General features: G+C 39.9%; 1 pseudogene; it reads left to right on the forward strand.

The window, feature by feature from the left end:
• Positions 1-8974: 8974 nt before the first annotated feature.
• LOC122639137 lies at positions 8975-101731 on the forward strand (annotated as a pseudogene).
• The last annotated feature ends 13703 nt before the right edge of the window (positions 101732-115434 follow it).

Raw genomic sequence — 115434 nt, forward strand, 5'->3', positions numbered from 1 at the left:
TTTCCTAGAATAAATGGTAGGGATTAGCAATCAAGAAAGATTAGGGGAGGATTGGTGGAGTTTGTTTATTTCCTAGAATAAATGGTGGGATTGATTGAGCATGGTCTCTTTCCCCATCTAGCTTCTACCATATTTAAGTTGTAATCTTGGCCATAGGATCTTAGGGGAACCAAGATTGGGTGAAGGGTTTTTCTTTTAAAAGGGCAAGTCATTGTTGTAATTCTGAGATTTTTAGAAATGAAAGAATGTTTGAGTCATGGACTCCATTAACGCAATCTTGAAGAATTGCCTTGAAGAATTGCAACCTGTTTTGGTTTTCAGTAGCCTAAAAGAGCAACTGAGCCCAAGTACCCCTGCTTCGTTTTTAATTCTCCTTGAAGAGTGAATTAATTCGAGCCCTCTCGATCTGTTTCGCTTCCCGTGCTACATTATCTGGGTGCATTTGCGGGTAAAAGAGTAATTGAACAAACATTGAATAAGATAGTACCTAATGGTTCACAAGTGGCTGAGTATTTATTCCATAAGGGCTTATTCGATCCAATCGTACCACGTAATCTTTTAAAAGGCGTTCTGAGTGAGTTATTTCAGCTCCACGGTTTCTTTCCCTTGAGTCAAACTTCAATCAATCAAGTAGAGCATTAAGTTCAGTTATTTTTTGTGGCGAACAATTTTTTAGTTTATCCGAATCATAAAATCATAAGAAGAATAGGACTTTCTTTGGTGACAAAAAATCTAATTGTAGGAATAAGTTTCTGATAATTCCTTTTTCTTACAAATCCATTTTTTTTTTACCTATATTCATGATTAGTTATCGGGAACCTTCTATCAACAGGATAAAAGAGTGAATCTTTCCTTACACCAAATTAGAAAAATAAAAGAATTTCACGCTCCCTTCTTATGTATTTCTTACGTATATTTATACAATACAAAGATAGTAATACAAAAATAGAAAAGCGAAACAGATCGAGAGGGCTCGAATTAATTCACTCTTGAAGGAGAATTAAAAACGAAGCAGGGGTGCTTGGGCTCAGTTGCTCTTCTAGGCTACTAAAAACCAAAACAGGTTGCAATTCTTCAAGGCAATTCTTCAAGATTGCGTTAATGGAGTCCATGACTCAAACATTCTTTCATTTCTAAAAATCTCAGAATTACAACAATGACTTGCCCTTTTAAAAGAAAAACCCTTCACCCAATCTTGGTTCCCCTAAGATCCTATGGCCAAGATTACAACTTAAATATGGTAGAAGCTAGATGGGGAAAGAGACCATGCTCAATCAATCCCACCATTTATTCTAGGAAATAAACAAACTCCACCAATCCTCCCCTAATCTTTCTTGATTGCTAATCCCCACCATTTATTCTAGGAAATAAACAAACTCCACCACTCCTCCCCTAATCTCTCTTGATTGCTAATCATCCTCTAATCCCTCCCTAACTCTCTCTTTATTTTAAATAGTTACTTGAAATAGGAGGAGGCTGATTAGGAGGAAATAATTGGGAATCCAGGGCTGCATCACCTACAATGGCTTCAATCATAATTGTGTCGTCATGCGACTAACTCACTCCTTCCGTGTTATCATCAGAGAAAGAGATCGCAGGAGTTGTCTTGGCCTACTTATCCTTCGCTTCTGGTATGCCAAAGAACCTGGCATGGGCCGTTGCCTTTCTTCCTGATTCTTGATTGGGGCCCCCGAAAATTGTCAAAATGGCGGTTCTCACCGCTTGGTTGTTGTCAGGGTTCGCTCGGCGTTCTTCTTGTTGCCGCCTTTCGTCATTCTTGGCCGACAAATGTTCTTCTCACCGAGTGTCTTCCCTTCGGCGTTGATTCCCGTCTCTGTGTCTAGGGCGCTCTTCTCTTCGGTCTGCTCCTCGTTGTCCCTTTACGAAGCAGCACAGGTGACCATCTTTGATTAGGTCCTCTATCTCTCTTTTCAGCTGGCAGCAATCCTCTGTGTCATGCCCAGTATCCTTGTGGTACTTGCATTATTTCTTCTGGTTCTTGTCCTCGAGTTTAGAAAACTTTGGCCTCGGCCAACGGATAAGGCCCTAATCATGTATTTGCATCAGGATGCTTGTTCTTGAGGTATTCAAGGGGTGTAATATGGGCTTGGATCTCTTTCTTGTCGTCACTCGATCTTATGCTTCTTGTCCTTGTCTTTTTTATGGTCTTTGTCATTGGACGATCTTTTCTTGTCATGTACCTTTGGTTTAGCAGCTTTCCTAGCCTTCAGGACATCCCTCATATTGGGAAATTGGTTGCAGCGGTCCAACAAATCCTCCATATTGTTGGGGGGTCCAATTCCATGGACTTAACCAATTCATCGTCTGTGATGCCGCCGTACAAGGCATTGAATGCCATGGCATCGTCCAAATCCTTAATGTCGAGGGATTCTTGCTTGAATAAGTGAGAAAATCATGGATTGACTCATCGCTTCTCTACTTCACTTCTAGCAGATTAACAGTCAATTTCTTCTGCTTAATGCTACTCTAAAAATGAGTAACAAATGCTTCGCACAGTTCCATAAAACTGTTGATCAATGCAGGCTTCAGGCTTGAGAACCAAGCGGTGGTTGCTCCCATGAGGGAACTTGGGAATGCTCGGCAAGTGACCTCCTCTAAACCGTTGTACAGGTCATCACTGCATTGACGTAATTGATGTGGTCGTGTGGGTCTGTCTTCCCATTGTATCTCTCAAAGCTTGGGTGCTTGAACGTCGTGGGGAGGTCAGCGTTCATGATGGCTGCTAAAAATGGGTTACCGAGTAGCATAGCATACGTCATGGGGAGGTCAGCGTTCTTTTCAAGGTCATTGTTCGCCACACGACCTATCTCTTGTGGTTTGGGTAATCGTCGAACTCGATCCCCAACCTGTTCATGGGGGCCCCTAACCAGTGGATCGTCTAACCCGATCCCCTTTCGGTCTTGGAGGTAGCCCGTCCTCTGCGAATCGTCTAACCCGATTCATACCTTTTGCCTGATCACTCGCTCGACAAAGGTCCTGCTATGATGGTGTTGCACTTCGCATCAAACGGTGAGAATGACTGCCCATGGGTGAGATCCTGCTGTGCTAATTTGTATGTTGGGTCCTTTTACCCCTAGAGGGGACTCTAGTTGACCCGTGATTGTCGTGCGATCTCCCTCGCACCCTTGCAGGAAAATCCCTCGTCCTAGGCACCTGGTCTATCATCGACTCGTGGCGTTGAGGATGAGACGACCCCGCTCAGCTTTCTACCCTTCCATCAATTGGTGTAGGTGGAGGAGGTGGTATCACCTACTGGTCCTGAACTGGCACCAGGGCTGTTTGTTGCTACGCGTGCACTGACTGTGGAATTGGCGCGGCAGTCAGTTGCTACTGTGGTGAGAGTGCGACAATTGTCATCTAGTTGTCTGATGAACCCTCTAACCAGTTTGTTCGTCTACAGCATCTGAAGCTGCAACTCTCGTATTTGGGAGTTAGTAGCCGGTGCAGTAGGGTTAAGAGATTGTGGCAGAGGTGGTGGTGGCGGTATCTACTCTATAGGCGGTCCGTCTTCAGTACAAGGGTTAGGGACTATTGTTGTTGTATGGTTGACCTCTGGCACATGTTGACTCCATCCTTTTGTCGAGTCTTACCGACTAGGGTGTCCACCAGTGGACTTGCCACCACGGTGGAGTGATCGATCCTCCCCTCTGCGTCCTTGTTCTTCCCCTCTACGCGAGGTTTTTGGAGGGGGAGAATTCCTTCGCGCATTGTTGGTACGTGGTGCGATTTGATCCTGCCACTGGTAGAGATTTCAAGTGGGTTTGGAAACTGAAGAATCGTTCCCACAAACGACGTCAAACTATTACATCAAGAAACTGTTAAGATGGTCCTCCTATAAAAGATACCTGCACAGGAAAGTAGAGTAGGCACCAGAGATCGAGCCGGTTTGCTCCAGGGGGGGACTCTCTGATGCCTAAGTCAGATCTCTCTTAGCAACAGTTAAAATAATAGTAATTGTGATGTCTTTGTTAGGCTTATACCTATGTTTATATAGTGTTCATGGTAAGTAGAGACGGTAATAAAGAGTCTCAATCTATGAATCTTCTATTCAGGGTAGGAGAATTAAACGTAGACCCCTTTTAGGAAAGCGATCCCTGATTTGTAGGAGCCGTGGGCGTTACTCTTTTAGTTCCCTTGTGGAAGTGAACTACTGCCAATTATAGAATGGATTGATCCGCGTACCCCTTCGTGGTGGACTGCACTGTTTTGTAGATGGACTCCTCATTGGAACTGGTATGGGTGTGACCCGATGGACCTTTAATCACTATAAGTTGCAGCGATCCGATGACATGGCGTAACGCCATTGGGTGGTTAGATTTAGGTATACCACCCACTATTATCTATGCATGTCCGCCACACCCAAACCGGCATGGCAAACTCCCCCTCCCGAGGGGAAGAGACTTCTCTACTTCCAAGGCAGGTTGTACTTCCGTGCGCCCAACTTTGCCCTACATACAAGGCGGTGGAAAGTACTGCCTTGCCCCTGCCCGAGCTAGGGTAAGGCGGTACTTTCTGCCCGCCTTGGAAGTAGAGGAGTCGGATCCCTCCCGAGGTGCCCTGCACAGCTCAGTGTCACACAATGTGTTCTGACTTATGAGTCTTCTGACTCAATCTTTTCTATTGTTGCAAACCAACGTACCTCCGCTGCCTAGCAAGGTAGCTGTTGTATACCTCTTCTTTTATTGTAGATGAAATAAAATTGTTCCAAGAAAATGGCATGTGCCCAAATAAACCAATAAATACACACCCAAAAAAAAAAATAGAGCTATCAAAAGCATGAATGGCGGGAATGGGTTTGGCTTGGAGGGATCCTCTCCACAAGATCAACAAAACTTTGAGACTTATTGCTGTACTAGTTGTCTGAAAAGAATCAGCATGCCAACGAATGGTCTAAATCAACGAAAACCTTACACATCCAATACCTGACCCAAGGTTCAAAATTCATGGATCGGTCAAGGACTCAAGGGCAATACTTTTCCGGATTGGGATCCGGATTGAATTGGTATACATCAATCTGGATCACTGTTGGCAAAAACATGTTTAAAATTCTGTTTTAAACACGTTTCCGTTTTTAACCATTTTAAACACATTTTACGATATGTCTCCCAAACATACAGTAAAAAAGGGCAAATGGCAAGTATTCCTGTTTTAAATGCGTTTAAAACATATTCTCGGTTTTTTTGACGTTTTTTAAGACATTAGACTTAACTGACCATATCTCTCTCTCCTGAACTCTGATTGAGCTGATTCTTTCACCGACGTAAAGATGACTCAAAGGGCTACATTTTTCATGATATCACCTTCAACTCAAGGTCAATGCATAGATACCGAAAATAGAAGCATGTATTACAAATAAAAATTCCTTAATTTATATGAAGATAGTGCCTTTTTTTTTGTTCCCTTTTTTATAAATATAAACGTTTAAAACTCGTACCGTTCATCTTCCGTTTTTAACCTTTTTGTTTTTTTCTTTACCGTTTTATTTGACCATCCCTTGACAATTTTTTACCGTTTAAAACCCATACCATAAAACTCCGTTTTTTTATCATTCCCGTTTTTGCTAACTATGATCTGGATCAGTAAAAACACCCAAAAATTGTTTTTTATGGATCGGCCAGGTTCGGCATGCGTTGTGATATCCGATCGGATCGGACTGGTATCGGTCAAAATAATATACAAATTTTATAAAAAAAAAGTTAAAAAAAAAAAATCCAACCTAACGAATTTTAAAAGATTCATGGAAATCAGGGCGAGGGTTAGTCCGTTAGGGTTCTTGAAGAACAACAAGAGAGGGAGAGAGATAGGTTTTACAACAATACCAAATGACCACCATACCAAAAACATCATAAATGCATAATACTTGTTTCAGCAAAAATCATGTTTTAAAGATTCATGGAAATCAGGGCAAAAGTTGGGGTTTGGAAAAACAAAAATAGAGGCGCCTGAAATTTCGAAGTATTAGCTCCAACCTTGAAATTCAATCGGTGAACTAGGAGATCTGCAGATTAGAACTCCAAACTTGAGCGAAAATCATGTTTTACAGATTATGGAAATTAGGGCAAAAGTTAGGGTTTTGAAAAAACAAAAATAGAGGCGCTTGAAACTTCGAAGTATTAGCTCCAACATTGAACTTCAGTCGGTGAACTAGCAGATCTACATATTAGAACTCCAAACTTGGGATCCTTACTCTCCTGTCCGTGAACTTCAAGCATAGCAGATCACAGATTCAGGGTAGAATCGGTAGACCAGTAGATCCTAGTCTCTGTAGATTCGAACTCCGGACTTCCCAAGGTTCGTGATCGTTCCGCGAGTGATGCAAGCTGCAAAAAGGAATCGACAAGCTGCAATGACCGGATCAGATCGGATCGTCCGATCCAAACGAATTTTCCGATCCTGCAACCGTTCCACATGGCCTAGAAATGATCGGTCTAATCTCAGGGTTCTGGAACGAGGTCGATTAAAGTGGAAAACTTTTGGTCCACACAGGGCATCACATGTTCTACTGGTATGGTATGATTGTGTCCACGAGTACGCCAAAATGCTTCGTTGTTTATTTGTTTTTTTGTCCATAGACCTGTTCGTTTCGGTGCACGTGCTCGTACGAGATTACGAGAGCCATTTCTTTTTTGTGTTTTGGTACGGGTACGACCGTACGAGAGGCATTCCTGTACGTTCTTTTTTGCCTCATGAAGCCCACTCATTCTCGCAGAATGATTCTCGTGCGAGAACTTGATCCACTAAAGTTACAGAAGAAATCAAAAGAAAATTTTGTGGATGTGAGGGATCTTTATCCTCTCAATTATATTGTCCGTAATTTAACAGAGGAGGTAGAAATGACTATCCTAACCTTTGTCCGAATATACTGTTCGAGGTGAGGTTCACGTGAGACCTACCTCCCTCTATTAGATGTTCTTGACGTCAAGTACGGACAGTGTAATTGAGAGGATAAAAATTCCGGATTTCCCTCCCTTTGGGTGTGAATGGAGTTCATGAGGTGGCGCGTCTTCAACTGCTAGTAAAGTTGCTCATAATTTAAGCTTTGTAGCTTTTTCTTACTCCGTCTTAAAAATGTATTCATGGGTAATGTGATTGTTCTCTTCCATCTAAAATAGTATTGGCATGACGTCACACAATTATTTATTGGCAAGAGATCACTACTTGGTCTTGTAGCCCTACACTAGTGCAGAGACCAATGATAGCGTGTATAGGAACATCAACATGAATGGATTTTTTAGTTCAGGAGGAGGTTGAATAGTAATTTTGCACGTTCATGTGTTATGCGGAGGAGCCACGCGACCAAGAAGTGTTTTTTTTCCCCTGATTTTAAACTTTAAAATTTGAATACAAATATTTAATGATAGTTTCTCAATTTATGTGATTATACTGTTGTATTTTTTAGTTTTATAATTTTCAAATTTAAACGTTAAAAATTTATACTTTTTTTTTTCAAAATTGTAACATTCCTTAGAAATGCCTGATCAATTTGTTATGTTTTGTTCAAAATTTGAACATTTTTTTAGGTTTTACTTTATATAATCGCAATTGATTACCATTCACTAACAAATCGGTTGATATCATAGCTATTTTTATAACGAAAAATTCTACCTAATTTCTTCTTCTTTTTTTTTTTTTTTTTTTTTTTTTGGGGTGGGGGAGAAACACTACATGGTTGTGTGGCATAGAGACACATGAGAGCATATAATTATGTTCCTACCCCGCGTTTCCCCACCCCCTTGAAATAAAAGATTCACATCCATGTTGATGCTCCTGCCCGCCTTCTCATTGGCACCTGCACTGGCATAGGGGTCACGCGACCAGGTAGCGATCTCTTGTCTTAATATTTTATTTGGGAGAGGAATAGGGGGTCATTTCAAGGAGGGGGGGACTTACCGATGCTTAAGTTAATTGTCCAGGCAACAATACAAAGCAGTAGAGTAATTGCGCAAGAGAGTGAAAGATTGATCGATTCCTTTATGTGGTTGTTATCACTGTCGTTATAGGATGGAATGACATGGTCCGACTGAGAGTTGGTGCTTGGAATCCAATATTGGCTGACAACCGCCGAAAGAAAATTGAATCCTTGTGGGAGTCTGATCAGAAAGGAGATCATCGTTGAAAGTCTTAAGGCTTCATTTGGCTGCAAGGGGAATTGAAAGGAACGGAAGGGAAATTTTCATACTTAAAAAAAAGAAATTTTTGTAATCATTATCCCATGTGATTGGATGCAATGTAAAGTGAAATTTAATAACCAAATATTGTATGATTTAGTATTAGTGATGTAATCACATGGGGTAATGATTCCAAAAGTTTCTTTTTCTTTTCTTATTTTCAGATTGAGAGCTTATAAATATATTTATTTGTAAGGGGGGGAGTGACCTGGGGAGGGGGTAAGGTACCAGCCAGGAGACTCGACCTTGAGACCTCCTGGTGAGCATGGGCATGAAGCGCACCACAACTCACCAACTAAGCTATGCAATTGTTGATCAAAAGTTTCTTTTTTAAGTATGAAAATTTCAATTCTCTTCCCTTTAATTCTCCTCCCAACCAAGCGTAGCATAAAGGGTGAAGTCCTACAATTTGTGAATTATCCTTAACCACACGTCGTGCATGTGCTTATTGATGGATAATATTTATACATATAATCACATATAAAATGGTAACAATCCATTTTCAATTTGGATCCTCTATTATCGAGCTACCTGGCAGGATTGTGCTACCCAAATACGATGTTGTGTGCAATATCCGCTTTACCCCTGTCCAAACGCCTTGCCTGAGTGGGGGTAAGAGGATCATTACGAGGATCTATGTGGTGGTTGCTTTTTGGGCTCAAATCCCAATGTTGTGTATCCTGACTTCTGTCCTGTGTTATCACTTTTAAGTATGAAGACTACGTACGTTCCCCCTTCTTCTTCTTCTTAATTAACACCCTTGTGTTTCATTTCAGTGCCCTCAGATTGATTCAGAGCAGAAAGCACTCCTAACAACATGGAATGCTGTCCCTCCCACCGTCCAGTCTACATTCCCAATCACATCGCTGACCCAAATTACATCCGCATCTTCGACACAACACTTCGTGACGGCGAACAATCCCCTGGTGCAGCCTTGAATGGCAAGCAAAAGCTTGATATCGCCAGACAGCTCGCAAAGCTCGGCATTGACGTGATCGAAGCAGGTTTTCCTGCTTCTAACAAGGCAGACTTTGAAGCTGTAACGATGATTGCAAAGGAAGTTGGAAATAGTATCGATGAGAATGGACATGTACCCGTTATATGTGGGTTTGCAAGGTGCAACCGTGGTGATATTGATATGGCATGGGAAGCCATCAAGTGGGCAAAGCGGCCAAGGATTCTTACTTTTATTGCGACGAGTGAGATCCACATGAAGTATAAGTTGAGGAAGACGAGGGAGGAGGTGTTGCAGATAGCGACAGAGATGGTGGCTTATGCGAGGAGCTTGGGATGTGAGGACGTCGAGTTTGGTGCTGAAGATGCTTCAAGGTTGGTTCTCTCTCTCTCTCTCTCACAATATAGAGTAACTACGATTTGGGATTATTTTTTTTTTTCTTTTTTGGGAACTGGAGGTGTTTGGCATTTGGCCAACTGAAACCTCCAAGGCTCGTGTATGACCCAGCAACACCACGAGCCGGGAGATACTAGGGCCCCATGTTCATCAGGGAGTTTCCTCTCAGGCGGGTGGCCCCAAGGGAGGAGGCGGAGTCGAACTCAGGACCTTAAACTTCCTTAGGCCTCGTCCCTTGCCAACTGTGTTGCCCCTTGGGGTTACGATTTGGAATTTTTACTGCCTAGTGCACCACACTTGAGAAACCAACCGTCTACCCAACACTTGAGAATATAAAAAGAGGCTACTACCCATGTTTTTACGGTTGGATTCTTAAGTGTGATGCACTGAGAGGATGAAAATGTTGGAATTTGAAAGTTTTAAAATATCATTTCCCTCCAAATTGCTTTTTGAAATTTTCTCTAACTCACTTGAGCTCCTTACTTTTGCCTTTTGGTTTAGTCCCACAATGGAAACTTGAGAAGGATTCAAGGGGTATATATGTAGATGTGTTTCATAAGGGTGTAAGTCCCTTTGAGAGGGAGTCACTATTCTCTCACTATTCTCTCATGTTTGTGGTTCTTTTGAACCGGGCCGAGGACGGGTCTAGGTCTGGGTGTGGGTGTGAATTAATTGTTAGAATGAATCGATCCGAATAGGGACAAAATCCCAAAAGCCAAGACCTCCATAGGGCGTTCAAGAACACAATCAAATAAATAATAGAAAATAGGGATAGAACCACTAACCTTGTTTCGCATCCATAGTGATGATGCTTGCAGCGAAAAATAAAGAACGAAGATCTAGGTGCTTCCCCTCTATTCCCAAAGTAACTGCCCTGATGAGAATACCGAATGCGCAGGGACGACGAACACTGAATGTCTCCCTATCTATCAAGAATGCACTCCTCAATAGCAATTGATAATAATAAGTTGTGATGGGTAGAGGGGGGACCTAGCTCTCCTTATTTAGTAATCCCTATAGGGTCTGACTCATCACAGTCCTAATAGGAATCTATCTGGCCCACACTAAGCCAATCCACATTAGACTTCTAATATAACTTAATGACCCCACTTTATTAGACCAAAACCCTAATTAGCTTGGTTTAGGGATTTAATTATGTCCATATGGAATTTTATTAGAACTATAATTCTAACATTCTCCCACTTGGACTTATATTAAATTCCTTATTTTTAAAAGGATTTAAAAACAGTTTTGACCAAAACAAATCACAGGCTAACAACTCTTTAAGAAAAATTTATGTGCACAATTTTTAAAATAAATTGGTCTAGAGGTCATATTAGAAAGTCAATCCTATCCCATAGAGTTTTAGACACCGAATCATGGCGGTAACTGCAACTATGATCAAGCGACACAAAGCCTTCCATGGTCACGAGAGCCCTCAACTCTACTAATATGGATGCCATGTGATAGTGTGGCAATGAGATAATACTCACGTAGTGATTCCTTATGTATTATCCATTTATCAGTCTAAAATTTCTCTTCTTTAAGTGGCACAGGCTCACTAGAGAAATAAACTTTGTGATTCTAACGAATCTGTATGTCTCATCAGAAATAACTCGAGTTATACTTTATGTGTTACAAGATATACCTTTAGGCTAACAACTTAATCCCCCAGCATTGCTTAAGGTTAACACATTCCTTAAGACTTTAAAACCAGATATATATACATCATGTCAATAAATGAAACACCCAAGTGTTCAAAAGAATTTTGCATGCAATGACAACTGATACATATAAGCCAAGATTTACCACACGATAAAAATTACAGATGAAATTAAACTTTATTTTACAATGGAGCAAAACAACTCCCACTAACCAACCGCATCCCATGATGCACCTAAACCCATGCTTATGACATGTCTTTCAAAATACAAGGGCGAAAACCTTAGGTTAGGGGATCTATAACCATATCATCTGTACCAATATGCTCCACTGCAATGTCACCTTTCTTTACTGTCTCCTTTATGGTCAAACACTTGACCTTCATGTCCTTAGACCCTCTAAGTTCTTTATTGTTGTTTATAAACAACACAGCAAAACTGTTATTACTATATATCTAGATGGGTCTATCCACAAAATCTAAAATGGTCAACTACTTTATGAGATTCCTGAGTCAAATAACCTGAGTAGTAGCCCCATGGCATACTGCAAACTTTACCTGTATAGTCAATGTGGTTACCAATGTCTATTTTGTACTGTTCCATAATACTATCCTTCCTACCATCAGGAAAACATAACCAAATGTGGATCTCCTATCATTCTCACAGCTAGCAAGGTCAGAATCTGTATGACCCACTAGCTTGAGTTCATGAATATGTCTTTATGTTACATATAATCTTTTGTCCCCTTCAAGTACCTTAATACTTTCTTGGCAGCAACCCAGTGGCTAAGACCAGGATCTGACTGATATCTGCCAAGAAGACCCATCACAAAGGTAATATCCGGTCTGGTACAGACCTGAGCATACATGATACTACCTAGTGCGCTAGCATAAGGCACCTCATTATGTCATCCTTCTCAGCTTCATTTTTCGGGCACTGCGTTAAGCTCAGTTTGAGAACAGGAACATTCCCAGGTTTGCAATTCAGCATACTGAACCTCTCCTAAATACGATCAACATAAGTCCTCTGAGAAAAACTTAGTAAACAACGAGAACGATCCCTATGGATCTCAATGCCAAGGACAAAAGAAACCTCATCAAGGTCCTTCATGTCAAATTTCCTAGATAATAGTTGCTTTCATTTATGCAACATCCCTAGGTCACTGCTAGCAAGCAAGATGTCATCCATATAAAATACGAGAAAACAGAATTTGCTCCCACTGACCTTGTGATATATACACTGATCCACTTTATTTTTCCATAAAATCGAATGAAGTCACAACACTGTCGAACTTCAAAGACCACTGCCTAGAAGCTTGTTTGAGACCGTAAATAGACTTCTTGAGTCCATGCAAGATGGTCTTAACCATCCACTGCAAGACCCTCAGGTTTAATTCAACAAGCTCCCAAACATCATTATGTTTCATCAATTTCACCTCATCTCTCATTACATCAAACCACAAATCTAACGGAGGACTAGAAACAACGCCCGAATAAGTAGCTGGATCAACCACATAACCTATGTCATAGTCATGCTCTCCCAGATAGACCTCATAGATAGACGGTATAACTGAATTTCTCTCCCTAATGGATTTTCGTAATGGTGCTACCACTGCCTCACCCTGAATCTAAGGAATCTCAGCTGGAACTGCATCAATGATAGGATCCTCAACCGCATCCTGATTAAGAGGAATCTCATCCGGTGCTACATGAATGTTAAGGACCGTATCAATATCAGGCTCCTGAACTCCAGCGGGTGTAACCAATGCCATAGTATACCCCACATCCGTCTGAATAGGTAGAAGAATAGGTACTAATGTACCAACCATGTCACTATCTTGAACAGTCTAAGAACAATCATTTTTTTCGACCACATCAAATTCCAAAAACTTCGTTGTCTATGAGTCCATAATCCTAGTGCCTCCACAGGGATTATAAAATTTATATCCCTTCGAATGATCTGGGTAGCTTACAAAATAGTAACGAGTAGTCCTAGGATCCAACTTGTTCAAAGTTGGATAATATAGTTTTACTTCTGCAGGGCACCAAAACTCTAAGATGGTTTCTGGGTTTAGTAACTACATGGTTAAGGATACAAGGAGTAGTTTTCAAAAACTTCTCCCATAAGAACTTAAGTAAAATTTATCTTACTAATCATACTCTTCGCCAGTGCGGTTATGCCTTTCGGCGACACCATTTTTCTCAGGACTTCCTGGCATAATAAATTGACCAACTATCGCAGAGTCCTCTTAGTATTTGGCAAATAGGCCCTTAAGCTATCCAGTATCGCCATGTCTACCATAATACTCACCCCCATGATCGGATTTAACAATTTTAATAATTTTTTTCGATTGTTTCTCAACTTCAGTCCCAAAAATCTTGAACTTGTCAAGAGATTCAGACTTTTCTTTAATTAAGAACAGATAGCCATATCAGGAGTAGTCGTCTGTTAAAAGTGATGAAATAAAAAATTTCTACACAATGTGGTTGAATAGGGACCACTGATGTTAGTGTGAATGACCTCCAACAGGTCAGAACTATAGACTACAGTTTTCTTCTTTATCTTGGTCATCTTTCCCTTACATCAGTCTATATAAGTTTCTAGATCACTTTCGAGAGTAGGTAGGATGTCAGACTTTATCAGTCTTTCCACTCTTGCCTTAGAAATATGACCTAACATCTTATGCCACAATGTGAAAGACTGTTCTTTAGGTAATGGTCTTTTGGAAACAACGTTTTCAACATTATAGAAGGCGTAGATATCATTGGGAGATAAACACAGTCTGTACAATCCATTGGATGTAATGTAGGAACCAACTTTATTTGAAACAAATTTATCATACTGTTCTTTATTTCAAAATGGTAACTACCAATGTCCAATACTGAAAATGAAATGAAATTTCGCCTGAAGGACGGTACATAAAAAGTGTTTTTTAAAGTCAAATTAAAACTAGAAGCTAGTAATAAAATGGTATCTTCCACGAACTCTACGTCAACATATCCATCGTTCCCTACGAAAAGCCTTGATTCATCTTGATTTGGCCTCCTCCGATTTATGAATCCCTGTATGGTGAAACCAACTTAGTTAGTTGTCCCACCATCTAGCCTCCAATAACTGGATGAGGCTTTTGGTAGATTGGATTCACAAACAAAAACCAAAGAATCAATACCTGATGGCTTGGGTTTTGATAACCAAGTCTTGTATTTTTTGTAGTCATTCTTTATGTGACCCTTCTTCTTGCAAAAGAAGCAGTGATCACTCTTTTTCTTGGGTCCCAAATTATTAATCCGATCGCATTCTTTATTGGCAGACTTATGAGTATGATTTTTAGACTTTTCACTCTCATGGGATTTGAAAATAACAAGTAGTTTCTCTTCCTCATATACAACCCTAGAAGTAAGGTCATCGATACTCCAGACACCATCCTGGGAAAGATAGTTGGTTTTGATGACGTCAAAATCAGAAGGTAGGGTATTAAGAACTTGATGAACAATCAAGGCATAAGGAAGAGCAATATTCAAGGCTTTGATTTTGGTTCGATAGTCAACCATCCAAACAATATAATCCCTAACAACCCCAGAACCATGATATTCCATATTAAATAGCCCTTGCAGAAGTCTCCCAATCTCAGCATTCGATGAAACTTGGTATCTCTTGGAAGTTGCATCTAGCAATTTCCTGACAGTACATTTATCAGGTAGACCACTCTTAAGGTGTTCTGGTATCGACCTCTTTATAGATAGTACAGCTAAGCGATTACTCTTTTCCCATGCAGAATGCACAAATTTTTTTTAATCCTCAGTACTATCAGCTATTAGGTCCATTGGTTTATCTATAACAAGGGACGTATGCACATTTGCCATCTCCATGGCAAACATAATGTCCTCTTTCCACTTTTTAAAATTTGACCTAGTAAGAATCTCAATAGTGACCATGTTATTATTGACAGAAAAGGTGACTGAAAATTTAAACAATGAACAGTACAATAATCAGCATGATGCAAGTACAGCTTGAAACCTTATAAGCTAATGAGAATTTTACACACATCGTTGTGAAAACACCTTTGGGCTGAATTCCCAACATGCAATTGTAAAAATCCCTACATACTAGTGGCCATGGGAATACAACTCAACTTTCAAAATCCACCACCTTTGGGTGTGCAGAATTCTAGGGTCAGCCTATTCATATGCATAATGTATATGTACCCCTTCAAGTACCAATACATGATCACCACTTTTGGGTGTATGACCACACATCAGATTTGAAGGACATCCCACAACTGTATGAGACCGGTGTTTCACAAATCTAACAAGGAAGGTCGCTTTGGCGGCTGCATCCTGTCGAACCCATGAAACCCTCTCTTGGGATTTTCCAAAATTACTTACATCCTTAAAACAAATTGTGTTATTTTATTATTTATGACAAGGGGCTTAACTATCTCAAAATTAACACAAATATGCCAACAGTATTGTTCATCAAAGTAGGTATTCCAGCAAGTCAAAAAATTAGTTCGGTTCCCAATGGAACGAACCGATAAATTACATAAAAGGGCATGCATCAATAGAATACCAAAAATATTTAAAATATGCATATCTGATTAAAACAGAGGGCACCATTGTGTAGAGCACAAAAAAACAGAACCAACGTAAAAAACGGGACCCCAAACGGAGTCTCGTAGCCCCCAGAAAGCCCGATCAAAGTTTTAGGGCAAAAGCGGTTGACTGTACTGGTTTGACTGGTCTGTGTGGTCAAACCGGTTCAGCCAAACCAAATTGGTTCCGTATTGAACCCGGTCCAACCAATCCGGTTTGATACCGGTTCAACCGGGATCGGGTCAAGCATACCCGGGTCAAAATTTTGGGTCATCGGGTTGTGAAATGGGTCGAGCCGACCCGACCGGCGCACGTTAACAACGCCCAAAAATAATATCAGGCGCACGATAGCAAAACCCAGATTCCTTCTTTTTCTTTTTTTTTTTCCTTAACTTCTGCCGACGAGTGAGATCACCCGCGGCTGCCACCGGTGCGTGAGAGCACGTCCGACAGCCGCCGACGGTGATCCACCCACCGAAATTTCTGATTTTCCGAGCTCTAAGCCCCCATGTGATCAGATTTTGTTTTCAACGGCTAAAAAAATTGGCAGAATGCCAGTGTCCATACGGGTTTTTGGAAAACTAAAAAAAAAACCCTAAAAACCTTGATTCGAATAAAAAATTTTTCAATTCCCTTATTATGTTCTATTATTTTGAATCCATATAGATTCAAGAACGGATCTACGGAGGCTCTAATACCACATGTTAGAATGAATCGATCCGAATAGGGACAAAATCCCAAAAGCCAGGATCTCCATAGGACGTTCAAGAACACAATCAAATAAATAATAGAAAATAGGGATAGAACCACCAACCTTGTTTCGCATCCATAGTGATGATGATTGCAGCGAAAAATAAAGAACAAAGATCTAGGTGCTTCCCCTCTATTCCCAAAGTAACTGGCCTGATGAGAATACCGAATGCGCAGGGACGACGAACATTGAATATCTCCCTCTCTTTCAAGAATGCACTCCTCAATAGCAATTGAGAATAATAAGTTGTGATGGGTAGAGGGGGGACCTAGCTCTCCTTATATAGTAATCCCTATAGGGTCTGACTCATCACAGTCCCAATAGGAATCTATCTGTCCCACACTAAGCCAGTCCACATTAGACTTCTAATATAACTTAATGACCCCACTTTATTAGACCAAAACCCTAATTAGCCTGGTTTAGGGATTTAATTATGTCCATATGGAATTTTATTAGAACTAAAATTCTAACATTAATGTCTATTACTCACACAACCAATTACACTTATACGTATTTTGTATGCTCTGTGGGTGTATCCTACTTTTGTTCCTGTTCACTTCCAATTCGAGTGATTTAATCTTGGAGGTATAAGTGTAAGTCAACTCTAATGCACAAATAGAGGCGCTTAAAAACCTTAAAAAAAGTATCCAATACGATTTCACCTGCCTTCGTCTACTTCTTCAAGGACCAGGTATTTAATTATAATTGTCATATCTGTTTTATCGATTTTATAAGAATCTGTTTCTGCCCCTCTATTCTCTGCTATTATCAATTGATAATACAACAGAAAATCCTACCAAACCCGAGCGTGTTCAAGTTGGTGTGCCACGTGGGGCCAGTGCTCCTAGCAGTCCAGCCTCGTTAGATTCGTCCCTAGGCATTCCCTGAGCGTTGGGCTCCCAGGAGAGGAGCCGAATCCCACAATTCCACATCCTGCGTATCTTTTCTTACTTGCATAAAATTCAGATATCAGAGATCCTTGTGGTTTGCGGTTGTGTCTAATGGAGTGGGATAGGAACATGGTTTGAGGTAACAGTATTGAATCGCCTATATTGCATGGTTTTTGAAGGTGAAAGTAGCCACACAAAAAAAAAAAAACTGCTTTTTTAAGAAAAATCAACGGTAAACTTGTCTGATACAACCGATCCGTAAGAATACCATATCCATTTTGAAGATGACTGATACCAAATCCGATACCGTGCATGATAACCATGTCATTAGAAGCTCGGTATTTATCATAAACGCAAGGACTCCTTTTGCTCTTTTCTCCCTTGTGATCGGATCTGGCTCTCCTCCAGCTGTGGCAGGAGCTGGAGGGTCCAGCCCAACAAAACAAGGGTTTTTTTGGTCATTTCATAGGTGGGACCCAAGTGGGCCTCCTACGAAATGACCATGCCACCCCCTCTGTTTTTGGTTGTTTTTGCTAGGTTGGACCCTCCAGCTCCTGCCACAGTTGGAGGAGAGCCAGATCCGATTCAATCGCCATCTGCGGTTGTTGGCTGCGTTCTTTCATCATTTTTTTTCATTATTTGATCCTTTTTTGCCCAAAAATTACGATAATGGCCTCCAATTTGAGTCCGTTGTTAAGTTCAAATTAACCCTAAAGTGAAAAGAGGCAATTAAGTCTATTTTTAATAGCCGTTGCCTAGAGCTTAACCCCATTCACTTATGGCATATATGCCTTGAGGTGTCAAGCCCACTGTTGAGGTTTTAAACATGTTTTACCATATGCCTCCCAAACAAACGGAAAAAAACCTCATACTTTTGCCTTTCATGTTTTATAGGCGTTTGCGTTTGTTTGAAACCAAAAAAACACCATGTGTATCCTATTTAAGGGCCCAATTTTTATCAAAAAACCAAGGGCTTTACCAAAAAAGGCTTAATTAAGAAGTGAGGTTCTCAATTCAAAACGGATCCCACACCAACGTCGGTTTCCGAGAATCCTAAGTAAGGTTCGCAAGTCAAAACGAATTGCAGTTGTAATAACACTATTTAATAAAATTTTCATATAAGAAGTAGGATAACAATAACAATAAGGAAAAAAAAAAAAAAAAAAAAAAAAAAACAACAACAACAACAACAATTTCCTAAATCACTTCAGGTATGTAGAGTATATAACGAGAATTGAGCTCATCTCTAGGGAGGCATGCGCCCAGGGTTCTGCCAGGGGGCATCCAGCGGCTGAGCTATGCCGCACACATCTCGGCGCATGCCTAGGGATGTGTGCGGCACAACCCAACGGCTGGCAGCACCCTGGGTGTTCCCTACTCCCTGGAGACGATCCTGATCCATATACCGATAAGGGAGCATAAGACTCCTATTTTTATTTGACACATGTGCTAATTAAAATATAACCATATCGAAACAATTGCTTACGCAGAAACAAAAACTACAATCCCTTTTATTTCATGTTTATCCGTTATTCTAATTCAGACAAAGTTTTCCTCCACTACCAAATGGACATCTAGCCACCATATTAGGCTTCACAAGCCTCGATTAGGTTTTAGCATGTTTCCCAAAATACCCTCCCAATACCCCTCGTGTGCATCTGAACCTACCTTGGGGAACATGCTAAAACCTAATAGGGGCTTTGTGAACTCTAGGATGGTGGCTGGATGTTCATCGGGTGGTAGAGGAAAATTCGGTCCTTATTATTATTAGGGAAAAAGATCCCTACTTGGTGGTATTTCCTACGCCCTCTCACAGGTCACCGTGAAATGACACCACTGCTCCCTAGGTAGATAACTAGGCGTGCTCTGCCATTGGCCTAGACGCTTGTGTATAAACCATGCGACCAAGTAGAGATCTCTTGCCCTTATTATTATTATTATTATTCTTGAAACTTATAATGTGTTGTGGAATATTTTTTTTTTTGGAAAGGAATGGGTTGTGGAATATAAATGCATTAATGTTGGATGTTATAGTTGTTTTGAACATATTAGATGTAGGTATTCAGGTAATAATCCATCAATTTATAAGGTCCTCTAAAAAAAACGTTTAAAACCCATGCCATTCATTTCCGTTTTTTTACCATACTGTTTGGAGATTTGTGTCATTTAAAACTCGTACCGTCTATTTCCCTTTTTTTTTTTTGTTCCTGTTTTTGCTACCGACTCAAACCCAAGCCTGCATTGACAAGACGCCCATGCCTGAGTAAGACTGAAACCGAAGGTCCGAAACTATATATTTGGGTTTTGTTTTAGGATACATATTCGAAAATTCGTATTTGATCCGCATTCGTATCCGTTTAGGAGAATCTGAATCCATTTGAAAACTAATAGGATACGAATATGATAATCCCCCTATTCGACTGATTATTATCTGATTCGTTTAGCAATCCGAAGGTAATAAAATGTCTTAAATATATCTTTGTGTCTATCTATCCGATTAAGTTTTTTTTATTTATAATTTTTCAAGTTAAGATAATGTGATTCTTTTTTAAGATTTTCTATATATATATAAGATAAAATAAAAAATAGAAAATGTAAGAAAATCAAAGACTAAGAAGAGTAGAAGAAAGGGTAGTTACTGAACTCTCAAATCTCAATCCTAACCCTCATCAGCAAAACGGTAAAGATGTCAATGGATAGAATATTATCCGAATCCTTCAAAAAACTTATAGGATATTATCCGAATCAGTCCGAAGATAATCGGATACGAATATGATAATGCTACTATTCGACCAAATTCGATCCGTTTACATCTTTACCTTCTAGGCGTCACAATCAAGGTTTGTAATCTTGGATCAGATCGGATAGGTATCGACCAAGACCGATCTGATCCACTCAAGGGTAAAAATGTTTAAAAAAAATTAAGATTTTTTACAAAAAAAAACAAGGGCAAAAGTGTCATATTTGTCTGAGTTTGGGCGATCCCGGTCTGATCCAGCCGATCCGATCCAACCGATACCAAGATTACGAAACATAATCACAATGCCTAGTTTTAGTAAAATTATCAAAATGCCATCAAATGAAAATGAATATAAAATACAAAATGACATTTTTTGTAATTTTAGCTACTTTTTCTACTCATTTTAAGCTGAAATTGTACCAATAAGATGTTTGTTTGGTCCTCCATCACATGGAGCCATGTCACAAATAGTGAAGTATTATTCTTCACTAGGCATAGTGATGGCAAAGAAAACCCTTTTTGAATTAATTGGTTTGGTCGAACTTGATTAAATTGATAGACCAATTGATTTAATTCGATTAAGCGACCCAACTAAAACCCGACATAACTACCCGTGTATCTCATGAACTAGGGAGTAATTCACAGGTAGGTAATCACAACTCACAAGATATAGGTGGATTAGGGTTGGAACAGGGTCGGGTTGGGCCGGGCTTTATAGAACCCTAGCCCAGCCCTGAGTCCCCTTTCCTAGGCCCAGGCCCAGGCCCAACTTGACCCTGACTCAGGGCCTGAAAAATCCAACCTTGACCCGCCCTCAGGGTTGGGTCCGGTTGACCCTGATTGACCCTGATCATGGGGAGGGGGAAGGAAATGCATGGGCTGGAATGGGCCGAGGAGAAACTTATCAATTTTACGTAAAATAACACTATAATAAAATATATTATATCACTTATTATCTTCATATATTATATATTTTATAACAAAATGTGGGTGATGTTAAAGTTTATAATATATATATTTTATAGTATAACTTAAAACAGGGCCAAGCCAGGCTTAGTCCGAAGCCTCAACTCTAACCCGACCCAACCCTGACTCAGGGCCAGTAATTTCCAGCCCTGGCCCGCCCTCAGGGCCAAATATCTTAGCCCAAACCTTGTTCGGGCTCAGGACGGGCCCGGGCGGGTTCGGGCCGACAGAGCCAAACTTGCACCCCTAGTGGTGGATGGTATATCATCCGTATCCATAATCGTGTTCTAGTCCTTTACCAAAAAAAAATGTGTTCTAGTCCAATTGAGCAACGCCAATAAATTGAACCGAGAAAGATGGAGAAAGATCTTGTCAATTCGGGCAGCGTGCAGCCATGTGTAGCACCTGAGTGAGGTGCTGCGCATTTACCGCCTTACCCCTGCTCGGGCAAGGCGTTGGGCAGGGGGTAAGGCGGTAAATGCACAGCGCCTCATCTCAGCACATGCAACACTACAGCCCGGATTGACAGGAGCCATGTCCGGGAAAGACTAGTAGCGGTAATCTAAAAACGTTTTTGTGAGCAAAACTCAAAAATAAAAATGATACCAAAGTGAGACTCTGGTGGGGGTTCAATTTTATTTTTAGCCATAGTCAGTAAAGGTGTCAAATTATAATCGGAACTGAAAACCAAAACCAAAACCATATTGAATAAGTCAAGCCGAACTGAACTAAATAAAATTTGGTTAGATTTTAGAATCGATTCGGTTTTCGGTTCGATTCTGAATCAAGCATAGGAATCGAATTCCAAAACCGAAACCGAACTGAATTTGGATAGTAGTATATTATATTATGTTATTTTATAATAATACTAATATATTATAATATATAATACATTATAATACTAATATTTATAGTATAAATTACTAATGGTAGTATTAGATTTTATAATACTATTATACTGTACTACAATATTATAGTATATCTTACCAAAAAAAAACCAATGTTATAGTATGTATGTTATAGTATGTATGTTATAGTATATGGACTGAGTAGAGGAATTGGAACCAAACCATGTAAGAACCAAAATCGAGTAGATTCGGTTTGAATATTAAATTTCAGAACCAAATACCGATTTGGTTCTTGGTTCGGATCCGAATCATAACAACACTCTCTGGAACCGAACCGATTGACACCGCACAGTCCGTATCCTCCGCGGAAAATTATCCTCCCCTACTTGTTTGCCAAGTTCAAGCCCAATTTCATTCTATGGTTCTTTCTTGCTTGTCAGGGCCGAGAAGGAGTTCCTCTACCAGGTTCTGGGGGAAGTTATCAGGGCAGGGGCAACGACTGTAGACATTGGTGATACTGTGGGCCTTCTCTTGCCAACTGAATTTGGTGAATTGATTGCTGACATCAAAGCCAACACCCCTGGAATAGATAATGCCATCATCGCTACCCATTGCCACAATGATCTTGGCCAAGCTTCTTCTAGCACAATTCTGGTAATTCCTTCACTTCTGCACTTATTTTCTGTTCTTTCTTAGTTTTTGGGTAATGGCAGATTGATAGCATTAGTTTGCCAATACTAATTCATTTTTAGCACATTTGAATCCAGGGAGCGTCTGCAGGTGCAAGACAATTGGAAGTAACTATCAATGGCATTGGAGAAAGAGCTGGAAATGCTTCCTTTGAAGAAGTAAGGATTTCTTTGTATAGGACTTAGGATTATTATCAAACAGTTGGAGTGTGTTCATGTCAATGTTGGAGGGTTTGGCAAAAAACTGTATACTGAAATGTGTTATCTTTATATTCTAATGCGGATATCAAGAGGGAATGCATTCATTTTCATGAAAAATAAATCCATGGCTTTACATGGCGGTTGAATTACCAATTATTGTGTCTGCCTTTCCCTAGCTTCTTTTTATTTATCTAATTTCTTTTCTTGAGAAGTGTAATTTCATCATTCTGCTGTCCTCTGTTAAGAACCAAAATCATAATTAGAGCTAACTTGTTCTACTTGAAAGTGCCAATTGGCTTAACTAGTTAGACTGTAGGAATCACAAAATGCACCTTCTAAAATTATGCCAACAGATCTGTTTTGGTGAGGCTACAGATTCCGATATAATGATTAACGGTTTCCTGTTTCTCTTCCTTAATGTAGGTTGTAATGACTCTGAAATGCCATGGGGGGAAGCTGGGGTGCTTTATACCGGGATCAACACCAAACACATTGTTATGACAAGCAAGATGGTATTTCCTAATGGACCTCTATAAAAAATTTTAACATGTATTTTGATTTTTATTTTCAGGAGCATGGTTCTTTTGGTTGAGTCACTCTCTGAAATCTTGTGATCTCTTAATTTTCTCCTCCAGGTAGCAGAGTATACTGGACTAATGGTTCAGCCGCACAAGGCTATCGTAGGAGCTAATGCTTTTGTTCATGAAAGTGGTATCCATCAGGTTTGCATATTCCTTATCAAATATCTTCCTAAAATGCTTAAATTTCCTGTACCATCACCTCTATAAATATCCAAACACTTTCCTTCAGAAAACCATTCATGGAATATAGGGGAGAATACTTAATAGATGTACCTATTTTCATAACATAATCTCCTCAGGGGCCTATTTTCTAATTCTAAAGAAGGGTTTTCTTTCAGTTTAGTTTCCTTTGTTCTCCTTTCTTTTTTGGTTGAGTTTAATTCTGAATATCCTTGTTTTGTTGACTTTAAAACAAATGGACCCAACGAGAATCCAATAGAAAGAGTGTATTGATTGTGGCCTCTGAATAAAAGATCAATAATGCAGCCAATTTCTTCTTTGGAAGGCCGACATGATTTCTGTAGAACTATAGTTGCAGAAAGTTGATGTATACATAATGACCGGAGAACATAATAATGGTGAGTTGTTACTGTCATGGTTTCAATATTCCATTCCAGTGCAACTCAGAACTGTTGGTTTAGACAGTCTTTTGCCAGAAATTTAGTTTTCCAATCTTATGAACTCCTTTTTTATATTCATATCTACATAGATCTTCAAGTTATATACAGAAATATAAACACATATTTATGTAGAATGACTAGGAAGGGTGGTGAGTTCAAGAAATATAACTCAACCATTCCTTAAGTTCTTTGGTCAATACATGATTCCTCTTCCACAATTCCGCTCTATTTAAGGCCATAGCAGATGTTGACTTATAAGCACTCATTTCCTTTGTCACCCACCTGAACCCTGGTCATCTTCAGCCTTACCCTTGTCCTTTACCACTTTTTCAATCAACTTTTCCTCATCACGTATTTACGCAACTTCTAAGTTCCCTTCAATGTTTTCATTTCTATTATTATCTTCCCTTGTCACGCCATGAATATTGACATTCCAACAAGGCTTGAATAATCAAGAAAATGAAAAGGTTGAAAATGGCCATTTTAAGTCACAATTTTTAGTCTGGAAGATGGTCCCTGAACGCGGACTTTTGAAATGATTGTTATGTCAAACAACATAGGAGCAGGGTTAATCACATCAAGCTCAAAACTCTCTCCACCAAACAAAACTTCTGACTTGCCTTTCTGCACTTAATTCTTTGTTTATTGATCTTTTGAATTAATTTTATGTTTTCTTATATAGAATGAACATAAGAATGTTAAAAAAAATTTTGCACTATTTTTTCTTTTGTAGGATGGAATGCTTAAACATAGAAGTACTTATGAAATCATTTCTCCTGAAGATATTGGGCTATCTCGGTCTAATGAACTTGGTCTCGTCCTTGGAAAACTTAGGTATGGAATTCTATCCTTGATAGTATGATTTTGAAATGCTAATAATCTTCTACCTTTATTGATGGAGTTGGGATGACTGTTTTAGTTTTTTTAATTTTTTTATTGATGCTTCCTTTTCCATTGCTGTTTCTTTCCTTTCAATAACAAATATGTGGGTATGAAATAACAAAATAGATCCTAAAATGGTACTTATGTAAAAATGCCTGTGACGAATAAAATTGAGCTTGGAGGACACGTCGAAGAAGATGGCTTTCCAAATCAAATCAAACGACCGAGATTTGGAAGTCCATCTCCTGAGGTTCCTTTCCATCTAGATATGATAGATAGCGGCACCAAAAACAAGCTTCCCAATGGTGTCACAGCTAGAGGTCCCAGAGAATGTCATGTCCAGCCAAAGCCATTCGCGCTCAAAGGCAAGATGTCTCCTGCATCGGGGCCAGATTGAGGAAAGGGCTTTTTTCCAGATGGCGGAGGTGAAAGGGCAAGCAAAGAAGAGGTGGGGCATGTCTTCGTGGCCATTCCAACATTGGGAGCAAGAAGGGGAGACAAGGATGTTGCGGCGGAGAAGGAAGGCTTGGGTGGGGAGGCAAAGATTAAGGGTTCTCCATGCTGTGAAACTGTGGCGAGGGATATGACCTTTGAACCAAACTAATTTGTGCCAGGGGACATTGGGACTGGGGTCTCGAACAAAATTCCAGGCTGAGTAGGAGCTAAAAATGCCATTGGGGGAAGGAAGCCAAAGAACCTTATCCGCATGAGGGGGGGGGGGGGGGGGAAGGATGGAAGGGGGGAAGGGACGACCAGATTTGGGAGAGAATAGAGGGATTAAGAGAGGATGGAGGGGACCAAGAGCCTACAGAAATAAGGGAGGAGAGAGGGGTAGCTTTAGGAAGACCAGAAGAATAGCTTTAGGACGACCATTTAAAATCTGCTTATGTCAGCTGTTGTGCACTAATGCCTGGTTTGGTCATGCACTTTCCAATCTTATTATTAGATGGGTCAGGATCAGGCCGGATTGCTCAAATGCTTAATCTGTTTGAAACAAATAAACCTGGTAGGTTCCTACATAGCCTGATTACCCAACCAGCAAAAGATCTTCTAACAACTTGAAACTTCCAACTTGAACATTAAATGGGTCGGTTTGGGTTGGGTGATAACTCAAGTAATCCATATGGTCTGCCTGACCTTGCTGAGTTCAGTGTACCATAGTTTTCCAAAGCTAGAGATTGAGGAGGTGTGTAATGATGTACATCCAGTTCACCTGATCCAAGTGGTACAAGCTGGTCAGGTCCTAGTTGTTTAATTCGCCGAATTATTCGCGAATAATTCGGCGAATCCGAATTTTACGAATTATTCGTCCGAATCCAAATTGGACTCAAACATTCGAAAAAAATCGCGATATATAGACTTACCGAATAATTCACCAAATCCGAATTATTCGGTCATTATAAAAAAAAAAAAACCAAAAAAAAATCGGAAACCCTGGTTTTTTGGTAAACCAAAAAACAAGAAAAAAGATTCGGATTCGGGAATTATTTAGCGAATTAAACGACTAAACTTATGACTGCCTAAAAAAAGTTAAAAATTAATTATCCAATATGTAATTCTTGGTTAGAAATCTTTTTTTTTGTAGAAATTCTTGGTTAGAACTTAGTAGTCAATAGCAAAAAAAATGGTCGAGTAACTATAATTTTTTTTGTTGATGGTTTAAAACCATAGAATCGTTAAGAACAAACATTTTGGCATGCGTGACTCAATAAAATATCCAAAATCAATTAAAAAAATCTCAACTTTAATTTTAGGTAAAAAAAAAACTGACCTAATGTTTTAATCACAATCATATAGTTGAGGTTTATCAAGGAAAAAATTATATAGTCAAGAACAGCATGTCATCCCAAAGTTTAACTTGAGATCCTTACAGGGAGATCCTATTGGTTATGATTTTTAATCTTTGTTATGCTTTTTGATTAATGAAATAAATGTTATCCCAATTTTTATATCATTTATATATTATGCACATATGATAATTGGTTGATAATGTTAAATATGTACTACAAATATTAAAAATAACGTCTGAATTTTTGTCCGAATTATTTTTTATAAAACGAATAATTCTCGAATCCGAATTTTATTTTGTCCGCTTCTTTGACCATTTTTTTGACCGAATTCTTAAATTAACAAAATGAATTATTCCGAATAATTCTCCGTTCGAATTATTCCCGAATCCAATTTGTTGTCTAGGGGTCAGGCTCAGACCACACGTACTTGTACACATGCCCCACACACTATAATTTGTAATGATGTAAGATCCAGATACCTTGTCTTCCCTTACAATTGTGGTGAATTTCAGCCAAAAAGAACTATGTTATATGTGAATAAACTGTAATTTTTACCCATTCTTTGTTAGAATTTTTAAAGCTTTGATGGCTGAGATTACAGGAGGAGAAGTCTAATAAAGGGATGGCCATATAGTTAAGCTACTACTTAACTTGACTTGTGCAAAAAACAAATTAGCTGTATGATTATTGATTCCCTTCAGGGTTCCCAATTTTTTTTTTCTTGCTGAAAACCCTTGGCTGCATACGGCCAGGCTGCTCCCCACCTCTCTTCTCCCTTCCCCTTCTCTCTTCCTCTCTCTCTTCTTCTTCCTCCTCCTCCCCCTTTCTCCACTTTTTCTTCCTATGTTCGGTACCAATAACGCAGATTGAAGCCTCTCAAACTTTAGTCTCTGGTTGCTCGCTTTGTATGGTCGCCGCCTGGCAGGTCGCCTCTTCTGCTAGGCTTGCCGTTCCCTTGGTTGCCGGCCCTTCTTAGCAGTCACCCCGTCGGATCCCAGGCTCGTTTTGGCAGCACTTGCTCGGTAGCCACTTCACTAGGTAAGCTCCTCCGTCAACTGATCGTTTGGGTTGGCTTCTCTCTCATTCGTCAGCACCTCCGCCGTCATCGTCTGCATCACCGGTGGTTGCAACCTACCGCTGCTCAGTCGCCTACCTGCTTGGTCTGCTGCCTTGCGTCCACCAGCCTCGCTTGGCCTCCCTCCTGCCGGTTCCACTTGGCTTGCTCGGCCTTCGGCCGTTTTGCTGCCAGCTGCAAGGCTACAGCCCGCAAGGCTGCCTTCTTTGCTCGGTCGACAGCCTCTTTGCAGTTGCCCTCCGCAAGGCCGGCGCCCTCCATCATGGCGCTCTCCTTCGCTAGGCCAGCTGCCCATTTTGGCCATGGCCCTCCGCAAGGCCAGCGCCCCTCCCCCTTGGTTGTCTCTGGCAGACGGTTCCCTGACTTCGTCGGGGCGGCTAGGAAGATGTTGTGTTGAGATATGTTGTCTAGGGTTTTGGGGGACCCTACCTGGAATTGTCTTTGTTGCCCTTCTTCTTTCTTTGGGCTTCATTGCTCTTGTTTTAGTCCATGTGGGCTTTTGTGTTGCATTGGACATGCCCATGTGGGCTTTTGTCTCCTTGTTTTTTGCTGGCCTTATGGGCTTGTGTTGTAGTCCTTCATGGACTTTTGTTTTCCCTTTTGGGGGCTTTCATACATTCTATAATCACCAAAAAAAAAAAAAACTTGACTTGCAGCAACTTTAGAGGGTCCCCTATCTAATGTGGGTTCTGGAATGGCCTCATTACCTATGCATGTGCTTCAAACCCCTTCAGCATTTTCTTAGAACCAAAGATAAAAAAGTGTTGTTTGGTCCCGCGTCTCATTTTCCCCCTATAATGGAATTTCTTAAATACCTCCATAAGATGTAAAACAACCTAGAGGGGGTGAATAGACTGTATCTAGTGAATTTGGTCTCTTTTTAAGATTAATTACATGGTTAAAATAAATAAACAATCACCCACAAGAGATAAAGGATTTTATAGTGGTTCAACTATAAGAGTCTACGTCCACTCCTCTCAACACCTGAGAGAATTCCACTAGTTGTTCCCTTTCAATACAATAGGTGGGGAAACTACACCTTACAAACTCTTTTTTCAAGACAAGAGAATCCTTTACAAAGCTCTTTTAAAGATAAGAGGATCCGTGCATTACCTAATTACAGTCTAGGCTAATACAACCTTAGTTTGATCAAGATGTTTGCTATTGTTTCACCTAAAAGCTCGAACTGTTAGGGAAGGGAAGCCTAAATGTATACATCAACACTCCCCCGCACGTGTAGGCCAAGATCACATGGTCCTTGCACGTCGCCAAGATTGCATGGCACCTAGTCCTTGCATGTGGCCAAGATCACATGGTACCTAGAGAGAAGAAATATCGGGAAAAAAACCTTCCAATGCACTTCCCAGGGGTCGAACACATGACCTCCCTGCTCTGATACCATGTTCGCTACCGTTTCACCTAAAAGCTCGAACTGTTAGGGAAGGGCAGCCTAAATGTATACATCAATACAAGAGTCCTACAAACTCAAGATCAACTCTAAGGACAAAATAATTACAATTAAAGAGGTTAAGGGTGGATAGTACCTATTTGGAGTGTAATAAGTACTTCTTGTGCGATATGGAATGGAATGGAATGAAAGCACAATATGAGGGCTGCTTTATTACTCCTTTTGGTGAGATATCTTGGAGCAATGATGAGGGCCTTGAAAGCCTGAGTTGACTTTTTTTTTTTTGGTGAATAAATAATTCATTACCAGAACCCCGAAGGGAGGAGGAAGAAAGGAACTTCAACCACTGGTAATTGCAGTCTAGGAAGCAAATACTTCAACAAAATCCAATTCCACCATAAGCTTCACGGCACAATGAGTTCATACAGCCACATTAAGGGTTCATACAACACAAAACCAAGAATAACAGCATACATTATCACAAACCACATTCATAAACACCACAGACTGAAAACAGAGTCTGGCGGTACCTTAAAACCAAGAGAAAGAGGAGTTGTGGAGCAGCAACTCTTAGAAACCTGAACTGAGACCATGGGGGGGGGGTTGCAAACATACCCTAGGGCGATCCAAAAGAGCTAAACTCCAGCTCCAAACGCTACCGAATGGAGAAGGGAACGAAAAATATTCCTAGAAGCTGGCGGTAACTTTGTTGCCTAGCTGGGTTGGTTTGATTTGAGCTCCAAGCCCTATTTCTTCAAATGAAATCCTCCTTCATGGTCTCCATGGTCCTCATTCGTGCTCTTTGTAAGAGATCTTCAAACACTTTGCATGATAGTTCCTTCCTTGGAACCCCTTTGTAACCTAGGATTCCAAAGAGAAGAAAGAAAAGGGATTAAGAAGGTGACTCAACTCTCAAACCAAAAAAGAGTGCTCTAATACCAAGTTGGAAGTTAGAGAGTGCAATGGAACAAGGTAAAGGGTGGAAGTAGGAGGTTGGATAAGAAGAGAGGAAGAAGAAGAGAAGAAGAGAAGAAGAGAAAATGGTGCAATGTTGTGTGTTGGAGAAATTGTCTCCACCACACCTATATTACTTCACTAATGAGATAGAACAAATTACATACACCTCCCTAGGGAGGTAAAAGGTAAAAACAGAAATTTACAATATAAGGGAACTAGTAAACTAACTAGTTCTTAAAGTACCCTTACAACATATAAACTTTAACACTTACCGCCGAAAATCCAATTTTTGTTCTTGAACCGGGGGGGTTGATTTTTTTTCCTTTTGGAATTTGATTTTTTAACTATTTTTATTGGATTCAAATAGGGGAGTATTTGCTTATTTATGAATAGTATCTTAAGTAAAATGACCATTTACTTAAATGATATTAGGCATAAATAAGTGTCTGTATACCAAGGTTTGCATAGATAAGTGTATTTATACTAAGATTTCCCATCAAGATGACCAAAACCACCGAGATCCTCCGGCTGAGATCTGGCACTCATAAAAAGGAGTTTGGGTCGCGAGATCTCGATCAGGTCGAGATCTCGTCGAGATGGGGTAATATATGGTATCGCATAAGATCTCATCTCGAGCTCACAAAAAAGCGAGATTTTCGTCAAGAGTCGTGAGTTTTAGTTCCATGGTTAGTATCAGTTGATACGGAAGGATAATTTAAACTATTAAATTTATCCACCCGTGTCCCCCTTTGGATAGTCTGTCGTGTTAGAGATCTTGTTTGATATACATATTATTTCTTCCCTTTCCTACAAGGTCGGCCTTTTAGAGGAAGCGGTTCCAATATGGTATCAGAGCAGGTAGGGGTCACGGTATCGAGTCCCCCTGGGAGCGGGCAGATGTTAAATTTATCCACCCTTGTCTCCCTTTGGATAGTCCACCGTGTTAGAACTCCTGTTTGATATACAAATTGTTTCCTCCCTTTCCTACAAGGTCGGCATTTTAGAGGAAGCGGTTCCAACATAAACCTTGATTGCGGCCCTTTGTCCTCCCCTGGGTAGAATATTGTACTGAACAATAAGACTCAGAAGTCTAGGAAGGTCATGCAACTGCTTCATTGTGACCTTAAAAATAAAATACGTATCGATTAGTATCAGCTGATACGGAAGGATATTTTAAACCTTGACTGCGTCCCTATGTCCTCCCCTGGGTAGAATATTGTACTGAACAATAAGACTCAAAAGTCTAGGAAGGTAGGGCCAATCTTAGATGGCAGAAATTTCAACTCCCCCACAACCCTAATCCCCAAAATATCTCCTAATTCTTCCTTATTAAAGGAGATGGGCACTCCCTTAACAAAAGATTTAATAGCGAGGGTTTCGCCCATACCACGCACTCTCATGTTAATGTAGAAGTAGTGTACTAATTTAGGATAACATGATCACTAAAAGAACAAAATTTGCTCCCATCCCAAAAGATCAAAATAATCTCGCAAATTATAATCCATAAGGAAAAAAAATTGACTTGCATTTCTTGTTCAATCTTTTTCTTGTTGAACATGTCCCAACGGAGTTCAACCTCCTTGGAGATAAAGAGGGATGCATCGTAGGATGTGGAGGACTTCTTGGATGATAGGGTTTTGACCCTTTTCTTCTTTTGTTGGACGGGAGGTGCCATTCGACAAAGTTAGGGTTTATGAGACAGAAGAAAATAAAGAAAAGTGAGAGAAAGTGTATGTAGGAGATGTAGGAAGAGTGATTTGGGTTAGAAATTACTTGTTTGCAAGGTACTTTGGCAAGATTTTGTCTAAAAAATTCAAAAGGGAGGTTTGAAAGAGAAAGGGCGCGAAGAAGAATGAAAAGAAAGTGACTGAAAAGTCACTCGGATTAGCCCTTATAAGGGTGAATTTTTCATGTCGGTCGACCGACACGATTTTGATGATTGACCATCAGCCCAAAGTGTTCTGTTTTAAGACTGAGGATAGAGGATTTTGTTTGGGCTGGAATCAAATTGCTTTACGGATGACTCAACTCACTCAAACAGTTCTGTTTCAATAAATTCTAGAACAATTTTCCCCTTTTGAGCTGTATCTCGCAGAAAGTGATGTCGAATATCAATGTTTTTTTTTTTGGTAACTGAAATTTCATTCAAATAAAAAACATGAGTAACACAAGGTTTGGGTACAAGATATCTAAAACCAAGGAGTGGAATATGACCAATCTGTTGTACATGCAATTGATAGGGTCTTCCAGGATAGGGTAAGGGCAAAAGCCCAACAGAATCCCTAGAAAAAAGGCTGTAAACACAACTTACAATATGACTCGACACATGGAAAATATCCTTGTGGGTAGGGATGGGCATGGCAGACAAAGCCATGTGATTTCCTATATTGATGACCGACAGTCTATCTGGTCCCCAATTTCCCAGGTACTAGTGTCACACCCTGGCCCAGTGAGTAAGGGCAAGGTGTGACCGGATGCCAACTGGCACCCAATCAATCCTCCAGGATCGTAAGTGTAGTACTCCCATTCATAGTTCATCAAACCAAGGTTCGAAAACTCGGGTCTCGGAGGCATCTCGGCCTAGCCAAAAACTGAGATGAGTCGAGATCTCAGCGAGTTACTGCATTTTTTTTTTTACTCGGACCCCCAACTCGGTGGGTTTTACACATATTTTGGGTCTGAAACTTGGTATTCAGCCTATTTCAGGTCATTTAAACACAATGGCATGCCCAGATTTCCCAAAAAATAAGTCAAAATATGAGTTTCGCTTTGGACTATAGGTTGGTAGGCGATGAGTCATACTAAAACAACCTACTCTACACATAATTTAGTAATACATAACAAATTAGCAATCAAAACATTCAATTTAGTACATATCAATCAAAACATTCAAATAAAAAGTACAATACATCATTCTTCTCTGAATTTGTTACATAAAATGTGATCGAGTAATGAATTCTTCCCCATATTAATCCACAAAGAATTCCCAAGTCATAGAATTGCTGAAGTGTTGCACATAGTGTGACATAGCCTCCATATAAGTGTTATCATCAACATATACCAAACTCCCTATATCCTAGGGTACATGGGAGACTGTTGGTATGAGGTGTGAGATCCACTGCTACTGTCACATTGAGTTTGAGGCGTGTATGGCTGGTTTGGGACTGGGAATATGTACCCAAAACCTGACCCAGTGCTTTAATTGTCAAACTCAATTGCTGACTGCCCAAACTGACCATAGCCACTATATTCAGAACCTGTGCTCTCCTGGCCATAGTCATAGCCATGATGATGCTGAGATGAATGCCATGACTAATGCTCACTAGTAGTATCTATACTCATGCTTCCGAAACTTGCAAGCATGGTGTTCATACTGTTGTCATCATCCTGAGCATGTGAGTGTTTACGACCCTTTTTTCTGTTGTATGTTTTAGTGTGGCCAACATGGTCTTGATCTTGAGTGGCATGCGTAAATTGAGACTCACCTGTGAAACGCACAGGGTCTTCCTGTGTTCTTACTTCATATTGGTACTGCTCGCGCATCCCCTCATGACGATCATCATAATAACCACCACTCTGCAAGCCACCACCACCACCACCACCATCATCACCATCACCACCATCACCACTGTCATCATCACCATCACCATCACCATCATCATCAGCAGGACTTCCTACAGTAAGCTCAAAAGGTTTCGGTGACTCTGAATGGGCACGCCCCTCTTGCGACATATATTCCTCAACATCAGTATCGGTTTACAGATGCAATGGTGGGGTTGGGCCTACCCCCAGGCTGATCCATATTGGGTGTACCACGATTCCTCACGTACTGGAATAGGGGATCCTCATCATCATCAGAGTCCTCCTGGAAAATGTTGGACAGTTCAATGGGTTCTTTGTCATTGGCTTCAATTCCTTCACGTATGTGCCTCATCCTTAATCTCATATTGTAGTGCACATACACAAGCTGCTCCAGTCGTTGGCTACCAACCTGTTCTGCCTCTTTGAATATATCAATGAGAATGTACTCCAGTTGCGCTCATATCCGGAGGATGAACAAGTTTGTGAGAGCACTCTCACTGCTACCTTTCTCAGGTTGGGTGAACTTGTACCATAAAGCACCCACCAGTCGGCTGCATTACAAATATAGAATATTAAGAATATGTACATTCTAAAGGGATAAAATTATAATTCATAAATGTAATATCATGCCACCTACCAGGGTCTGATTTTTGTCTACCCTCCACTTCAGCTTGTCGATCGAAACTTGCTGAGGCCTCTTTGAAGTATTTGATCTATTTTCATTTTAAATTTCAAACATTGTTAGAGACATTAGTATTTTCTATTTAGTAATTACATTCATAAACTAACTACCAAAGTACCAAGTCCTATAGCCATACTCTCACCTCATCATTGCAGGTAGCTTGTATCTTTGTATTGGGCTCGAACTTCTCAATAACAGCTTGAACTGCCACTAACAAATCTGTGTCTAGCCCAAGATCATAGGAGTACTGATACTTTGGATTCAAATAGTATTCTGGAAAAGTAGACACCACAAATATAATTTGTTGGTGACTTAATGCCTTTGGGTTTTGAATATGCAAATGCAAAAAAGTTTAAACATTTAAAGTATAAAGTATGTTGAACTCACCAGCTTTATGCAATGGACGACTCAAGTGCTTCTCCCACCGCTCATCAATGATGTTAATGTAGGACTTTGCACTTCGAGGTATAACAGCTCTAACCATTTCCTTCATTTTTTGAATAGTAGCATAAATGCATAGTTCAAGAACTCGTGAGATCTCGCCGAGTTTCTCGGTATTTCAAAAATCCGAGATGAGATGGGGGTCGAGTCACAAAAGTACAATATCTCACCGAGATCTCGGTTTGACATAGGAAAATGCCCATCTAGGTCCTTTATATGAGTGCCAGATCTTGAGATCTTGCTGAAAATTCTTGGTATACAGACACCTATCTATGTCAGGAACCAAGACAGACACTTATTTATGCCTAATATCATTTAATGTTTTTGTATTTGTATTTCATTTATTTAAGATATTATTTATAAATAAGCAAATACCCCCTATTTGAATCCAATAAAAATAGTTAAAAAATAAAATTCCAAAAGGAAAAAAGTCAAGGTTCAAGAACAAAAGCTGGATTTTATGGTAGGTGCAATTTTCAACTTTCTAATGCTGGGGTTTTTCTCAAATCAAAAAATTCCATAAATCTTATTATGGTAAAACATTGCTAAAAATCAAAAGTGCGGTAAAATATTCATTTGTTTTGATCTCCAAAAATATATTTTCATTCAGAGCGATTTTGACAGCATTCGCGCACACCGAATTAAGTTTGACCGGTACATAACTCCTTTAATATAAATCAGATTTAAGCAATCTTGGACTTGTTGAAGGAGTTATGTACGGCAACTCTACTCAATGAAAATATATTTTGAGATCAAACAATGAAAATTTTAGCATGTTTTCATAATAGATTTATGGAATTTTGTTGACAGATAAGGGTAATCGTTTTTTCCTTTTGGAAATTTATTTTTAACTATTTTTATTGGATTCAAATAGGGGGTATTTGCTTATTTATGAATAATATCTTAAGTAAATGAAATACAAATACAAAAGCATTTACATAAATGATATTAGGCATAAATAAGTGTGTTTGTCCTGGTTTCTAGCATAAATATCTGTCCTGGTTTCCCACTAGCTGAAACTCCTATTTGGACTTTGTTTTTGCAAAATCTGATAATGGTATTGTGTTTAAATGGCCTAAAATAGACTGAATACCAACTTTCAGACCCAAAAGAGGTCTAAAACCCACCGAGATGGGCTTCCGATTTGGAAAAAAAAAATTACAAAAACTCGCCGAGATCTCGGCGAGATCTTGACTCGACTCAGTTTTGGGCTGGGCCGAGATGGCTCCGAGACCCGAGTTTTCGAATCTTACATAAATGTGGGCCAAGGTAGGCTTCTTCTTTGTATCAACCATCCTCAGTATTGCCACCACTGGCTCTAATATGGCAACCACTTTATGTAAGTCCTTCTAGAATCCGTCACTTGCAATGGTCTGTTGTGCTGCCCTCCCTTCTTCTGACCTAGAACCTTGCCAACCAAACCATTGTTCACTTGCAAATATAGACCTCAGACCTATCACCTTCGTCTGAAAGCTCTTCAATGCAATGTAATTGATGGCAAATCGAGTGACACCAGGCCTCACTAAATCTCCATTTTATTTTTCCTCAACAAGGCTAAAGCATAACCATGGTTATACACAAAATTTGTCACTTGTCTTGCCTTATTTACCACACCCGCCATCAAAGTTTTTTTCCCCATGTCCTTCAGCATTAAATCAATAGAATGTGCTGCACATGGAGTCCATAAGAGTCGGATCCTCTTATTCTTCTTATTTATCAACTTCTCTCCAGCCTTTTTAAAGTTGGAACCGTTATCCGTCACAATTTGTATAACGTTCTTTGCTCCTACCTCGTTCACCACTTGCTTCAACTCCTTATACAAGTATGATGCTTCCTTTACATGCTTTGATGCATCGACAGACTTCAAGAATACAGTCTTCCCATTGCAACTCACCATGAAATTTATAATGGACAGTCTAGTAGGTCCAGTCCAACCACTAGCCATAAAAGTAATCCCATATGTCTCCCACATTGGCTTCAAACCATCAATGTACTCTTTCAGCTCTTGTACCTCCTGAGGCAAATATACATTAGATAATTCATGTGGTGAAGGCCCCTTTTATCCTGGGCCAACCCCTCCCTACAGCGTCAAGGAATGCATTATAGTATGTTCCTTGTGCTACATTAGCTGGAATGCCATGGTAAAGCATGAACTTGCTGAAGGCTTTCCATGCTTCCTCTTGTTTACCACCAAACATTTGCGGGATGGTTGGTTGGTAGGCATCTTGTTGCCTAAAAATTATTGGATCCTGCTAAAAAATGAGATTTGGAGAATGTGCTCGTGGTCTGGTTGGGGGCCATGGTATATTTCTTGTCCCAGTGCTTTTCCTCCTCTCATCTTCTTGCACTAGTGCAGCTGAGCCAGATCCACCAGCTCCTCTTGTCTGCTCATATCTTCTCACATTCTCAAAATGCAAACTTTGTCTACTCTCTGCCAAAGTCTGCTGGTAAATTCTCCATTCAGCCTCTGATTAAAACTCACCAGGTGGAGGCCTAAATTCAGTATCATCTCCTCCACGGACCTCTATACCAAGCCTCTCTGGTACTACCTCATCAAATTGTTGTTGCATTCTTTCCCTCTCAGCTTTTTTTATTCTTCCTCCTTTCAAGTGTTGTGCCATTGCCAGTTTCACTTGGGTAGGAACATTTGGGCATGAGGCAACATCCTTGCCTGTACCAGACAAATGTTGCTTTAACCTGGTGGCTCCTCCAGATAGCAATTTTTCACAATAATTGCATTTGGACTTCTTTTTGTCTTTGGACATCTGGACTCCATGTTGCCATGCTATATCAGACATTGTGTACAAAATGTCTTATATTTTACACTGTTACATAAAAAAGCATGTATTAATAACCATGGTTCACTTAAAGTAATGTATTCAAGACTTAAAGTATGTTATTCATAACTGTTAAACATAATGTCAAGCTACTAGAACTATGAAATAACTATCTCTTATTTATCCCCTAACCCTAGTATTTATTTCTTAATTAAAAATAATATTTAGAATTTTTATTAAAAATATTTATACCTTAAAGTATAAGAAAAATATAATGTAATGATGTATTTGATACCATTTGAAGTTGAACATTATGTACATATATTGTACATAATTTTCCATAAACAAGTATTTTTTCTTAATATTACATATATATTTTTAATTTTAATAATATTTTTATTAAATCTGAAAAATAAAATAATTTTTTTAATGGGTGAAAATAAAAAACTGATCCATGAGGCTGTAGAGCATCCCAAGTTGTTCAAAATATATGGAAATCATTTGCAAACAATCACTATTCATCCTATTTTTTTCAATTTTTTTTCAAAGAAATCATTTATTTTTCTAGAAATTATAATAAAAAAATTAATGACAGAAAAATAATTCCGACTCCATCAAGTGATAGATTGACCAAAGTTGTTTAACATATCTCAAAATCATATGAATTTATCAAGGATTGCATAAATTTTGTTGAAAAAAATAGATTTGGGGAAAAGAGGGAATACCTTTGAAAAATCTTCAAATAGGTGATGATTCTTGCAATATTAGAGTTGAATCTTCAATTTAGTAGTTGAATCACACTTGAAACCATGCAATCCATCCAAAATTTGAAGCAAAGAAGAAGAAAATGGAGGTGGGAGGTGTTTTTTTCTAATTTTTAGAGCCTTAGCACAGAACTCGCCGAAATATGTGAGTTCTGTCCAGGTTAGGTAGTTTTAAATGGGGTAGATGGGTCAAAAACGGGTAAAGAAAATGGGTAAAAACCATATCTAAAACCAATACCGAGATCTCAGCGAGAAATTGTAAAAAAAAGATGCGTAGGTGGTTTCGTCTCGGAAATTTCATATACCGAGAAACTCGGCGAGATCTCGCGAGTTCTCAAACCATGCATCAAACACAGTAAATCATCGCAGCGGAAGAGAAATAAGCAGTAATAATAACAACAATAAATAGAGCAATCAAGTGATAACTAGATATTTATATTAACTGAACTTTGTATTACAGTGATAATGTTCTCACAAGGTACTTCCAAACAAAAGTATAACAGTATCTGTAAAGTATACTACACAAAAGCAATTTATAAACACAAAAAGTAATAGTCTGCTTCATCAAGCCAATCACACGAACGCACAAGCATCACATCCACAGGACGCCTCATGAACTTCAAACTCCTACACCGTACGAACCTCATCGGTGTGGAAGTCGGAAGCAGAAACAAATCCATCATCTGGTTTCTCAGAACCAGCCGCACTATCTGAAAAAGAAGAGGTATCAACGGGGGTGAGCTCCACTGAGCCCAGCAAGGGAAACATGCAAGCATGTGCGTATAGTCCATGATGCATGACCTAAACTAAGAATGCTTCTAGCATCAATTCTAGATCTCATGAGGTATAAATGCTACTATAATAGATGTAATTTCTCAGTCACGGAATGAACTCATCGGTCTTCCCAAGAATACCACTCTACTATGGTGGGGACCCGCCAGTTCCAGAATAAACACATCAGACCCCAACGAACCCCTAATGATAACCCTACTGTTTGTTCCTATTCCGGTATGTACCCTTCAGACCTCAGACAGTGAATGGCATTCTGGTATGTATCCTTCAGATCTGCCACAGGTTAACCAACACCTCACCTCTGTTGACAAGGGTCATAGCATTGGGTTCATGCCAGTCCTAACCATATGCATACTATCATGATGGCATATGAATCATTATCAAATAAGAGAGTATTTCAATTCTGTTCAACAATAGTAATAACAACATCAATTCAAGAACATAAGTAATTTTTATGCATATGCATCATGTAATGCATCCTAGTAACATGCATCATCTAATGCAAAGAAGGAAGAAGCTATAAAATTATATGATTAGTATGATAATATGATGTATGTCATGGCAAACATTAACAAACAAAAATTAATTCAACAAACACACTGAAATTAAGTCAAATCTCCTTACCTGTATTGTAGAAATATCCTAGCCAAATGAAGCTCCAACACACACAAACTACCCCAGCAATAATGATCTTACAGTTCCTAAAACAGTAGTAGGTAGCATGAATTAGGCAAAAATCAAGTCTAAAGTATAGCCTATACTTTCACCCCAAAAAAAAAAAAAAAAGTATAGCCTAAACCAACTAGGATTAGGGCTGGTACAGCAGGGCAGAACGAGGTTCAGACCTGCCTGAAACCTGTTGATCGTAGGGGTCATAGGCCCTGAATCCGATTGGTGTTCCAGTGCCTGTTTGAGACCTAGGGAAATTAAGGGTACAGCCATGGGAACATTTTGACCCATTTGCATGTATGATCAAAACTAAGTCTCCCAATTAAAATTAAGTAAAATTGAATTCTTGAAATTTCGAGAACATGGCTGAAACCCAGGGGAAAAAGGGTTTAGGGACAATACCAGGACTGGAGATGATCCTTCATGAGCTGGATCAACCCAAGACATGTAGGGTTTGTAGTTCTTACAACCCCTAACTTAGGGTCTCCTATGCTAGGGCTGGTATGGGTTATGAACCCAGCTGAAACCAAAGAAGAAGGGAAGAGATTGATAATTTAGCATGGTTTTGGTGACCTCCCAAGCTATTTGCATGTCCAATTTCGGGATTATACCATCAATTACCTAAGGTTTAGGCTAAATTAAATTACAAACTCAAGAAGAATTCAGCGAGAAATCAGAGAAGAAGTTGAGAAATCAGAGTTGGGGTTGGGTTATCTACCTGAAATTAGGGTGGAGATGATGGTGGCAGTCCCAATTCCAAGCTCCAAGTGAAATCCCTAAGATCCAATAGACCAAACCCTAGCTTTCCTTCTCTTCTCTTCTTTCTCCTTCTCTTTTCCCTTCTTTCTCCTATGCTGAATCTTTTCTTAGCCTTAGATAGGAAATGAAATCAATAAAAGCTAAGTCTTATATTTATAGTAAGGCCCTATTGAGGAGTGTTTGGTTTGGGTTAGGTAGAATCAGTTTTAGGAAATGTGTTTCTCAAAATAGATTCTAAAGATAATTAATTACTTAATTCAATTTCTAAGTTATGATTTAAACCTTAATAGGCCATAAAGGTGGGCCCGGGTATGCTGGCACACAGGCAGCCCTAGACTACAAAGGGTCTGGGTCCCACTAGAGAAAATTACTATTCTGTCCCTAATACATTAATTAAGTAGAAATATAATATATATACATATGAAATGGGATTCTCACCTATAATCTGGCCTAGGAGATGGTGAGGTTCTGCATATGCTCGATCCAGCATGTTTGGCATATGAAGCTGATATGTTGGGACCCGATAGGATTCTCAGACTCAAGGATAGCTAGCTATGCTGACTCCTCAGAATCCTTCATAGGTGAGTCAATGGATTGCTCCGAATCCACCACCGATGTAACCCACAACATAGAGGCAAGCATAGACACTGACCTAGAACCTGTAACCACACAAGTTTGAAAAAGTTCAAATTAGAGGTGGGTTTCACAGCCAGTCTGGTAGACAAAGCCCAGCATTTTCCAACAAATTGTCGGTGACGGCGATGTTCGAGAGCCAGCTATGGGTGCCGGAGTCTTTGATCAGGGCCGGAAAGAGAGCACCCCCCCAACAATGAAACTCTTGACCCCGTAGGGATTGTCCACGAAGCTACACAGGCTACCAGTTGCGAGGAAACGAAAGCCGAGGCAAACGATAATGAGGTCCTAATGCGCTTTTGTCTGGTGCCAAGTGAGGTGGAGTGTTTGATCGAATATCAATGTGTTTTGCCCTAAAGTGTAGAATTGAATTTTTATTAAGATTTATTGCACTAGTATTGTTGCAATAAATTGGAGAGGAATCAAACTTGACTCCACAATCCTTTAGTGTTTGCCTCATCCAAAGGACTTCGGCCCAATACCGACCAGCTGCAATGTATTTGGCTTCATGGTGGGTAGGGAAACCGAATTCTGTTTCTTGCTAAGCCAAAAAACTAGGCAAGATCCCAAGAAGTGACAAGTGCCACTTGTACTCTTGCGATCAACATGACAGCCGACAAAGTTGCCGTCAGAAAAGCTGATAAGGTCAAATCTTTGGTTCATGGGATACCAAAGACCGACATTGGTAGTGCCCTTAAGGTATTTGAAAATTTGTTTGACAGCACTGAAATGAGATTGCATAGGGTTTGTTTGGAATCTAGCACAAGCACACACACTGAACATGATATTCGGCCTACTAGCCATTAGGTAGAGGAGCCAATCATGCTACGATATCAAGTAGGATCCATCAGGACTCCTTCCTCATCTTTTTATAGTTTTAGTGATGTGCTCATAGGTGTGCTAGCATATTTTTGGGAAGAAATGTCAAAAAGTTATTTTATGTATTTTGTTTGACAAATGAAGATTCCATTTGAGGTTTGCTTGATTTGGAGTCCAAGAAAGAAATTTAGTTCACCAATCAAACTCATCTCAAATTCATTACCCATACATGTGCTGAATTTATGACATAAAGATTCATTTGTAGCACCAAAAATAATGTCATCAACGTAAATTTGAACAATGATCAAGTCTTTGTTTTTATGTTTTACAAATAAAGTGGTATACACTTTACCCATTGTAAAACCATTATTAAGTAAGAATTTACTCAGCCTTTCCTACCAAGCTCTAGGAGTTTAAAGACATGCTCTGGGTATTTTGATTCTTCAAAGCCAGGAGGTTGTGTAACATAGACTTCCTCCATTATGAAACCATTTAAGAATGCACTCTTGACATCCATTTGGTAGAGTTTAGAGTTCTTATGGCAAGCAATTGCAAGTAGCATCCCTAAGGATTTGAGTCTTGCAACTGGAGCATATCATCGAAATCTATACCCCTTGTTGGTTATAGCTTTGAGCAACCAACCTAGTTTCTTGTGATGGTTCCATCCTCATCGAGTTTATTCCTAAATACCCATTTTGTACCGATTATTGAATGGTTCTTGGGTTTAGGAACCAACTCCCACACATCATTTCTTTCGAATTGAGGTAGTTACTCTTGCATAGCCATGATCCAATGGCTATCGGTCAATGCCTCTTTGACATATTTGGGTTCAATAGAGGATAGAAATGCAACATAGTTGCACTCATTTGGAACTTTGGATCTAGTTTGGACACCTTTGTCAAGGTCTCCAATATCTTGTTCCAAAGGGTGGGTTTTCAAGGTTCTAACTTCCTTGGGAAGTTCCTTAGTTTGTTCACTCGGTTCTTCTAAAGTCATGTCATCAATTCTTTTCTTTAATTCAACAATGATTTCTTCATCATCATCCACTAAAGGTTTGTACCGATCCTTGGGTAGGGATACATCAAACCTGACGTTCATTGATTCCTCTACCACTAAGGTTCTTTTGTTGAATACTCTATAAGCACGGCTGTTTATAGAGATATCCAAGAAAAATACCTTCATCGGCTTTTGTATCAAATTTCCATTGTGGTCTTTAGTGTTTACGGATTGAACATTTACAACCAAATATTTGGAAGTAATCAACTTTGGGTATTTTACCATGGTAACCAAGGTTTAAAGTATCGGTATCGGGTATCGTATCAAAAGGGTGATTTAAGAGACGTATCATATCGTATCGGAGATATGTATTGTAAGCTATAGATACGCATGGAAATGGTCAATATACATATGGAAATACACTTTTTGAGCAAAAAAAATATAAATAAGCAATATATAACATGTATCATGCATAAATACTAAAATGGGGAACAACGTATAATAAGCCAATAACTTTCATTGATTTGAGTACGAATACTTGCAAATGATCAAGTTTGATGCATCAACTAACTTAGTTTTACCTAAATCTATCGATTTATAGCACAAAATAGGATTAAAAACCATGTTCAAATTTTAAACACAAAGATCATGTTTTTCTTAAACCTATCTTTTTCTATGAAAACTCCTTCAATCTCTGATCTCAAAAACAAAATCATAGTTTGATAGTCACATGGGCCTTTAATGGTCGTATCAACATGTATCTGTTGGTATCGGTATGTATTGGTCCGTATCAAGCCGTATCGGCCGATACCCTTCCCTGAATAGGAATATCAACAACAACATCTGAGATGGTCTCCTCCTATAGGAACCTCTCCCCCTGAGGTAGATGGAGGACTAGGAGTAGGAAGAGCAGGAACAGACTCATTGTAAACAGGCTGTAGGGGAGGTTCTATGGTTAGCACATTTTCACTAACACTCTCCCCCTGAAGAGGTGGGGACAATTAATAAGAAACAGTCTCATGAAAAACCACATCCATACTAACCAATGTACGTCTAGTAGGAGGATAATAGCACTTGTACCCCTTCTGGGTGGCAGAGTACCCTAAGAAAATGCAGCGGAGACTACGGGGTTCAAGCTTACTAGGGGACCTAGTATCCTTGGCATAACAAACACAGCCAAGCACTCGAGGGGGAATAATAAAAGAAGAAGAGCCAAGTAATAGCTCGACAAGGGACTTGGAGTCAAGAACCCGATTGGACAGCCTATTAATCAAATAGGCCACAGTGAGGACAGCATCTCCCTAATAAAAAGAAGGAACATGTCAAGCAAACATAAGTGCTCTAGCCACCTCTAAGAGTTCAAACTTAAAAGGGGATCGATTCTAGCAAGGGAGAAGTAATTTACAGCAACAAAGAAGGGGAAGAAGAGAAGAAGAGAAGAGAGGAAGAAGAAGAAGAGAGATTGGGAGAATAACCAATATGTGTGTGGAGTGATTCTCAACACACATAATAACTTCATTAATAGAACTTCTGGAAATTACATAAGCCTCCTTAGGGAGGAAAGAAGAAATAAAAGAAAGAGTAATTAACAACTAAGCCATGTCTTTTAATATGACAATGACAAAACTACCCTTACATACATAATTCTAATACTCCCCCTCAAGCTGAAGAATAGATATCATACATTCCCAGCTTGCACAATAAAGTACTAAATAGACTAGGACTGAGACCCTTGGTGAAGATATCTGCTACTTGATCACCTGTCTTCACAAAGGGAGTACAAATGCATCTAGAATCCAACTTCTCTTTGATGAAGTGTCAATCAACCTCAATATGTTTGGTTCGATCATGCTAAACCGGATTATGGGCAATGCTTATAGCAGCTTTGTTGCTGTAAATTCAAGTCTTGAAGAAGTCTTTTTAGCCATATAAGCTCATACACTCCATGAGCCATGGCCCTAAACTCAGCCTCTGCACTGGATCTAGTTACAACTAGTTGTTTCTTGCTCCTCTAGGTAACTAGATTACCACCCACAAAGGTACAGTACCCAGAAGTAGATCTCCTATCAGAGACTGAGCCAGCCCAATTAGCATCTGTGTAGCCTTCAATCTGCAAATGGTCATGCCTGGCAAATAGAAGGCCTTTTCCTAGACAGGATTTCAAGTATCTAATGATGCGATACACCGCATCCAGATGTCCACTCCTTGGAGCATGCATGAACTGACTCACCACTCCAACTGCATAAGAGATGTCTAGTCGAGTTAAAGAGAGATAGATTAGTTTTTCAACTAATCTTTGGTACTTGCTTGCATCTATAAGAGAAGAACCACATTCATTACCAAGCTTATGATTCGGATCAATGGGGGAAGTTGCTGGTTTGCACCCTATCATGCCTGTCTCTTTCAAAAGATCCAAGACAAATTTCCTTTGGCAGATGTTGATTCCTTTCCTTGATCTAGATATTTCAATACCCAAGAAGTATTTCAATAATCCAAGGTCTTTTATCTCAAACTGTTTAGCTAGATAAGACTTCAAGCTGTTTATCTCCGCAACATCATTCCCAGTTACCACAATGTCCTCAACATAAACAATGAGGGCTGTAACTATACCATTACCTCTCTTGATAAACAAGGTGTGGTCAACTTGACTCTGATAATACCCATTCTTCAGGATGGCATGTCTAAATCTCTCAAACCAGGCCTTAGGAGACTGCTTGAGGCCATAAAGAGCTTTCTTCAAGAGACACTATCCCTTCAACTGAGGGACACTTAAAACCAGGTGGAGGCTGCATGTACACTTTTTCTACTAAATCTCCATGAAAAAATGTATTCTTCACATCTAATTGGTACATTGGCCAATGTTTATTGGCAGCCACTGAAAGAAGAACCCTGATTGAGTTATGCTTGGCTACAGGGGCAAAAGTCTCCTGGTAGTCAATGCCATACACCCGACTATACTCTTTTGCAACCAGCCTAGCTTTATATCTTTCCACTGTACCATCGGATCTATACTTGATTGTATAAACCCATTTGCATCCAACTGGAGTTCTCCCCCTGGGAATATCAACTAGTATCCAAGTATTGTTCTTCTTTAGAGCCACCATTTCCTCAGACATTGCTTGCATCCATTTTGGATCGGATAAGGCCTCTATAACATTTGTGGGAATGGAAGAAGACTCAAGGGCAGCGGAAAAAATAATACCTGTAGAAGAGATAGAGTCATAGGAAACAAATTGGGCTATGGGGTTAGTACAAACTCTCTTCCCCTTTCTCATAGCAATGGGAAGATCTAATTCAGAAGGAGAATAATTACTTGACTGAGGAGGATGAGGCTGAGGATGTGGATTCAAAAAGGATTTTTGGCAGGGTTGCTTATACCATGGTTTCTTTCCTTTTCCCTTCAACAAGCATTCACCTCTTATGAATACACCATCTTCTTTGAATCTTATTCCCTTGTATTCTTTTTTCCTGCTAGCATCACCACCACTACTAGCATCAATATCAATAATACCATCAACATCAGCATCATCAACAATATCCACTTCTTTATACTTTCCACTATCAAATAGAAATGGGGAAGTGGGGGTAGGCAAGGAAGATAGAAAAGGAGTGACATCAACATCCTATTCACTACTAATACTCTCCCCCTGAACAGGATGGTGAGGGGAAGAAAAGTAAGGAATAGAATCAAAGAAGGTGACATCTTTGGAGAGAAGTCGCCTTCGGTAAGGAGGATGGTAGCACTTATACCCTTTGGTTGAATCAGAGTAGCCCAAGAAGATACACTTGAGAGCTTTGGGATCAAGCTTGGTGCGAACTGATTTGTTGACATGAACATAACATAACAAACACAACCAAAGACTTTTGGAGGCAAGGAGAAAACTGAGGATTAAGGAGAAAGAAGAGCCAGGGAGGATTTGGAGCCAAGAAGTGGAGTTGGCATCCGAGTAATAAGAAAGGCAGCGGTAAGAAGTGCATCAGACCAGAAAGTCTTAGGCATATGCATGCCAAAGAGAAGATCCCTGGTGATTTCCAGCAAATGGCGGTTTTTGTGCTCAGCCACCCCATTTTGCTGGAGGGTGTCAACACAAACCAGTTGATGGATGATGCCATTATCAGTAAAGAACTGTTGGAGCCCCCATACATGTACTCACCCCCCTTATCAGACCTAACACTTTGGATTCGAGTACCAAATTGAGTATGGACAAGTTGATAGAAATCCTTAAATGCATCACAAACATCACTCTTTTGTTTCAACAAAATAATCCAAGTAGACCTAGAATAGTCATCCACAAATGAAATAAAAAAACGAAATCCAGATAAAGAAGTAACAGGAGAAGGTCCCCAAACATCAGTATGAACAAGAGAAAAATGTGCAGTAGATCTATTACCACGATAAGGATAAGATGTACGACAATGTTTAGCAAAAACACAAGATTCACACTGAAAAACATAAGAGGAAGGAAAAGAAGTAAACAAATGGGGTAACTGTCTCCTTATAACAACAAAAGAGGGATGACCCAAACATTGATGCCAAAGCATTACAGACTCCAAAGTACTATGGTCACTCTGACCACAAACATAAGCTGCAGCAGTAAATTGAGCAGGTAACTGTGGTTCAAGAAGGTAGAGTCCTCCTTTTTCAATCCCACTTCCAATAACCCTCTTTATCTCCAAATCTTAAAAAACAAAATAGGAGGGAAAGAAAGTGACACAACAATTTAAGGATTTGGTTAGGTGACTTATTGATAATAGGTTAGTAGCAAAATCAGGAACATGATAGACAGACTTAAGGGAAATAGAGAGGGTAACTTGCACATTACCCTTACAGAGACAGAAGAAAGGGAACCATCAGTAAACCTTACCTTGTCCCAGCCAGAGCAAATGGAATAGGAATCATAATACTGTGACATACCAGTTATGTGATCAGAGGCTCCAGAGTCAATAATCCAGGTACGTGTAGTAGAAGGAGCAAACGAGACCTGCAGAGCTGAGGCAGAAGTAACTGACCCTCCAGAGGTAGAGCATGTCATCCTATGAAAGGGAATCAGGAGCAGGTTGGGGTCCAGATGTCTTAGACTAGATGTCATAGAGTGAGCCCTAGCTCCCCCTCGCTTGCCTCCACGGGCACTAGAGGAACCACCATGCATACCAGGGAGCTGCCCATGAACATCCCAACACCTGTCCTTGGTGTGTCCAAGCTGGCCACAGTGATCACATTTAAACCTCTTACGGTGATTTCCACGAGTTGGCCCTTGGCCTCTTCCCCCACTTTTCTATGAATTCACCTAGAGGGGGGGGGGTGAATAGGTGAAGGATGGAAAATTAAAAGATTATGCAGAAATAAACAAATTATCAATGTAAAGACGACCAATAAACAATCAATAAATAAGAGAGTGACACAAGAGATTTATAGTGGTTTGGCCAACACTTGCCTACGTCCACTCCTCTTACCTTAGAGAGAATTTCACTATGTCAAATCTTGAGTAAGAGCAAGAGGACTCGTACAACTTTTGAGAAACGAGCAAGAGGACTCAACAACAACTAATCTTGAGTTAATGAGCAAGAGGACTCAACCTACTCTTGATTCCGAGCAAGAGAACTCAACCTACTTATATAAAGTAAAAGTGATACTGAGAAGTTTAGAATTACCTCAAACCTTAGTAAAGATGTGCTACCTTTCAAACAATGAAGCTTTAATGCAAATATGAATAAAGGGAGCTAAGTGAGATTGAATGCCTTGGATAGATGCTTAAATTTTCACTTGAGAGTAACTTGTTCTTGGAGGCTCTTGATTGTGATTAGTAGTGGTGTTTAGAGCCTTAAACAAGTGGGTATTTATAAGCTAGATGGCTCAATTTAATTAGGAATCTAGATTAGGATCGAATTCCAAAAGCCATAAATAATCCAGTATGTTGGATGTCAATCCGGTATGCCGGATCACCTAACTTCCTTATAAAATAGAGGAATAATGGTTAAAAAATAAACAGAGATTTAAAGATCCAGTATGCTGGATACTCATTCGGTATGCCAGATCAGTGCAAAACTAAGCCAAAATGGATCCGGTATGCCGGATGGTTATCCTGCGTACACCGGAAGGCTACTGTGACTATTTTCCTGAGACTCCCATTGATCCGGTATGCCGGATTGGGAACCGGTATGCCGGTTTGGGCAATTTTAGTGGAAATAAGTCCAGTTTCAATAAGGGTTTGGTTTGGGGGTTTCAAACCCAAAAAATCACATGTCTAAGGGGTCAAATTACCTCCTAAGGACATTCTAAATGGATGTATGCGTGCATGTGTGCATTACATCAATTTGTGACTTAAGATTACAAAAAATTACAAAGTCTTCAAAAAGTCTTCAATCTTCAATAGGCTTTTTGGTCTTCAAGTATTGACTTTTGACTTCCATGACTTTGGAATCATTTTGAGCAATTATTCTTGTATACGCTCTTGTGTTTGTTCTTGTGTATGCTCCCCCTCACTTGGTGCTATGCTCTCATCTAAATACTTTAAACAAATGTTAGTCAAAGAGAGACTTTATTTGTTATCATCAAAACATGGCTTGGAATGTTATAAGGAGTTTTCATCTACATTTTCTAGTCTCTGTGGGAATTAGAAACAAGAGCAGATCTCTCTGTTGATGGTGTAATATCCATAGTTGTTCTCCCGGTTTCCTCACTTTGCAAGTAGCTGCACACGTCATCCAGAGATGGAAAGGGAGATCTCCCTAGGATTTGCAAGCGAAGAGGCTCATATTCTAGGTTAAGAGACTTTAGACCACCCAACAAAATAAGGACCCTTTCCTTTTCACGGTTCCTGTAGACCATTGCCTCATCCTCAGAATTGGACAGGTGGATATTGTTATAGTGATCATACTCCTTCCACAAGCTGATAACAGTGTTGTAGTAACCAGATATGCTCCTATCACCCTGTTTCATATGGATGATTTTTTGAAGGATTTGATACACTTTAGTTGCATCACCAACTCTATCATAAATCTTGGAGGCATTGTCCTAGATATCTTTCGCGGTCTCGTTACTCATAAACCTCCTACCTATCTTAGGTTTCATGGAGAATATCAGCCAAGTCATAACAGTGGAGTTCTCAGTCTCCCACTTGACATAGCCTGCATCAGTTGTAGCCATAGTTCAAAATCTCGCGAAATCTCGATTGAGATTTCGGAAATTTTGGATTTTCGAGCTGCTCGAAACGAAATGCTACTTCGAATAAAAAAAAATACAACATCTCGAGCGAAATTCTCGAAATTTCGTGATATCTCGAGTTTTTTGTCAAACCCCTTTATATAAAAGACCACATTTCGTCAGTCTCGGCCGAAACGAGACTTCAAAACAGCTCTGGTTTTTTGGTTTGTGCTTGATTTTTGCTCATTTCTTCTCCATTCTTCCACTTCCCATTTGAATCCTTGCTGCATCTACGCCGGAACCACTTGGAGAACACAAGATTCAAACTTCTTAGCACATCTGTGAAGCCTTTCCACTATTCCAGGTAAAACCATATTCTCAAAATTAGTTTTTTTTAGGGAAATGCATGATCAATATGTTTGTCTGTGATGAAATAAATATATGTTAGACACCGGAAGCCGATCTACAACTTCACAGTGTCGAAAACACCATTTTGGGTGACTATTTTTACAATTTGAACATTTAAATGTGTTTATATAGCCTAAAATAGAGTTTCCATGAAGTTTCAGGCCTTAACTTGGCCTAAAACCCATCGAAATGACCTACCGAAACATACCAGAAAAATACAATATTTCGGTCAGCCCAAAATGCCGAAACGAAACGAGTTCTCGAACAATGGTTGTAGCAAGAGCCTTGATAGACCTAGTAATGTATCACAACCATAGTACTATATCTCGCGATATATCGGTATCTCGGGCCTACCGAGATATCCGAAATATCCGAGATATCGCGAAATATGCCCGAAATATTGCATTTTTTCTGCAATATTTCGGGGGTCCATCTCGGGGGGTATTTGGCCATATTTAGGCCTGAAACTTCATGGACAGCCTTATTTAAGCTTAATAAACACATTTAAACCATAAAATTGTAAAAATGTGAATTCAAATTGGTGTTTTGGGCTTGCACCCTTGATTGACATACGGTCGCCGACCCTAATGTATAAATAGTTAAATACACATAGATTAATGAAATCACAACTTAAGTTACAAATTACAAGTGCTAAATCGCTAATAGTAGTTCTTGTGCCTCCCTGGATCAATCCCACTCATGCCTCGCCGAGTCGACGTCCATTGCTCTCTGTTTCAAGGACATATGTGGACCACGGTATAGAATCGGAGAAGAAACGAGTGTAGTCATCCACAAGTGTCACGTAAATGGAATCATCAACATACTGTAGGTAACCTATCCTAGGATATAAACTAGGGTTACCAATCGATCGATCTCGTGAAGAAGATGATCCATCGTGATATGATGTTGGCGCCGCGCAAGAGGCGATGGCATTGGCTGCATGTATGGCTGGTGAGGTTGGTAGCTAGGTCCGCTAGGGTATGCAAAGATGTTATCTACAAAAGATGATCCAGTATGTCCCGGATCTGGGATGTAGTCATAGTCCCCTACCCCACTAAATCGCCCATATGATGATGATCCATATCCATATCCACCGTAAGGTTGTGATGCACCATAATCCGATGCCAATGGAGTGGCCATGTGCGTGCAAAAGATGGGGCACGCCAATGTCCGGTCGGTCCTCCCTCCCTATCACCCATACTCAAACCACCAACAGAGCTAGATAGGTTATCAATGTCCATGTGATCAGGTTCGAATCGTGTGTTTGTCGACCCCTACGCTTCTGTTGTATGTATGTAGGAGGCCTCTCGAGGGTGGGGATGCGGGGGCACGTGCTCCGTGGTCCGTATCTTGTGTGTCATGATCAAACTGTGTCTCCAGTGAATCGGAGTGGCTCTACAGGTGCCGTATCCTGGGCCTCCTGGCCTACCACATAACGCTCTCGCATGCCGTCATATTCTTCACCAGCATCACCACCACCAAAGATCACCACCACCAACATCACCACCACCAAAGATCACCATCACCACCACCAAGATCACCATCATCACCATCATCATCATTCGAGGACTTAGATCAGTCTTCATCACGCAAGAATATGCCACCAGTGGGCTGGAATGGTATGGGTGAGGCTTCCTCGCATGTATCCGACCTCGTCACCATATACTCGTCCACATCGCACCAATCTCGAAGCTATCATGCGGGTCCGGCCTACCTCCCTCCTCATCCAACACCGGCTCACCTCTATCCTCACCCAATCCACAATACGATCCTCATCGTCCGAGTCAACTTGAAAGATGTCACTAGATCAATAGTGCCCTCTCGTCCCTCATGTCCCATGCGTATGTGTTGCGCTTTCAGCCTCAAGTTGTAGCGCACATACACCATGTCGGATAAACGTTGAGACCCCAATCTGTTGCGCCTCTTGGAGTGGATGAGTGCAAAGGTACTCCAGTTCCTCTCACAACCCGGATGCGAGAACATGTTTGGGCAAGGACTTTAATTGCTATTCTTCTTAAGTTTTCAGCCGATTCCCAATACAACATCCACCATTCATTGCATTACAAGTTTACAACAAAAAGACGTGTCAAATGTTGTTTCAACTTTCAACTTTCAAATTTCAATACATATGTAATTTAAAACTTAAAAGAATTACCAAAGATCACCGCGTGCTCTGCCTTGTATCGCAGCCTCGTTCCAAAACTTCCCAATGCATCCCTAAATACCTTGATCTACACCTACGTGGAAAATTAGTAAGTACTTCTTCACTACTTATTTGAAAGCATCAATAAGTTGAGTTTCCAAATGAACTCACTTCATTGTTGCAAATTGCTTCAGAGCGCACCATCGGCTCCAACTTCTTCACTACTTGTTTCACAAACATCAATAAGTTGAGTTTCCAACCCAAGCCTATTGTTATATTGATACTTAGGGTTCAAGTAGTATGCTTGAAATATGACATATAGAATAGAGGTATTGTCAAATGCATAGGTAATTAGTAAATAATAATACTATGAATTAGTAAACATAAAACAAATTTACTCACCAGCCTTATGCAGTGGATGCATAAGTTGATTCTCCCAGAGAGCATTTATGATATCTAAGAAGTGTTTCACATCGCGAGGACCCACACTATGTACACTATCTTTCATCAAGTCTATTGCAAGATATAGGACTGGCATGGTTGGGCCCTTCGTGAGCGGAGTCAGAACATGTAGAACTTTAACATCGGCTCTAAAACTTTCACCACTTTGCTTAGTTTGGTCCAGAAGTCCTCAGATGACATCGTTGTTTGTGCTTCCCTCCCATTTGCAGTCTTGGAACCCTTCCATTCAAACCACTCCTCAGAAGCAAACATGCTTCTCAGCCCGGCCTTCTTTGTCTCAATGCTTTTGAGGGCAATGTAGTTGGTGGCAAATCTTGTGATGCCAGGCCTAACCAAGTCACCCCCACATTTTTCCCTCAATAGATTGAGTGCATAGGAGTGGTTGTATACAAAGTTGGTGACTTGTCTTGCACTTTCAACCACAGTCTTCACCAACTTTAACTTTCCCATATCTTTTAGCATTAAGTCAATGCAATGGGCTGCACAAGGAGTCCGAAGAGCCGGTACTTACTATTGTTCATCATCTTCTCACCGCCACTTAAGTTACTTCCATTGTCTGTTACAACTGGACAACATTCTCAATACCCACATCTTTTTCCACTACTTCCTTTAACAATCAGAAATATATTTTGCATCCTTTATCTCTTTGGATGCATCCACAGATTTGAGGAACACCTGCCCTCCCATCACAATAAACCATGAAATTGATGATGGACTCTCAGAGGCCCAGTCCATCCATCTGCCATTATAGTCACCCCATATGTCTCCCACATATTCCTCATCTCACTAATGTACTCATCAATCTCACTCTTTTGTTGAGGTAGATAAACATTCATTACCTCATATGGGGTGGGGCCCTCAATCCGGGCCAACCTCCGCAATGGTATCTATCATGGTATCATAATGGGGGCCTTGGCGATGTCTTGCGGATGGTATGGTATAGCATCCACTTAGCTATCGATTCTTTAACCAATCCCTTCATCCCCTTCCATGCTCCTTTGATTCGGGTCGATCGCTTCCTTTCTTCTTATGCAATTTAGGATCGATGTTGATGGTGGTACTGGTACTGGTAGAGGTGTTGGGGTTGCCCTCACACTTTGTGATCTTTTAAAAGGATTCAAAGTTCTAGGACCTCCAGAACCGGCAGCTCCTCCACTACCCCCTACTCGTCTCACGATCATCTTGAAAACTTCCTCTACTCCTTGAAACAACGCCTAAAATCCCTAGCCTCCTCTGTTGTTTGTATGTCATCATCATCATCATCATCATCATTGTATCGTCTTCCTCCTCCCATCGAACTCCTCACTGTATCCTCAAGTTGTTCTCTTATCCTTTGCTTGTCAGCCTTCCTCTTCTTTCTTCCCCTCAAACTATCACCAATCTCCATGGCTACTTCAGTAGGGACCATATGACAACCTACAACATCTTTAGATCCTCTAGTCAGATGTTGTTTAAGTCTACTGGACCCACCTCCCATAAATTGCATGTGACAATAATTACATATAGATTTTCTCTTATCCCCATCAATGGGAGTACCATGTAACCATGCAATGTCACCCCTATGCTGGCTGGCTGGTCTCTCTTGTTCCCTCTGTTCTCTTTGTTCCCTCTGCCGCCTTTGTTGACTACTTTCCCCCACCTTTTGCTTGCCCCTCGCACGTTGTCTATCACGATCCGCCATAATGATACTTGTTTACTGCAATGTAAGTAACACAAATAATTAAAAAACTTAATGTAGATGCACTTCAATTGACACTTTTAGATTACTAATACACTTGTATAGTTATTTAATATTTTTCCCCTAACCCTTATATTTTTCACATAATTAAAACCAATTTTTTATATATAATGTTAATATAAGTATTGACCTAACACAACAAAACCAAAAATTAGTAAACATAATATACATGTAATGCATCTCAAAACATATAGAAATAACTTTCATATTTTTTCTTTATTTTTTAAACTTAAAACTCATATTTTTCCTTATTTATTTCTGTTTTTTTAATTTTTTATATATTTTTCTTAATTTTCGAAAATTAAAAGAATTAATTAAGAGTAGAAAAATAAATCCGAAATCGTGAAGCCGTAGATCGGCCATTGGTGTCCAACATATATTTAATTCATTACCATCTAAGTCATATTACCCCTAATTATTTCCTATTTTAGTTGTAGGAAAATGAATTTTTAAAACCAGAAAAAAAATAAAAAAAATACATATGGGAAAAAAATTTCGACACCGTGAGGCTGTAGATCGGCCTCCGGTGTCTAACATATATTAATATCATCAACATCCAACAACATTTGTACAAAGTTTTTTAAAAAAAAATAGTTTTAGAGAAATATAATTTACCTTAAATAATGAAAATAGGCTTGGATGATGAGCTTAGATGACCCTCCGACGTCTTCCCGGCGACAAGGAGCTTCAACAATGCTTGGATGAGGCTTGGAAGGGAGGAAGAAAAGCAAAAAATGAGGAAGAAGAGAGAAAATTTGATTTTCAGCAGCTCTCGGTCGAAATATCGACCAAGAGCTGCGAAATATGGAATTTATAAGGCCCTTAATGTGACACTATTTGTCACTTTTACAATATCTCGCGATATATCGTGATATCTCGCGATATATCGTGAGTTCCACGATATATCGTCGAAATATCACGATATATCGACGAGATATTGTACTTTTATATTTCGGTAGTGTTTCGTATCTCGGTCAAGTCGAGATTCACGAAATATGGCGATATATCGCCGATATTTCGCGAGATTTTATACCATGGTTATGAGTGCTATAATGGAAGGTTTGCATTGTTTACATCTTGTTGCATTTGAAGGTTGTTAGTTGAAGCTTTTTTGGAAGTTTTTTTTTATGATTATGTGATGGATGACTGCTGGAATGATGTTGAGATGCACCCAAGGTGTTTGATTTAAGTCCTCCTTAAGGATTTACCTTTCTTTTGCTGCTGGAACTGCTTGGACAGTGTATCGTTCTCTTTGTTTGTTGGTTTTTCTTGCTTGTGTGTGGGTAGAGGTTACTCCCCAGTTGTGCAAGACAGCAATCTGTTTTGTTGAGTATTTTTTTGGTACACGTCTACTATGTCTGGGACTGATTCTGAGGTCAGTGGACCAATTTCGGCTAGTGGTCTCCCCACTATCGCTTATTTTGACAATCCCAACACCCAGCTATCTGTTGTGAAATTGGACATTACCAACTACTTGGATTGGTCCCGTTCTGTGAAGTTATCCTTACGCAGTAGGGGGAAGTTGTGATCATGGTATAAAATCTCGCGAAATATCGGCGATATATCGCCATATTTCGTGAATCTCGACTTGACCGAGATACGAAACACTACCGAAATATAAAAGTACAATATCTCGTCGATATATCGTGATATTTCGACGATATATCGTGGAACTCACGATATATCGCGAGATATCACGATATATCGCGAGATATTGTAAAAGTGACAAATAGTGTCACATTAAGGGCCTTATAAATTCCATATTTCGCAGCTCTTGGTCGATATTTCGACCGAGAGCTGCTGAAAATCAAATTTTCTCTCTTCTTCCTCATTTTTTGCTTTTCTTCCTCCCTTCCAAGCCTCATCCAAGCATTGTTGAAGCTCCTTGTCGCCGGGAAGACGTCGGAGGGTCATCTAAGCTCATCATCCAAGCCTATTTTCATTATTTAAGGTAAATTATATTTCTCTAAAACTATTTTTTTTTAAAAAACTTTGTACAAATGTTGTTGGATGTTGATGATATTAATATATGTTAGACACCGGAGGCCGATCTACACCTCACGGTGTCGAAATTTTTTCCCATATGTATTTTTTTATTTTTTTCTGGTTTTAAAAATTCATTTTCCTACAACTAAAATAGGAAATAATTAGGGGTAATATGACTTAGATGGTAATGAATTAAATATATGTTGGACACCAATGGCCGATCTACGGCTTCACAGTGTCGGATTTATTTTTCTACTCTTAATTAATTCTTTTAATTTTCGAAAATTAAGAAAAATATATAAAAAATTAAAAAAACAGAAATAAATAAGGAAAAATATGAGTTTTAAGTTTAAAAAATAAAGAAAAAATATGAAAGTTATTTCTATATGTTTTGAGATGCATTACATGTATATTATGTTTACTAATTTTTGGTTTTGTTGTGTTAGGTCAATACTTATATTAACATTATATATAAAAAATTGGTTTTAATTATGTGAAAAATATAAGGGTTAGGGGAAAAATATTAAATAACTATACAAGTGTATTAGTAATCTAAAAGTGTCAATTGAAGTGCATCTACATTAAGTTTTTTAATTATTTGTGTTACTTACATTCGATAAACAAGTATCATTATGGCGGATCGTGATAGACAACGTGCGAGGGCAAGCAAAAGGGGGGGAAAGTAGTCAACAAAGGCGGCAGAGGGAACAAAGAGAACAGAGGGAACAAGAGAGACCAGCCAGCCAAAGATAGGGTGACATTGCATGGTTACATGGTACTCCCTTGATGGGGATAAGAGAAAATCTATATGTAATTATTGTCACATGCAATTTATGGGAGGTGGGTCCAGAGACTTAAACAACATCCGACTAGAGGATCTAAAGATGTTGTAGGTTGTCATATGGTCCCTCAAGTAGCCATGGAGATTGGTGATAGTTTGAGGGGAAGAAAGAAGAGGAAGGCTCGACAAGCAAAGGATAAGAGAACAACTTGAGGATACAGTGAGGAGTTCGATGGGAGGAGGAAGACGATACAATGATGATGATGATGATGATGATGACATACAAACAACAGAGGAGGCTAGGGATTTTAGGCAGACTGTTTCAAGGAGTAGAGGAAGTTTTCAAGATGATCAGCAGAGACAGAGTAGGGGGTAGTGGAGGAGCTGCCAGTTCTGGAGGTCCTAGAACTTTGAATCCTTTTAAAAGATCACAAAGTGTGAGGGCAACCCCAACACCTCTACCAGTACCAGTACCACCATCAACATCTGATCCTAAATTGCATAAGAAGAAAGGAAACAGTCAACCCAGAATCAAAGGAGCATGGAAGGGGATGAAGGGATTGGTTAAAGAATCAATAGCTAAGTGGATGCTATACCATACCATCCCAGCAAACACTGCACAAGGCCCCCATTATGATACCATGATAGATACCATTGCAGAGGTTGGCCCAGGATTCAAGGGCCCCACCCCATATGAGGTAATGAATGTTTATCTACCTCAACAAAAGAGTGAGATTGATGAGTACATTAGTGAGATGAGGAATATGTGGGAGACATATGGGGTGACTATAATGGCAGATGGATGGACTGGGCCTACAAGAGAGTCCATCATCAATTTCATGGTTTATTGTGATGGGAGGACAGTGTTCCTCAAATCTGTGGATGCATCCAAAGAGATAAAGGATGCAAAATATATTTACAGATTGTTAAAGGAAGTAGTGGAAAAAGATGTGGGTATTGAGAATGTTGTCCAGATTGTAACGGACAATGGAAGTAACTTCAAGCTGGCCGGTGAGAAGATGATGAACAATAGTAAGTACCGGCTCTTCTGGACTCCTTGTGCAGCCCATTGCATTGACTTAATGCTAAAAGATATGGGAAAGTTAAAGTTGGTGAAGACTGTGGTTGAAAGTGCAAGACAAGTCACCAACTTTGTATACAACCACTCCTATGCACTCAATCTATTGAGGGAAAAATGTGGGGGTGACTTGGTTAGGCCTGGCATCACAAGATTTGCCACCAACTACATTGCCCTCAAAAGCATTGAGACAAAGAAGGCCGGGCTGAGAAGCATGTTTGCTTCTGAGGAGTGGTTTGAATGGAAGGGTTCCAAGATTGCAAATGGGAGGGAAGCACAAACAACGATGTCATCTGAGGACTTCTGGACCAAACTAAGCAAAGTGGTGAAAGTTTTAGAGCCAGTAGTTAAAGTTCTACATGTTGCTGACTCCGCTCTGAAGGGCCCAACCATGCCAGTCCTATATGCTGCAATAGACTTGATGAAAGATAGTGTCTATAGTGTGGGTCCTCGCAGTAGCAAACACTTCTTAGATATCATAAATGCTCATGGGAGAATCAACTTATGCATCCACCGCATAAGGTGGTGAGTAAATTTGTTTTATGTTTACTAATTCATAGTATTATTATTTACTAATTACCTATGCATTGACAATACCTCTATTCTATATGTCATATTTCAGCATACTACTTAACCCTAAGTATCAATATAACAATAGGCTTGGGTTGGAAACTCAACTTATTGATTTGAAACAAGTAGTGAAGAAGTTGGAGCCGGATGGCGCACTACAAGCAATTTGCAACAATGAAGTGAGTTCATTTGGAAACTCAACTTATTGATGCTTTCAAATAAGTAGTGAAGAAGTACTTACTAATTTTCCACATGGGTGTAGATCAAGGTATTTAGGGATGCATTGGGAAGTTTTGGAACTGAGGCTGCGATACAAGGCAGAGCACGCGGTGATGCTGGTAATTCTTTTAAGTTTTAAATTACATATGTATTGAAATTTGAAAGTTGAAAGTTGAAACAACATTTGACACGTCTTTTTTGTTGTAAACTTGTAATGCAGCTGAATGGTGGATGTTGTATTGGGAATCGGCTGAAAACTTAAGAAGAATAGCAATTAAAGTCCTCGCCCAAACATGTTCTCGATCCGTCGTGAGAGGAACTGAGTACCTTTGCGACTCATCCACCCAAGAGGCGCAACAGATCGGGGTCTCAACGCTTATCCGACATGGTGTATGTGCACTACAACTCGAGGTGAAATCGCAACACATACGCATGGGACATGAGGGACAGAGGGGCACTATTGATCTAGCTGACATCTTTCAAGTTGACTCAGACGATGAGGATCGTATTGTGGATTGGGTGAGGGATAGAGGTGAGCCAGTGTTGGATGAGGAGGAGGTAGGCCGGACCCATGATAGCCACGAGATTGGTGCGATGTGGACGAGTATATGGGCGACGAGGGTCGGATACATGCGAGGAAGCCTCACCCATACCATTCCAGCCCATTGGTGGCAATGTTGCGATGATGAAGACTCGATCTAAGTCCTCAAATGATGATGATGGTGATGATGGTGATCTTTGGTGGTGGTGATGGTGATGCTTGGTGGTGGTGATGTTGGTGGTGGTGATCTTGGTGGTGGTGATCTTTGGTGAAGAATATGACGGCATGCGAGGCGTTATGTGGTAGGCCAGGAGGCCCAGGATACGGCACTGTAGAGCCGCTCCGATTCACCTGGAGACACGGTTTGATCATGACACACAAGATACGGACCACGGAGCACGTGCCCCCGCATCCCCACCCTCGAGAGGCCTCCTACATACATACAACAGGAAGCGTAGGGGTCGACAAACACAGTTGCAACCTGATCACATGGACATTGATAACCTATCTAGCTCTGTTGGTGGTTTGAGTATGGGTGATAGGGAGGGAGGACCGACTGGACATTGGCGTGCCCCATCTTTTTGACGCACATGCCACTCCATTGGCATCGGATTATGGTGCATCACAACCTTACGGTGGATATGGATATGGATCATCATCATATGGGCAGTTTAGTGGGGTAGGGGACTATGACTACCAGTCCCAGTCCCAGGGACATACTGGATCATCTTTTGTAGATAACATCTTTGCATACCCTAGCGGACCTAGCTACCAACCTCACCAGCCATACATGCAGCCAATGCCATCGCCTCTTCTTGCGCCGGCGCCAACATCATATCACAGTGGATCATCTTCTTCACGGACTGGATCGATTGGTAACCCTAGTTTATATCCTAGGATAGGTTACCTACAGTATGTTGATGATTCCATTTACGTGACACTTGTGGATGACTACACTCGTTTCTTCTCCGATTCTATACCGTGGTCCACATATGTCCTTCAAACAGAGAGCAATGGACGTCGACTCCAGCGAGGCATGAGTGGGATTGATCCAGGGAGGCACAGTAACTACTATTAGCAGTTTAGCACTTGTAATTTGTAACTTAAGTTGTGATTTCATTAATCTATGTGTATTTAACTATTTATACATTAGGGTCGGCGACCGTATGTCAATCAAGGGTGCAAGCCCAAAACACCAATTTGAATTCACATTTTTACAATTTTATGGTTTAAATGTGTTTATTAAGCTTAAATAAGGCTGTCCATGAAGTTTCAGGCCTAAATATGGCCAAATACCCCCCGAGATGGACCCCCGAAATATTGCAGAAAAAATGCAATATTTCGGGCATATTTCGCGATATCTCGGATATTTCGGATATCTCGGTAGGCCCGAGATACCGATATATCGCGAGATATAGTACTATGATTCCAACACATACCGATATATATCAATACTCTCACAAAACCCTTTAACGTATGCATCGGTCCATATCGTATTGGAATGTATTAGTCTATACAGTACGATAGCAACCGACACCATTTTCTAAAAAAAAAGATATGTATCGGTAAGTATCGTATCGATACCAATACGTATCGATACACATTATATCATATTAACCGATACTTTAAACCATGATGGTAGCGTTCATATGGTGTCTTTGATAGAATTTTTCTAATCAAGACACGGTTTAAGACATAATAAGTTGGGTTAACCGCTTCAACCCAAAAGTATTTAGGTAGAGACTATTCATTACCATGGTCCTAGCGGTCTCTTGTATAGATCTGTTCTTCCTTTCAACAACCCTATTGGATTGAGGTTTTCCTAGGAGCAAAAAAGTTATGTTTTATACCTTGTTCATTACAGTATTGTCTAAATTGATTGAGTTGTTAAACTCACCTCCATGGACACTTCTTATGGTAGTTATCAAGTACCCTTTTTGATTTTGTATCTTCTTACAAAGATATACAAATTCATCAAAGGTGTAATTTTTATACTTTAGAATAGTGTCCATATGTATTGTGAATAATCATCCACAATCACAAATGTGTACTACTTCCCACTTAAGCAGTGGTGATAGGACCAAACAAAGTCCAAGTGTAGTAATTCAAGTGGTCTACTTGTAGACACTATGTTTTTAGATTTGTGGGAAACCTTGTTTTGTTTACCTTTTTGACAAGCATCACAAAAGTGATTTTTTGTCAAACTTTAATTTAGGTAGGATTCTAACAAGGTTTTTAGATGCAATGGATTGAATTAACTTTACATTAATGTGTTTTAGTTTTCTATGCCAAACATTAGATTCCTCATTAGACATTATGCAAGCATTACTAATCATAGTTGTCATGGCGTCACGGCGATCCAAGTCGGTGGAGGGGTGTCACGTCGATATATTGACATGTTGCCCGCCATGGCATTGCCATGGCGAGCATGTCAACCATGTTTTATTTTTTATTTTCTCTATTTTTAATGTGTTAATAGATGTATACTCAAGCCATGTTCTATTTTTTCTCTATTGTTTCTCAAGTTTTAAGAAGAAAATTCAGAAATCGAAGAAGAAATCGAAAGAAATCGAAGAGGGAAAGAAGACAGGAAGAAGAAATTGAAGAAGAAATCGAAGAGGGAAAGAAGACAGGAAGAAGAAATCGAAAGAAATTGAAGAGGGAAAGAAGAAATCGAAGAGGGAAGAAGAAATCGAAGACAGGAAGAAGAAATCGAAGAGGGAAAGAGAGACAGGAAGAAGAAATCAAAGAGGGACGCCATGGCGTAGGTCGCCATGCAACCCTCTCCAGTGCCAGGACGCCATGGCGACGCCATGACAACTATGTTACTAATACTACCTTCATAAAAAGTACATGTGTAAATGTTATCTCTTCAAGTACCTTTTAAAACTACATTATCATTTGCATCTTTAACCATACAATGAAAAACATCAAAATTCACTTTATATCCAACACTACATAACTGATTAACACTCAACAGATTATAGGCTACTGTATCAACTGAACATACATTAGAGATAGTTGTACCTCCAATGGCTATTTTGACAATTCCAACTATTTTCCCTTTGCTGTTATCTCCAAAGGTTATCCATCCTCCATTGTACTTCCTTAGTTTGGAGAAATGCTTGGGGTTGGCTGGCATATGCTTGGAGCATTCACTGTCAATATACCATTCCATGGGCTCTTGGTCTTCCAGCATACCTACAAAACAAGATTAATGATACATTGGTCCCCATAACCTCATGGGTCTATCAAGGTTAGGATAAAAAAATTTCTTTGGGTATCCAAACCCTCTTGGTAGAGTAACTTTGATTTTGTTTTGTGTGTGTGTGTGGTTTATTGGTCTTTGTTGTGTGTATGATTTTTGAGGTCTATTGGATCTTTGATATCTTGGATCACAAATGTCAAAAGACGATTGTGCTCTTTATGACCTTTGAAGTCTAGATGGCTTTTGTGATCTAGAAAATTTTGTAGGTCCATATGATCTATGGGGTTCATAAGATCTATATGATTTGGGTGTGGGGTATATTGCCTTTGAGGTCTTTAAGGAGCATACTCTCTTTGAGGCTTGTTAGGCATTTTTTGAGATGTGTAATAGTATGCATGATGTGTCCTTTTAGGGGCTTGTCCTTGGTTGCCATGGGTTTTTCTTCCATCATCATAGAGAGAAGGTATGCATGATGTATGACCGGTTCTATTGCAGTTTCTGCACTTTAAGTATGAAGTTGAGGCTTGGTCTTTGTTTTTTATTTTTCTCTAGTATCGGCCATCTTATCCTTTCTTTTGGCTTGGGATGGTGCTCTACCATCATATCCAAGTCTCTCCTTAGTTTGAGGGTCTTTATGTGGGTTTTCAACAAGGTGTCCAACGTCTTTTAACCTTTGGTGAAGGTTAATTTCTCATTTTCTTTTTCCAATTTTTCTACATAAGAAGTCAAATATCCTTGATTTTGTCATTTAGGGTAATGACCTCTTTTTCTAGAGCTACCTTAGAGGCCTCTAGACGATAACTTGCATCATATTAGAGCTTCAAAACCTTTTTCGATGTAATTTTCATCCACATCGTCAAGGTTTATATCATCCAAGTCATCTATTTTAGAAGTTGAACTATCATAATTAGAACTTATCTCAACGTTTTCTTCTTGATCTGCCATTAGGGCCAAGTTGATGATTTCTTCTTTGGAGTACTCCTTGTCCTCTTCATCACTTGAATACCAAGTACTTTCAACAGTGTAGGCCTTCTTCTTTCCTTTAAGCTTGGGACATTCAGTTTTGAAGTATCTTGGCTTCGTACATTCATAGCATACGACATCCTTTTTGTTAGAAGATAAATCCTTGTCTTTAGTAAAGTTCTTACCTTTGGGTTGTTTGGATGGTTGACTTTTGTTGGGCTTCCTTCCTCCTCTTCTCTTCAAGAATTTTTGGAACTTTCTTATAATGAGGGGCATTTCCTTCTCTAGATCAAAATCATCTTCACTTTCTTCCTTTGTGTCGTTTGAGGTCTTGAGGATTATTGATTTTCTTTTTGGCTCCTTTACCTCTATGACTTTGGCGTCTTCATTTAGTTCTACCTCATGTATTAGAAGAGAGCCCAACAATTCGCCCATGCTTACATTCTCCAGGTTCTTTGCTTCATTGATAGCTGTAAGCCCGTAACCTTGTGTCTCCACTTTGATGGTAGTGACCTCAAGATTTTCCTGGCGTTCTCATATTTGATGTAGACTTTACCTAGTCCTTTCAACTTGTTGGTAATGTTAGTAAATCTTGTAAACATATCAGATATACTCTCATTTTCTAACATCTTAAACAATTCATATCCATGGACAAATTAATCTATTTTAGATGCTTTACTTGAGAGGTTCCTTCATAGGTCATCACTAGTGTGTCCCAAATCTCTTTGGCTGTTTCACACATGGAGATCCTATTGAATCCTATTGAGGTTCCTTCATAAGGCATATTGTAGGAATGTGATTGCCTTGAAGTTTAGTTTAGCTTTATGCTTTTCAGTGGGAGTTAGTTCAGAGGTGTCTTTGGGCATGGTCTTATCTTCTATGTCTTTATAATAGACATATGGTCTATGTTCAATAACATATCATACGTCTAAGTTGTGTGCACAAGTGAAATTTATAAATCTTGCTTTCCAATATGCAAAGTTCTCACCATTAAACAATGGTGGCCTAGAAACATTCAAGCCTTCCACTTGGTTGAATTTGATCCCATTGATCTTTGACTATAATTAGTCTCAAGTTTGAGCTCCTGCTCTGAGACCAATTGTAAAATAACCTAGAGGGGGTGAATAGGTTGTATCTAGTGAATTTGGTCTCTTTTTAAAATTAATTGCACAATTAAAATAAATAAACAATCACCCACAAGAGACAAAGGATTTTATAGTTGTTCGACTCTAAGAGTCTACGTCCACGTATGCCTCTCAACACTAGAGAGAATTCCACTAGTTGTTCCTTTTTAATACAGTAGGTGGGTGAACTACACCTTTACAAACTCATTTTTCAGGACAAGAGAATCCTTTACAAAGCTCTTTTAAGGATAAGAGGATCCATGCATTACCTAAGTGCAGTCTAGGCTAATACAACCTTAGTTTGATCAAGAGTCCTACAAACTCAAGATCAACTCCAAGAACAAAATAATTACAATTAAAGAGGTTAAGGGTGTATAGTAACTATTTGGAGTGTAACAAGTACTTCTTGTGCGATATGGAATGGAATGAATAAATGCACAGTATGAGGGCTGATTTATTGCTCCTTTTGATGAGATATCTTGGAGCAATGATGAGGGCTTTGAAAGCTTGAGTTGACTTGTGAGATCTTGACTTGATGACCTTCAACTCAAAGTCAAAAACTGGTTGAAAAGGACTTGAAAGCTCACAATTAATGTTCTCAATTGACTAGTAATAATTGCTCATTAAGTTGTACATTCTCAATTGACTAGTAATAATTGCTCATTAAGTTGTACAATCTTTGTCTTTTAGTGGCCTATTTATAGACAAAAAGGTTGAGGAAAAAGAGGCTCCAACAGTCATAAAACAGTCACATTTTTTCTTTGACGGTCGACCAACAAATATAGCTGTTGGGGGTGGAAAATAGCCTTTGGGGAACAGCTAGTTCTGACGGTCGATGTCTGGTCGACCGACAAGATCTGATCGACCATCACAGTCTGATGGTAGCGACTGTCATCTCACTGTTTCTGATGGATGCACATTGTCTGTTTTCATTGTCGACCGTCAGACAATTTGCTCTGTTTTTAACAGTCTGACTTTGGGGATCTCTTCACCAACCTATTTCCATTATGTTTGGGGCATTTAAAAGGGTGTTGGCTATCACTTAAGGTCTCTCTAAGTTATAAAATGAATGCAATTGCATTATGCAAGATTGTGTGCTATCCTAGACTAAGTGCACACGAACATCTTCATGACTCCAATTCTTGAGCTTCTTCTTGTCTTCTTCATGTCTTTAATTCTTGAGCTGCTTCTTGTCATAGATTTAAGTCCTTCTTTTGAGTTCAAATCACTTCAACTCTTGGGTTACTTAAGTTGCATTCTTTCTTCACTGAAGAGGTTGTACTCCTTGATTCTTCAGATAAGAATACAACAAAACACTAACACTTGGAGTATGATTGTTAAATACCCTCAAATGTTTGTTAGCATCAAAACCTAGTTGTAATCAACTTAGGAGAGTGGGATTCCTATGTGGACATTTTCCTAACATAAGATCCCTTTCATCACCTCCCTACATGCTTTGTATCACAAAATTAAACCTTTCTGGCCCTAGTGCTTTTTCCCCTTTAATGACATTCACTGCTGCCCAAACTTTCATTAAATTATCGTTCTAGGCTTCTATCCATATTGCATTTTCTTCTCATAATCTATTGAGCCCCTGAGTATCAAGTGAAGGTATGACATCCTCACCTGATGTGTACAACTGTTTATAGAAGCTGACCAAAGCCTCCTCCATGTTCGGCGACTTATCCACCACCCTCCCTCCTTTATCTATGTTGATATAATTCTATCTTCTTATTGATTGCCATATTATGAAAATATCTTCTGCACTTGTGTAGCTCAATTCACATTGCACTTGAAATCTGTCTCCCTGAAATCTCTGCTGATTGAACAATCTAATCAACTCTTGTTGTAAGTCCTCCCTCCCATACGAATCCACAGAATTACTCTCGTCTAATGCTTTCAATTTGGTTTCCACTTTTTTTTTCTCACCAATTTCTTTTCCACTCCTTCAATTTTCTTTCAGCAAATGAAGCTTTTGCATTAACCTGCATGCTCTTGTCCCAAAGTCTGAAATTTTGTCCACCATTTCTGATTAAACCCAGGAAATTAATGACTGCAACAACATTGATTCAAAGCAAGAAGGACCAGTTTTGATTTTCTTCATTTGACCCATCAACAGAGGACAGACTTATTTTACCAACACCTCTTGATGAGGATCCTATGTCCCTCTCACAAAAAAAAAAAAAAAAAAAAGGTTATCGGTGTTATTCACTAGTTCTTTGCAAATACTTTGTCTCTGCTGATGTTAACTTTTTTGAGTCCACTGCTTATGATGATACATCTTTTGTTTCCTCGGAGTTGGATGAGGATCTTCCTTTATATGTGGTGCAACATACTGTTTCCCAGGTTCAACCAACTACTGCTCCGTCTCTGCCACCTCCGCCTCCACCTCCTCCTGTTCGTCCAGCCCATCCTCCTGTCCGGCGTCCTCGTGATGATATAGCACCCCCGGTCTCAACTGATCCTCCAACTTCAACTTCGCCTGCGGATCCTACTCCTCAGTTAAGTATTCCTTCTTCTGATCTTGATGTTCCCATTGCTCTTCGTAAGGGTGTTTGTAGTTGTACCCAACATCCTTTGTCTCATTTTGTTTCTTATACAGGCTTATCTGTCAACTTTTCTGCTTGTCTCTCTACAGTTGAGTCTTATCTTACCCCTAAGTCTGTTTTAGAGGCATTATCCCGCTTTGGCTGGAGGACAGCTATGGAAGAGGAATTGGCTGCATTGGCTGACAATCACACTTGGGACTTGGTACCGTTACCTGCTGGCAAGAAGATTGTTGGTTGTCGGTGGGTATTTGTGGTTAAGGTGAACCCTGATGGCTCTTTGGCTCGTTTGAAGGCCCGCTTGGTTGCCAAGGGTTATACACAGGTTTATGAGATTGATTATCTTGATATATTTTCACCTGTTGCAAAGCTTGCCTCTGTTTGTCTTTTGATATCTCTTGCCGTGTCCCATTATTGGCCTCTTTTTCAGTTGAACGTGAAGAATGTTTTTCTTCATGGTGATCTCCATGAGGAAGTTTATATGGAGCAACCTCCTGGGTTTGTTGCTCAGGGGGAGTCTGGTTTAGTATGCAAACTTAAGAAGTCGTTGTATGGTTTGAAACAATCTCCCAGGGCCTGGTTTGTGAGATTTTCGGATGTTATTTTAGAATTTGGGATGACTCGGTGTGGCGGTGATCATTCGGTATTCTACCGGCATAGCAAGGCTGGCAAGATATTTTTAGTGGTATATGTAGATGATATAGTCATCACTGGCGAATATGTTGAAGGCATTAACCAACTGAAGATACATTTGCAGTGTAAATTTCAGACCAAGGATCTTGGTAAGTGAAGTACTTTCTTGGAGTTGAGGTAGCTCAGTCTAGCAAAGGTATTTCTCTCTCCCAGAGGAAATATGTTCTTGACCTGCTTGCCGAAACAAGTATAGTGGGGATGCTCTTGATGATCCAGAAAAATATAGAAGACTTGTTGAAAAATTAAATTATCTCACTGTGACTCGACCCGATATTGCCTTTCCGGTTAGTGTAGTAAGTTAGTTTCTATCCTCTCCTAGGACGTCACATTGGGATGCTATGATTCGGATTCTGAGATACCTCAAGAAAGCTCCAGGTTGTCGTCTACTCTACACTGATCATGGTCATGGACATGTTGAGGGGTTTTGTGATGCTGATTGGGCTGGTTCCCCTATGGATAGAAGGTCTACTACTGGGTATTGTGTCTTTGTGGGGGGGAAATTTGGTGTCTTGGAAGAGTAAGAAACAGTCAGTAGTAGCAAGATCTAGTGCAGAGGCAGAGTATCAGGCTATGGCACAGGTTACTTGCGAGCTGATGTGGATGAAGCAGTTGTTGACTGAGTTGAAATTTACGAAGGCGTTACCTATACAGCTGTGGTGTGATAATCAAGCTGCTATCCATATAGCTTCCAATCATGTTTCATGAGAGGACGAAGCATATAGAGGTTGACTGTCATTTTGTTCGAGAGAAACTACAAGAAGGTTTTATTGCCCCATAACATGTTTGTATAGGAGAGCAACTTGCTGATATTTTTACTGAGTCTTTGAAATATGTGAGAATTGATTATATTTGTAACAAGCTGGGCATGATTAACATCTATGCTCCAGCTTGAGGGGGAGTGTTAGAAATTGAGATTTGGCATCTCAGTATTAGCGCCTAGCGCTAATATCGAGATTTGGCATCTCGGTATTAGTGCCTAGCGCTAATACCGAGATGGGTTTAGTGGGGTTATTTTGGGGATTTTATCCCATCTTGTCTCTTGTGTACCCTATTTTTATATAGATTAATGAAAAGGGGGAGTTCAATCTAATCGGTGGTTCTCCCCAAAAGGATTACATCCTCCTCTCTTCTTCTCCATCTTCTTCCTCTCCATCTTCTCCATTAAATCTGATTTTATTTACACCATCAATATATTCTATCCACCAACTTGTGCCACATATCTTCCCCTTCTTCATCCTTTGGCCTATTCACATTTGAAGCCATGAAGTCCTTCCCTAGCTTCCTATGCTTCAAAATCACCAAATTAGAGAAGGCTCTAACCACTGAATCATCAAGCTCAAAGAAACTTTGATCCCACCCAGAAAGACAAACCTTACTTGATCCCCAAGTCTGACCTGATATTAACAAATTAGTATTCTGTCTTCTTTTCCTAAGAATATAAAAAATCCAGAGCATATTCCCTATTACGATTTCTCACGTAGTCTCAGTGCAGGGAATCCTGTGATAATGGTCAATCCATGGAATGAAGTTCATGTGGGGATTAGAACTAACCTTTACTGTCCTCAACAGCCTTATGTACCCCACTAGACCTCTTTCTTGTACACTCTATAAGACCCCTTGCTGACTGGTTGTGCACTTCTCTAACACTTGACACCTGTCTTGTTGGCTGTTGCTTGAGAATCTTTCTGAGACCTATCACTTGTTGTGAACTTTGTAAATGCAGACTCTGCATATGATTCTCCTTCAGAAATAATTAGACCAATCTTGTCACTTACCTTGACTGCGTTTACTGCCTCCTTTAAATTGAACTCATTATCAGCTGATTCATCAATCCTACCTCTACTCTTAGACCACATACATGCACACTTGTCTGAATTACTTTTTCACTAATTTTTTTTTTGCTTTTTTTGGGTTAATATCCTTTTAAATGATTGGTTTACAAAGCATTGGTATGTCACATTCTTAATATGTTTCTGCAGTCAGTGATCTCATGAAATACATGCAGTTACTATCTATATATTTTGCTGAACAATGTGTTTTTTATAACCTCAAACTGAATAGCAAGTGGTGCGAATGAGTGGGGAAGTAGACACCTATCCCTTGAAAGTAGCATAATTGGGAAATCTACCTTTATCATTAGTTTGAACTTTGAAACTGTGACTTCCCAAAAGAGGTTGTACCACAATCGTATAGCAGTACTGATTTGGTGAAATAGGTATAAATTTTTTAATTCATCAGTGAACCATATTATTCTCTGAATTTTCTGAAGGATCTTTTTTTCTCTTCAAACACTTGTGAGTTGTGACATAACATCTTATTCTTTTCTCCCTAATACAGTGGACGCCATGCTTTGAGATCACACCTTTCTAAGGTATTTAATCATTCTCTTTTTCCCCCCTTTTACCACTGGTGAGATTCTGAGTCAAAATTTGCTTTTAGATTCATTCACAGTTTATTTTCATTTCCTTTTCAGCGTGGTTATGAATTAGATGAGGAGGAACTTAATGATGTCTTTCAGCGTTTCAAAGTAGTGGCTGACAAGAAAAAGGTAAGAAATTATTTTTTCATGTTCTTCAATACATAGTTGTCACAGCGTCTAGGCGACACCAACAAGGCGACCAAGGAGCCAGGACACCTAGGGCCTTGGCAATGCCTTGACAACTATGCTTCAATAAATCTTAGTTTTTTTTCTCTAGACTAACTATTTTGTGTGATTTGAGACAATGCTTTTTATGGGATGTGATAGAGGTCTAGTTCAAATTGTTTACTTATCTTAAATTTCAATCATGAATTGTAAGGAAAAAATAGAGTGTTGGATGTTCTCTGTTGAGGTTCAAATTGTTTACTTCACTTGACTTTTGATCGTGAAATAACATAGAAGTTTTTTGATACGGGGCAGTCAGCCAGCCCGCCAGGCCTAGTCTACCAGGCCCAGCCCAAGGCCAGATTTGTGCCCGCAGGGCCTGCAGGACCAGGCCTAGAACGCCCAGCCCATAGGTTGACACCTATGCTGGCCTGGGTGAATTAAACCCAGTGGTTCTGCCTTTTCATTTTCCTAGGCTAGTATTTACTCTTACTATGTGTCTTTTCAGTTTCCTAGGTGGAGTTATGAGGTTGTTCATGCTCTGGGTATTAGTTATTAGTCATTAAGAGTCTTTTAGTTTTTCGAAGTCACTTTCTTGGTTGTAGTTCCCTATGTCTTGGTTTTAGTTTCTAGGTGTTGAAAATCCAAAAGTCTATTTAATGTAAGTTGATGTATCCCAAGGGCTTTTAATGCCTCCCCTCTATATAATGAAACCATGGGCTGTTCTCTGGAACACCAGATTTTGAAGATAGAACTCTCTTGTGAGATTTAGCTTGTGGACTCAAGTGGACTGTGGTCTGTGGATTCAGCAATCATATCCAAGGTGGATCTCCTTGGTGGGGCTCTAGTGGACTCTAGCAGCCAAAACTATCTACCTCCATCAATTATCATCATCATCAACCGCCATCATCCATCTCCATCTTCATCATCAAACTAAAAAGTTCTCATCTAGTGACTTATAACCATAGTTCAAAATCTCACGAAATTTCGGCGATATTTCGCCAAATTTCGTATATCTCGAGCTGTCCAAGATACGATACCAATCCGAAATGGAAAAATACCATATTTCGACGATATCTCGTGAGATATCGACGAAATATTGTGGACTCACGATATATCGCGAGATATTGAAAAAATCACTAAAAGTGTCACGTGCAATATTTTGAATATTTCGGAAATTTCAGTCATCTCGTTTCGGAAATCTCGGTAATTTCGGTAATCTCGTTTCGAAAATTTCAGAAATCTCGGTCATTTTGGCATTTTACACCCACAGAAAAATAGCATATTTTGACAAAATTTCGTCGAAATTTCGGTATCTCGGAAATTTCGGTCAGACCGAAACACCGAAACGAAACGAGATTTAGTACCATGCTTATAACTTGCCGGTTCTCAACCAGTTCATCGATCCTTCTTATTTTTTTGCATTATTAGTAGCAAGGAAATACTAGTAATGTAGTCCTAGGTTTGAATAATCAAACTAGGGGCCAAACCAGGATCTTTTATCAAAAGGTGAATCAGTTTAGGGTAAAAACAGGAGAACAATGGGGCGAGAAATCGCATGAGGAAACCAAGAGAACAATGGGAAATAAATCATATGAGGAAACCAAGAGAACAATGGGAACCCAAATATATTAGGTTAGGGATGGGGTAATAAATCATAAGTACTCCTCAAGTTTCTCATCTTTGAAAAGAGCATTTCCTTCCATCTTTCTGCAGTTCCAAGGGTTTGGGGATTTGAACTTGTTGATGATGAATAAACCTTGAGATCAGATAGCTTGAATGTAGAACAGTAATGGAGAAAACAATCTAACCAAAACGAACCACCTGGGCTTTCTATTAGAGTTGTTAGAAGTTATGTGATAAGGGTAGTTTGGGAACTAGCCTTTAGTCTAGTTGCCCTATTGTGTATTTTCTCTTTTTTACCTTTTCTTATCTTTTACCTCCCTAGGGAGGTGTATGTAATATTCTTATCTCTATTAGTGAAGTAATATAGGTGTGGAGAGATCTCTCTAACACACAACACATTCAACCGAAAATACTCTTCCCTCTTCTCTCTTATCTCATTCTTTCTCCTTCTCTTCTTCTTCCTCCTCTCTTACCTTCTTTCTTAACCTTAAAATCTAACTTGGTATCAGAGATTTAGGTTTGAGAGTCGAATCCAGCTTCTTATCCCTATTTTTTTTCTTCTCTTTGAAATCCTAGGGCATAAAGGATTTCAAGGAGAAGCTTCCTATGTAAAAAATCTGTTGAAAGGACTATGAGATGGATTCAATATAACCTATTCCAGTGTTTGCTACTGCTGTTTGAGCTTGGATGAAGCTCTCTTGATGATTTTAAGTTCTTCTAGCCACCGCTAGAGTTACCCCCAGCTCCACATTGCATTCCTTGTATCTCTCTCTCTTGGCATGGGTTTGAGGTTTGAAATGGGTCACTAGAATCGCCCAAGGGTGTAGGTTAAGGTCCATGTATCTCTTCTTGCTGCTAAAGGCTCAATCTGAGCACAACTCTTTTTCGTGGAACCCTATTTTCTGCCCAGGTAAAGCCGATAATGCTTGATTTCTGTTTTTCTTGTATTTGGACTGCAATATGCTGCCTCCTTTGTTGAGTAATGCTTGTGCATAGCTTTTGTGAAGCCTTTGAACTTATTTAATGTTGATGTTACTCTTTGGAGAGTATTAGAGTGAAGTGTTATCAAGGTTGTTTCTGTTCTGTTCTTGTATTTGGTTCCTTTTTTGGGTTGAGTGTGTACTCCCTACTTGGATTGGTATCCTAGTTTATGGTCAAGTACCATTTTCCCTACAAGATGGTTGATTCCGAGACTTCTGGGCTTGGTTCAGCTGATTCACAGCCTACTCCAACAGCCCCTCAGTTTGTTTATGAGAATGCTTACCCACGGATCTCCATTGTGAAGCTTGATAACACCAATTTCTTGGACTGGTCACATTCTGTGAAGCCATCCCTTAAGAGTAAAGGGAAACTTGGATATATTACTAGTGTTATTAAAGCCCTAGAGGCTGGCTCTCCTGCTTATGAGAAATGGGAGACCGAAAATTCTATAGTTATAACATGGCTACTCTTATCCATAAAGCCCGAGATTGAGAGAAGGTTTATGCGAAAAGAAATTGCCAAGGCAATTTAGGACAGTATCTCCCAGACATTTGACAGAGTGGGTGACTCTGCCAAGGTCTATCAGCTCCACCAAAAAATTAATTCAATGAGGCAGGGCAACAGGACCATTTCTGAGTACTAGACTGCTTATATTAGTCTTTTAGAGCAGTATGACCACTACAGGGATCTTCAATTGACCAACCCAGAGGATGAAGCAAAGGTGTATCGCACCCTTGAAAAAGAGCATGTCTTCACTTTACTTGGTGGCTTGAACCCTGATTTTGAGCCAATCAGGCTCCAGATTTTAGGCCGGTCTCCTCTTCCATCTCTTGATGAGGTTTGTAGCTACTTATAGAGTGAGGAGACTCGGCGTGTTGCTATAGAACCAACTCTAGCATCATCTCTTGAGAGGTCAGCTCTCAATTCTTCCTCTTTTCGTGGCACCCGTGGTGGTGGTAGAGGCCAAGGGCCAACCATGGAGAAGACAGAGCAGTAGAGACAAGTGGCAGAGACAAGTTTAAATGTGATTATTGTTGGAGATTTTGACATACCAAGGATAGGTGTTGGACTCTTCATGGCCGTCCTGGTACACGGGGTGGTGCTCGTGGTGGCCGTAGAGGGGGTGCTCGAGGAGCACACTCTGTTATGACTGAGGTAGATGCTACACAGGATGACTCTACTTTGGCCGATGCAGTGTTTTGCAGGGTCATGTCACAGCTGAGCATATCTCCTATACCCACAGTGGCTAACTCCTCTTCATCCTCAGCTTTGCAGGTCTCCACCTCAGCTTCTACTGCAGTCCAGTCTTAGGTCATTGACTCCGGTGCCACTGACCACATGACTGGTACGTCCGATTATTATGATTCCTATACCATTTGTTCTGGTAAGGATAAGGTTAGGGTAGTTGATGGCTCCCTTTCCTCCATCTCTGGTAAGGGCAGTATCCCTGTTACATCATCCATTTCTTTTACTTCAGTTCTTCATGTCCCTAACCTTACACTTAATCTTTTATCTGTAAGTCATTTAACTAAATCTCTGAACTGTTGTGTCACCTTTTTTCCTTTTCACTGTCTTTTTCAGGATTTGGTAACGAAGAGGATTATTGGTAGTAGATGTGAGGAGCAAGGCCTTTACCTTTTTTAACCTTTTTTGCCCACAGCTCAATCCTATGTGTGTGGACGTAATGATTGTAGTTCTGTGGAAATTGTTATGTTATGGCATTGTCGTCTTGGCCATCCATCTTTTGTTGTAATGAGGAAGCAGTTACCTCACTTATTTTCTTCTATTGCTTATTCTCATGTTTTTCAATGTGAACCATGTATGTTTGCCAAACACTGTCATTCTACATATCCATATCATGGTAATAGAACTACCTCTCCTTTCCATATTGTGCATACTGATGTTTGGGGACCTTCCCCTACTACCTCTTTATTTGGCTATCGTTACTTTGTGTCATTTGTGGATGATTTTTCTCGCGCTACTTGGACTGGTCTTATGAAATATAAAAGTGATTTTTGTGATGCATTTCAGAACTTTTATCAGATGATTCTTACTTAGTTTGATACTCGAATCAAAATTGTTCGGTCTGATAAAGGGGGGGGGGGGAAATACATGTTTGGTGGCCTCCAAACCTTCTTTACTAATAATGGCATTATCCATCAACTCGCGTATGTTGACACACCCCAACAAAATGGGTTACTGAGAAGAAAAATTACCATTTATTAGAGGTTACTCGTAGTCTATTGTTTGGCATGCATGTTCCCAAGACCTTCTGGCCTGCATCTCTTCTCACTACTTCCTTTCTCATCAATCGCATGCCTACCAAACTTCTTGATTTCAAATCTCCCTTGAGCATCTTATCTCCCAAGGTTTCTACTTTCTCTCTTCCTCCTAAAGTCTTTGGCTGTGTTTGTTATGTGCATGTTAACAAATCTGCTCGCACTAAACTTGATCCCAAAGCTCTCAAGTGTCTCTTTCTTGGGTACTCTTCTACTACCAAAGGTTACAAGTGCTATCACCCTTCTTCTCGCCAATGTCTTATCACCAAATATGTCACCTTCCTTGAATCTGTCCCTTTCTTTGCACCTTCTCAGCATCCTCTTCAGGGGGAGAATTGTGGAAGTGAACAGGTTGCTGATTTCCTTCCTTCTCCTCTACCTATCTATCCTTTTATGCTTGACATTGGAAAACACAGAACTGTGGATGTGGTTGATATTGATGATCAATCAGGTGTGAATACAGAATTGGTTGTTGAAAGTGGTTCTGGTAATGAGAAGGGTAAGGAGAAGGATTACCACATAGGGTACAAAGGAGGTGAAAGCTTGAAGAGTAAGAAGACCTACCAAGAATCCTCTTTGGATCCACATCCTGAGATTCATTCTCCTCCATTAGGTGATATCCCTTCTACTCCATCTGATTTAGACCTTTCTGTTGCTGTTAGAAAAGGGAAAAGAGCTTATACTAATCCTATAGCCCAGTTTGTTTCCTATGATGCTCTTTCTCCTCAGGTCTTGCCTTTATTGTTGCCCTCTCTATTGCTTCTATTCCCAAGAATGTTACTGATGCTATATCTGACCCAAAGTGGAGACAAGCTATGTCTGAGGAGATGATGGCACAAGAGAATAATTGTACTTGGCAATTGGTGGATCTTCCCAGGGGACGTGTCCTTGTTGGATGCAGATGGGTCTACACAATCAAATATAAATCTGATGGTACTGTTGAGAGATACAAAGTAAGGTTGGTGGCCAAGGGGTACAGTCAAGTCTATGGAATTGACTATCAGGAGACATTTGCTCATGTGACTAAGCACAACTCTATAAGAGTTCTTTTATCATTGGCTGCCAATAATGATTGGCCATTATATCCGTTGGATGTGAAAAATGCCTTTCTTCATGGCGATTTGGAAGAAGAAGTGTACATGTAAACTCCACCAGGCTTCAAAATGCCTTCAGCTAAAGGGAAAGTGTGCCTCCTCAAGAAAGCACTATATGGCCTTAAACAGTCACCAAAGGTGTGGTTTGAGTGCTTCGGGCAGGCTATTTTGAAGAATGGATATTCTCAGAGCCAAGCTGACCACACTCTCTTTACTAAGTAGGGAAATGGTACCATCACAGCCCTCATTGTCTATGCTGATGATATTATGGTCACTGGAGATGATACAACTGAGATAGATAAACTGAAAAACTACTTGGCTCAACAGTTTGAAATCAAAGATCTGGGTCCCTTGAAGTACTTCTTAGGAATTGAAGTATCAAGGACCAAGAGAGGAATCAACATATGTCAACGGAAGTTTGTTCTTAATTTTTTGACAGAGACAGGGATGTTAGGCTGCAAACCAACAAATTCTCCTATTGAGAAGAATCACAAACTAGGAGAAGATTATGGTCATTCTCTTGTTGATGCGTGAAAATACCAAACGCTAGTGGGGAAGCTTATCTATCTTTCTATGACACGCCCAGATATCTCCTATGCATTGAGGGAGGTGAGCCAATTCATGCATGCCCCCAAGAGTGGCCACTTGGATGTTGTTTATCGCATTCTCAGATATTTGAAGTCTTCTCCAGGGAAAGGACTGTTGTATGCAAGGCAGAATCACTTAAGAGTGGAAGGTTTCACTGATACTGATTGGGCTGGATCCATTACAAACAGGAGATCTACCTCCAGCTATTGTACCTTTGTGGGAGGTAATTTGGTTACCTGGAGAAGCAAAAAACAGCATGTTGTAGCCAGATGCAGTGCAGAGGCAGAGTTTAGAGCTATGGCTCATGGAGTGTGTGAACTCATATGGTTGAAAATACTTGTTCAGGAACTGAGAATAGACACTGAAGACTCTATGAGACTCTACTATGATAATAAAGTTGCCATCAGTATTGCCCACAATCCAGTGCAACATGACAGGACCAAACACATTGAAGTGGATCGACACTTTATCAAGTAAAAGATAGATTGTGGCAGCATTTGTACTCCTTTGTGAAAACGGTGATCAAGCGCGGATATCTTCACCGAGGCTCTTACCTCTATTCAATTTGATACTCTCTATGCAAGTGGGAATGCATGACATTTATTCTCCAGCTTGAGGGGGAGTGTTAGAGTTGTTAGAAGTTATATGATAAGGGTAGTTTGGGAACTAGCCTTTAGTCTAGTTGCCCTATTATGTATTTTCTCTTTTTTACCTTTTTTTATCTTTTACCTCCCTAGGGAGGTGTATGTAATATTTTTATCTCTATTAGTGAAGTAATATAGGTGTGGAGAGATCTCTCTAACACTTAACACATTCAACCGAAAATACTCTTCCCCCTTCTCTCTTGTCTCATTCTTTCTACTTCTCTTCTTCTTCCTCCTCTGTTACTTGCTTTCTTAACCCTAAAATCTAACTCTTTCCACCGCAAGGTGTCAATCGGATCAAGCACCGATCCCACTAGCCTTGATCAAACACAAGACAAATCTTCAAAGGAGAAGAAGAGCAAGGAAAAGCTTTTGATTAAAATCAAAATTCGTATCCAAAAAATGCCCCCTTACTACCTTATATAAAAGACTCAAAAATAGACTCCTACACTAAAAAGGAAAGGCCCAACCCAATCCTTAACCTACTAGGTAAGCTAAACTGACTAGGAAACCGAAATAGACTCAAACCCCAGACTTTCAAACAAACTGCAACCCACCCCCCCCCCCCCCCAAAAAAAAAAAAAAAAAAAAAAAAAAAAAAAAAAAAAAAAAAAAAGTCCTAATCCGCCCAACTAAACACTTAAAAGAAAAACTACTAAAATTACTTAAATTGAACCATTGGTTGAACCGGTTCAATTTAAGAACAAAAACACCAAAATAAAACTAAGTATGGAAAGAACTAATACTCCATCTGTCGAGTAAAAGGTAGAAGAAAAAAATCAAAGACAAGACAATAAGAATTCTATGCAGCATTAGAAACAACACAACACAAGAATGAGCAAAACTTTCACCATATACGATGTTTAACCAATGAGCTCTCCTCTCTCTCCCCCCCCCCCACTCCCCTTCACCATCACCCACACCACCCCATGCTACCCATCCTTCTCCACCTCCATTACCACCCCTGGTTACCCATCCTTCGTCTACCCCGAAACCTTGGACCTCTCTCTTCTCTTCTTCCTCTTCTACTTCTTGCTCTGGCCTCTCCCTGCACTTTGTTAAACCCTCTACTATTGGTTCCTCATAGGTTGCCCTCTGTCCTCAGGAACTACTCTCCCCATAATTGCAAAATGGAAATCTTGTCTGGTTAGCCATTTCCTTGGCCCCAGACCTTCTTTTAATATTGTCAAATCCTCTATGACCAAACAATGGAAAGCTCAAGGCTCACTGGAAACTTACCTGCTCGACAATGGAGTATTTATCTTCAAGTTCTTTTGTGAGGATGCTAAAGCTCGTGCCCCTGAAGGTGCTCCTTGGCTGGTTGGTAACAAACCAATCTTTCTCTGCCTTTGCGATCCTTATCTGCAACTGCACAAGGTCGACTTTAGCTCCATCCCTTTGTGGGTCACTCTCCCAAGTCTGCCTCTCCATTACTGGAGTTCAGAATACCTCAATATCATTGGTTCAGTCATTGGTTTCCCTCTTTATTCTGACGTCCACACCAAAAAGGTGGATCGTTTCACCTTCATAAGATTCTGTATTGACATCTCTGCCGACTCCCCTCCACCCTCGATCATCTCTATTGTTGAAGATGATGGGTTCTCCTTTGAACAATCCATCCGTTATGATTCGCTTCCCCCTCACTGCATCCACTGTAAAATTTTTTGACACCACTCCAACTCCTGCTCCAGTAAGGCTCTTCAAGCCTCCCTACCATGTCCTGAAGTTTTCGATGTCCCTATTGATGCTCTGCCTGAGCCGCATACTTCGACTTCAGAGGCCCCTACTCATCTTGCTACTGTTGTTAGCTCCTTAGACCCAAGCGCCATCGTCTTTCCTCAGCTACCTGGCACTGCTCTCTACTAGGCTCATCTTCCTTCCCCTAATTCCTTCAAGGAACCGAGCCGTGGTCGAAGAATGTCTCGTTGACGTCCTTGCCATGCCAGAGATCAAACTGCTTCTGGTTCTCCTCTCGGAAGATCTCAACATTCCTTCCCAATGAAGATCTCTACTCCCGAGACGAGCTCGAACCTTAAAGTTGCTACTACTGCCATTGTTGCTGCTTTGTACCCTCGTCTGCTTGATCCTTTAGTCCTCCATACTACACTTGGACTGCAAGCTCCTCTCTCGTAACCCTTACCTATGCTCCATCAATCGTCTTAACCACTGTCAGTTGCCTCGATCGCCGCATCTTCCATCCTGCTCGCTGGTTTCAACCTCTAGACCTAAAGATTCACTCCTTTGCACTCCATACATTAGCCCTCCAAGCTCATGCATCATCTCCTACAACCTTGAACTGCTGGCTCCTCTGGAATCGTGATTTGTGCCTCGCACCAATCACCGAAGTCTCTCCTGTGAAGGTAACCCCTGCTTTGGTAACTAGCACCTTCATCTGACCCCCACCCCCGTCACTTGTGCTTTACCATCTCCGCCTATCCTCCTGTTACCTAAGACGACATCCTCTTGCCATCCCTTACTCCCTCTTCTCCCCACCCCCTCTCAGTCACACCTTTCTTTGAAATCCAACCACTCCCTTAACCCAAATCACTTTAACCCTGACCCCCTTAACCCTGGTTCCACTAACCCTGGCACTACCTACCCCAGTTCCTTTTACCCCACGTGGATACACCTTTCTATCTTCCCTAGCCCAACCCAACCCCTTTCTCAACCCCACCTTAACCTTCGACCATTTAATGTTGACTCCGACTCCACCCCTAACCCCTCTTTGAACCTGAACCCAACCCAACCCCCATCCTTCTAAACCGGTCCCCCATCCCTTCCCTTTTTCGGTTTGGATTGCCTTTACCCTTATCCGATGAGATCCCTCCCCCTTATTGATTCCCTGCCCGGTGAGTCTCTCCCCCTAGATCCACATATCTTCTCCCCCCTCCCCTTGGCCCCCTCTAGTCGACCGTTGATCGCCTATGCTCGTAAGCGATATAAGAGCCTTCCCCTCAGAGGTTGTTGCCCCCTCTCTAAGTTTTCATGTCTTCTGGATTTATCTGGAATGTTTGGGGCCTTAATTCCCTGGCCAAGCATGCAGATATTAGGGCTCTTATTAAATCCACCTACTCTTCCTTCTGTGCTCTTCTCGAAACTCGTGTTCTTCTTGATAATGCCCCCGCATTGTCTCTAATATTGCTCCCTCTTGGTCCTTTCTTTCCAACTATGACTACTCCCCTCTTGGTTGTATCTAGATTTTATGGGACCCGTCCAAAATAAACATCTCTATCTCTTTCTCTTCCCACCAAATCCTTCACCTCCAACTGTCTCTTCCCAATTCCCCTTCCCCCTTTCTCTCGATCATTTTTGTGTTTAATCGAGCCACCGACCGCTTCCCTCTTTGGGCTGATCTGTCCCTTCTTAAGCCCAGTATTGGATCCCTTCCTTGGGTTGTGGGAGGTGATTTCAATGTGGTTAGATTTGGTCATGAGAAAGTTGGAGGTTGCCCTCTAGATGTCCTATCTGTTAATGCCTTCAATGATTGTCTTGAATATCTGGGCATTAATGACCTTAGATGACTGGCTCTCCCCTTACCTGGCACAATCGAAGGGTTGGTTTGGATCGAGTTTCCTGCAAAATTGACCTGTACTCATCAATGAAGCCTAGCTCTCTCTCAATCCCAATTCTCACATCAATTTCCTCCTCGGTATATCTGACCATAGCCCCTGCCACCTCCTCATCCTTCCCTTCATCTCCTTCGGGCCCAAACCTTTCAAATTCTTCGACATGTGGTCATCCCACCATCAGTGAAGCTTGGAATAAACAAGTCCATTGCTTCTCCCTACCTCTCCTTGCATTTGCCAAAATGCTTCGAAACTCCAAGGAAGCTCTTAAGTCATGGAACTTGTCCAGTTTCAGCAATATCTCTTCTCGAGTGGCCACTTGCCGAACTAGTCTCTCACTTGTCCAATCCCAGCTCCAAGATGACATGCTTAACCCCTTATTGGCTGAAGAGGAAAAGTGCCTCTCTAAGGAACTCTCCTCTCTCTCCTCCCAAGAAGATAGCTTTCTTCGCCAAAAATCCCGCATTAAGTGGCTCGAGCTTGGAGACTATAATACGGCTTACTTCCACCGATCCCTAAAAGCCCGTTCTAACTACAATTCCATCCTCATGTTCCTTGGTCGTGATGTCTCCTCTTTAACAGGAGCCTAGGATATCAAGAAGGAAGTCATTTCCTTTTTCTCCTTCCTCTTCTGCCCCTCCCCCTCTTCCCTCTCCCCCCTTCCCCCAGGCCTCATCAATAAATCTGTCCCTTCCTCTCTCTTTGATTCCCTCCGATGATGAAATCCTCAAAACCGTCCTTTCTCATAAATCCAACCGAGCTCCAGGTCCTGATGGGTTCAGTATGGGCTTCTTCTCGGCCAGCCGGGACATCATCAAAGATGACCTTATCAAAACTATTCGTAACTTCTTTTTCAATCCTAGCCAGCTCCCTAAGATTAACTAAACCTTTCTTTGCCTTATCCCTAAGAAAGAGGGAGCTTCATCCGATTTCGGGCCTATCTCCCTCTGCAACCTTCTCTATAAATTCATCGCCAAAATCCTGTCTAATAGGCTTCAGCTTACCGTTCCCTCCCTTGTCAGCCCCAACCAATCGGCCTTGAGTTTTGGTAGAAGCATCGCTGACAATATCCTCCTTTGCTCGGAAATTGTTAGGGGCTTTGATCGTAAATCTCACTCCGTTGCTGCCCTCATGAAAATCAACATCCACAAGTCTTTTGACTCCCTGCGTTGGGATTTCATATGTGATGTCCTGACCCAGATGTCTTTCCCCCTGTGTTTGTCCACTGGATCCATTATTGCATCTCCTCCCCCTTCTTCTCTGCCATTATCAATGGCTCCCCTGCTAGTTTCTTCCCTTCCAAAGTTGGAATCTATTAGGGCTGTCCTCTCTCTCTCCCTCTCTCTTCTCCCTTTCCCTTGAGCTCCTCTCTTGGAGCATTCAAGCTAAAACTGATCAGCTTCTCATCTCCCCCATCCCCAAATGCAAAGGCCTTAACCTTACTCATCTTGCCTTTACTGATGATCTTATGATCTTTTACAAGGCCTCCCCCTCCTCTATCTCTTTCATCATGTCCTCCCTGCAGCCCTTTGAGAATCTCTCTGGTCTTTGTATTAATCTTCTGAAAAATCCCTCATTTTCCTCTCTGGTGTCTCTGATGTGGATAAAAATACCTTGCTTTGCCTTACAGGATTTACACTTGGCTCTCTGCCCCTGAAATACCTTGGTCTCCCTTTGATTCTAGCCAGGTTAACCAGTCACCACTGCACCCCTATCTTGGACCTTATCCGTAAAAGGCTCCAGCTTTGGAAAAGTAAATTGCTCTCCTTCGTAGGTAGGATTGAGCTGATCCGTTCAGTCCTACTGGTGTGGCATCTAGGGGCTTCCTAAGTCTACCATCAAAGCCATGGAATCTCTCTTCTGCTCCTTCCTCTAGAAAGGCAAGGAATCTTCTAAATTCCTCCACCCGATTAGTTGGGCCTCTATATGCCTCCTTAAATCTGAAGGAAGTCTTGGCATTCGTAGGATCCGGGACTTTAATATTGTTGGCATCCTCAAATTGATCTGGAAAATCTCTTCCAAGCATGATTCTATCTTGTTCAATTGGGTATACTCCTACCTCCTCAAAAATGACTCCATTTGGATTGTCCCCATCCCTCCTGATCCTTCGTGGGTGTGGCGTAAAATGACTAAAATCCTCCTCCTCCGGCCCTTAGCTCTCTCAGCCACCTCCTCTGTGATTGCTATTAGGTCTTCCATTTTTCTCTAGCTTGATCACTGGCACCCCTTAGGAGTCCTCTACAACTTCTTAGGTGCCCATTCGGTCTATTCCTCTGGTATTCCCAAATCAGCCCCGCTCTCCTCAATCATTTCCCTAGGTTCCTGGTCCCCCCCCCCCCTCCCCCTTCCTCCCCTGTCTCACTTAGGTTTGGGTTTCTCTTTCCCCCCCCCCCCCCTAACCCCTCTCTCTCGGATAAGGTCTTTTGGCTCCCCTCCCCTAATAGAGTTTCTACTTCTAGATCGCCTGAGACTTTATTTGGCCCCATGCTCCCATTGTTCCTTGGCACAATATTGTTTGGTTTAAAGGCCACATCCCCCATCACAGTTTTAATGTTTGGAGATCCCTCAACCGCTGTCTCCTCACCCAATCATTTGTTCTCCATCGCCATATACCTATCCCCCCCCCCATCCTGTGTCCTTTGTTGGAATGGTATTGAGGATGTTGATCGCCTCTTTTTTACTTGGCCCCTAGCCCTCAGTATTTGGAAAAAAAGTCTTTGTCTTTATTTGGCCTTGAAGCAGAAGGCCTCTTCCCTTTGCTAGGGAATATCTTTGGATGATGAAAGCTTTCTCGGGTGGCACAATCTGTGATACTGCTGGTAAGCTAGTGTTTGGGGCTGCTATTTCTCACATTTGGATGGAGCGGAACCTTCAGAGACGGACCTCCAATTCTCGTTCTATAGACATGATTTGGAAAGTCATCTTTTTTTATGTTAGCTCCAAACTCCATCCTCTCCCTTGTAGATCGCTCCTTGATACCCCAAGGAACAGGCTTATTGTTGTATCCTGGGGTTTAGATGATTCTATTCTTCGGTCTCATGGCCCGCCTTCTTAAGGCTTGAGGTTGTTTCCCCCCCCCCATCCCTCCCTCCCTCCTCCCTTTTTGGGATTTTGGTATTGATATTTATTCATTCAAAAAAAAAACTAACATGGAACTAAAACATTTAATCCCGTATGCAACCCTATTACCCATACTTTAGGTCCATAAAAATGACCTATTTCATTGAAAACCCATGGGATCAAAGGCCCAACATGTATATAACCCAACCATAGACTTATTCCTAATAAAACAAGCTTATTTTGGTGATGAATCTGCATCAACTAGAGTGTTGGATGTTCTCTGTCGAGGGTTTAGGAAGGACAATTGACACGATTACACAGTCAAGAGATAATACTTTTGATAGCAACCTTGTATAAAATTTAGTAAAAGCAAGCCTATGTGTAGTAATATATTGTAGAAAATAAGGACGAAAGAGGAAGAAGAAAATGAAGGGACTATTCACAATTAACAGGGCAGGTTTTGGCCATCAAAAACTATTGAAAGAGTGTGATGCTCCTAACATTGAGCAAAACCATGCCATAAACTAAACTAAAAGTCTGAATTGCATATATCTATCTATCTATCTATCTATATATATATATATATATATATATATATATATATATATTTGTTTATTTACTTAATTATAGGCCATAACTACACTGTTTAGTTTAAATTATCAGTCATACTAAACGAAATTCTATAAGACTCCTAGTTGGACTTTTAATTGGTAATATAGAATCTTGTAATTCATCCTAACTGAACTTTTGAAACAGAACTCCCATTATTACTCAAAACTGAGACTCACTGAAACTAGTAAAATTGGGATTTAACATAAAATAAATACTAAATATCCGCTTACTATGGAATTACTGAACACAGAAATTCATAATATTACTATAAAAATGTTCCTGCACCAAAGCCTCATCTCAATTACTTGGAGTCAGCTACGACTAGTCTGCTACTCCACTCTATTTGAGGTCATATTTGCGGTTAACTCATGAGTAATGTTTTTCCCAATCACTTCACATCTTCATCATCATCAGCTCCCTTCTCCCTTGGTCCTGTACTCTTGTTAACACCTTAGACTTGTAGCATATGACTTCTTTCAAGAGGTGCATTCATTTGTCTTTGTTGAACATGTTTGAACCATCTCAAATAACTTCATTTTGTAATCCTATTTGGCATGACTCCTAAGCTCCCTATCATTTACTCATTTGTGATACTATCCTTCCTAATCTTGCCATCTATCTATCTCAACATCCTCATCTTAGTTATATTCATGTTGGACTTCCACCCATATCTCCTATATGTTGTTGGATAATAGTTAATTAATCTTTTACAAGGATATTTCTCAAGCTCTAAAGGTCTTAGATAAGGACCTGTCTACATTTCTCCTCATATTATTGATGGAGACCCTCCCAAAGCTGGGCTTAAAGGGAGAACAAGTGGGCCTGACGAAGGGTTTGAAGGTATGTGATAAGTATCTTTTCATTCACGTAACAAGAGATAAAGTTTGAGATGTAGACCTTAATGCGTGTGTTATTATCCGGAAAGCCCAAAGGCTGTTCCTGTCCCTGTCGGGGGAGATTCCCACTGTCTCTTAAAGTTCCTTTTCACAACTATCAAGATAAGCTTATCTTGTCGGTCCACATAGTTCTGCCAGGTGACTGGATGATGTGGCAATTCCAGCTGTTGGATACAAAAGGTCAATGTCTGGATTAGCCACATGTCAAGTTTCATTCTTAAATTCAATCAAATAGCCTCCCATGTATGCCCATGCACTGATTTATTTTAATAACTTACGAAACTATGCAATTTGGAGTGTGTAATTACCAAAATATGCAAAGTGACTTAAATGAGAACCTGATATAATAGCGCAGGTCCTCCATTTTATTAAATGGGACTTACATGCATTTTGGAGAACCAAATCACCAAACTATGCAATACAAGGCCAGACCAATGGTCTTCATATTCAAATGACTTTTTGTTCCCCATTTTATGAATGAAATGGAGAAGCTAGACCGTCAATGTGGGTCCTCAGAGAACTAGCACGAAAGCAGATAAATCCCATTCCTAGAAAAATTAAGAACCTATATTGTAAATGTGGGTTGTCTTATAGTTTGGTAATTACACAATCCAAAGTGCATGTTTGCAAGAAATAATAATCGCAAGCGTATGGATCAGTCGTAGCTACGGGTCGAACACAAAGAGATGTACGCCACTCTATCTTACTCACTTAAAAGCAATGCAAAGTTAACCAAATTAATTAAAATGTTGGATTAAATTAACGATGATTAAACTAACGTATCCTAACTCACAAGTATCTACTGAATCGAATCCTAACACACATCCATCTAACAAAATTACGCATCTAACGAATTGAATTGGCGTCCTAACACATAAGCATCTAACCTATCAAAACTAACACGGATTGAAGGAATAAATAACCACAGCCACACATCACAACCACACAAAAAAAACAAAGGAAAAATAAAGCTAAGAGATTAAAGAAATAAACCCCGAAGGTGCTTGAACCGGACTAAAATTGCTTGCTTCTACCACACTTGAAATGGTGCTACCAAATCTGAAAAATAAACAAAAATAATTAAATTAAAATCTTAACCTAATGCATGATGATGATAATAAATAAAAAATAGAATTCCATATCCATGGAAGAATTAGAGAGGTAGACAATGAGAATAAAAAGTGAAGAATTAAAGTCCTACTAGAATGGAGGGAATAGAGGGGATGAGAGTGAGATTAAAATAAAAATAATGGAAGAAGTAAGAGATTAAGAATAAGAAGAAAATAAAAAATAAAAATAAGAACTAATACTCCTTCTACCAAAGTTGAAAGTGCATGAATTGATTAGGCTTTGCATGAATGTAGTTGATGAAGCTTGAAAAACTTGAATAAACCTTGCATGGCATCCTCTTTCAAATCTCCAAGTCTTTTCACAAACTTAGGAACTTAGACTAGAAAGCTTTAAAACTAAACTAGAATTAAGAGATTACAACTATATTGAAGACAATAATTGAAATTAAAACTTGCATAAACTCATTATAACCATTGAACTAAGCTCATAAAATCAAACTAGAACTAGAGAAGTCACAAATTAGAAACAAAAGAAGAAGAAAACTCATAAAAGACTGAACTAAAATTGCATTGAAATTGAACTAAAACTGAACTAGAATGAACACTTTTACAGCCCAAAGTCTATGGGTATTTATAGGGAAGGAGAGAGGAGAAGAGGGAGAGAGGCCTCCACAGTTTTGGGAGGCTCTCTCCTTCTAAAACCGTGGAGGGGAGAGAGAGAGAGAGGATCCCAAAGAAAAAAGATTCCCCTCTCCTTCCTTACAAAAAGATTTGAATCCAAAAAAAATAAAAAAATATAGAAGGTAGGAGAGATACAAAGCTTGGCTCCCTAAACCTGTTATTTTCTAAAAAGTGGACTTTTTAATTTTATTCTTGTGCTTCCTTTTCCTTGCAGGAGCCTTCTCCAAGTAAAGTGATCAAGGCATCTTCAATGTTTGACTTTTCAACCTTCCAAGGATAAGGGAATCTTCTCCAAAAGAAATCTATCCATAGTAAAATCCCTAAAGTACCCTTGAAAATTTGGAGGAGAGAGAGAGTGATGACTAGGATTCCACTCAAGGAATAATTAAATCCCATAATATCCTTCAAAAAAAAATATTGAAGCCTTGTGTGAGAGGAGAGATTTTAGGAGAGAGAGAGAGAGAGAGAGAGAAGGGGTTTTAAGAAATATGGGAGAGAGAAACTATGGTGGGGAGTTAGAGGAAATATGGGAACCGTGGAATGAGATGGGATAAGGAAAAACAAAATAATAAAATAAAAGAAATGGAAAAGTGAAAATGGAAAGTGGATGGGAGAGAGCGTGGAAAGGGAGATAAAATAGGGGAGAGAGAGAGAAGAAGAAGTTAGGAAGGAGGGAAGAGAAACGTGAGTGGGAGAGAGTATCTTTTTTTTTTGTTTTTTTATTTTTTCTTTTCTCCTCTCCTATCTCTCCTACTATTTCTCCTTTTTTTCTTACGCAAATCCCATCTTAGCCGATCCTTGCTTGCAGCCCACTTTCTAGTCAAACTTCTAATTTGAATATGAAATTCCTCCTTTGTCTTTGGTTGCTTCAGTGAGAATTATTCTCATCCTACCCTTGGTCACATGTGAACAGGTGTAGGTCTCATGTGGCTTTTCTCTCTCCTCCAATAGTGAAAAATACAAAAAGAGGGTAAATGCTTGAGAGGATCTCAACCCTTGATCATAATTGTCTTCCTTGATGCCAAATATAACTCTCCAAAAATTTAGACTGGCCCGAGCTTGCATTTCGGCTCATTTTTGGCCCATTATTCTTTTACGGCCCGAAAACGATAATTGTTCGCATGATGGCCTAAACGAATGCGTACTTGAATTCCGTCATGTCCATCTAGCATAAATTTTAGCTCTGAACACTGCCATGCAAAAACATTGGGCAACTTTACGTGTAAATTTTGAGATTCAGCTCCCGAGAGCATAAATGACCAAAAAGACCTAAAACCTAAAAAACACAGAAAAATACCCGAGTAGCTCTGTAAAATGTGAGTAAAATGCATGCTTATGACCCTAAGATTTCACACATAAATGTGCTCATCAGTGCATAATTCTATAAGTTCACAAATGGGGGTATACATATGGGCTGCCTATTTATGCAAGTCTGGAAAACATCTTGCTTAATCAGGTAATTTTCATGTGTTGTCATGCACCCTCTCGTAGTCCCTAATTTTCAAAGATTTATAGTCACTTGAACTTCTTTGTTTGGGCTGAAACATGACATGTAGGCAGGGGACCTAGGGGTTTACCTGTCCACAAAGTTTGGGCCCTATCTGACATGCCACAGAAGAACTAGGTGGACCATTAAGATAAGCTTATCCTGACAACTATTCAAGATACCTTTGATCCTCCTTTTGTCATCAATATAGAAAATACTTGTACTTTGGAATGGCCTATAATGTGTGAACTTTGAAATTCAGTAGACATTGAAAACTAATGTTGAGGTCAAGCAGAAGCTTATAGGGACTGAATGGAACAGCAGAAGTCATCTAGACTCAACAGATTGTATCACAAGTAACAATCAAGCAGTAGCTAACCAGAAACAGGGGTTATACCACCTATTGTATTGCATATCTGATTTCTCTCTTTTCTCAGAGTTGATAGAAGGTGTTCCTCTCAGGTCCTTAATGAGTCTGTAGAATTTTTATTGGAAAGCAGAAGTCCTAGTTAGTCTAGGATGCATGTTACAGATGATCTGTTTCCGAATTTTTCTCTATCCAACTTTATTTTGGGTCATTTTACTTTCTCCTGCTAAAAGTATGTCTTACCCCTGATTAGTTTCTGCTATAGGGATAGTCTAGGTTTAATTTCAGTTGGTTTTCTTCTTTCAAAAACTTGTAACAGAACTAATCTCTATCTCTAATCTAAACGTAATACAATAAGCAGCTGCTTTCAGCCTGTGATTTCTTCCAGTTTTCTGATTTATTCTTTAGTATTTTACGCTGTTAGAATTCTGTCTATGTTAGGAACTGATGAACATTGTGTTCTAGAATTTTGGGTTGGGGGGTGTGGTGCCATGGAAAATTACCATTAAACTAAGTAGGCCTCCTGATTGGTGGTTAAAGCCTGATCCCCATGCACTTCAGAGTACCTTGTGGAAAGAAATAGAAGATAGACTTGCGTTCTAAGAGAAGAATACATTGCTGATGGAAGGATTACCCTAGTAAATACCATAGTTCTAACTCTTCTAATCTACTTTGCATCCGTTATTTAGTTGGTGATTGCGGGAGTTAATGTTTGAAGGAAATTCTTATGGCGAGGAGAAGAAGAATTAAAAAGAATTTCACATAATTAATTGAGGTTTTACTTATGGCGAGGGGTGGGAGCCTGGTTTAAATACCTGGGCGTGAGAAATAAAGCACTGGCTGTGACCTTGGTTTTGGCATGACCCTTCCAAGGAGTTGCATCCCATTCGATTTAAGGATAAGTGAAGGTGGATGCAGCTCTGCTGAGTTGCCTTTGCAGGCAACTCGAGGATGATTTTGTGTCACATGGTAGGTCGGTTGGGCTCATATTTTACTGGTAGGTGCGTGCACTCTTACCTGCTCCCGTGTCGATTGTGGGCCCATACGAATCCTGCCATGAGTCAAAATCAAGTGGTCCAAATAAATCATGTGTACAGAGTTTTTATTATTCTTCTACATAATACAATTCTTACCTATTCTTTTGGGGAAAAAAGGTGGGCAAAAGGGGTTTACACTCAATCTTGGTGTTGCAGAGATGAGGATGCTGAGATGGATGTGTGGGAAAACTAGGCAGGATAAAGTATGGAATGACCATGTTAGAGCTGGGTTGGGAGTAGCTCTGATCCAGATCCATGATAAACTTAGAGAAAGTCGTTTGGGGTGGCATGGCCATGTTCAACAGAGGCCTTCGGATGCCCCAGTCCGGAGGAGTGACTTGATTCAGATTGAGGGAATCAAAGGAGCCAGGGCAGGCCTAAGGTTACCATAGCAGAAGTGGTGAAGAAAGACATGCTTAGCTTAGGCCTTATTCCTGGCATGACTTCAAATAGAGCTCAGTGGAGAGCAAAGATCCATGTAGCCGACCTCATTTAGTTGGACTTTGATGTTGTGATGTTGTTATTGTAATAAACTCCAATTTCGAGTCCTGAATATTGGGTAGTTAAGAAGCAGTACGTAGCTAGGAAGGATCGATGCCCTAGAGTTTGTGTCAATGTTGTGTGCCCCTCCCCTTGGCCTTTACTTCTATTTTAATTTTGTCTCTACTAGGATCAATGTAGCCAACCCCGTTAAGTTGGGATAAGGTTGTGTTGTTGTTGTTGTCGTTGTTGTTGTATGATTCCAGGCCATTGAAAAATTTATAGCTATTGTGCAATTCATGGTGGGCCATCCAATTAAGCTAAGGCCTGAAATTTGGAACTTGACCCATTTAATTTGTCCTCTTTCCATTCAATTCTTTGGATTGCCCTACTTGACATGCTTCATTGGCAGAAAATCATACACCAAACAAATTTATCTACCTGTTTCTGAAACTTGATAACATCGGTAGGTGTAGAGGCCTGGAACGTATCATAAAATTCCCATTCCTACGACAAACTATGCAACTCAAATTAATATTGGGACGGCCTGAGTTCCTTCTGCTTGGTCTCATGAAGTTTCTTGCAGTTCATAGACCTAGGCATCGTTCCAACCTGCGAATAGGTTTCCTGAGCAGCTTTCCAAGTTTTTGCTGCAGTGTCCAACAAGAGATATTCCCGAGTAAGTTGGGGTTGCATACTACTGAGAAGGTATGACATAACAAGGGAGCTGGCAGAACCCCACTTCTCTTGGTCAGCACCTTCAGTGGTGGGTTTCACCTTCGTACTAGTGAGGCAACCCAAATACCCGCGGGAGTCGATGGCAAGATAACAGGATCGCGAGCACATCAAATAATTGCTTCCGTCTAAATGAACGAAGCAAATAGGAAAGGTGGGAAAGCCGTCATGAGAACCATGAACTTGCCCATCAGTTCCAGATGTAGCAATAGAAAGATCTGAATTGTTTTCCATTGTTCCAAAAAAAAAAAAAAAAAATCACACAGGTTGTTGGAGGAGAACTAAACCTTCAACCAACACCAAAAAAATCCACAAGGAATGGTGAAAACAATCATTCAAAACATTAGGAAGAAATGTGAGAACAAAAAGAGGGACAAAAAAGGCCCTCAGTGGATTAGGAAATCACCGCCGAGGGTGGCGGAGGTGGTGGAGGTGGTACCGCTGCCCTATCGGTGGCGCTAGAAGGGAGAGAGGCGGTAGAAGGCGGCGGTGCTACGCGATGGTGATGTGGTGGTGGCGGCGATGCTACGAGGAGATCGAGAAAGAGAGAGAAGAGAGGAGAGAGAACCGATTAGGGTTTAGAATCCCTAGGTCGATTCTGCTCTGATACCATGATGACTTTGGGAACTGTGACTTGTGTCTATGAGACACAGCCAATATTTATTTAACAATAAGATATGGGTACAAAGACAATAAAGCCCCTAGGGCAACACAAAATAAACCCTATGGACAATTATACCCTTGAACCCATATTACAATTGAAATCTTTGGTACTTATATTCATGATTAATTTATAAGAATATCAACTAAGTTTGTTATTCACATTTGGGGGCAACTAGTCTCTTTTAGATTTTTTTTTTATTTTAGTTCTTTTTCTCTTTATTGTTTGGTTTCTCTTTGTTTCAATGTGGTGCTCACAACCTTGGTCCTATTCTATTGTACACTATCCCTTATTCTTTTCTTAGAAATATTGATTTTCACTATAAAAAGGACTAAATTTACGATTAAATTCCATTTGGATTAGGTAATGCATACATTGAGATACAATTATATCTCTATTCCTAATTTGGTCCATAAGACATTTGATAATGTCTATGTAATTTCCTTTGCTCATTATTTATACTGGGGGTACTTCTATGAGCATGAGGCTTGATATCATGACAACATGACATAGACTTGGTGTATGTTTGGGATAGCTTCTCAGGCTTCTGCTTTTGGAGGAAAAAAAAAAAAAAGGCAGGTGATGTCGGTTCGGATTAATCACTGACCCCAGCACTAAAAGGAGTAAAAGCCATGAAGCTTTTTTGGGGGGGGGGGGTTATGGGCTTGTAGGCTTATAGGTGGCTTACACGGCAGGAGGCAGTGATTATTCCAAAACCTCTCAGAAGCTGTCCCAATTATACCCTTGGTATTTCAGCTACAAGAGGAAACAATATTTATCATTTCCTTGCATGATATATATGATAATTTTGAGCTGTGTTTTCTTTTTTCTTTTCTTTTTTATATAAATAAAGTTGTGGTAAACCAATTTCAAGCTGCCTTGGGCTGACATCATAGACAATTAGATGCTTATACCGCTTACTATAACTTTTGGTATTGCAGCATCTATCTGATGACGACATAGTAGCATTAGTGTCAGATAAAATCATCCAGCCACAAGTTTGTTGGTCGCTTGGTGATATACAAGTAATTCATAACCTCTAATTTATTTTTTCTCTACCAGTTAATTTTTAAGCTAGCATTTGTTAGAACATAGTTTGTTCATCTCTTGTTGGTTCAATGATTCAGGTTACATGTGGAACTTTTGGTGTTTCCACTGCAACTGTTAAACTTGTTGATTTTGACGGAGTAGAGCATGTAGCAAGTTCAGTTGGATGAAGTGTTCTTGATGCATCTTACAAAGCCATTGGTCACATTGTCAAGGTTTGAATAGAATGATTCTGTTTTATTTTCTCTGGATCTTTTCCATTAAAGTTCAAAGAATGTGATGCAATTCAGTGCTAAGTGAAGTACCTATCACATATTATGTATCCGACCTCCTTATTAAACACTGGCCTTGAGAAACTCTGCTTTGTGAATCTGGGAACTTTGGACATAAAAATATGTATGTTCTACTGTACCCTTATGCTGTGTTGTTTGCTTTCCTGAGAAGATGTATGGGAGGGGAAGGAGAGGGAAAGGTTTCCTTTGCGACACTTTTTGGTTGCGCAAGGGAAGACTTCAACTTCCCTTTCCTAGGTATGTCCCACCTTTTTATTGAGAAATATTTTGGAGGATGGCTTTTGCTTTCCCTTAGACAGACGTTCTGAAATTTTTTGAAACAACTTTTTCTTCCCAATCTTACTGGAGAATTATCAAGACTAAATTCTTGAAAAATATAGATAATGTTTCCCCAAAGAAGTGAGGCAGAACAAGACCAGCAGTGGGTTTTATTTGTTTTTTAGTTTACTTTTGGGATGCTTTCATTTGTCACAACATGAAATGCTTGTATTTTTGTTACAGTTAATATTGTTAATGTTAGGAGCTATATACGGTTTTTTTTATTACTTTACAATTCTAATATATATATATATCTACATATTTTTGGAAGCTTTGATTTACTCTTCAGTATATCCAGTTTAACTGTGCACAGTAAGCTAAAAAATTATTATTTACTGTAGTTCCAGTTTTACTATTTATAGTAACTTTTTGTTTTAAGTCATGGGGGTCCTTGATATGTTCCAGGGAGTTTACTTTCTATTTTATTTCAGAGAGAGTTCAGTCAGGAGTCTCAACCTGAGAGAGAAGCACTGTACATATAAATCACTTTAACTTCTCTCTTTCCATTGTGAGGACTAAACCAAAGTGACTAGAAGCAATGTCTGAACTAAAATTTCAAGTTCAATGAAGAGGCATTCAGTGTAAATAAATGTAAAGAAAGAGGCAACAGATAAATTCTGAATCTCAAATACATTAACAATGCATAACGATCAATGCAGGAAGAGAAACCTATTAAACCACGTGGATTGACCCACTTATGTAGCATAATGGATAGTGCATTTTTCTCGTTTGATAGCAGTACAGACAATCTGAAGAATCCAATACTAAGTTTTAAAACACTTCGTTGCAATGTTTGCTCTCTCTCTCTCTCTCTCTCTCTCTCTCAGGATTTGGTGACGAAGAGGATTATTGGTAGTGGACGTGAGGAGCAAGGCCTTTATCTTCTTGAACCTTGTTTGCCCATAGTTCAGTCCTATGTGTGTGGACGTAATGATAGTAGTTTTGTGGAGTCTGTTATGTTATGGCATCGTCATCTTGCCCATCCATCTATTGTTGTAATGAGGAAACAATTGCCTCACTTATTTTCTTCTATTGCCTCTTCTCATGTTTTTCAATGTGAACCATGTATATTTTCCAAACATTGTCGTTCCTCTTATCCATATCATGGTAATAGAACTGTCCGCTCCTTTCCATATTGAGCATACTGATGTTTGGGGACCTTCCCCTACTACCTCTTTATTTTTCTATCATTACTTTGTTTCCTTTGTTGATGATTTTTCTCGTGCTACTTGGACTATTCTTATGAAGCATAAAAGTGATGTCTGTGATGCATTTAAAAATTTTTATCAGATGATTCTTACTCAGTTTGATACTCGAATCAAAATTGTTCGTTCTGACAAAGGGGGGGAGTACATGTTCAGTGGCCTCCAATCCTTTTTTACTGACAATGGCATTATCCATCAGCTAGCGTGTGTTGACGCACCCCAACAAAATGGGGTAGCTGAGAAGAAAAATCGCCATTTATTGGAGGTCACTCGGAGTCTTCTCTTCGGCATGCATGTTCCTGGTCTGCAGCTCTTCTCACTGCTTCTTTTCTCATCAATCGCATGTCTACCAAACTCCTTGGTTCCAAATCGCCCATAGAAATCTTATCTCCACAGGTTTCTACTTTCTCTGTTCCACCCAAAGTCTTTGGCTGTGTTTATTATGTGCATGTTAACAAACCCCATCGCACCAAGCTTGATCCCAAAGCTCTCAAGTGTCTCTTTCTTGGGTACTTTTCTCCTTCCAAAGGTTACAAGTGCCATCACCCTTCTTCTCACAGGTGCCTTATCTCCAAAGATGTCACCTTCCTTGAGTCTGTTCCTTTTTTTGCCCCTTCTCAGCATTTTCTTCAGGGGGAGAATTGTGGGAGTGAATAGGCTGCTGATTTCCTACCTATCTGTCCCTTTATGCTTGACATTGGAAAGCCCAGGACTGTGGATGTGGATGTGAATACAGAATTAGTTGTTGAAAGTGGTTCTGATAAGGAGAAGTTTTACCACATTAAATACAAAAGAGGTAAAGGCTTGCATAATACAGGAAAGAAGACCTACAAAGAGTCCTCTTTGGATCCAGATCCACATCCTGAGACTCATTCTCCTCAATCAGGTGACATCCCTTCCCCTCCATATGACTTAGACCTTCCTATTACTGTTAGAAAAAGGAAAAGGGCTTGTATTTATCCTATAGCCTAGTTTGTTTCCTATGATGCTCTTTCTCCTACAGATCTTGCCTTTATTACTGCTCTCTCTACTGCTTCTATTCCCAAGAATGTTACTGATGCTATTTCTAATCCAAAGTGGAGACAAGCTATGTCTAAGGAGATGATGGCTCTTGAGAAGAATGGTACTTGGCAATTGGTGGATCTTCCTAGGGGACGTGTTCCAGTTGGATGCAAATGGGTCTACACAATCAAATATAAAGCTGATGGTACTGTTGAGAGATACAAAGCAAGGTTGGTGGCCAAGGGGTACAGTCAAGTCTATGGAATTGACTATCAGGAGACATTTGCTCCTGTGGCTAAGGATAACTCGATAAGAGTCCTATCATTGGCTGCCAATAAAGATTGGCCATTATACCAGTTAGATGTCAAGAATGCCTTCCTTCGTGGTGACTTGGATGAGGAAGTGTACATGCAAATTCCACCAGGTTTCAAAATACCTTGGGAAAGTGTGTCTTCTCAAGAAGGCACTATATGATCTCAAACAATCACCAAAGGCATGGTTTGAGCGCTTCCGACAAGCTATTCTGAAGAATGGGTATTCTCCAGACCACACTCTCTTTACAAAGCGGGGCAATGGTACCATTACTGCTCTTATTGTCTATGTGGATGATATTGTTGTCACTGAAGATGATGCAGCTGAGATAGATAAACTGAATGCCTACGTGGCTCAACAATTTGAAATCAAATATTTGGGCCCCTTGAGGTACTTCTTAGGGATTGAAGTATCAAGGTCCAAGAGTGGAATCAACATATGTCAAAGGAAGTTTGTCCTTGATTTGTTGATGGAGACAGGAATGTTAGGTTGCAAACCAGCAAGTTCCCCTATTGAGCAAAACCACAAGCTAGGAGAAGATTATGGTCCCTCCCTTGTTGATGAGGGAAAGTACCAGCGGTTAATGGGGAAGCTTATTTATCTTTCCATGACATGCCCAGATATTTCCTATGCAGTGGGAGTGGTGAGTCAATTTATGCATGCCCTCAAGAGTAGTCACTTGGATGTTGTATATCGTATTCTCAGATATTTGAAGTCTTCTCCAGGGAAAGGACTGTTGTATACCAAGCATGATCACTTGAGAGTAGAAGGTTTTACTGATGCCGATTGAGCTGGATCCATCACAGACAAGAGATCTATCTCTGGCTATTGTACCTTTGTGGGAGGTAATTTGGTTACATGGAGAAGCCAAAAACATGTTGTAGCTAGATCCAGTGCAGAGGCAGAATTTAGAGTCATGGCTCATAGAGTGTGTGAACTCATATGGTTGAAAGTTGAAACGACTGGTTCATGAACTGCGTTTTGATACTGAAGGCGCTATGAGACTCTACTGTGACAACAAGGCAGCCATCAATATTGCTCACAATCCAGTGCAACATGACAGGACCAAGCATATTTAAGTGGATCAACACTTCATCAAGGAGAAGATAGACTCTGACTGTATTTGTACTCCCTTTTTTAAGACTGGTGATCAACTGGCCGATATCTTCACCAAAGGGCTTACCTCCCTTCAGTTTGGTACCCTTTTATGCAAGCTGGGAATGCATGATATTTATTCTCCAGCTTGAGGGGGAGTGTTAGAGTTATTAGATATTTTGGTCTAAGGATATTTTAGGAACTGGTTAAGTTCTAGCAGTCCTATTATGTATTTTCTTCATTATTTCCTTTTTTACCTTTTACCTCCCTAGGGAGGTGGATGTAATTTATTTATCATTATTAATGAAGTAATATAGCTGTGTGGAGAACACTCTCCAACACAAGTCATTCACAACCGAAATATCTCTCTTCGTTCTCTTCTTCTTCTCTTCCTCACCTCTTTCTCCTTCAACTTCTCCTCCTTCTCTTACTTACATCTCTAACCTAAAACCCAACTCTTTGATTATAAATAAAGTGGGCTGTGGACATTAGGACACAAGCCATTATTCTCTAACACTGCACTCTATTTCGTCATTTATTTATATCAGATAAGAGTTGTCCATCATGTTAATCTGCTTACTCTAAACCTTGACAGATTCAGACTGCTGCTTGAAGCCATATTATAACTTAAAGTTGTCTAGTTCCACAATCTGAGGCCTGTTGGTTTGTACTGTAATGTTAATGGTGGTAATGGCTGATCTTAAACAATTCTAGCTACCAATTCAGCAACGTGGTTCCCTTATCATTTCTGATACAGGTTCCAATTGCCATTCCTTGAAGGAAGTAGCTCCAGGCTGTTATAGTAAACCCATGATTATCTGTCTTCCAGCTCCATCTGTTTGTACTATAATGTCAGTGGTGATGGCTGATCCTAAACAATTCTAGCTACCAATTCAGCAACGTGGTTCCCTTACCATTTCTGATACAGGTTCCAATTGCCATTCCTTGAAGGAAGTAGCTCCAGGCTGTTATAGTAAACCTATGATTATCTGTCTTCTAGCTACCTTTCTACATTTGCCCTTGATTGAGGACAGGTCATATTATTACAAAACAGATGGTCATATGCAAACTGAAACCTGAAATCACATCAGCTGTATGAGTTTCCCGTGTGTCCAGATTTTCCATAAACCTGGGAATATTTAACCTTCCACAATGTGCTCTTTAGGCTTCACCATGTTAATAGGAAAACAGGTATCTAGAGTGTAATTGCTGGGGATGAGCATTTTGTTCCCAAAGTGCTCACGATAAGGCTCCAAATCTTTCTGCTAGATTAACCCGCAAACAGTTGGTCATTAATATTCTTGTCTCCACTAAGAAGTGAAGCACATAGGAGAGACTCTACTGGTTTTCTGAGTGAATTACTCCCTTAGCTTCTCTGATGCTTTCCTTTTGGTCTATGTCTGTTTGTTCACTTTGTATCTAAAAATCTGAGCATGCATAAGTGTTTTACATGGTGACGTACATTATTGTGGTGTATATTTTTGGGAATATTTTAAAAAAACAAATCTTTTTAAATATTTAAAAATTAGCCTAGGAGAAGTGATGAGGAAAGACATCCGTAGTTTAGGCCCTGTATCATGTATGACCTCGAATAGAGCTTACTGGAGGGCAAGGTCCATGGAGCCGACCCCATTTATTTGGGATAAGGCTGAGTTGTTTGTTTATTGTTTATATTTTTGGGAATATTTAAATATTTTAACAATTGAGGGTGGACCTTGGTGCAACGGTAAAGTTGCTCCATTGTGACCAAGTGGACACGGGTTCGAGTCTCTGGAAATAGCCTCTCCGCGAAGTGGGGGTAAGCCTGCGTACATTATGGCCCTCCCCAGACCCCACAGTGGCAGGAGCCTCGTGCACTGGGTACACCCTTTATTAAATATTTTTACAAGAAAATTTCCATATCTTCCTCTGTTCAATCTGTCTTTCATATTGGAAACCTTGGTAATTTCTCCTTCTTAATCTGTTTTGACATTGAATAATAAACCATTGGATCTACTTGTGCTGGGTGGTTTTTGAGTAATGTTGTTTTGTGACCAAGTGGTCATGGATTCGAGTCTGGAACTTAGTAAGTTCGGGAACGGCAATTGAACGGGAACGGATACGTACGGCAGTTAAACGGATTAGACGGTAATAATACTTTTCAAAAATCCGGCTTCATAAAATGCATACGGTAATAATACGGTACGCGTTTAATACGGATATAATACGGCATAGACGGCAATAATACTTTAAAAAAAACGGACATATATTCATTATATAACATGCATTCACCACCTAATAAACAAAATAATATCATGATTTTATTAACTAAAATAAACACAATAATATAATATGCTATATAACATCTCTAAGATTATCATTTAACATACCAAAATATCAATAATCTACAAGAAATGAATGTAGATTGTCTGAAAATGACATGAGCAAGTTGAAAGACCAGAGAAACAAGAGGAGAGTACAAGACTTAAGTGCCGCTTTGTTGAACGGAGATGGCGAGGATGATTGGAGATGGAGGGCGGCTACTTTTGCCTGCTACGGTTGGATGTTCAACGCAAATCGAAAGGGACGAAAGGGAAAGTGAAATCGTTTCCCTAAATTCTAATCTTTTGGATAATTTTTTTTTTATAAAAAAAAACGTATAATACGTGTATTATTCGAGTATAATACGTGCTTGCTTAAAAAACGCGTTTTTTTATAAAAATACGGGAAAATACGGGGACGGGAGTATTATACGTTTAAAAATACGGGAACGCGTATAATACGCGTATGATACGCGACTTTACTAACTAAGGTCTGGAAACAGCATTTCTGCAAAAGCAGGGGTAAGGCTGCGTACATTATAACCCTCCCCAGACCCCGCAGTGGCGGGAGCCTCGTGCACTGGATACGCCCCTTATACTTGATTATTTTACTTTTACTGAACAGCTAAATAATTTTTTTCTTCCTTTTCTTTTTCACTTGTTTCCAGCTGCCAGTAACGATTTGTGAATACTCCATAAAGCCAGTAACAACAGGTATTGATGCAGTAGCCTCCACGAGAGTTGTAATACAAGAGCAGAAAAGGCAAATATCTACTCAAGCAACTGATGGAGTAAACTCTCCTACTACTTTCAGGTAAGCCAGCTCATGAAATTTCACTTGTGAATATTTTCTTCTTTACAATCTCAACTTCCTTTTTCCTGTCTTGCCAGTGAAACTAGTGAAGGAGTGGATATTATTGTCTCTAGTGTCCTTGCATATGTGAGTGCAATTAACAAGATGATTGGTTTCAAGAATAGAACCGCATCACAAGTGTTTCCTTGAGGAGGCTGTTCTTCTATGGCCTCGTGTTTCCCTTTATGGTGGTTTATAACATGGCTCCATATTGTCAATAAGTAGCGCATCTTGCTTGGATGCATTTTGATATCATGGCACTATCACAAGGTAATGTATTGGAGATTGAATTGTATTAGTTCTTGCTGCATAGGTTCCTGTCAAGTTGGTGAACTGCATCACATTCCCCCCCTCCCCCCCAATTCCTTCACTTGATTTAGTTTTCTGGTGGAAGAAACATCAGAGGGGATTCTTTAAGTTGATAATTTAACTTCGCATTTAATTTTATTTGATATGAACTTGCTTCTCTGGATGAGATGACTGGATCAGTAGAAAATAAAATAAGTTGATTCTTTTGCTAGAAACTTATCTTAATTAATAGAAAGGAGATAAAGGGGGGAGGGGGGTGTACAGGGGCTAATAGGCAGAGAAACAGCTAACTAACGAAATAGAATGCACAAAATATACCCAACCTAATACAAATAACAAAGTTACCCATTGATTTCTTGGGATCTAGGCGGCTGTCGCCTAAGCATCGTATTTAACACCATGGACTGAGGCAGAGCCGCAGAATGGCTGTTGAATATCCTGTCACTACTAGCTTCCCAAAGGGGCCAAATAACACTTGCCCTTGAAGTTTCTGAATTAAACAATCTCCAAGAAAAGATAAAAAACAAAGCACAGTTTTCTGTTTTTCTTTTTCCAGTGAAAATAGAAACTGCCATTAACTTAAAAAGGTTACCACATTAGAGTAAGAGAGTGAACAATAGTGCTTGTGTGTACATGCTCTAGTAATTAGAGAATGTGCCAAAACAATGTTGTCCTTGGGCTGTTTAACAGAATGTACATCAGTAAAATGTCCAGATAGAGTAATGATATCAAATAAAAACTGGAATAACTCCCATGGCCGTAGCTTACTGTCCCCTCCACTGAGAAATTGGATCACTGACTCTGCAACTGCCGATACTTCTATACACTTCTCTCCCACACCACGTGCCCAACAAAGTCCCAGTCGAACAGCTCTTGCCTCTGCCTTAAGCTACAACAACAACAACTCAGCCTTATCCTAACTAAATGGGGTCGGTTACATGGATCCTTTCAAAACAAAATAGGGAAAACTGAGGTCTTCACAAAAGGAAAGGAAAGTAAGAGGAATGAAGAATAAACATGAAAGAAATGAGATAAGAAAAGTGAGAAATGAAAAATGAAAAATGAAAGTAAGAGGAAAGAGGATAGCCCAGGAAATCAGAAAAATCTTAGCTACATGGTGTCGACGTGGATCATTGCCCTCCAATAGGCTCTATCTGAGGTCATACTCGGCACAAGACCTAGACTATGCATGTCTCTGCCTTGAGCTAACCTGTTAAATTATATTTAAAATGAGCAGATAGTAAGTAACCATTCAAGAAAATGCATGAAGCCTATCCTACTTCTTTCATGAAATCAATCTGAAATTGAAATTGAAATCATACCAAAGAGAGCCTTCTAAGACTAGGTTTGTTCTTGTATGAACTTTTCTGTTTTCTCTTTAAATAAATTTGATTACTCAAAAAAAAATCCTGCATTTTTTTCTGCCCATCTCTAACCAAATTAAGCTTGAGAACATCAGAAAATAATCCAGTAAGTTTCAATATTGGTCTAGGTCAGGATAATACAATGCATATTCATCATTCACCTCCCCATTGATCAATTGGGATGGTAGGATGAAACAACATGCACAATCGTGAGCGACAGACAAAATTGTATAAGGCCACAGAATTATGTTTGACACACAAAAATGTATATGTAGTAACTAGAAGTAAGAAATAAAACGAAGCACATGCACAAACGACAAGAGATTGACATGGTTTGGCAATATCGCCTATGTTTATAGAGTGAGCTAGATACAATCTTAACTAAGAACTAGAGAAAAATAATACAACCTTTACGATTGATTCCAAGCTCCCTTGCACACCCTTTACCCTCTTGGATCCTCATTTAGTCCTTGTACACATGTTGTATTCATATGTACTAGGGCTGCAAGTTTGGCCCTGTCAGTCGGAACCCGCCCTGAGCCCGAACAGGGCCTAGGCTAAAGATTTTTGGCCCTGAGGGCGGGTTAGGGCCAGAAATTCCTGGCCCTAAGTCTAGGTCGGGCCGGGTCAGGGTTGAGACCTTAGGCTCAGCCCGACCCTGATTTTTTATCCTGATTTTAACCCTAATTTTGACCCTCATCTTGGCCCTGATCTTGACCCTAATTTTGACCTTGATTATATACAATGATAATATAATATTATATTAATAGGAAAACTATTAATGTAACAACGAACAACTAACAACTAACAACTAACAAGGGTCTGTTATTTATCAAAACATAACATGAGACCAAGTCACCAACTAGTGTTCTTATTCTTATTCCATTATTTTGATTTTTTTTTTTAAATAAAATAGTTCATAAATTTGACCTCAAGTACAATATATATATTATATAATCAGGGTTGGAAAGGATTAATGTGTAAATTCATTAAACAAATAAAAGGCTGAGAGGTATTGGTGGTCTGAGGGGGACACAAGAAAAAATTACCTCTAAGTAAGGACTTTTGAGGAATCAACTTCAGTTATCAGAACTAGCTGCTCTTCAGGGTTGGGGAGTAAAATAATGTATAACTGGTATATACAATTTTTGTACCTTATTTGTTTATTGTGTTAGTAATCTAGAATGTGCTCTATGGTTCACTGAAGCATCATTTCTGGGTTGTACTCCGTGAAGAAAATTCTTTATTTATCAAAAAATAGAAGTTATGATACATGTGATCAAGGAATATAATTATTTAAAATGGAGCCTAAGTGCCTAACCATTGTACCAAGGAAAAAAAAAAACATAATAAAATAACCAGATTAATGTGATCCGTCCCTTTATTGTGTTGCTATATAAACATTCATCTATATTAATTTGTTTATTGCAGTAGAAGCCGAGTAAGGGGCATGAACTGTGGGTTTGACTAATGGAGGATGTCAATACAGGTTTATTACATGTAACATTTCACATGTTGGTAAGTTAAACCATTTTTATGCTAGGGTCAGGGTCAGGGCAAGGGCCAATAGGCCAAGCCCAACCCAATCAGTGCCAATCAGGGCGGGCTTGGGCTGGGCTTGACCTGTCAGGGTCAGGGTTAGGGTCAGGGCAGGCCTGGGCCCAGCTAAGGGGACTCAGGGTTGGGCTAGGGTTTTAAAAAGCCCGACCCAATCCGACCCTGTTGCAGCCCTAATATGTACACATGTTATTATACACATTGTATCCCTCATCATGGATGAATTAATCAAAAACATCCAAGACGAGGTACCGTGGTGTATACTCTTTGCCGATGATATCACTTTGGCGAATGAGACTAAAGCAGGGATTAACGCTAAGTTAAAATTGTGGAGATCGACTTTGGAAACAAGAGGCTTTAAGATTAGTAGATCAAAGATGGAGTATATGATGTATAACTTTAGTCACACTATGATGGATGATAAAATGGTGAAATTGAAGAGAGAGGGATACCACTACGTGACTATTTCAGATATCTGGGATCTATTATACACAAAGAAGGTGACATAGATGATGATGTTTCACAAAGAATTAAAGTAGGATCGATGAAGTGGAGAGGTGCAACCGGAGTACTATATGACCGACGCATTCATTTAAAGCTTAAAGGAAAGTTCTATAGGACTATTGTCCGGCCTGCTATGATATATGGGGGGCGAATGTTGGGCGGTCAGAAGTGTCATATAAGCGAAGTTGTGTTGCAGAGATGAGGATGTTAAGATGAATGTACGGCAAAACTAGGAATAATAAAGTGAGGAACGAAGGTATTAGAGCTTATGTTGGAGTTAACCCAATCAGCAACAAGCTTCGAGAATGTTGTCTGAGGTGGTTTGGCCATATAAAACGGAAGCCTGGGGATGCCCCCTAATAAGGAAAAGGGATCTGATACTGATTGAATGAACTAAAAGAACTAGGGGCAGGCCTAAAATGACTATAGGTGAGGTTGTGAAGAATGACATGCTTAATATGGGTCTTGTGCCAAGTATGACCTCAGATAGAGCCTATTGGGGGGCAAGGATCCACGTTATCAACGCTATCTAGGTGAGATTTTCCTGATTTCCTGAGATATCCTCTTTCCTCGTACTCATTTTCCATTATCCATTACTTACTTTCCGTATCTCATTTCTCTTACTTTCATTTCCCTTTACGAGGATTTTTTTTAAGGAAGAGGAAGGATCCATGTAGCCGACTCCATGTAATTGGGATAAGACTGAGTTGTTGTTGTTGTGGATTCTCACCAATCATCCCCATATATAATAATGCTCGTTTTATTGAAATTTGATCAATGAAATAGGTGAAAAGCCTTTTAAAACATGAACCACCTATTGCTTGCCTGGTGGCCATTTGTGAACCTGCCAATATTCACTAACCATGGTGAACATCATCAGGACCCAAATATAATAAGTATCTCTAAAAGAAAAACCTAATTAACGGCCTATTCTACAAATCCTTTTCATCACACTTGTTAACTTTCTAAGTTGAATTGCCGAGCACGATTGGGTTTTTCTGCATGACCTTTCAATGATTTAGCAATTAGCATGTGAGTTAATGTTGAATTTCATTTTGAATTCATTGAGTCTCGGTGCGAATTAAAAAAAAAAAGAAAAAATTTCTGGAAAACTGGTTGTGAACTGATATGAATGGTTACATCACAGTTACTAAGGTCGTGTAGTACTTGGTTTTATTTAGGGTTAAATACATATGCCTCCTAAAATCGTCCCAATATTCCGCATGCCCTCTAAAATTCTGATAATTTCACATGCACCCTTTGAAAATTCCATGGGCACCCTTCATTTTTCAAATTAATTCATTTAAGACCATATCGTTAATATCAGGTGATAGACGTTAAAAAAAAAATTTATTGATCAAACTACCCTTTATTCTACCTGTAATTTGAAAAGACCTTTTTGCCCAACCCTCATATTCCCCCAATCATATTCTTCTTTTACAAATGTATATACCCAATACCATTAGCACTACCACTATTAACACCATCATCGCCGTGCAGCCCCATCCCACACCATCCTCTTCCCCGTGCGATCCCTAAGCTTCCCAAATCCTGCAACTCTTCTCTCACAGGGTACCCTCCTTGCCGTAGGGCTTTGAGAAAGAAAGGGATCTTTTTACTCCATCTCTCAAATGCCTAACCCTCCTCTTCTCGTGCCCCTCTCCCTGCCCTCTAATCCTTTTCCCTCGGTATTGTCTCGCTCCCTTACCGATAAGAAATGGTTAGGGGGGCCATTCCGTGATTGGTAGAAGACGTTTTCTGCAATCACCATTTACCCCTTCGAATAAAAAGGAGAAGAAGCGCAAGAACATTGTCTTACTAAAGAAATTGAAAATTTGAAATTATCAGTTTTAAGCCTTTATAGAACTTACAGGCACCGGTTCCACTACAGGGGAAGCAAGGCTGCGTGTTCTCCCGCTTTGCCTGCAAGCAAGGTATACAAGAATGAAGGAAAAGAGGAAGAGGTAGGATGGTCACAGAATTAGACTTTGAACTTAAAACCCTTTTTAGTTAAAGAAGCAGAAGACGAAAGTAGGGAGAGAGAATGGAGAGTACCGTGTTCTGATCGAGATCCACAGCTCTTAATTCTTATACATGGATACGAAGTGAGTGACATTTGATGTAAGTCGGATTTGTTGCAGGAAGAACCAGAGAACTTGTGGGGACAAGAGATAAATGGAGAGTGAAGGCATGGAACCGAAGGTGCAAAAGACATTTTTTCCCCCAACGCCTTTTGTTGATGTTGCAGAGGCACGGAAATGGTGTTGTGTTTTTGTTACCGACGGGAAGGATGGTTGTAGGGTTTTCCAGGAAGATGGGGAAATGTAGATTTGGGGAAGATGAGGGCATTTTGGTCTTTCCTCCTTCTTCCTTTGTGCAAAAATGAAAGAGAATGGGTATATCTACTTGTAAGGGTACTTTGGTAAATATGCCCTAACGAGGGTATAATTAGCACCTGATATAATGATGTGAATTTAAATAAGATTAATTTGAAAAGTAAGGAGTGCCTGTGGAATTTTCAAGGAATGCGTGTAGAATTGTCAACGTGCAGAATATTTGGATGATTTTGGGGGTGCATGTGTATTTAATCTTTTATTTTAGTATTCTCTCTTTTATGTTGACTATATGTGTCCCATGTGGAACATACCATTCTCTGTGCCGCTAGATTTTCCTAATTTCACGAGTATAAGAAATCCTCTCTCTCTCTCTCTCTATTGGCAAATAAATAAATCATTTTCCACCTATGTGCAAATTAATGAAGATATACAACAATCAAATATAAACAAAATAATAACACAAGAAAACAAATCAAACTAATCGCAAAAAACAAAAACATTAATTTTAACATTGATACCCCTTATCAAGATGAAAAGGAAAAACACAGATCCTCATTCAAGTAAAAGACTTCTATTATGATAAATAATGAGATTACAAGATTATCTATTGCCAGTACTTGAGGCTATTAAATATTAGTAATAATAATCCTTTTTGAATAACAGAATAACTCACCCACCAAACAAGGTGATTCACAAGAATATCATACTCTCATCTCAGAACATGTCATGACAAATATAAGAAAAGTCACAGAACCTTCATTTCTTTCTTTGGCAGAGAGAGTGTTATCTTGAAGCAATTCAATATGAGGAACATAAAAGAGAGTGTACCCAAAAAACCTAAGATTTTTTTATTCATAATAGAAACCCTAGTTTTTATTTTTTGGGAGGGGTGGGGGAAGTTTGGTTGTATGGCGCTTGCGCCTAGATGCAGGAAAGATGAAATGACCGTCCCAATAAAATTCCACCCTTGTTGGATGCCCTGCCCATGCTCTCATTGACCCTCACGTGCTGCACAGCTTGGGCAGCAATCCCCTTCCCTTTTTTTTTGTCTTTTCTTCATTTTCACACATTGAAAAAAGCCAAAGATAGAAAAGAAATTACACATCTCTTCTCACCTTCTTCTTCCTTTTTTTATTTTTCAGGGTGATAAAAAGCCAATTTATTGAGAATATCATGTCAAGCTCGTAATTGACATGGTATAAAACTCCATCAACCTCGAAGTGGAATTAGGCCATACTGTCATACATGACAGAGAGAGTGCCTTCCTAGCTAGGGAACCAACTAACATGTTGATCTCCCTAGAAACATACTGGAATTTACAAGAAACAAAGTAATACGCTAAGTGCAATATATTCCCAATGACAGGCTACACATATAAAGGAATATTTAAATAGGTTCCACTGATGTATATGATACACATAAATATTACCTACCAATAGGGAAGCAACATATGGCCATGATAACTCACAAATTGCAATATACACTAAGTTGCCCTGTTATATATATAGGGACTTTTCTTTTGCCTCGTCAGTGTCACACCATATCGAGCTTTCCCTTTACTAGGATTTTCCCTTTAGGACTCTCAACGATCCCACAAGGATTCAACTTCCTTTCCTAGGATATCTGCCAATATTGGTCTCCCAACACTAACTCGTGGATTGCCTCTCAAATCCATCCTATAAATACAAGGGTAAGCACCGGGTAAGGTAAGGGATCGATCAATCTTTCACTCTCTTGCGCAAATTGCTCTACTAATTCATGTTGTTGCTTGAAGAACTGACTTAAGCATCGGAGAGTCCCCCTCGAGTTTGCTTGATTCTCTCTTATGCCCTTTGTTCTTGTAGAATAGCTCATCCAAGTTAGTAGCTTGTCCAAGTTAACTTGGTCAGTTTTCTACGACAACAGTATGATGCAAGCTCTTAACAATCAATCTCCACTAGAAGCTGCTCCACACAATCCAAGATCGCCTCTAATAGACCACTTCTAACTGCCATTGCCTCACTCAGAAGAACACAATAAAAATCGTTGGCTCAGATTTTGCAAAACAAGGTCGCCCCAGGTAGTCTTTGATCGCTATGCCTAAACCCCCTTGCCTCTGGTCACTACTCTATGATGCATTAGTATTAAGTTTTCAAAATTGAGGGTAAAGAGGCATCCAAACCTGAACACCAGTTGAAGAAATTTGATGACTTGTAGCAACGTTAATAAGACTAGCTAAGGGGGGCCTGAGCTTGAAGAAACTCCACCTAAGCACTTTGAGCAACTTCAATAACATCAATTGGAGTCCAGCTCTTGCACCCAAAGATCAAGGCATTACGTGCTCTCCATAGACTCCATACTATAAACGCACATTAGCTTGCACTTTCACAACCTCGCTTCTTATCAAAGCTCTCAAAGTGCTTTCATCCCTTAATCCAAGACTAAATTGATGAGTCACTCGACATACTCACCCTATATGATAGCAAACAACCAAACCATACCCCTTGTTCAAAATGACAAGTTAAGAAGATGTGAAATGGGGTCTCCACAACATTGTTGCATCATAGGCATTTAGAATCAATTGGGATTTACCACTATACCAATTCTTCTCCAAACTCAAATCCGATGCACATACTCGACAAAGAAAATTCCTCATGTTTAAATAAAATACTTTACCAAGCGCTAAAAAAAAATAAAATGCCGCAAGTGTCAAAGGAAAAAAATCTTGTCCAATTCCCTAAAAGTGCAGTGGGGTGTAGTTTGGGGCTGAGAGCTCAACACCTGGCAGGCATGAATTCCAACGGTGCCGAGCTCAAGAAGAAAAGAAAATTTTGGATCAACTGAGCATGGACCGTGGGATGTCGCACCTGCCAAGAGTCGAGATCTCAGGCCCGAAACTGCTCTGCACTTTTAGGGAATTGGAGAGGATTTTAATTCAGTGTCAAACAGCATCATACGCATAATTACCATAGACTCTACACGGTTCTGTGGCTCCCCCTCTCTCCTATTTTTTTTTTTTTTTTTGATGAAAAATATAAATTATATTAGAGAAATACTGAAATATCATCACTTACATCACCCTAGTAACAGTGACTTCGTGCTGATTGGGCTAGTTGGTGAGCAATATAAACAGCATGTCTAGGTTTTTTAAGGATACTAATGTCATCAAACTTACTTTACAGATTTGATATCAAATAAGAAGGTAAACAGTTGCCATGGCCAAGGGTTGTCCGACTGGTTCACTACCCACTGAGCTAAATTCATTGAATCTATCCATATTTCTATGCTCCTTCCCAATGAAAGTGCACTTTTGATTCCCTGTTGGATTCCTCGGGCTTCTTCTTCCTCTGCTGTACCTGTGCATCCAAAGTCCATAGTTGCATAAATAAGTTTATGATTAAAAAAGAGAATTGCTGCCCATCCCCCAATGGATGTGAGTTGATCAAAGCTGCCATCCATGATGGTAATACACTAATCAGCTGATGGAAGCTAGTATAATATTCTAATGATGGTGGTTTGTCGACATGTTCGAGTGCAGCTGTGTCGTCCCTGAGACTGCTGAAAATATTCAGGTCCCTTTCCCATCTTCAAATATCTTTTACTATGGTTATTGGGTCAACTTTGATCCCCAGAAAGTTCTCATGGTTCCTGGCCTGCCATAAGAAGTATCCTATGATGCAAACCACATTAAGAATAGTACTTTTCTGTTGCTTGGACAGTGTCTTATTCTCAAGGAAGGAACCAAGTAGATGCTTGATATCCGGAGACTGTAGATGTGCTATTCGTAGACCTAGAGATCCTGCAACCCATATTCTTTTTGAAAATTCACAAGAGAGAAATAAGTGCCAGTCTGTTTCTTCTTTCTGGTTGCAAAGAGGGCAAAGAGAATCAGTTTGGAAGAATTGATTGATTCTATGTTTGGTTGGAATCCCCTGCCGAAGTACTTGCCATGCCAGAAGTTTAAATTTTGGATGTGTCTTGAGATCCCAAATTGCTTTTCAAAGTCCTGAAGCTTCGCATCCCTGTTGGGTGAGGAAGTTTGCTGCCGTTTTTGTGGAGAATTCTCCAGATTTCTTATGAGTAGTAATCGGGAAATCGGGGTGTGGGTGGCTTGGTAAGGGGATTCTGAAGATGGCTTGTGCTATTGCTGTTGGGAAGAGTGTACAGATCAATGGTTTATTCGAGGCTTGGTCAATTATGAGATCTTCAACTTTGTTATAAGAGGGGTGGGTGTGACAGAGTTGGGAATGAAATGATTAGGTAAGGTGGAAATCCATTGTGATCCCCATATCAAGGATTTCTTTCCATCACCGATCTTCCAGCAGCAGAAGTTCCTAAGTTCATCTATGATTGAGCAGATTCCTTTCCATACCCACGAAGCATTCTTTTTTCTCAGTTTATGGTTATCAATGAGGATAAAGTTTGGGAAATACTTTGCTTTTTCAAGATTTGAATCCATAGGGGTTCGGACTCAGTCATGAGTTTCCATCCCAATTTCATCAAAAGGGCCTTATTTTGTACTTTCGACATTCTGAGTCCCAATCCTCCAAATCTTTTTGAGCAACAGATTGAAGCCCAAGAGATTAAAGATATATCCTTTTGTCCTTCATTTTTTCTTTCCAAAAGTTTGCACGGATAGAGTCTAACTGGCTGCAAGTGGAGGAAGGGAATGGGAAGCAGGACATTAAAAAGGATGGGATGGAATTTAGAACTGAATTTATGAGGGTAGTACTTCCCGCCTGTGAGAGGAGATGACTACGCCAGCAAGACAGTTTAGTACGGACCCGTGACAATGTGGTTGAGGCAAGATGTTTTTGAAGTTGGGGGGAGAATTGGTGTGCCCAGGTATTTTGCACAAGGTTCCATTTCCTTGATTCCCAATTGATTCCTGATAGCGCGCCGCTGAGATAAAGGAATATTATTGCTGAAGAAGACACTACACTTTGCCAAGTTAATTTGTTGTCCAAAGACGTCTTCAAACAAGGTGATAATGGACTGAAGGGTTGAGATATCCACAGGGGTGGATCGGCATGATAGCAAAATATCATCAGCAAAAAAGAGATGTGTAATTTCGGGGGCACTTCTGGCAATCTTTATACCTGTAAACATATTAAGCTCTCTTTAGGTTTGAATCAGCCTAGAAAAGCATTCCATGGCAGTAATGAACAGATAGGGGCTAAGAGGGCATCCATGTCGTAACCCCCTAGAAGGTTCAAAGTTGTTAAAACAACTACCCTAGATTTTAACAGAGAAGGTGCATGCAAAGAGTTTGCAAAGAAGATCACACCAAAGCAAGGGGAAACCCAAGAATTCAAAGATTGTTCTAATGAGACCCCACTCAATTCTATTGTAGGCTTTCGACATGTCTAATTTTTAGAGCAATGTAACCTCTTTTTGCCTTCTTTTTTTCTTAAGGTAATGGAATATTTCATGTGCAATAATAATGTTATCACGATCTGGCTGCCTTTTACAAAGGCAGATTGATGAGGGAAATGAAAGAGTCAAGGAGTGGTTTGAGGCGGAGAACAAGGATTTTGGCAATGATCTTATATGAGACATTACAAAGACTGATCGACCTGAAATCATCCATAGCACAGCATTGATTTTTTTGGGATGAATGTATGAGTGTGTGATTGATCCAGGAGGGAGATATTGGGTCTCAAAGAAATCACGAACCAATTTATACGTCTTCTTTAACCGTATTCTCAGTGAAATTGATAGAAAAAAGCTGGGTAGTCAAATCGATTCCAGGAGCTTTGAAGGCACCAATGCTAAAGACAGCAGTGCGTTTTTCCTCCCTCCGGAGGTATAGAGGTAAGGAAATCGGGCCTGAGTACCAGAGATGCAGGTTGAGAATAAACTGGATACAAAGTCTGGGTCAAGAGGGTTGGTGGAGGAGTAAATCAGTTGAAAATAATCAGTGAATTTTTTTGCCATCCAAGGGGGATCTGTGATTTTCTCATCATCATCCACCAAAAGAAACAGAGTTGTTTGATCTAATATTTCCTTTGGCAGTGGAATGGTAGTATTTAGTGTTACGATCTCCATCAACAACATAGGAAATCCTTGATTTTTGCATCCAGAAGATCTCTTCGGCCTCAAGAAGAGTTTGGAGTTTGGCTTCCTCCTTGGCTAAGAGTGAGATAGTCTCAGTCGTGGGTGGGAGAGATTCAAAAGACTGAATTGAATCGAAAAGAGATTGTTTTAGGGCTGGGATACAATTGAAAGTATGCTTATTCCACTGTTTCAGGAAAACAGACATCCCGGAGAGTTTTGTGGGGAGGTTATCGTACATGGACGTGTCCCACTTGGAGTTGAAAAAGTGGAGGAAGTCGGGATGCTTGGACCATGTAGCTTGATAATGGAAGAGTTTCCTATATGACCTAAGTATCGGTGGTGTATTAAGGAGTAAGGGCTTATGATCAGATTCTGTTGAAGGGAGGGTGCTTAGTGAAGCGTTGGGCCAAAAAGCTAACCAGTCATGAGATCCTATACACCTATCAAGGTGTTCAAGGATAGTATTTGGAGGTTTTTGCTTATTGGTCCAGGTAAACCAAGAGCCAGAGGGGCAGAGTTCCTCCAGCTCAAGAGAAATGAGCAGGTGGGAGAGTGTCTCAGAGGACACACGATTCATAGAAACATCTTTCCCACCAAATTTGTCCTTGGGCTCCAATAACTCGTTGAAGTCCCCAATGAGGACGAAGCGCATATCTAAGGAGGATAACCAGGAATGTAGATTAGCCCAGAAGGGTTGTCTATCCAAAGGTCTGGGTGGGGAATATGTTATAAGTCGGTAGGACATTAAAAGTCAAAGTAAATTCCAAATTAAGTGAAGTAGTTCAAATTATTAGCATATCGCCGGTAAGATGTACAACTCACCGGCGAGATACGGAAGATATTATTTTTTAGAAAGAAATATGTCTGAACACACTGTCACACAAAGACTTCAATTCAAGTAGACATGAATACATCTTCACCAAATCAAAAACATCAGCTTATTGCACACTGGTCAGCCCTTGGAGCACCCAAACATCCAATGCCACTGGAAAAAATTGGGGCCAGCAATTTGGTTTTTATATGATTAGTATGGAGGTTTAAGACTTGGTATTTATTCAACCATGATATATGTGCCTCGTACATTTTATATGTTACATTTAATGTCACAATTCGGTAGGCATTAAAAGTCAAAATAAATTCCAAATTAAGTGAGGTAGTCTAAATTATTAGCATTTTGTCGGTAAGATGTATATCTCACCGGCGATATACGAAAAAATATTTTGTAGAAGCCAAACACCTCTTAACATAGTCACACAAGGGCTTCAAATCGAGTAGACATAAATACCTCTTCATCAAATCAAAAGCATCAACTTATTGCACATGATAAGCCCTTGGAACCCCAAACATCCATTGTTACCCAAGAAAACTGGGGCCAGCATTTAGGTTTTTAAATGATTAGTATGGAGGTTTGAGAATTGGTATTTTTTTGGCCATGGTATGCCTCGTGCATTTTCTATGGGACATTTGATGTCATAAGTCGGTAGGGCATTAAAAGCCAAAGTAAATTCCTAATTAAGTGATGTAGTTCCAATTATCATTTCGCTGATAACGTGTACATCTCACCGACGAGATATGAAAGATATTTTTTTAGAAGGAAACACCTTTATCGATACATATTGGTCAATACGATACTGATACCTTGATCCACGATTTTCAAGGAAGAAAAATCACCAAGAGGCAACACTATATTTGCTATATTGTGGCTGTCTAGAAACAAAGAGTCTCAATTGAAAACATTTGAAAAATC

Source organism: Telopea speciosissima, chromosome 9, assembly GCF_018873765.1.
Source record: "Telopea speciosissima isolate NSW1024214 ecotype Mountain lineage chromosome 9, Tspe_v1, whole genome shotgun sequence".
NCBI classification, from domain to species: Eukaryota; Viridiplantae; Streptophyta; class Magnoliopsida; order Proteales; family Proteaceae; genus Telopea; species Telopea speciosissima.